This window comes from Scomber scombrus, chromosome 8 (assembly GCF_963691925.1).
Source record: "Scomber scombrus chromosome 8, fScoSco1.1, whole genome shotgun sequence".
In the NCBI taxonomy this organism is placed as follows: Eukaryota; Metazoa; Chordata; class Actinopteri; order Scombriformes; family Scombridae; genus Scomber; species Scomber scombrus.
The window spans coordinates 21,956,255-22,071,264 of record NC_084977.1 but is presented as its reverse complement, the minus strand read 5'-3'; the positions used below and the strand labels follow the sequence as shown (position 1 = coordinate 22,071,264).

Here is a 115,010-nt window from a genome sequence, read left to right as displayed (position 1 = left end):
CCTGTGCTTTTAACACACAGGGCATTAATCACCTCTTGCTCCCCGGTGTGCAGATGGGTCTGCTTAGTGAAGATCTCTCTCTCTCGACAGCTGATTCAGATTCAAAGCATCTCCTTCATGCTCACTGTAGCAGGAGGACATGAAGACAGAGACATGCATGATGTGACAAACAAGGTATCATCTGCATTGGAAATGAAGTTCAAACAGCGAGTTCAGTCCCTAAAGGATCATCATTTTGGATGCAACCATTTTACAATGAAATTTGAAGGGAAAGATGAATAGGGCAAAACTATGACACTTGGGAAATTACAATTCTCTTTTATGCATGTAAGTCAAAATTAGGGACAAATTTCAAATGTATTCAATTTTACATAATCTGTGAGCTGAACAACAATTTATGAGAACCAAAATCAAAAGCTAAGTCAATCAATCAATACATCAGTTAAAATTCAGAGATGGACAACAATCAATGTATCAATCTAAATCAGATTCTCAGCAATAATCATTAAACTCAAACAATGTCAGAAATCAAACTCAACCAGTGTCTGTAAGAATAATGTGATGTCAAAGCTCAAATCATGCAGTTAAATATCAAAATAGCATTCAAAACCTTGATCAATCGCATACGAATCAATAGAATCCGTATCAATCAAAGTTCTGAATCAATTAATTGAGGCACGAACATTGAAAAATATCTAAGAAAAACAAATTAAAATGTAACATGTAAAAAACTTAATGCTTAATTGTGGGGGGAAAATCAATTGAGAAACATGTGAAGACAATGTTTCAAACAACACTGGATCGTGATTGGCTTCCAAACTTATTGTGGTGTCACAAATCAAGCTCAGAGAGTAGATACACGGCTTGAACTGAAATTTAAGAGAAACTTTCCATCTTCAGTAGATACATATGAAAACAGATGTCTACTGTTAAACTCATACATCGTTTTGCACAGTGAAGCTCAAACACCTGAATAAAGAAGAGGAAAAACACTGCTTGATCACACTGGCGAAGGTGTGAGATCATTAAATTAAGAACAAACTACAGAATTAAATTTGAAAGGAAAATAAAGGAAAGTGAATTTTCATTACAAGATTACAGTGAATCTTAATGATGTCATTAGTCTTCAATCATATGTGTTTAACCACTACTGGTCAGTTTAAACCACCAGACAATAAATCAGAGTTGCAAGCAAGCAAATATTGAGTTTATCTTAATTATAAAACACAAGTGTTGAAAGTTATGACAGACAGAGAAGATGGTAGGAAAACCTGAAAATTGTCACACAGCTTTAAGACTTCGTTAAAATCAGGAGGCGCCTTAAGGCCCAATTATTTCAGCTCAGCTGGAGGAACAAGAGTTAGTCTGATCAGCAGGAAAACACAGAGCACCAGTAAAAACTGATAAAGGTTATAGTTCAGGATTAAATCCATTCAGACCAGCTGGGGATGTGGATAAGGCTGAAAACCCAGCAGAAGACACATTAGTCACCTTCTGACAAAACCGCTGAATAAAGACCACTGACATTTTCAGACTGATGTCATATTTTATGAGGTGAATTAAAGGACACATTAGAAAAGGAATTCTCAGGCTGAAATGATGTGTGATGAGAGAAATTTAAAAAAAATGTAACTCAATAATTGATTTTTTTTAAATACATGATGGTGGTCATCAATCTTGTGGGGAAGAAAGATAAAATTTGATTGATTGACATGGTGAAAGTCTCCGAAACTCTCTTACTTCATCATAAGAACAGGCAAACTTCATCAAATAACAGGAAGTTCAAGTTCAAGTTGATTTATTTGTCATTCCAACCATATCTATTAAATACATACAGCAGAACGAAATTACGTTTCTTGGGACCAAAGTGCAAGAGAACATAGAATAAATAACTAATCATACCTAAGAAACACATAAGAACAATTAAAAGACAATAAGGCAACAGCAGTTAAAAAAGACCAGTGCTAAATATAATAAAGTACAATCAAGTGCCTGATAAAATCATAATAAATAATAATAAAGAGATAGCTGATGTATAGATGTGCAATATTATGCATTCAAGAGTCTTATGGCTTGTAGGAAGAAGCTGTTGCACATTCTGGTTAGTTTATTTTACAGTAAAAGGACCCAAATGTCAACCATATATTACATCTTTAAGTATGCATGAAGAAATTATTTAACTACTTTCTGAACAAATGTATTATAAATGCAAGTTCTCCATGCACAGGTCAGAGGCCGGGCTTGTACCAACTCCGAGGTTTTGTAGAAGTACTCCAGCATCATCTGTCTCATCCTCGGATGCACAAGTAGACTTTATATTTAGCTAAACTAATCTCGACCTGCGGGAGGCAGCAAAGTGCCGCACAGTATCTAGTCTGCCGGAAATGTAAAAGAAAAAGAAGAAGTTACGTATTTAGACAGCGACCACGAGGATGTGTCCCTGTACATTTAAATATAGTACTTGTATCGAGTATTTTGTCTTATAAAGGACACAGAAGTTGTCGTCTAGCCCCGGAGAACAGCATAATTCAGAGATGGGTGACTTCTCGTCGCTCGGGCTTTCAGACTGGCTGATTAAACAGTGTAAACAGCTGGGAATAAACAAACCCACTCCTGTCCAGGAAAAATGCATGCCAGCTATACTGGAAGGTAAGACAGCCTGATAACCCTAACACCTTTCTAACACTAACACATGCAGGCTTTAAACACACCACAAAAAAGCCTGTATAGGTTAATGCAGAACTCCACTGAAAACCCTCTAAATTTAAAGCTAATTTCTGACTAGTGAAGATAAAATAAACAAATGCAATTGAAGGCTAAATTACTTACAATTACTAAATAAACAAACTCAAATATAAATAGAACAAAGAAGAGACTGGAAAGTGAATCTGGCTATAGTCATAGAGTGCATGCTTGTCCATGGATGTCAGAAATGAATGTACTAAATATTGAATATTAAAGTAAGTATACATATATCAGCAGCAGATGTTACCCAGAGATGATCAAAATATGAATCTGAATACAACATTTGTGATGGATAATGTAATAATTAGAAAAATAAGTCTTCTGTTTCCATGTTTTATTTTTATTTCTCAAATTGCATGTTTTTATGTTTTTTATTTCCAATTCTTACTGTTAAATGTTTGTTTTATGTAAAGCACATTGAGCTGCCTTGTGTATGAAATGCGCTATATAAATAAAGCTGCCTTGCCTTCTCTGTCAGAGGAAATTGGAGATTATCAATTCGCATGAATAGTGAATCTTTACCACAAACCTCAAGATTAAATGTCTATAAAGGGAAAATAAACAACTAAAATGAAGATGAAAATCTACAGGAAGCAGACACTGGTCTTTTCAGCAGATTAATTAAATTTGTAAACCAGCCATTGGTGTGAGTAAAATCATTTTTTAGAGCTGGTTTTTCAGGTATCAGCAGATATTGGATGGATAGATACATTTTAATCCCAAGGGACATTAAAATGTTACAGTGGCTAACAAAGGGGTAAAACAACAGTAAGAGGTAAAATAAACAAATGCAGTTAAAGGCTAAATTATTTACAATAATTAAATAAACTAACTGGAATATAAAAGAAGTGACTGGTCAGTTAATATTACTGCAGTAATAAGGTGCATGATTGTCCATGGATGCCAGAAATGAGGGTACTAAATATTGATACCTGAATAATCTATACATAATATATAGACAGCCGCATATACAGACAGTATACACAAAAATTATTAAAATATGAAACATAAAACTCACGATGGAGATAATGTAATAAACAATACAAAAGTCCAGGTGAGCAGTCTGTCTTCACTGTCACAGGAAATGTGAGATTATCAATCAAATGATGTATTTTGTCGCATCAAAGTGTTTCCAAAAATAACCTCAAGATTAAACATGTATAAAGTGGTGATCTTCAAAGTTTGTCCAACCTGTTAACAAGCAAGTAAACTCATTAATCTGATCTGATCTTTGTGGAGTTTGGTGTGAGACAGAAATGGGTTCGTTTGACGGGGGAGATTATCAATAATAACTTTCAAACCCTTTCTTAGCCAGTATTGATGAATGAAGGTATTGTGGTTTGTTTTTTTTTGTTTTTTTTTGTTCAGGTCGGGACTGTATGGGCTGTGCCAAGACTGGAAGTGGGAAGACAGCTGCGTTTGTGCTGCCAGTGCTGCAGAAACTCTCAGAGGACCCTTATGGCATCTTCTGTCTGGTGCTCACTCCCACCAGGTCAGTTTAGTTTATCTAGTTAAAGTACTTCAGCATGTACAAAATCTGTTTTGAGATAAATGACATTGTAAGAAACAGGCTGAGAGTGTTTTATTTAATACTTCTGTGATGATGTGTTTGATGTCACGAAGGGAGCTGGCCTATCAGATCGCGGAGCAGTTTCGGGTCCTGGGGAAGCCTCTGGGTCTGCGAGACTGCATCATCGTTGGTGGAATGGGTAACTACATCAGTGCACGCGGCAACATGACCAACCAACACAGCTAGAAACTCAGAAACACATGAAGCTGAAGATGTTTCTGGAGACATTAGTCAGTTTTTTCAGTTAGATCTAAAAGTGAGATTACAACAGATAAGCAAGTGGGCCGTACAGTAACTCATAATGTCCACATCTGTAACAGTTTTTTTTTGACAAAAAAACTGCTTTGTGTGTATCAAAAAGTTTCATTTAATTGTGTTTGAACTCTGACGTTTTCTCTGCTGTGTGACTGACAGACATGGTGAGTCAGGCGCTGGAGCTGTCCAACCAACCACATGTTGTTGTGGCGACGCCGGGTCGACTGGCTGATCACATCCGAAGCTCCGACACCTTCAGCATGAGCAAGATCAAGTTCTTGGTGAGTTCAGAAGCTCGTCTGTGCTACTCTTTATGGATTTATGTTTATTCTAAGTATGTAAATGTCAAAAAGATGGAAGACTGAGGTCCATTTGTGTATCGTAATGCTGTTTTTTATTGTCATACACTTCAATGGAACTTTTTAATGTCTGTAACCATTAAACTGTCTTTTAAGCAGCTAATGAACATGACATTGCTGAGTTTGCAGGTTTTCTGCAAGTCCTGGAAATCTGATAGAATTATTAAAGATAAAAGCAAAATTTAGTACTGGAATCAGAACTATGAATGCTTGAAAATCACTTTTTAAAGTAAAACATTGTTAAAAAGAGAGAGATATTTATAGAAGAGGTCTGTTGTAATTCTTACTTTTCACTGATGAAATATAGGTCATGTTTGAAAAATTGTATTCAGAAACTGAACAGTACTGTTGTTGATAACGTCTCTGTGTGTGTGTGCCAGATTATGGATGAGGCGGACCGGCTGTTGGAACAGGGCTGTACCGACTTCACCAAAGACCTGGAAGTGATTCTGGGGATTTTGCCAGCCAAGCGGCAGACGCTGCTGTTCAGCGCCACGCTCACCGACACGCTGCAGGAGCTGAAGACTGTTGCTATGAACAGACCTTTCTTCTGGGAGAGCACGTCAGAGTGAGTGGTGGAAATGGTGGGAAATAAACAGTCTGAGTATTTTTCTGTCTTAGTGTTCGTATCAAAAGTTCCTATATGGCTGAGATCTCTTTGTTGAGTTTGTGTTGTAAAGTTTGATTTGCCCTCCATGGTGATTTGTGTTTCCTCTTAATGTGGGCAGAAAAATGACAGATGCATCTCATATAATCTAAGTTAAATGTGACTGCTTCACAGAGACTGTTGGGCAGGTTTCCACCTCTCATTATAAAACTTTTGAATATGAAGGCAGTCTGATCTGATCATTACTGTAGAATCTACAGTAAGGATTTGAGTGCTTCATCATCTGCAGTGTAGCTCAAATCCTTCCTGCACGTTCCAAAACGTATAACTGAATCTGGACCTGGATCCATCCCACCGTCATTGTTGCTGTTCTGTACAATGACCTCTGACCTCACTGGCAACAGAAAATCAAACATCCACATGAAACAGTGAAATGTCACGTTGTTGTCATCAGGACGCGTACGGTTGACGAGCTGGACCAGAGATACATCCTCACTCCAGAGAAGGTGAAAGACGCCTACATGGTCCACCTGATCCAGACGTTCACAGACGAACACGATGACTGGTCCATCATGATCTTCACCAACACGTGCAAGTAAGAATTAAGCCTGTGTGGAATTAAAATGCACACATAGTGTCAAGCACTTGTTATTTGCTGCGAAAAAACTATTTATCACATTAAGACATTTGTTTCTTGTTGTGTCCTCCACAGAAACTGTCAGATCCTCACTATGATGCTCAGGGAATTTAACTTTCCAACAATCTCCCTGCACTCAATGATGAAACAGGTGAGATCGCTCTGAACAGCGGAAAAACATACTAACTTAATTTCACAGCCGTAAATAGGACGCTTGACCTGAGTGATGTTGTTGAGCAGGACACTATGTTGGAGGAATGAAAGCTGAAGGATGGTCTATGTCATAATTTGTTTTAATGTAGAGTTTGAAGGTAGAGAGAATGAGACTTTGCTTTCTGTGTGAGAAAAGAGATTTCTTCCAACATGGCGCTGTGTCCATTATCACCAGTTCTCAGAGCTCTACATTGGAGATAATAACCATATTTATCTAATTAAAGGAACAAAGACATAAACGTGTAGTGAATTCAAATCCCTTGTGATAATATAGAAACGTCACTGTTAGGGATTAAAGTGGATTAAACCAGATGAATGGGTTTAGAGAAAGAATGAACGGCTGCTCTTTATCTTCTCCAGAAACAACGATTTGCAAACCTCGCCAAGTTCAAGGCCAGCGTCTATAAAATCCTGATTGCGACAGACGTGGCTGCCAGGTAAGAAGCTTTGCAGAGCTGCCACATTTTTCAAGAAAAGAAAAAAAATCACCTGTCAATTCTGGTCAAAGTAGTCTTTCAGACGTAAAGCACACATATTGTTATAGATAGTAGAGTGCAGGCAGGCTGTGATCACATTGTTTTGACTTTCTGATTCACAGAGGTTTGGATATTCCAACCGTCCAGGTCGTCATCAACCACAACACCCCTGGCCTGCCAAAGATCTACATCCACAGAGTCGGCCGAACTGCTAGAGCAGGTACTTCTAAATCTTTAAATAAGTTAGGTAGGTGATAAAATCAGAAACACCGACATCATCCTCGTTTCATCGATGACTTTCTCCTGCAGGAAGGAACGGAGTGTCCATCACATTGGTGACACAGTACGACATCCACCTGGTCCACGCCATCGAGGAAAATACTCGTAAGTCGCTTGGTTATAAAGACTAAATAACAGCATTGTGTCTTTGGTTTGATGGAGTGCTCCAACATGAAAATCTTCAGAGCTCAACTAAAGTATTGTCTGTATAGTAGTAACGCAGCTCTGATTGATGGTTTATTTAATATCATGCTTGATACAAACAGAAATCAGTGACAGGAAAGATAAAACCTAAGAGATTATTTGTCAGTGTTAGTGTAATGGCTTGAATTTAAGTGACAATGTCTGTTATAGGGATGTTTTTAAATAAGTTAACTCTCATATTGACAAGCAAAAAATGTAAGCAAGCTTATATCTCTGATCATAACCAACAACGTTAAAATATTGACTTCCAAAAGGTTTATATAGCTGGTACTGGAATGTTTCAATTTGCTCTATTTGAAAGAGGTCAAGTGTACATTTTTTATCTATTTTTGACCTTTATTACAAAAATGAAAAGGGACAGGAAACCTTTGGAGCCAAGATGTCATGAGACAACATCTTGGCTCTCATAAGAATAAAATACTTTTCAATTACATCGCTATTTGGGAGTTAAAAATATGATAAGAATATATCAGCAGATAGTATTTTTTTCAACATAAATGTCAAAGAAATGTTGAGAGCTGGTTAATCCAAAGTAAAGAACTTGTTAGACCAGAATGTTTTACACAGGAACATTTATTGAAGCTCAATACAGGAGAACAAGTGAAACACTGTGCAGTGCTACTCAAATGGGCTGTGTACTTCTGGACAAGAGTATTTCAAACCTTTTACTAAATAATGTTATTATTCACACATATATGTCTCTATTGGTTATTCAACCACAAATGAAACACTATATTGACAAACTGAAGCTATCCATTCTACGAGGAGACAAGTCTGACCGTCTGCACAAAACACAGCACATCTCTGCCTGACCTTGGTTGCCATAGGAGACAGCCAGTCTTATCAAGACAGCTGCATATCCCAGCCAACCTCAGTAGACACAGAGATGAATCACTCTGGAAGACACGTTATGATCTTCTGCTTTCATGATAGAAAATGACTAGTTAACAAAATCTGGGAAAATACAAATATCTCCCCTACAATAAGTATATAACATAAGCAACAATCTTGATATGGATCCCTTATTTTAGTTGTTTTAAAGACTTTTGACATAATAAGCAGGATATTTTACAGATGAAAATCAGCTTGTCGGCTATGTAAAGTGACAGTTTCAAAATTACCTCAAAACTAGTTCAACTTTCTTTTAAGCAATTTCTTCTTACTCATCAGTCATCATATATGCTGACACATATATGCAATAAGCTCTTATCAGATGATACATAGGTGTGGCTCTAATAACAGGAACCAGAAAAAGCTGTAAAAAGTCCTCAGCACATCAACCTGTGTGTGTGTGTGTCTCACAACAAACTGGTCCGTTGTGTTTCTACAGAGACCAAACTGAAGGAATATCCTGTGGAGGAGAAAGAAGTCCTGAAGATCCTCACCCAGGTCAACGTGACCAGACGGAAGTGTGAAATAGTAAGGATTCCTCTTTTCAGTCATTATCTCACCTCTTGGTAGTTGAGTCCCCAAGAGTTTATATCTTTGAATGTGTGTGGTTTAAGTACTCATGATGGTGATTCAAACTAGTAGTTCAAAAACGTATATCCTTGTTTTGCACGTCTGGCTGTGCAAAATTCTAAATCTGTAAATACTTTTCAGACAGCAAATCATGAGGTTTGGATAATCTTGTTAAAATGATGGTAACCTCTTTTCTGTTGTAGAAACTTGAGTCAACAGACTTTGATGAGAAAAAGGAGACCAACAAGAGGAAACAAATGATCCTGGAAGGGAAGGCAAGTACATGTCTTTAACAGACCATTTGATAAAATCAAGTTTAATGTGAGAACGCTTCCAAAATCAAAGTATGGTAATCGCTTCATTTTTCAGGTCCAATAGATTCCTGTAATTTCTTACAAAGCAACTCATATGTAAATTCTTATTAAGGTTTTTGAAAAGGACAACATAAATTTGTATTCATTATAGGAGAAAAATATTTTTTCCAATTAATGAATCCTAATTAATTGTTAGTGTAACTCCTAGATAAATTGCTTTTACTAGATTGTTAGGATATTTTAGTCCATATATCTAGTAGATGTTGAGATATTTCACAATAAGAGAACTTTGACTTGCTGGTGGGTCTAGGGGAAGAGTCAGGGGATCATTAGTTTGTAAGTTTTAAGGATTCAGCCTCTGAAAACTGAATATCTGATTTCATGGCAATCATGCTGCAGTTATTGAAATATTCCAGTCTGGACTAAAGTGATGTACACATTTATGGACAGGGCCGTCCTTATAGTTATGCTGCTTGCATGGCTAATAAAAAACATTTGTCTACAGGGAAACATGAAATTCAATGCTTGTGCATATAACTCTGCAGTTGTTCCTATAATTAATACCAAATTTCAGGTTTTTAAAATACAGCGTTGACTTAGGTTCTTCTTATTCTTTGTATGTCAGTGTGGTACCAAAGCGCCTGTTCTCAAAATCTACCGCCTACAAATGAGAAATAGCGAAAGGCTTCTGATTTGGTAATTGTCTGTGAGTTTGAGACTTTGGTTAATGAATTGCCTGTTGTTTCAGGACCCGGACCTGGAAGCCAAGAGGAAGGCAGAGCTGGAGAAGATCAAGAGCCAAAAGAAGAAGTTCAAAGAGAAAATCCACGAGAGCATTCAGAGACAGAAAAGTGGACAGCTGAAAAAGAAAATGATGAAGAGAAAACTAAAGAAAAAGAAAAAGGCAGAACAGGCAACATTGTGAAACTGTTGTGGTTTGACTCATGTACATACAACTTTTATTACTGTGCAATATCTGATATTTTCATTTTTGTGAGCATCTGCAAATAAACATGGAATGGATTTCATGCCAGAAAAACAACAGCTCAACTTGGACAGCTTTATTGATTCAGTTTTACAAGGGAATCACCGAATTGTGATCGCCCTTCACTGCAAATAAGACTCTTTGTTTCAAATAGGTATATACATCACATTGAGATCTCTAGTCCATTAATTTAATCTGCCTTTTGACGTAGAGAATCAAAGAGTTTGGATGCAAACTGACTTGGTTCTTCAATGATCACTGCACATGAAGCAATCCATTGTGGCTCAGAAGATGGAAAAGAAAAAACAACAACACCAAAGCAATATTACGGCAGCAGGTTTGTTTTTTTAAAGCTATAACATGTTAGGATTTCAGTGGAACTGGTTGATATGAGAAACCAATAAATCACAAAAATGAGAGGTTTGCACATTGTCAACAAAACAAAACAACTTCTAAATCAGTTAAACATGGCGTCGTCTACTCACAACATGATTGTCACATGTCTGCTGAAATGAAGAGCAGGTGATAACAGTGGAGTACATTCTTACTGTATTCAGAAAGCATCTTTTCTGGAAGAGACTCTTGGTTACAAAACTACAATCCCTCGGACAGTTTGAGGATAAGATACAAATCTCTAATGAAGAAAGGAACAGCGTCCGCCTCATTCCCGTTGTCAGCAAGTTGCTACAAAACATTTCTTTGAGTAAAACTACACAAAAATGGCTAAACACCCAACTGAACAAAACAACATGATGCACAAAGCAGCAAATCTGACAAAAAGCAAAAAAACAAGTTTGGATCAACTCAAGGGTCACTTTCGATCACGACTCGCACAAGTTCTGCAGGAAGAGGATTTTAGGATCCACATAAACCCAGAGAGGAACTCCACGAGAAATACATAACGCAGGCAAAACAGCTTTGCACAAATCAAAAGTCCACAGAAGGAAAAGAAACTTTACCAGCCTCCACTTGTTTTACTCCAGAGAAGGAAGGTGGCTTTAAAACAATTTTTAAACATTAAGCCCATCCTGACTTCATTACCTGGCCTGATTTATATAAAAAATAAAATATAACAAATCCTTTCCTGTGGGTTTGTTGAGCCCTCTGGTATTCAGAGGGTTTTTTTTTATTATATGCTGGTAGTTTGTTTTTGTTTTTTTAACTACATTCATGCTTGTGCTGCAGCTGTTAAACTGAAGGTGATTGGTTATAGGCACTGATTCAGGTTATTCATTCACTTTTCATTTACCTCCCTGTCATTATCCGATCAGCACTGATGGCATTTCCACTGTGATGACATGTCGGCATATTTAATCCACACCGAAGCTCTTTCAGATTAAGCAGGTTTTTTAAAATTATGGGGTGTTTTTGATAGTTTTGACACATTTCCTTTGTGGATGTCTTAAATTTTTCAACCCCCTGATTATCTTTGGATTTGTAGATTTTGGTCACTGCTCATGTGTTTCATACTTAGTGTGGCTGGGTAATATGACCACCACTCTGGCTATTGCAAGTGAAGTCACACAATTATGTTACATGTGTGAAATGACACTGGGTTCCTGACTACATTATAAGTGTGGGGACTGAAAAGTCCTCAAGCCACACTGTTCACCTCTCAATTTTAAACCCTGGTACTGACCTAGACTCTGTTTTCCAGGTGCGGAAACTCTCATATCCCTTTCTTCCTTAGCCACCTTCCTTTTCTACTCCTTACCTGTGGTGGATTGATTGCCACGACCGCTTGTAAGCCTCAACTATTATCCTCATTTTACTCTCGTTTGGTTTCTTTCACTTCAAGCGGGGATTTGTGTGATGAATGTGGACAGTTCACAATCCTTCTCAGAAATCACTCGACGCAAAGCATTCAAACGCCTTCCAATCTAAGCTTACAGAGTGCTTTTTTTTTTTTTTTTTTAAAGAAAAGACATCTGGTCACGAAGCACAGCGGACACTGTTCGTCATCAAACCTCTGCTTTCTATAAGATTAAAAATAGGAAAAGCCTTCACTGAAACACAAATGACATTGAGTTGAATATTCAATGCTGGTCATGTTTGATAGTTTCGATGACTTTTTGCAATTTTGTGCTCTGTGGTAAGAAAGGTACTTCAGAGAAGAATAACTGTCCCATGATGATTGCGATATCAGTGGGATTCGCGTGTCATGCCTTGAACAAACAGTCTGAAATCCTCGTGCCACTCCACCACTGACGTGTGGTCAGAAACCACCCCATTAAAGACCTCGTGAATGAGCCAGTGGTTCCCAAGGCAAATGAAAGGTATTTCAATTCAAGGCTCTTTAATAGTTTAAAAGTCAGTCTTAAGCACAGAAACCGTGTTTTTATTTCCTCTCCGAGAGGGTTCGTCGACTGCTGCTTCCTTCAGAGGCTGCTGAGGTTCTTGGGCCCAGTAGATGATTGTTGGTGCCACTTTCCTCCCATGATAAACCTAATTCAGAACAGTTCAGGACATCCTACAGGTTGAGCAACCAACAGACTTTTGGGATAAGGATTTCGCATTGCCTTTTTCAATGGCTTTCCGTCAGCACGCCACCTGCAGGTACGAACAGGTGGCGAGGAACGAGTTCTTCAAATTCAGCCAGAAAGCTTCGATCCTCATCTGAAGACAACTAGCCTTTCCTGGAAGCTGTGGGGTGAAGGGTGTGGGTTGGATTATTTAGTTGGGAGTTGAGCCTCATTTGGATTCCCATGAAGAGACCGTTGAGATCTCCCCTCTGTTTCCCTCGGCAGTTCGACCACACGCCGCCATCTTCTCGACTTCCCTCCTCACTTTGCACGGGCATCGGTCCCTGCGACTCACTTGTTCACTCGGCCTCTCTTGCCATCTCCCTGCCCGTCTGTTCGTGCTCTCTTCTTCTTCTACCCTCTTATTTCTCTCGCTGGTCATTGGTTTGGTTTCGCTATCCCGTCGCTTTCACTCGGTGGTGCTTCGGATGTAGCAGAGGAAAACAGGTATCCATTTTATGTTTTTATTATTTCCCAGATTAAAAAGCTGATGAACTAAGCTCAGCTCAAGCCTAGCTCCCTTCTTCAAGCGACCTGCAAGACACAAAACAGGGTAGTAACATTTGTCCACAACATATGAAAACGATTTAAAAACTGCTGGTAGAAATCATCGTAGCTTTGTTACTTTGCTTCCCGACAAATGTGATTGGTTTTAATAACCTGTTAAGTGAAACATGAAACACTTGTTACTGCAGCCAAAACGTCATGGTTCAAGTACTTACACTCTAGTACTGTGACAGGCCAGTCACTCCACCATGTTGGTATGCACGTTCACCCTGGTAAGTCGAGTCCTGGGACAAAGCCACGTCGATTTGGGACTTGAACTCATCGCCCAGGTAGCTGTCCTGGAGAGTCAGAGGACAGAAACATCTTTACAAACACATCTTCAAACACTCGAGCTCAAGGCCCCTTAACCTTTTTAAATTAAACCTTTTTAAATTCAAATATGAACCTGAACAATAAATCTTCCAAGACCTATCAATTCAGTAGTCTATTAAATTCAGGACACATGGCTTAAGACATTTCTACTGGAGATATTCAAAATAATAATCAGATCATATCAATTATGAATATGAAATTATACAACTTCTTGCTCTGGGTGACGGTGTTGTGTTACCTGGGATAGCTCGGGCTGGGAAAGGCCAGGCTGGCTCATCTGAGAAGGCTGGCTCATGGAGATATAGCCCTGAGTCAGCGGCCCCTGTGAGAAGGACTGGGAGGCCCCATCCTGGCTGACTTGGCTGCTCTGTCCGTTACCCTGACTGGGACCCTGGTTTGCAGAGCCGCGGGCCCTCTGTCGCCCACCGCGCCCAGGCTTACCCTTCATTGCTCCACGGCCTAAATGACCCAAAAAAAAAAAAAAGATCAGAACCAAAGTCAAAACTGGACAACTGCTGGTAACAGTCAGCGGTTCAGTGGGATATCTCAGTATTGTACCTGCAGCTGGGCCGTTGGTCTGGCCAAGGTAGCTGGGCGGAGGCATTGGGGGCATCACCAAGTTGAAGGGTATGGGGATATTCATAGCTGCCATGTGACCGGGGCCCGCCCCAATCATCCCAATCTGGTCATGAGTTTGAAAGTACATGTTGGACGGACGTCCTGCTGGAAGAAAACAAATAGATCAAGAATCCTGTTAGATTTGTATTGACAATAGAAAACTAAGCACACCAGTACTACTGGACTGTGGTGCGCCAGTTGGTGAAAGAGTTTGTCTTCAGTTAAAATCTAAAAGTAATTGCTAGTAATAAGAAGCTTCATCAGTTCAATCAATAATGAAAATGGAAGGTGACTATAACTTGTAATAGATGTGGTGTGAAATCTTTACTTTGCAGACAAAAACCTCTGCTTAAAATAACTTGGGTTTAAAAATGTTTTAAATTTATACCAGCATTGCTGCGGTCGTAGGCGGAACCAGGGATGAGGGCCTCACGGGCATCGTACATCGCAGTGCTCATAAAACGGCCCCCCTAAAAAAGACAAAACACCAGACAGTTGTCATTTAGTGGTTATCAGATACTACTACACAGATTCATATCTTACTTCATGTGGCTAGATGGTAACAGATCTATCCACTAATAACATCTTTGCAATAATCTGGAACAGAGGTTTTACTCACAGGGTTGATGGTGTTGACCAGCTTGCGCGGTTTGCTGAACTGCATGAGGCTCTCTCTCAGGTTATTGAGGGGTCCCTCCACGAGGACCTTCTGCTCCTTGTAGTTGTTGAGCAGGTTGTTCCACAGCGGCTGCTTGGACAGGGCCTTGGGGTTCCCCACAATGATCACACCATACCTTCAAACACCACACACAAAACGGTGATAATAGGATCTTTCACATTATTCTGATGGATGACGTTTTGTATAATAAAAAAAATCCTTTCTGCAGGGCAAAAATAGCTTTCTATATGTAAAAAGTAACATATAGAAAACTGTCTATGTTACTTTTAGCCTGTTTATTCCAGTGTTTATACCTACATTCAAACAATATCAGGTATGTTGACCTTAATTGTTTACAAATTGTCAACATTTTAACAGATTGGATCGTCTGTATGTGACTGGGTTTAGTGTGATTAGTTTTTATGATAAAAAAATGGAAAATCAAAGCAGCTTTTTTTGTGAATTTTATCAACTGTGATGACTTTTCTGAGGTTTTTACTTGGCTCTGGTCAGCGCCACGTTGAGACGACGAGGGTCATTCAAGAAGCCGATGCCCTGGTGTTCATTGGCACGAACACAAGACAGGATGATGAAGTCCTTCTCTCTGCCCTGGAAGGCGTCCACGCTGGCAATTTCCACCTGCTACATTGGGACAAAAGGGGAAATTGCACAGTAAATAAAACGAAGGAGCAGATTTTGTCAAGTCTTACTTAAAACATTTTTTTTTTTTTTTAAACAAACAAAAAAACAATTAAGGTGTGTGAGGTACCTGATAGAGTTTGGTGTGCAGGGAGCCGCTGAACTGCATGTACTGGACCAGGTAGGAGCGCTGACCCTCGTACGGGGTGATGATGCCAATCTGGTCAGGCTTGGCTCCCGCTTTCAGCAGCCTGGTGGTGATTTTCTCTACGTTTGCAGCCTCCGTCCTAAAAAACATCAGCATCACTTTAAAATGTTACACCTCAGGGAACTCTGGATTAACCTTTCAAAGCTAAAGTATTGCAGCAAGATGTATCAATGCCTCGCTTCACCATAACGTTTCATTTTCAGTCTGAAGTTTAATTCAGCCATACGAGTTGCAATACCAATAGTTGCCCAACAGATGTTGCCAATTGACTGTATCAAATGCAGTGAGCCATTTTCAATGCAAGCTTTGTTTCTGCCGTCACTATGTGATATTCTTCTGTTAAATATGGAAATCCTGTCTATGGTGCCTTGACCTTACAAAAACGGCAAAATAAAAATATGAATGAATTTACTTGCTAAAGTTGTAAATACATGCACAGAGAGAGATTTGTTTAGGTGATGTTTACTCAACTTTTACTGCAAAGCTTAAGTTAAATAAAAACTTCCCTTAAAGCCACCAGACGCTTGATGTATAACTATTCCAATCCATTACTATACAGCAAATGTACTATGCCAGTTGAAGTAAAATTAAACTCAAACTTTATGAAAGCCTTTATGAAAATAAATGTAATATTTGGTCAAATTTAACTGTGATCTGATTTGCAGAAAATCGCCCTCTCAGTGTCCTGTTGAAGTGATAATTGGTATAACTGGATGTCATAGTGGATTACAGCAGGGATTTATCCACTATTAAATCATAACTTGCCACTGATTTAGCCCACCATGTTGGTTTTGAAGTACAGCATAGTCTGGTGTCCTGCTTCATGAAAACAGCACACCATAAGCAGGTACCTGTTAAGGTAGGAGGTTCCAGAGCTGGCAATCTCCTCCTGGCCTTGAGTCACATAGAAGAACATGGGTTTGTCTGGCTGTGGCCACTGGAAGTCAAAGCCCTTCTTGATGCGGTCAGCTGGGGACGACAGGAAGATTTCATAATGTGTTTAGTCTTTGGAATTCGTAGATGATTTTATCTGTTAATGTTCCAGCCACAGTGAAAATGCATTTTCCCCCTCCATCAAAACCATACAATCCTAAATGTTGACAAACCTGCAGTGACACCATTCTGCAGGGAGCCTTCATAGAAGATGTTGGAGGGGAAGGCACTGAGAGCTGGGTGCATACGGTACTGGACCTGCAGACGGATTGGCCGGATGCCCAGAACCACCAGGCGTTCAAACAGGGACTGAGACAGACCTGCCTTGGCCGCCTTCTTACACATCACCACAGGACCCAACTGGCAGTGGTCACCCACCAGGATGAGCTGGGAGGAGGAAGATGAGGCACATGAGTATGACAAGTGTGTTGATAAAACAGCAGAGTACAACAAGTTTTTTGTTTCTGGATGTTCACCACAAAATGTTTTGCCAACAGTTATATATACTGTTAGCTGCACATTTTATTACATTTTAAGTAAAAGTTCTGAAAAGCCAGTAGAAGTTACATATGTCACTCTGGCTCTTTCTTATTTCTATGCTATTATTTCCATTCCTTGTTCGTTGCTGCAGTGCCCTGGTGTCTACATCAAAGGTTTAAAAAAATGATTTCACTGTTGTGGTTAAAATAAATTCATATATTAAACTGAGCAACATTTACTACCTATTGCATCTATCCAGCTATGGGGATGGTGATGAGCTGTCATGTTTTTGTACCTGCTTAGCTCCCAGCACCACGGGCACCATACACTCAGGCTCGGTGGCCTGGGTGCTCTCATCAATCAGGATGGAGCGGAACTGCATCTTGGCCAGACGAGGGTCTCCAGCGCCAACGCAGGTACAGCAGATCACATCAGCATTCTGGACGAGAGAGAGAGACAATATATTATACTATACTTTATTAAACAGAAGAGGGAACCAGTGTGCGGTAGTTAAACACACGTCACACACGTAATGTCATGAGTTTTCCAGGCCTAAAAAATTACATTTTGAAAGTCCATGACTATTCCAGGTTTTCAATGACTCTGGGAACTAGGGGGTGTGCGATATATATTGTTTACTATATCTTAATTGTTGTTTTAATGATGTGTAAACTGACATTATCAAGTATGTTCCTCGCTATGCAAAAAACATTCAAAAACAGCCGTGAGCGTCCATGCATTCACTGCTGCTTGCCTAAAACAACAGATCTACAAGCCATTAACATTACCAACTATTTATTCATTTTATTAAGATGTGCTACATCGGGATAGGTGCTGTTATCAGGATATGAATTACCTATATTGCAATATGAAATTCTGGTCATATCGCCTAGCTCTAGTGGGAACCCTGTTCTATACTAAGCTTACTAACTCAGATCTGTACTGTAAAAACAGATGAGAACAAAAGTACAAAACAACAAGAAAAATCAAGATTCCCAATCAATAACACTTGTAGTTATCCTGACACACTCTATATAGATGATCATAGCACTTGGTTATATCGAAAATTCTGAACATAACTCATTTTGATAGCTTGGCTGAAATTATTTCTTTAAGGGCACAAGTAATGCCTGAGAGGATAGCAACCACCTTTGCAAGTTCACCACTCAAGACTGTGACAAGTAAGAGAAAAGTGTTAAGTTTGAGCCATTTTGTTTCAGACGCTTTGAGGCTCCTCCTCACCATGAGCAGCTCCCTCTCAGCGGTGCGTTTCAGGGTCCTGTAGCGCTTCTCATCGGCAGACGACAGCTCGCCAGTCTCATCCTTCAGCTGCTGTAGTTTCTGAAGCTCTGGCATGCTAAAGGAGACACCACACACACACACACACACACACACACACATCAGGGTGACTACAGTAGTTACACACTGCTATGCTAATCTGTGATGCAGTGTCTGAAATACATGCTTCATGTGGTCTATGGTTTAGAAAAAATAACATTTCAGGTTCAGATCCCGGACTGGAGAAAGTGAATGAGAGACAGCATCCTCTAATGGTCTATAACTAGACCCAATATTTAATTCTGGCCTGTCATCCAGGTGTGCAGAGGGAAAAAAAGCACAAATCTTAAAGCACATGCCTGTTTGTAAATGGGTGGCTGTAATAGTATAAGTAAAAGTTTTAAACGCTGCTGGAGACAAAATGTGTTTGTGTATGACGTTTCCCAGCATGCCACTGACCTGTCCATGTTACTGATCTGGTTGTGCAGCGCCAGGAACGACACAGGTGACTCAATGGCCTCCCTGCTCTTAGCACACAGCCTGACCACCTTCAGACCAGTCTTGTCAATCTTCTCAGTCAACTGGTCCACAGCGATGTTACTGGGAGCACACACCAGAACTGGCCTGCAGGACAACACACAGACAGAATGATTATTGGGAAATTGGTTGTAATGTTATAATAAGTTTGATTCCAATTACTTTAGATGTAGTAGAAGTACTTGAAAAACTAATCTTTGTCTCACCCATTGCCCTGACGGGACAGGTGGTAGACGATAGTGGCAGAAGTAACAGTTTTCCCAGTGCCAGGAGGACCCTGGATCAGACTGAGAGGCCTCTGCAGCACTGTCTTCACAGCGTACACCTGAACACACAAGCAAGAAAAAACAGGATTCAGCTGATCTGAACTGAAAACTGCAAACAGCTCATACATTAAATGAGAGAGAATGCATTCAAAGCACATGAGCTCTACTCAGTCTACATGCAATAAGGATGATGGGAGGATCAAATCCCACAAGGGCACTCATACTTTTTCATGCAATCATTTTTTTCAGATGTTATTTACTGTGGTGGCAGTAGACAATGAACAACAAAATAACAAGAATTACAGTGTTTAGTGAGGTCTGACCTGTGAGTGATTGAGGTCAGGCAGGCCCTGGGCGGTGAAGCGCTTGGGCAGCTGGCACTTTATGGTGACATCTTCCACTTCATGACCAAGCAGTTTGTGGTAAATGTAGCCAGACACAGATGTTTCATCCACTGCAAAGGTCTTCAGGGCGCTCTGCATCCTGCAACACACACATAAACAGGGTTTCCCATACATTCATTTATTTATGGCGGCCCGCCACAAATTGATTTTCTATCTTTTAGAGCTGCGCACCCCACTCTTGCATGCAGTCTTTCTGATTTACTCCCAAAGAGACACATTTAAAATCGGAAAAGGTTTCTATTCTTTTCTTGCAGCATTTTCAGTAATCTGATTCCATACATGTCTGCAACAGCTACCACCATAAATAGAATCTGACTCTGTGGAAAACACTGATAAATGTAAGTCATCGTGACTGCCTGCCAATGACACAGCTGGGAACAAACTATTAAGTACTTAAAATGAAAAATTACTTTGGGGTTTACAGCAGGTACTGGAATGTCTTTCATTAAAATGTAATTGTATCTAATGAGGAATAAATGGCTGTTTAATGAGTGGAGCAACAGAGTTGTCCCCTCAAGGGCAGCATGTTCTGGGCCAGCGGATAATGCCTAACATACCACAGAAGACTTTGAAAAGACTCTGACTTAAAAGATTTGAAAGATTAAAGTCTGACACCCGCTCACATCTAAAGACAATGTGTCATAACTTTGCAGACTGGGGATCTTGCAAGGTCACTATTTTCAAGGCTACAACTGGATTCCTTTTAAGATGATTTCCCATCCAGCTGCTGGTGGAAATTTACCAGAAGAAAAACTGTCGAACAAAATGAGCGGAAACAGAAGCAGCTTTTGGCCACAGCCGCCCTTCTTGTGTGTGCACTGGTTCGTTCTGAAAAACCAGCCAAAAAGAAGAAGAAGAAAAAAAGAAGACACTGCAGAATATGGACACGACCCTGGTTGAGAGAACGGGGACAGCAAGTAAGTGCCTCCCCAAGTTACTGCCATGTTTCCTGTCTACCCGGTTTGTTGCTTACTGTTTGTTGCTGGAGAGAGCGCAGCTAGTGGTTGTAGACAATGTTCACATCACTGAACTTCCTTATTTGCATGAGTCAAGACTAAAAACTTCAGATAATATTAAACATGTTTGATTTTATCAGAACATCAAGATGTAAATGAGACTTCAGACTGCTTAGGCTGAGTTTTATGACCACCTCACAACATACGATTGGGAGTGTGCCACAACTCTAGCAAAGCTTTCATGACTTTATTCCAACATTGGAAATTTGTCCGCAACTGTGAAATCACTTGAAAAGTCATTTGGAGTGAGGCCAGCATTAGCTGATGTTTACAGTGACCTTGTTATAAAACGTTCAGTAAAACATAACCACAGACCAACTTAGAGAGGGCCAGGACTACACAGTGACCTAACATTTTATAAACAAATTAAAATGTTAAAATGAAATTAGCTTAAAAAAATCCCAGAAGCTGTGAATACAACTGTATAAGGGAAGAAAGTTACGGATTGCTGCTTCTTGTTTTGGCAAAATGTAATTCAAGGCCTACATTTGTAAAGCAAGGAAGCCATCAGTTATTAACATCACTTTGAATAGCAGTGAAATGACTATTTTCAGTGGTATTCAAGATCTGAAGTACAAGGTGTAAAGGATCGTTAATCATCACTGTTGTAGGTATGTTTTATAATGGCCAATAAAGCGTAAATTGGAGGGATTATTCTCGCTGTAGTAGTATGTGTGGTTCTTTGGCCCGATTATATATTCATCAGGGCAAAAATTGACAAGTTTTATTCAAATCAACATCTTTGAAGAAGCTCATTATGAAAAATCTTACATTTTCACAATGATTTTCACAATTCTTTCCATTTACATACAAACATTTGTATTCTCATGTGACCAAAACTGAAATTATTACTTTACAAATTAGAGACATGGCAGATAATCACAAAATAACACTAAATGTCTTCTTTATAGTGTTCACAGGAGGTAATGCGAGAGGAAAAAAACCTGTTTGCATCTTGAAATGGTGACTAATATCAAGACTTAGGAGAAGTAAAATTCAATGTTCCCATCCATTCCGAATTAAAGAGATGTACAGCCTACCTGTCAAAGGAAGTGGACTTCCACACAAAGTCCACCTGGAAGTTGTGGGGGATTTCCACAGGTGCTCCAACACTGCTACGCAACTCAATGGCAATTTCATCTCCATAGTCTTTAAACGCAGGCTGTTAAGGAAATCCAGGATTATGGTTTCTAATGTTATATTAGTATTTTATAGATAAACTTTACGCTGCCAACTCGATGTAAAAACCCAGGCTGGAAGACGCCATAATGCAGATGATAAATATGTAACTCTAACCGTGAAAAGGATACTGTCAGGGACTTTGATGACATGGCCGATGCCTTTCCACAGTGGGGCCAGGTCTCCCTTGTACCGCAGGCAGATCTCATCACCCTGCATCAGCCGCATATCTGAGATTGGTGAAAGCACAAAAGTTAGAATCCATTTTATGCTGGAAGTGACCCACAAATAAACTAAGGATGATGGAATTTAGTAATGACCAAAAATGATACAGCATGGTGCATTGATGGAACAGCACAAAACCTCACTACAAAACTGAGGCAAAAACAAAACCAAGCACACATGCCACCAAAAGATGCAAGGTGGGAGGAGGTCGCGTGCAATTCTGAAGTCTGATGGGGCATGGGGAGGGGCTCTATCTGCACCACAGAACCACTGGGAGGAAGTGAAGCTTAGAGAATTACCACCTGAATCCGTCTTGGGCAGTGTGAAATAGGCAATCCTCTTTTTATTCAGCCCCAGGTCCCACCTAACTGTTATATTGTCTTGGGTCTGCAAAAGGAAAATAAAAAAATAAATATAACCAACTAATAATGAAGGTGGTTAAAAAGTATAATATAAAATCACTGTAACAATATTTTTGTAATCATGAAGGTGCAATTAAAAATTTTTCAAAACAAGATTAATTCAAATGCTCAGCTGAACGTCTTCACCACTTTTTACACTGCAGAATAACAAAACCCTTAAAGTACACGTGACACCACATAACAGATTAATGGATTTCTGAACAGGTCTTTATGACATCTAAATTTAACTCCACACATATGACCACGAAATCCACTGAATATAACCACCAGCCTCTGAGCTACACATTTGTACAGCAGCAAAGGCTGAAAACAAGAATTATTACTCAATCGTGGTGCTCAGCTACCTGGGACTCCTTAAGCTTCTTGTCATAGTCAGCCTCTAGTTTGACCAATGGGCCAAAGATGTTTTGGTACTGGTAGGCGTCCTCATAGCGCAGCAGCACATGCTGGGGTTCCTCGTCCACGCCGGGTTTCTCCAGGTCTTCTAAGGTGGCGGTGGGGTTGTCCTGGGAGGAAACACAGTGACAGTAACTGTTAACACGAGGTTCACCACATTACATACGGCAGATTTATTTTAAACCGGTGGGGCAACAGGCGAATATGAGTCCTCTGTAAGAAGCTGTGACTCACAGCCCTGAAAACTGGGCTGGCAGCTTAATGTTTGTAAACATCTAGTCACAACATTGTTATAGGAATAGCCTCCTAGCATGTCAGGTACACACCTTCCAGAGTTCCTCCAACTTGTTGATCTGCTGGGCGGTGATCTGACGCGCCCGGAGCTGCTCCTGCTCTGATGGGATTTTCACCAGCCAGGACAGAAAACAGCGGTCCTGGATCAGTGGTTGCCACTGGGAGCTGTCCCAGTTGATGTCCTTCAGGCTACTCTGGCTGGCACAGGGCTGCCTGCACGGAGATACAAAGTTCAGAGAGACAGAAACATAGCTCATGTTCAGGTTAAGTCAGGAGTTTCAGAGTAATCAGACTAGTAGAAGTTTAAAAGGGACATAAAACTGATTTCTCACAATCCATGTGGACATGAAAAGTGTTCAATAAATGTGACAGAGCAGGAAGTCACACCTTCTCCTGCACCAGCTGAAGTTTTATGGACTTTAGCAGGGAGTTCCCTAGCAACACCTGCCAGCCAAATACCTGACGACACTTCACTACCAGTGAAGTGACATTTTGGAAGGGGGTAATATAACAGGATGACTAAATGTGATGAATGGGATATGCAAGATTCTCTGCTTCTACCAAGCTTATGACAGATGTGTTTCATCAGGATATGTGCAGGTCAAACCAAACAAGAAATTGCAGAACAGAAATGACAAAGGTATGTTTGAGGTAGTTAATCAGCAGTGTCACAATGTTTGTTGACCAAACTGGGTCTACTGTCCAACTGTAAAATGTCCCACTTATTACATATTTTAATCCCAATTCTTCAATCACCAGATTTTCATAGATATTTATCAAAAATAAACTGTCAAACACTGGTGTTATTATTGCCCTTAAAAATACAGTTTCTGAGTACCTGCCAAGCTCTAGTTTTTAGTTGACTCCACAGCTTTCCAGTTTTGGAGCAGGGGTAGTAGTAGAGCAGTAAAAAAAACATTTCGACATCTGTATGAAATTATTTAAATAAAGCTGTTAAAGTTTTGATTATTTAGCTACTACTGAGAAGGGAGCCTTTGTTTTATTGCTATAAATCTCTCTCAGTTTGTTACTTTTCACAGCTTGCTGACTATTTAACATCTGGACACATGACAACTCATCTGGTGTGAGGGCTGAAACCTGAGCAACTTATAGGAAATAAACTTCAGCATGAACTTCCTGTTTCTAAACAGGTATTTGCATATTTAGATTTCAGTTCATGCTCCAGAGTATCTTAAGATGACTGAGTACATAGAAGTTCAATACCACAAAACAGGGTACAAAATTCGCACCAGCCACACAGATTTGCTTCACTCACCAGCTAAAAAAACCCCCAATGGTAATCAATTTACTGGCTGGTAAAATTTTAACATTCAGTAGCCATTTTGCTGGCAGACAAAAAAGTAAGTTTCTCTGTCTCTCAAGGACACTCTTGACACGACATACTGAATTTGTGAACACTGGTTAAAGGCCACACAAGTCCACCACTGACTCTTACCTGCAGAGAAGTACCACCACAGAATCAGCCTTGGCTGGGATGAAGCCCAGGAGGAAGACATTGCGGCAGCCACAGTTGTAACACTCCAGCACTGTCTCGCACAGCGGTCCATCTTTATGCAGCGTCACCTCTTTGCATTTGGCCCTCACCAAGTGGTTAACAATGTGGCTGTAAGTCAGAAGGCGGGAATCAAACATCTGATAAAATAATCCAAAACACTTTAATCTCTATGACATTTATCCTGGTAGCACTGCTGCAGAGGTGTAGTTACCGTTTGTGTAATTATTTCAATATTCAATTATTTCAAACCAACACTGTAATTCAGCATTATCTCTCTGGCAAAAACTTGCGTATTGCGACAATGTTTAATGACAGTCATATTGTATTTTTATTTTTTTTTTTATTTTTTGTTTGGCATAGACACCTTTATTAAGCAGTAGACAGACAGGAAACATGGGAGAAAGAGGGGGGTGTGACATGCAGAAAAGGACCTCCGACCGGGATTCGAACCAGGGTCGGCTGCATATATGGCATGCGCTCTAACCACTCGACCACATCGTATAACTTTAAAACTGTACTGAAAGTGGGCTTTTCCATTTTGTTCAGCCTTGATAGTTTTTTTTTAATTTATTTATTTTTCTAAAGATTTTTTTCCAGCGTAGACACCTTTATTGACAGTAATGAGACAGGAAATCATGGGAGAGAGAGGGGGGTGTGACATGCAGCAAAGGTCAGCCGGCCGGGACTCGAACCGGGGTCCGCTGCGTACGTGGCATGCGCTCTTAACCACTCGACCACCTGCGCGCTCAGCCTTGACAGTTTTAATGTTCTTACACTTTTACATGAGGTAATCTGATAAAGATAAGTTGACTACACACCTGCCAGATGTATTGCCACGTCCATTGCAGAACCACTTCTTGCTGGTATTGCAGTATACCACACACGCTGGATCGTGGATACCACAGTAGCTGAAAAACAAGGACATATTACATAAATATAAACTGCATCTGAATTTCTGCAGTATGTAGTCAAACATACTGCATTAACTCATCACTCTGTGTTGACAAAAGTAAAACCAAACTGACTGAATTACTGAAGAAGTACATTCACAGTTTTAAGTGTCACTCTTCCTAGTAAAATTTCTAAAAGTCAATTGTTTGTCCAAAAAAAATGATGATTTTAAACTTTATTTATAGCTTTTGATGTTCAACATCTTACAAAGAAACAAACTGCTCCATCACTATTTGGATAAATCTTATTATTTACTGAAAACTTTAATAATCTGAGTAACAAGGGTCTAGCACCACAGAAAGAGGGTAATTATATGAACAGTGGGACAGCACATTTATTCAAAATGTTCAAAACTTGACATGAAACTTCACAACTAATTTATACCTACAAATTTCAACTTTTATCCTTCTTTTCACAAACACTCCCAGACAAGTTTAGGAAGTCTGTGCAAGACTAAACAACACATCCCAAGGCTGGGAAACAAAATTCACATTATAAGTACAGTAATAACATGTCACACACCTTTTCCCTAAAAAATTAAACCTTTACCTTGCAAAACTTCTCCACAAGCAACAGGTGACCATTTTCCACATGTGTACATTATTATTAAGCGCTCACAGGAATGTAAATTATGCATGTTGTGGCCTATTTTCTGTTGGGTAGAATGATGTGTTCAAAATTTCGAGTCTATCTTAAAACAACAGTCGGTGCCCACATGAACACAGAGGTTTTCCCCCACTGTAACCATTCTTCCTGGTTATACTGGCAATGCAAAGTGTACTGGCATACTGTGCAGTGTGTTCAGTTTTGTGCAAAAGTGCATTTAATAGTTTATCTGAAAGTTATAAGAGGCTTCAGCAGTGTGAATTAGTCAAATGAAGTGGATATGTCAACAATTACAGTTTATCTAAGCAGTAAATTCCCTCTTTGTGTTTCCCTGTTGAGCTTTGGTCTAAGTATAATGACTGAAAAAGAGACACTGGCACTAAAAAAGACTAACACTGCTAGATATCCACTTCGCATTAGCTTCAGATTAATTTTTAAATACATTTTTCTCGTTTTTTGTTTAGAATTAGGGATCCTAACACTTGTATGATGAATCAAATAAGTACTATTAATTCAGTAGTCTGTAATCAGTAAATACACTTGCTGTGTGCGCGCCTCACACATGTTGCTCCCTGTCACTGTACCTGCAAGCGTGCACAGGCAGATCTTTGGTGTAGTACGTGTCTTCTTCATCCTCCTCAAAATTGAGCTCGGCCAACAGCTGACTGGCTTTGGCCACAGAGTCGTCCACCCCACCGTTGTGAAGTCCCTCATCAGGACCATTTACCTGCAGCAACAACACGAGCTTTAGCATAAACACAGCATGAACAGTGTGTGTGCTACCGACTTAGCAGCTAGCAAGTAGGAAACACAGGGCGGAATAGCCTAACAGTGGTAGGTTTAGCTTGTCAGAGCGACTAACTCGTATCTCTGATGGATGAAGTTACACCTGTTAGTCTGTGCATCTTCGTATAGTTCAATACAAACGTTGCTAAGACCACTAACATTACTTTAGGAGTTAGGTTAGCATGTAGGCGTGCTAGCTGCGAGCTAACATGAAGCTAACATCAGATGCTAGCTAATGAACCGCGCTTTGCTGCGAGGCTCCGGGGAGACTGAGATCTACTGCAGACCTGTCCGTCCAGTTGGCTCTGAGTCTGGCCTTGAGTCTGCGTCTGGCTCGGGAGGGTGAAGTCAGTGAAGTCGTACTCGGAGCCCTGAGTGTCGGCTCCGAGTAGCTCGGCTTCCTCGGTGTCCAGGAAGGTGAGGGTCTGGGAGCTCGGCCCGTACGCCTCCACACTCATCTCGACTCAACTTTCGCTTTACTGAGCTGGTTTCCGGTGTTCGTCCAACAAGATGGCTACAAATCCACACAGTACGTGCTTATCGATGTTTGCTTTTTGAAGGCGGTGCCGAGAGTCTGAATTTGAACCCAAACAACAACAACAGAAAGAATTCGGTACCGAACAAGAAGCTCGAGGAAGCTCCAGCAGGTCCAACAGACACTGTGACGGACTTCCAGCGCCACTCGACGTGTGACGTGTGACGTAAGGCGCTGTGGAGCAGAGAGAATCAGAGGAGGAGGTCTCACTCTGACAATTTCATCAAAACCTCAATTACTCCAAGAAAGATAAATCCTGTTAAATATAAATGGATAGATCATGCTCTTGATGGTAGAACATGGAACACTATATTTACTCTCCCATACAAATATATATTACTTACCTAAATCAAAGAATTTGTATTCAAAACCATACACCGATATTACCCTGTAAATTCTATTATTTCCAAATGTATTCCCAATGTAAATGAGAAATGCTCTTTTTTAATATTAATGTAAAAATCCGTAGAACATGTTTTTGTTCAATGTATATATGCGACTATTTTTTGGACTGACTTTCAAGTGGATCTTAAAACATATCTCAAGAAGGACATTTTTTACATTATTTTATTATTGTTGTTTTAGCTCCATTGTTTTGCTTGTATTGTTTGTTTTATTTGTTTTTGTTCGTTTATTATTCTTTTTTATGTAATGTTGTTATTCTGTGTGACAATGTTATTGATCAACAATCTAAATAAAAGTTAAAAAAAAAAAAAAAAGGTCTCAATTTACAGAAAACAGAATCTCCAAAACCTTTGAAATGAAAATACACATCTGTAATAATGTTTGCAGTGTTGCGGAGTAACTAGTTACATGTAACGGCGTTATGTAATTCAATTAAAAAATAAAAATAATCTCCCAGTACCCCCCACTCCCACTAAAAAAAAGAGTGGTGCTGTCCTTACTATGTTAATCCCAGGAACATTGCACACATGAATATAACCTCAGGAACTGCTGTATTGCACATTTATATATTGCAGATTTACTTACACAGATTGTTTATTGTATTAAGTATTTTATTTTTATTTTTATTTATCATTTATTTTATCACTTTTACCCTTATGCTGCTATGTTATGATTATAAAGGGGGTTATAGATTGCTGTTTTTAATTCTTTGAAATCAATATTTTTTTATATTTTGTAAATAAATCATGACAAGGGAAAATGAAAAATGGACAAAGAAACTCTGAAACTATAAAGGACAGGAAAAGTAAAAGACCCTTCTTCATACTGGAGACACCCGATTGGTGATGAATCTGATGGAAATGGATTTAAACTTGGGTGGTATCTACTTTTGGTCTATACTTTATGTGGGCGTTATTCTTTACTTATTTTGTTTTTCAAATGTATTATTATTTGTATTCATTTATTTTTACTTATTTATTTATTTGTCTCTCTTGTTGTCTGACTGTGTGTTACCATCCATTAGTCAACTGTTGGTGCTGTGATGTTAAACTGTAAAAATTGGCATGAAGCAAAACACTAATGGCTGTATTGTAAAACCTCTGGCTACCAATAAAAATCTAAATTATATATAAAAAAGAAAATACCCATCTGTTTTTTTCCCCATCACTTTATTTATAGAAAGCATCATTTAGAGTTAACTCACTGTGGACCTGTGCAGTAATCCTGCCATCTGCCATCAGACTGTTTAATGTGCTGAAGTAATGTCTGTGGTTTTATTTTTAGACTGATTCAGATTTTACTCACAAAAAATAATAATAAAATAAGATGACATTACTATTCATGAAACCATCCAGCATTACATAAAATAGAATTAAAAGCTGTTGAAATATATAAAAGTAAGCAGTGCAGGGAGATTAACAAGAGATGTAAAATGTCCAGTTTGATGACAGATCAGTTTAGCTCTTAGAGAAACAGCTTTTGTGCCTGCTGTTGGACATTTGAATGGATCTTAGTCTTTGTCTTAAGGGAAGAAGTTCAAAGAGTCCATGTCCAGGGTGGGAGGGTCAGAGATGTTTGCATAAACTCAGAGTGGTGGTGGAAAGTAACTAAGTACATCTACTCAAGTACAGATTAAACTACCAGCAATATATAAAGTGAAAATAATGACAATGCATCGACATAATAATAATAATAATAATAATAATAATAATAATAAGAGTCAGATAACATATATGAAGCAATGTAATAATAATAGTCTGCATAGTTTGATTCTCTTAGTTTTGATACTTGGTGTACATTTTGATTTATTTAATTTACTTTCAAGTACAGTTGGGGCATTGTGTGAAAATTGTGAAGGATTTTCCAAACCGGGCAAAAAATGAAAAAAACGACAGGGCTGGTAGTGTCGAAAAAGTCAAAAATGGGGAAGGGTGGGCGATTGTCCCAAACCTTGCTAAAAGGGGCCAGGGGGGCGGGCTGAGTGAGAAAGGGGCAAAATCAAGCACAGTTGGGGCGTTATGTGAAAATTGTGAAGGATTTTCCAAACCGGGCAAAAAATGAAAAATACGACAGGGCCGGTAATGTCGAAAAAGTCAAAAATGGGGAAGGGGGGGCGAAAAACCTTGATTGTGGGACTTTTACTTGCAGTGTGGTATTTTATATTGTGGTATTGCTACTATCACTTAAGTAAAAGATCTGAATGTTTCCACTAGTGCTGTTTCTGAGTGTACTGTGCTTGTCTCACTTTTCAACCAGAAAAGAGTGTAAAAAGTTAGCCATACCACCTTTTCTGGATATACCATGACCTGCATGACTGAGAATCTTCACAGATGTATTAATACAGTTTGATTAATAATTTAACAACGATTTTGAGTTGAGAAGTCAAGCTGATGTATCTACAATCTTTGACCAACATTTTACCAACATCATAGCGTGGAGTTCATGAAGTCACAAATATGCTTAAACAACAATCTGTCATATTTCTGTTTTGAAAAAAAAGGATGAGACAAAGATATTAGTTTTAATCTTTTAATTCTCTTTACTTGAAAGCTTTTCCTTTTACAAAGCCAAGATTACTTGTTGTAACAGTGCTTTGTTAATGTCAGAAGCAGAAGAAGACATCTTCTCACAATAAATCACAGAGCCATAATGACATCATACAACAGAGCACACTCCGAGATAAAAAAGTATTTCTGAGGTAGCCACACATCTGACTGGACAGCATCAGTATTTATCTTTTGAACTGACCCGCTGGGCATTTTTAAGGCCTTTTCATAACACACATAAACAACAGCAAGGCACAGGAGACAGCCAGGATCAGAGGTCACCTCGTATGTAAACTTGACACATATGGAGGTTTTCTACATTTGTGAACAGACATTTTAGGGACAGCTCCTTCACAACCAAAGCAGCCACAATGCCACGTACAGAAAAATATCAGCACCTGCAGACTCAGAACTAAAACCTGCCTGTCAAAACAATATTTCTATGAAAAAGCTTTAGATCACAGAACCAAAGATGTAGCATAAATGACGAAGATAAAAGTTTAGATCTGAGAAGAAGTTTAATACTGTTCTGCTCATTTCTTCAGGACACTATAGTACTTTGTGGGCAAAACCATGGTACTGAATAGCAATTAAAATGACGCACACAGCTAAAAATAATGATCATTTACCCAAACTCACTGGCAGCAACATGAAAAAAAACAACATACAACGTAACTAAGAGCTCTGGGAAAGGCCACTGCTGCAACACGACACAGTGTTCATTTAGTTTCCTACGACTAGCTAAAACATCTAGATCCAAGTTTCCCCGCAAACAGACAAGATTCTTGGGGGTCCAAAGTTTTCTGAATCAGTATGTAGATCATTCAGAGAAGTCATGTTAGGTGGCGTGGTCTGTCCTGTTGACTCAGCAGTATGGGACACGCTGGTGTACAGTGTGAAATGGAAGAAAATCCAATAAAAAAGCCATAAAACAGAGCATTTACACCTGGGAGAGGCATCATCACAGACTGAATGAATTGGCTGCAGTTAGTTTAACAATTCAACAAATAAAAGATAATAAAGCATTATTCATCTATAAAGCATACCTCACATAGAGAATTACAATTAGTGGGGAAAAACTTCAGTTCTTTGAAAACAATATTAATAGACATAGATAGATAAGATATTGTTGTATGTATATGAGCTTTGTTTTTAAGGGTTGAAACAGAAGATCTTCTGTTTCATGCTATCTGAGACTTTCTGTATATTTTCTCAAATAATTGTGTAGCCTCAATAAAATATAACATGAATTACCCATATCAACGAACCTGAGATCTGTAAAATAATATTGCACAGCCTGGGGCCAGATCTCAGAGGGGTGGATTTGTGGTTTCATGTCAGGATTGGGCCAACAAAATGGGGGAATATGAGCTGGAACCAACCCGTTCCCTGATTTAAATCACCTTTGTAAAAGAAGGCAAAATTCACAACTTCTTATAAAGAAAAAAGACTCACAAAACAATTAATCATCAAACATAAAACAGCACAGTTAGGTTTTAAAGCAGCTGGGAAAATAATATCTGAAGGAAACTGAAATGAACAAACAGTTACTGCTACATAATTACTACATAAACCATAATGTATCATGTACATTAATCATTTAAAGACATTCAGGTGCAAACACCCTGATAATCTGATGACTGCAACATATTGTGAATTAAAGTTACATCAACAGAAATAAAAACATTGGGAGGTTTGATAATAAATCCAGTGGTGAAGCTCAGTGAAACTCAAAGAAATTAAAGACATTCAACAGTTTCCCCAAATGTGACTTCTATAACCATTTCAGTAACCCTAACCCTATAAGGTGCAACAATAGAAGTCACATTTGGGGTTTTAGTATGAAATATCCACCACATCCAGACCCTCTGCAGTAGCTGTACGTGAAAATCTTTTTGCTATTTTTAACTCCAAAAAACAAGTTTAATGTTCCTTGAAGCGGGACAAGTTTATTCTACAATGTGAACTTGGACTTGAGACTCCCATTTTATCTTCTCACCGTTGGGAGACATCAAAGTCGTTTTCACACCTTCGCTTCTGTCCCAATCATCTTTGGTTCGGTTTGGTTTCACACAGCAACATTTCAAGTGAGCCAAAATGTATGAACAAAAGCCGCGTGGGATCTGTCACTCCATTTATTGGTCAGAAATCTCACGAGGTTGGAGGACGGAGAAAGGAGAGTTTGTTTTTCCGGGAACAGCAGATTGGCTACAACATTTAAAAAAGACAGAAAATAAAACAAATGTATGGACGGATACGAAGGTGTACTTGTGCCACACAGAAGCCTTGGTTAGTACAATGATCTTTGAAGATATTCTCTATCAGCAATTAAGTGCACTACTGTTATTACTGAAATAAACAGCATCTCTCTCTCCTCTCCTCGCCTCCATGCTGCAGAAAGATGCAGAGCAGCGGCTACTTTTCAAGTGTTTTCTTATTCATATTCTTATTAATAAGAACAATGATAAATAAAAAATTAATCATGTGTTTCGTAAATAGTGTATCTGCAGTTTCTGACAAAAAAACCCCAAAAAAACTAAATAGGTTTTTCATTTTTTTCACATTGGTGCACCCCCAGCATGGCAAATTGGCTGGTGCCAATTATCCATACATCATCCAATGTGATATATGGATAATTCAGCTTAGTCGTCTGGGCCAAATATATAAGCAGAATGGCACACGTGAAACACTTCAATGTGTAACTTCTAGAGTACAATGTGTTGCTTCATGTTATGCAAAGAAGAGAAAAAGGGAGCATAATGCGCAGTGCAGCTGGTGAGAGAAACTAGTTTGATCCACAAAATGCGCAATGCTTCCTGCAGTTGGGTCGGATCTAGGACGGATCACATTCATACCACAAATGAACCGTACCAGAGCTCTTTTGTAACCGAACTTAATGTACCTCTTTGACAAGGTCTCAGTCCAGTTGTTTTGGTCCACACCCACGTGTTAACACCTGCCCAAAAGAACCGCACCAAGGAGGTAATCGAACCAGTTTTCGATTCAACCGAACTAAAAAGGCAGGTGTGAAATCACCCTAAAAAATAACCGAATCAGACCTAACAAAACAAGAAGCAAACATCAAGACAGAGAGAGACAAACACTGAAAATATTCTGTACACTGAAGTTTCCATTATGTCCAAGTCAAGACAACAATTAAAAAAAGAAGAGGTTTGGCTACTTGTGGTTAAGTGCAATATCTCTTTGCGTGGTGAGGGCTGGAGAGGCTGGTAGGTATCTAGAGGTCACTTAGTGGAAGTGCTGCTGGCAGTGGATCTTCTTCTCAGCCTGGTTCAGGAGCTCCAGCATCTCCTGGATAATCGCCTGCAGCGCACGGCCCAGGTCTTCCCCGCTGTAAGGCTTTCCGAGAGGAGGCACGTGGACGAAGGCAGAGCGGCCGTGACTCAGGTACAGAGACGTGTAATAGGTGAAATCACAGAGATACCTGCAAAGGAATCAAATGAATGAAGAGTTTTGGATCCAAGAAACAGAACACATAATAACAACTGTTTACTAGACATATTTATACTTTATTCTATCATCTTATCATCAGATCTCAGCACATCATTGTGAGTGAAAGTAAAGACCCGTTTACTGTGTGATTTTCGGCTGTCTGAGACAAAAATTGACATCTTAACATTTTTGGTTTAGGGTTAGAGAAGGCAAGTTTAGAGAAAAACACACTTGTTCTCCTACATACATCCATGACAAATACAAACCATGGATGGAGGAGAAATGGAAAACAAGTTTGTGTGACTTTTTGTTTCTGTGGCTACATTTTCAAAATATGAGGAGCAGCACAGATGGCTGACGTGCCTCTGCTTTCATAAACTTTACATCATAGTGCTACAATTCAGCACCGTTCAGAGCACAATCTGACAGTCTCAAATTGATATTGTGCAGTCACAGTCTAAAGGCGCCTTAAGTCTTTGCACGTCTGCACTAGAAATAAATAGTACAGCTTAACAGCCAGAGCTCAGAGTTTGACATGAGTTAGTGTTCTTAATTTGAACATTTTTACCAAAACTCCACTGATATTGTTACTATATCTTCAGTTTATGAGACAGATAACGTCGACATTTACAGTCTTGGCAACAAGTTCACTGTTTGTAGCAGCTATCCTGTAATAGATCACCATATCAACCAGAGCAGTATGTGCATCAGCTGTATAGACAGTAATAAAGCTATGATAGTGTCCCAAGCTTTAATAATATACTGTTCCACCATGATAAAATCCACCATGACAAAAAGACATTATTGCTCAATCAATAAGAGGTAACATATTAAGGCATTTAATCATTTAAAATAAATGTTAAATTAGTATATACTCTCCAGTGGATATTAAAGGCAGAGGTAATAACTCCACACAAAAATTAGGGGTGGGAAATGAAATCAATAATATGTATTTGAGATGCATTGCATAACCTATACACTCTTTGGATTTTACAAAGACATTTGCAATTATTACTTTTCTGTTCAATTTAAAGCAACTCATTTAGATGTAGAATTTGGTGCCCTCCAGTGGTATTCAATAAAGACACGTGGCAGACAGTAGTGCACACTTCTTCTCCCAAGCTTCAGTTTGCACATATTGAGACAATTCTTACTCTACTCCTGGTTTTAAGGCAATTTCACCTCATCATGTTGAGTAAATACTGATTCAGTACGGCTTTTAGGCATTTTCATATCGTCTTTACCCCTCAACAGCTAAAACATGCCATCCTCAGATATGAAGAGTCTAAAAAAACAACAATTACCTTCCAGCGTCTAAGGAGACAGACACACATACTCCCAGCCCGGAGGCGGTTACTCTCTTGCAGACTGATTCCATGTCAATAACGGAGTCGATACAGTCTGGGCCTCCCACAATGCAGCACGCCGAATCAGGACAGAAGCTGCTGTTGTCCAGACCCGTGTAACCGTGATTTCTGCCACACTTCTCCAACGTGACAGTGGTGGCCATACCTGAGACTCCAACATGAACTACCAACTGGAAAACAAAATGAAAAAATGAAACACGAGTCAGAATAAATAATGTCTTGCATTTAAATAGCTGTGGCTATGACCTCTCGGCTTGTTTGAACCCCACGCTCTCTTACCTGTGGGTGATACTGCTTCCATAATGACGGGACCAAACTCTGGACTGTCTGGTACTCTACAGGAACCTCGTATACATGCAAGTCCACTTCACTACCCAGTCCAAGCTTCTTCAGCTCCTGTCAGGACAAACAACAACTGGTTAGGGTTAGGTTGGGTTTTTTTGCATTAAAAAAACAGCCATTTGTCTTTTTTCTCTTGTGCATTTTACAGTGATGACAGCTAACACTGTTTTAGCATGTGGTCCCGTTCATTCTATAAGATGTTAATGGTAATTAAGAGTACTGTAACCAGCTGTATTCTCTAAATTCTTCAAATGATACAATACTCACTACACACATGTTAAATGAGATAAGGAATGTTTTTATGTACAAATATTTGAAACTGACGACAATGTATTAAAGTGAAATGTGAACGAGGGCACACATCAGTAGCAAAGTGATGGTGATTCAAAGATATGAAAAATGGTCAGGTGACCTGTCCTCAGTGGATGGAGGTGATGTCATGAATTACACCTGTAATACACATGCAGTAAATCACTTTGATTAACAAAGTATCTGTATCAGTTTTTAAGCATAACAGTAACAAGCCTTTTTATTTTATTTGCTTTAACTGCCTATTGAGCTCTTTGCCCATTTCTTTGTCAATTATACTTCATGTCCGTATCATCTACAACTCCAATGATTAGTTGATAAGTCAATTAACAGAAAATTAATCGCCACCCACTCTGATTTTATTCTATTTGAGTGATTTTTCTGACAAAAAATATCAAAATTGTCTGATTACAGCTCCTCAAACTAGTATAATTCTGGTTTCTTTTGTTTCTATGATAATGAACTAAATATCTTTGAGTTGTGGACTGAAAGACATTTGAGAACATCATCTTGGGCTTAGTTGAGGACCTACTGTCATCTGCTTCAGTGTGCCATGTCACAAGATTTATTATGCTAAAATTATAACAATATTTTCAATCCATAACAATCCAAATCCAATCAAATCTAAACAGCGCTGTCATTCTCAAACAACACAATTTAATGCTAAATTTGCATTATCAACTCAACCTTCTTTAGAAAAAGAAACACTGCCATAAAGACATGAAATAAAAGATGCAATCACACACACTACAAGTAAGACAAATCTGTGTCAAATTCACAGCCAATAGACCAACACCTACCCCCAATCTCCCTGCAGGCCCTGGACACTGACCCCTACTTATATTGAAAAGAGGCTTGTTTGACCACGTCTGTGACCCCGACACAAAGCGGCCTTTTGTTTGCCTTTAATATCCTTATCAAGTTCGTCTAGACACCCTGACAACCACCATCATCCCCCACATGCGGTTTCTCCAGCAGGGACACGGACCCCCTCCGGCACACTGCTGCACAGTGTGAAGCAGGAGGGCGGCTAGGTTAGCATCATGTAGCCGTCATACAAACAGGTACAAAAAGTCACACCTGCTCCTATTTTATTACTATTACTAACAACTCAACATGAAGACTATTAATGGCTCTGTGTAAATGATGATACAGACCATCACCCGTTAAAAACATGCCACATTTCATGATGAGCGTATATTTTTTTCAGAATGGAAATTTAGTATTTTGGACAAGATTGGAAGGATTTCTGTGGCTTTTCTGAGTGTAAAAATACCTAAATGTGTAAATGTCTGATGCGAATCACCAACAAACCCAAAACCAGACTCAACAAACCCAAACCCAGAGCTTTAAACTGTTTCATTTAAAAACTTGCTTGTACTAATTTCTGTCCAGGTCACATTTAATAAAACAGGAAAAACTAGAATTCATGAACGTGCATATAACAGCAATAAAGAGGTAAAACACACCTGTACTGCTACCCAGCTGGAGTTGACAGTGTGCTCTCCAAATGGCCCAAAACCTGCGAAAAAACATGTCAGTTATTTCAGCTGCTGTAATAATACTGAACTGATCTCATTCTGTCCAGTTGTTTTCACATTATAAAGTATTTCACAATATCGGCTTAGTCTGGTTTGTTCATAGGAGGAGAAACTTACTGGTGTGACTAATAATTGAACTGAAAATGGAAATAAAAGGGATGGGTGATTATAAAGAAATGTAACTTGTGCAAGGCCAGGTCTACTTTGGCAGTTTATTGTTGCAATGTGAAATCATTCAATTCTGTCTACTTCACTGTTTTTATGACGTGAATAAGAGTCTTTAATGTAGTTTTTGACTGAATTAATTGGTAGATATATTTTAATGTTTTAGTGTAACTGCATGATACTGTCAAAAATAAGCTGTGTGTTTCGTTTATAATATAAAATGTTAACCAGTATGTCTTTATATATTTTGGATTTTTCAACAAGACGTTGCAGTTTAGGATTATCTTTCTATGTTCTGCAGTGCTCCACTGTGCTGCTCTCCTTGAATGACCAAAATAAAATCAATCACTATCAGCAGACGATGGATATTCACGCAGGCTTCTTTATATAGCCGGTCCCCCCTCCACCACCCTTCTTGGGGTCAGCAGGGTCCCTGGGGGTTGGGTGGAGGGAGGATCTGTCTGTCTGACAGACTGCTGAAAAGGAGCAGAGTGAGGGGTCGGCAGCTGCCAGCCGGCCTGCTATTGTGAGGTTGCTGTTCCCAGGCAGTCCACACACCCTCCATCAGCTGGGATAGCAAGCTTCTGCAAGCCTTTGTGTCTGAAAACACCAAGTCACTGGCTCTGGTACCTCTGTCCAGATTAAATGTTAAAAACTGAAGCTTGTGCACTCACAACAACACACAAACAATCATGGGTTATATTAACATCACTGTAATCAACATTTAGGATTTTTTCTAAATGTAATGGATACTGATGCGACATGTTTTCTGAAATATAAAATTGCAAAGCAGCTTCCAAGACAGATATTGCTGCTATGATTAGTCGATTAATCAATTAGGTGCCAACTATTAAATTAATTTCCAAGTATTCTGTTAATCTGTCAATCGCTTTGAGTCATTTTCTTGAGTCTTCTGTGCCAGTAAACTGAATTTCTTTGAGTTTTGAACTGTTGGTGGGGAATAAAGAGACATTTGAGAACATCACTTTAGGTTGTGGGAAACAGTGATCCACATTTTTCCCATTTTAAAGCCCAAACAACTAATTGAATAATCGATAATTAAAACAACCGTTAGTTGCAGCCCTAAAGACAGATCTGTCCCAACACACAGCTGAAAACACACTTTCATATCATAATGCGATGACATGTAATCAGCAAGAAAATGTAATGAATTACTATTAATACAGTATGACATATTCATACGGAAACACAATCAGGTGGTTATTGTATTTACTTATAATAAGTTTGTCCAAATCAATAATGACATGTCTGGAAAGCTGTCTGATGTTGGTGACAGGGCAAACTTTACTTAAAATAAGATGAAATAGAGCAATGAAGAAGGAAAAACTCCAGGAAGTCTTCCTTTGTCAAAAAAAGTGTGTTTACTGCAGGGGGGGGTAATATTTAAAATATTTTCACAGGCCTTTCTCCCTCATATATTGTTAGACATATATTAACTCTTTTATGGACATAACAGATAGACATGGACATCATTTGGTTTTCTGACAACCATATTCATTGTCTAAGATCACTTTGATTTTGATGAATGAATGTAGTTGATGAAATTAGTTAACTTACCCCCTGAAACATAAACCTATTTTTGTAACAAATCGCATAATTAATCCTTAGTATGAAGAGATTCTGTAAACATCAAAGATATTTTTTAATTTCGCACAGATGTCACAGTATATCGTTTTAAGAGAGATGGCCTTTCAAGAGAGACATCAGAAATACGAGATAACAATTGTACCTAGCCTGTCAGGTTATTAAATTGTAGGCTAAACATTTCTTTGAACAGTTCACAGCTGCAGCGGAGTGAAGCAGTAACACACTGACGCCATTAACGATAGCAGCTGTCATCAACTCAACTTTTCCACCACTTCAACCACACTGCTACCAAATAAAAACAAACCCACAAGACAAACCTGTAACCACCACAGTCCGTTTACTATTGTCCATCTCCCGTCCTGTTGAAGAAGAGATCCGTTGCTTCCTTTTTTCTTTTTCAAAAGGGGTCTTTATTATGTACCAGGAGGACCATGGACTGAGTCCGACACCCTCCGCAGCTGATGGTGACTTTCAGCCAAACAAACCAAACACCGCTCCTTCTCTCTGCGGGCTGCGTGCAACGTGACCATAGGACGTGACGCGATGACGTCAGGGACCAGGCGCTGATGATGCGGTATGGGAATGTAGATAGATAGATAGATAGATAGATAGATAGATAGATAGATAGATAGATAGATAGATAGATAGATAGATAGATAGATAGATAGATAGATAGATAGATAGATAGATAGATAGATAGATAGATAGATAGATAGATAGATAGATAGATAGATAGATAGATAGATAGATAGATAAATAAATGCATCCAACAACTCCAATCATCAGTTGATTCACTTCTTAGAGCTGCGTTAGAGAGCAGAGTCTGTCATTTAATACACTCCAGTACACCACCATCACCCACTACGACCCCAATAATAAACATAAAGCAGAAATATCACCTCTCTGACAATGTCAACAAAAATGTTTAATGTATTAGCTTCATAGTGGAATAATGTATGGCAGAGCTGTTGTTTTGGATTGTATCACACAGGGGTTTTCTAACAGAGTGCTCGGCGAGTAAACGTTATTGATGAAAACAAACTTGTGATAGAATAAGAAAACATTTAAGCCAAAATTGTTTTATTTTAAGGAGCATATGACTTTATTATTGTTGGATGCAAGATATTTATCATATCATCTTTTTCAACCAAATGACCCACAGTGGCTCACATATGGGATTAAATATGTGTCTGAATAATTGAACAAAATCAGAGAATGAAAAAAAACCCAATTTAAGTGAAAGTAAATAAAAGAAATTGAAACAAACGAACAAACAAACAAACAAACAAACAAACAAACAAACAAAAAGGCCAAACACACAATAAAACTATACAAGAGCGAAACATTTGATGACAATATTTTGTTTTCTTTTACTGATCAGGATTTCTCTTTTGCAATACCTTTATTTTTCAATTAGTTGGCAGGATTAAAAAAGTCATACAACTTGTTGCCCTTTGGACCACAGATGTGACCTCCTAAATTATTTGGCCGATAACGCAGCTCTTTAACAAAGATAAATTCAGATCAGCCAAAGAAAAGTGAAAATATTGTAATATTGAGGTGATTTATTTGGTTGCAATTAATTTTTATTCACATACAATTTATTTTTTATTATTGTTTGATCCTTGATTTAATTATTAAGACACACATTTAACCCCTCACTCCTCTATGCTCCATGTAGTGAGTGTTATAAACGGTAGGGGGCAGCAGCTTATTACATACATGACTCCCCAGCACCGGAAACTCGTCAGAAGTAGAAGAAGAAGAAGAAGAACAGAAGGTGGTAAAATCGTATTATCGGAGGGCCAGGGAAGAAAATAAGACGCTAAATCATACACAGACACACAATCACAATGGTAAGTATTTCACTGTGGTATTTAGATTAAACGTAGATAGTTATTTTTTGGACAAAAGTCGGTTTCCAATAGCGCGCCAGCTACTCTGCTAACCGAGTTAGCAGCACGCTAGCTAAGTTAAGTTAGCTATTGTAGCTAAATTAAACATATTTTACACACAGTGGTTGCTTTTAAAAGCACACAGACATCACATAGAGCTACAGAAAACGTATACATCCATCTGCACGTTTAACTTGCAGCAGGATGGTTAGTTTCTGTCCTGCACAGGCGCAATACGTACACATCACGTTATGCATACGATAAACCTTGAAACCTTGTATGGACTTAAAAATCAGAAATACTAGAACAAATTGCAAATAATTAGGTTGAGTTGGATTTATCGGAATAAAACATTGCTGAGTGAATTGTGGGTGCTTCATTTATGTGCATCAGTAAACCTGGAAACTTAAAAAAGTCATTATTTCCAGGTGTGCAAACCAGACATTTACTAATGATGACACAAAACTGGCTCTAACCGTTCCCATGCTGTAGCTCTAGTCAGTTCAGTTTGTTCAGGTAGATGATGAAGTTTGTAGATGCTAGATGAAACTCTGTGTATGACCATGTTTTCTTTCATTTTGCAGCTTCCCCTCTCACTGCTGAAGACTGCCCAGAACCATCCCATGGTGAGGAGACACTTGAGCTCAGTCTGCGGGCAAAGAGCGGATCTTAGTATAACAACAGAGCAGATGTCTTCAATGCCTTATTGTTCATGGATCTGTTCATTGACTGATGCATAGTTTAGTCTCAAAAAGTAAAAATAATAATTGCGACAGAATTACAAGACGCAAATCCCCAAGTGATGTCTAAGAACTGTTTACATACTCACCAGCAGCCAAAGCTTATGGTGTCAGACAGGCCACCAGTCAAATGCTGGTAAAATATGCAAGTGGCTGCTAGATTTGCTTCACTCACTAGCCAAAAAAAAGAAAAAGCCATGGTAAAAAATTTGAACATTGACTTGCCATTTGGTAGGTGTAAAAAAAAAAAAGAGTTAATTTAGCAATCTGGTAAGAGCTAATGCTGCTGTATCATGTTCAACATGCTGCTGGAGCTGCTTCAGATCTGACAGTTTAATTTTCAGATTAAATTAGGTCAACATATCTGAAAAACTACCTCTAATCTTGATCTTTATGACCTTCTAAAAATCCAAATCTAATCGCCTGAAGCCTGTGTCTGTTTTTTACTGATATTGTAACACACACTCTGTGCAGCCTGTAATTGCCATGCCGTGTTTTGTTGTTTACTCCAAGAGAAAACTAATGTAACTGTATCTTTGTGATGTCTTTTCTCTCCTCAGCTGGTGGAGCTGAAGAATGGAGAGACGTACAACGGTCACCTGGTCAGCTGTGACAACTGGATGAACATCAACCTGAGAGAAGTCATCTGCACCTCGAGGGTAAAGCTGAGCTCTCTTGTCACTTCATTGCCATAGTACTTAATAAATAAACATAATTACTTTTCTGTTAACTGAATACTTGACCACTTCGACAATCATGCTGCAATTGTTTGTTCATGTGTGACTAAACGCACAACTGGACTTCTAATTTTCTTCCTTAATCTTAATAACAAAATGTTAAATGACAGTAAAAGTTTTTTCCCCATCTCACAGGATGGAGATAAGTTCTGGAGGATGCCTGAGTGCTACATCCGAGGAAGCACCATAAAGTACCTGCGAATCCCTGACGAGATCATCGACATGGTGAAGGAGGAGGTGGTGTCGAAGGGTCGTGGGCGTGGAGGCACCCAGCAGAACAAACAGCAGGGCAAAGGAAGAGGAGGAGGAGGAGCCGGCCGAGGTGAGCAGGAACACCTGCTGCTGCTCAGACTGCTACATTTGCATCTTTTGGGTTGATAGGGGGTCTGTTAGTTACTGCTGTCACATCATGAATAGTAGCATTGAAGTTTATGGTTGTTTTCAAGTATTCTGTTCTAATATAAAAGCCTTACACTCTTATTGCTCAGGAGCACAAAAGCTTTTCTTCAAAACACTCTTAAACAACACATCAAAATGTTTTTATCCTATGATTGTCAGGTATAAACCATTAAATGTGTTTTCAATTTGGTTGACGAAAATTTCTGCTCCTTGATTAATCATTAGACTGGTTTTAAAGCGTTTGCACACCTGTCATATCAGTAAAAACACATGCCAATAAGCTTCAGTGAAGATATTTTTAAAATGTTTAATTTCTGAAAGGTTTACATTTCAGAGATGTTTTACCAAAGAGCAGTGATAAACATCTCATTGGTCTGCATCTCCACTCTCTATTGGCGTATGTATTCCTTCTTATTCACACATTTCCTCAGCTTAAATTAAAGATGTTATAAAACTTGTTACTACATGACAAAATCATGTGAAAAACAAATTTTGCCAATTTCATCCTCATGAAAGATGTTTAGAAAATGTTCTCTTGTCAGCTCTGAAGCTTGAAGACTGATCATCTGGGTCAGGAAATAGGTCCAGATTTCTCAACCAGCTTCCTTCTCAGTGTACACACCTTTGTAGGATTCGCCACAAATATCAGCCGCTTCTGTGCCAGTCAAAATTTGAAATGCATCAGACAGAAATTGATATCATACTTTTACTGTCAAGAGTCAAAAATCCTGCTGATAGGAGTCAGTTTTTCTTTAATTAGTAGATGAGATAAGAGGGATAAGTGATTTTACTCTTCACACTTAAAGACCAATAATCTTTAACTTTCTTGTGTTCTCTCTGCAGGTCTCTTTGGCGGTCGTGGCAGAGGAATGACCGGAACTGGTCGGGGCCAGCAGCAACAGCCGCAGCAGCAGCAGCAGCAGCAGCAGCAGCAGGATAAGAAACAAGGCAAACCACAGGGGATGAAGAACCAGCACTGACACTGACGTTGCACCAAAACAACCTGTTATTTAGAGCGATTCCTCCCTTCAGTACATGAAGATAAAACTCTGGTGTTTCCTTCTGCTGTGTTGTGACCACTGCAGAAATCACACTGGGAGAAGTTGAATGAAACTGTGCATTTGCACTGGATTTTGTTTTTTTTTTAGCATTGACCGTCTGTAAGTTGGTATTAACTTTGTTTTTTTTATTATAACCTTTATACCAGTGTATCAGTCAGAGCTGGCAGACCTCCTTCAGTCTCAGTTTGTGAAATGTATCATTAGAACTTTTTGTATGATCACACACATGATATTATTACCCAAACATAGTGCAGTTCATCAGTTGGTACACTGGATTTAGGTTTTTATTTTTGTTTTTTATTTTCGTCGTGGTTGTTTGCTTGTCAACTTGTCCCCTGAAGTGTAGTTTTCACAGTGAAAGAACTACCCAGCCCCAACTTCTGTTGCATGAGTATTTTTTTTTAAACTGAGCTCTTTATTTTTGTGTTGTTTTGTGACGTTTTGTGGTTTGCAGCGCTTTCGTTTGGCTGCTGTGCTGCACGGTCCGATTGCGGCAAGTGGAACCGTAGACCAGCAGCATGGGGACGAAGATTCAGTCCTTGAAATTAAACTTTTGTTAAAGCATTTGTAAGATGATACATAATAATGATGATTAGGATTTCCAGAAAAAAAAGATTCTCATATTCTTACGGCCGACATGGAGGATAAGTCCAACATGTGTCATGTTAGTTGGGTTTCATTTTATTTTTGTAACAAAAGACGATGTTGTAATTTATTTACATGAGAACATGAGAATAAAACAACTTTTGTTAAAGTGGTTTTTCATTTATTTATTTATTTCCTGTCTGAAGATTTAACCACTATTAGTGCTCTTGGTCTTGTGAAATTACAATATTTTGCTGCCACACTGATCAATTGTCTTTGGGTAAATGTATGTTTTAAATTGTGATTTTAAGTCTTAACGTCTGTCCATGATCAGTTGGCTGAAGGTTTTAAGTCCTTAAAATACACCTTTCACACACCCCAGTTCTGCCTTTTTTTAAGCTTTCTGCTGTATAACAAGGACAAAAGATACAAACATGGAAGAATAATTCCAAACCCAACTTCATGTGTTTCACCAAGATGCAGTCAGCCAGTTCTTTGTTGTCAATAACTTAATATCAGGAATAAGATCAAAAGCATCTTTTGTATATCTTTGTATTTATGATTCTCTTTCCAGCATATTCCAGAGATTTTTTTGTTTTTTTACATCAAAATGTTTAATGGCAGTCTGGGATGAATGGTCCAGTACAGACATCATTTTATTCAAGCTTTAAAATGTTCACAGAACTTTACATTTTAAGTTGTTTTCTGTGTTATATCTTTGGTACTTTTGGGGCAATTTAAGCTAAAAATGAAGACTTTTACATACATTTTTGCTTCACTTCTCACAGTGTGTCACGTGACCAGGCACAGGATAAAGTAGAGGTGTCCTTCTCTGTTTTAATTCTCCAAGCGCATTTCATACCTCAAAATGTTGTCACAAGTGCCTCTCTTAAAAATTAAATATAACCAATAAGACTTTTATAGTTTTTAAGATCTAAACCTTAATTTTTAAGATTTAATATCCAAACCTTTATCGATATGTTTCTTAGACAAACACTCATATACTGTATATTATACCCCTTCATTGTCAGCAAGTCCTGCTGCCACTAATATTGTTCAAATCACTGAGCTAGAAGCCTCGTAGACAACTCATTTGTCAACAAAATGTGAATTTGTGCTCCATGTTTCAGAGATCTTTGCTGGTGCTGGTCAAGCCTTCTGAAACTGTATTTTTCTAGTTTGACCTGCAAACAAAAAGCCAAAAACACACTACTGAAGTGAACAAGAAAACCCACATCTTTATTAAAATACAAATTCAAGACATTTTACAGCTAATATCACTTTCTAATGTGTGTCTTGGTGCCATTAAAAAATCACTGATTAAATATTAAGAGTTAACGAAGAAGACATTCAACATTCATCCATCCCCGCAGACACCCATGGGTGCTACCTTTGACCCCAAACATGGCTGACAGACTGAACGAGCAGTTTCTATTGAGGTTTTTACTTGATTGATTGACATCTCATAGTGCAATGGCTTTGATTCAACTTTGAACTTCACAATAATATAAACATTTCAACACAAACCCATCAACTACCTGATTAATACTTTTATTCATTGAGTTTTCCCATCAACTACCTGATTAATACTTTTATTCATTGAGTTTTCCTTTAAGAGTACATTACCTCAATGTGTAAGAAAAAAACAAACATGCAAAATAGTATCAGTATCATAGTATAAGTATCATATTTTTTCTTCACAGATTTCTGTGGTAAATAGGAAAATGTACTTTATCCTGAAAAATGTAAAAACAATCCTGAAACATAAAATCAAACACACTTATGCTGTTCAAAATCATACATCATTTTCATAGTCATTCATCATTTTCTCAAAAATCCTGAGGTTTTTCTATTTATGAGACTCTTCCAGTAATTATTTAAAAACAAATTCCATTATTCTGATGCCAGGCAGTAAATAATCAGCTGGTAAACAAACTGTAATATTAAAGGCAGTGTGCATCATCATAGGCTCGATTGTGCTTTTTAGGAAACTTCACACTATCATCACAGAAAAATGAATAAAAACAAAAATCAAGAAAAAATAAGTAAAACTAAAGTTTGGTTTCAAAAATGAATGATTCAGAAATAATTCTGCTGAACTCAGATTCATCCATTAGTCATCCAGTCCTGTTTGGCAATGACGGCGAATTTCCAGGTTTCCACAATCTGTGAGAGCAACAGATTTTCAGGGAACTTGTCTTCCACGTAAGCAGGGACCTCTACTTCTTTACAGTCCATGTAACCACCCACAGTTCCTTTCACACTGAGAAGAAAGAAATAACACATTTACACACATTTCTTTCTCAGTTCTTTTCAGTGGGGAGGTTCAGGTTGCACCCTACATAGAGTTAACAGTTCACTTTAAAGATGTGTACTGTGACTGTGACTGTGACTGTTTGTTCATCTTTTAAGTGGCTGCATCACCATTCATTAGGCTGCAGTTTCTGACTGTCTTCAGCTCAATAGACACTGTTTAAAAGGTTAATGGCTCAACAATCAGCTTCAGCAGCTTCAGTCTTGTTAATATGATCTTATTCTACACTGTCCAACTGTATGACATACTGTATATATATTTATATCCTGTATCAAGTTATAAAATGTTTACTCTGAGTTAAATATTCAAACCCAAAGCTTCATGTTTTTTATTGCCTACATCATTCTATCAAATTAAAATATTTTCGACATCTTGTGCATAATTTTAGAAGCATTTCCCCGAATGTTCAGCCTGACATATTTTTCGGAAACTTTAGTATCTGCCCTTAACTTTAACAAATGATCTGTGGGCATATCATGAGTTTTTAACGACTGTAAGATTCAGGGATAAATCCCTGAGAGATGAGGTCCAGGTGAGGAACATTTGAATTAAAGAAAGATCCTGAAGCTGTTAAACAGGGTTACCTCCAGGATGGTTTGTAGATGTCAATGGACCGCGGGCGGCCAAGATTTAACAAGATGAACTCATGCATCTCTAGCAGCCATTGGTCCACGTTTCCTCTGGACACAAAGCCTTTCAGCTGGTTCTTGTCCTCCTCTGTCAGCGGCACCTGGTACTCCGCTGGATACCCAGAAAATGGCTCCTTTTTTAAAGAAACATGGAGTGAGGTATTTAATGTGTATGTTGAATTACAATGTATTAAGCTCTTATATGACATTTAACCAGCCCACAATCATCACAAATAGCAATGCTTACCCTCTTGAGACGCAACAGGTTTTCAGACTTCAGGGAGGAGAGGAGTTGCCACAGAGAAATACAGTGTCTGAGAGTGCATCTGCCCAGAGCCTGAAGAAACACAGCAGTGTGGATTAGTGTGGATTCACTTCTCACACCTAAAACAACTGCACTGCAGTTCTCTTGTTTTAGGACTCAGAGTTACATTTACAAATGTATTACTGTCAGTTTACACTGACAGAAAATATCTGTCCTTCAGCTTCATCTCTTAACCGTCCAGCAGGGTTTCACAAACATGAACATTCACACCAGACAAAAAGAGGCTTTATATTCAGTCACCTGCAAGATGTGCTGATCGATGTTGTCGGCCATCCTCAGCATGTCCCGGAGGTATGCGACCAGAGGACCTCTGGGATCACCACCAGTCATGGTGAGGAATCCCAGGAGCAGCTCCACGATCTTGAGCGCCTCACACACCTCGCTGTAGGAGTCCAGCTCTCTGGTCAGTCCAGTTCGGATCAGAGAGGACAGAGCCTCCTGAAGGAGAAACAAAGTGTCAGTGAAGCCTGAAGCCATAATCTACAGAAAGTCAATACAAGATGTGTCAACTGTACGTACATCACTTCACTAAATCACTTCTCAAAACTTTTAACTGTTTTTTATAATAATCATTGTTGTTAAAATCTACTGGATGAGTTAGATATATTACCTTCAAAATTGTCAGGTTTAATAATATAATATATCTAGTCTAGGATCTTAATTTTGTTGTTTATTATGAAAAAATAAACAAATATTTTCAAAGATCTGGGAAGGATTCAGGGTTTAATAATTTACCTGAGGAACTTTTCCTTTAACAGCTTCGAACATTGTTTCATAGTCTCTCTCTTGTATGTTGACCAGAGTTGGAATTCCCTTGAAAAAAGCAGTGAAATTAATCAAGTAAGAATGACAGAAATAAAACTGAGTAGATGGAAAACTGGCAAAATAGTATATTAAGATGTAACAAAATGCTTTGTGAAAGTGTATTACTTTGATGTTAACCAACACAATAAATACCAACTTGGCTTTGCTTTGCACTATGTTTAAAAAAAAAAAAAAATTCAATATAACAGCCCAGTTAATTCAAACCATCCTGGAGGACTCACTGTGCGGTTAATGAGGGGTTTTCCCTGCAGGAAGCGGGTGAGGATCTGCTGCTGGATCCTGGGCAGGTCGTACTGTGATATCGTCTCATGGCCACGCTCTAAGCTGTACTGGCAGTTTGATAAAACCAGAGGAAGCAGGTCCTTCTCCACCTCGTAGCTGATCACATGCTGCTCAGTTAGCTCCGCCAAACTCACCTTGTAGCTGCAGCAGCAGCGTAGGTTGGAGACATCAAAATGAAAACATGAATATTTTTTGTGAGAATAAATTTTACTTCAGTTTTTTGTCAAAAGTTGTTCCAATGTTCAAGTATGTGTATGAGTGCATCTATATGTTTGTGAGTGTGCGTGTACATATATATACATTATTTTATTTCCTTTTTTTTTTTTCTTTCGACCTTGTGAGGGGCGGGTGGGCGGAGTTGTATTGTTGTTAATTGTTAATTGTTCTGTAACCTGAAAAAAGACTATAAATACAGTGCTGAATATTAACTGTAAAATACAATTTACTGATAATTTAATAACTTTAGATTATTTTTAAATTTGTGCCTGGTTTACAGTACGTGACTTTGTGTATACTCGCTCAGTAAGTTCTATTAGATCCTCCAGAATATCCTCTTTAAAATATTGTACCGTTTCATCAGGGCAGTCAATACCCTGTGAAAGCCACAACTCAGTGGAAAGCGCTACCTGATGGCATGATGAGCTGCAGCTTCATCAATTAAATTATTTATTTATTTATTATTTATTTATTTCAAATTAAATTAAAAAGTCTGTTAAAAGCTTCTCAGCTCTGTAACCACTGACTCTACACTGTATGTGATGTGTTATTGTTTGTAGCTTTGTATTTTGTATGTGTGTTTTTTGTACTGTTTGTTATTGTGCTCTTATATGTTTTAATACTGACCTCTGGTACAGTACATCAAATGGTAACATTTTTGTTTAACACTGTACATGGTCCCAATAAACAAATGACTACTACTACATCATGATGCTGCTACTCATACATACATATTTCACTCAACATGTTTAACATGTTCACTACATTTGTTTGAATCTTTGCATGTGCATTTTGGTATTGAAGTGATGCTTTCACCCAATTCATTTTTTAATGCTTCTGTGTTTGTAGTTGTTTGTTTATTGAACACATATTTTTCAGTCAAGTATGAATGTGTAACTGTGTGAATGTGATCAGGGCTTACCTGAAATAGAGAGCATTGCTCTCAGCGAAATAACCCTGAATGAATAAAGCTTTAAAAAATGCACTCCTCCCCTGATCACAAGATCACTGCTGTGTTACAAGACTGTTACCATCACATTTCAGGTTCAACGACAAAGCAGTTTTTGTAATGTGTGTCATTAAACTGAAGAACTCTCTTGTAGTCCCCTTGTTTATGTAGGGTCATATATGTATGTTTTGTACCTGATGTTTTCTCCAGTGTGGCTGTCCACAGCGTTGACCAGCTCATTGTGGAGCGCCACCAAGTAGCTGACCAACCCTGTGGCACACAGGCCTGGACCCTGCCGCCGGGGCAAGAGGTACTGCAGGTCGCTGTTCAGGTCCAAATCCTCACTGCAAAATTCATCTGGGATCTTCATCTCATCTGCAGATTATTAATGTCCATGTGAATACACTCACTGGGAATCTCTCCATTGATAAACTTCTAACAAATAAGAGTTTAAGTGCTTCACTCACAGCTGGTTACAGAGACTCTGAGCAGATTCCATGTTTTCAGGAAGATGGCGATTTGTTTCTCAAACAATGACCCCATTTCTTAAACAAAATAAGTTAAAAAAAATTAACAGTGAGATTTGTTCAGTTGTGTATACATTTATTTTTCTAATATGTATGACAAGAACTGAACTAGAAAGAGTGACAACTCTGTGTGCTGAAAGGTGCATTGCAATGCATTTGAAAGAACCACAAAGACGTTTTAAAATTTAAAATTCATATGAACTGACACATAACTCATTCATTGGTCATTAGAGCCACATGGTCCCACATATGAGATATCGAATTCAAGTTATTGACACCAATGCCCTGTTCTCAGTTTGAGAAAGAGGAGGCTTGTGGGAACATTCTGGTGTATAAAATGTGTGATGAGTGAGAAACAATTTTTTTCTTGCCCTAAAAACCACAACTTCTCACCCTGAAGATGACATCTCAGTAACAAAAAGAAATATCAGACCTTCAAACAGAAGACGAGGACAGCACATTAAGTGAACGTTTTGACATTTGGACATGCCCACCAAAGTGTATATTCATGTAGCTGGGTTTCATTGATCATGGATGTCACAGTTGTACCTTTTTGCTTCTCAATGAATTCTCCGATGGAGCCCACTATCTGGTCAGATGCATTTTGGAACTTTCTCACCAAACGTTTCTGCAGGATTAGGATATCTGGAAGGAACTTGATCTGGCGAAATTCTCTTTCCTGAAAAATAAATGAAATGGTTGTTAAACTAAATTAAAAGATACCTTTTATAAGACAATCTCTTAAAGCATCCAAAAAGCAATGAGTTCATCCTCTAAATGTGCAGTTACTTAAATCCCCTCAGTTTCTGATGTGTATAAGTGGAAACTTTGAACTGATGGTGGCCTGAGCTAAAAGGTCAGGCTGAAATTGAGCCAGTAGTTTTAAAAATCTTATTCTTGACCAAAGTATTGCACAGAGGGGAAAAACTCAGAGATATTCTGTCACATAATCTCACAAAAACTTACCTTCTGCAGGAACTTCCAGAGCAAAGGCATCTCCTCCTTTTGGTCACTATGCTCCACAATGTGTGTGAGGCTGAGCAATGAGAGCCTCTCTCTGCAGCTCCACACTGCTGAGCTGTGGACCTGAGAGCCCTGCGGCAGCGACGTCAGGAAGGTACAATCATCACTGAAAGTCGTCCTCATGATGAAGTTGGAAGAAACACGGGAGTCAGCCCTGATGCTGCCCTGTGCTTCTTGCAGGAACTGGTCAAGATCCTGGACACAAAATATTGATAGCAGTGGAGTTTACAGTAGAAATCAGATATTTATATTTCTATATTTTTAGATATATATAGTTTTAAAAAAAACATACAAATATCTGCATATAATAAATATGCAATACAAATGATAATATTAACAGAATATACCGTGAAGCAATTATGACAAATTTAACATCATAAATGGATAATAATATGATTACACATTACTCTTACTGACACTGATGGCTGTGTAGATGGCTATACAATATACGTATGAGTCATAACGTATGCATTGTCTATACATGAAGATTTCATACGCATAAAAGGGATAAATGACATTATGTAAAAAGGTACTGAAAAGTTGAAAGTTGTTACCTTCAACTGGGGCGTCATAATTTCTGCAGCCACAGTCGTCTCCCAGGTGTTTCTGGATGCTTTTGTTGTCAGGTGAGGATCAGCTATAAAAGTCAAATGGAAAGTATTTAGTAAAATACACAACATAGTTATATTCTATAGCCTTTAAAAACAATAAGAACAAAATTTGGTAAACAATATCCATATTTCTCAATGAGTTTTTGTTTCCCCAATGACCCACGTAAGAAAATATATATGTATTGACAGAACAGGTTGGTTAAAGGAGATAGAAAAACTAAAAGCTGCTTAATAATCGATGACAAAACATCAAACGCACTGTTTATTTTAAACTGTGGGGGAGATCATCTGTTCTTGCTTTTCTTTTTGAAGTAAGTTTCCACTCATTTTTCCCACCACTGACCATATGTGGCACTTTTATCTAATTTAATTTGGACAAATATTGTCACTCCTCTGTATGTACACAAATTAGATGAGGTAATTTGCAACTTCAATGGGCTTACAGTGATTGGTCTGTACTGGCTTCAGCAGTGATCTGAGCACCAAGTTGACGGTTGTAACAGTGTCGTCGGCTCCTCTACCCAGCGCCTGGGACAGCTGATCCAGATCCTTTATTATGTGTAGGGTGAGAAAAGAACAAACGTCCTCTACAGGTGGCTGGATGATCTGTTGCACAACCTAAAAGGACAGAGAAAGCCAGTAAATGTCACAATCAAATCCAAGAAAAAAAAGGTACTAGTGGATCAGTTTTCAAACACACACAAACTACCTCAGCCCATGTGACCAAACGTTGACTGAATGGCTTCCTATAAGATGATCCAGGACTGTAAGTAATATTGTTGCACTTCTTGTTGCTCAAAACTAAAATTTAGCCTATAGGATCAACAAAGTCATGGCTAGCCCTGACCCCTCCCCTAATAATGCTAATTAAAGTAAATGTTGATTGGATACTTCATTTTCACAAGGTGAATGTCTCATTTTGGAGGCAACTCTTCATCTTCTCACCTGTGATTTCTCTGAGGCCCCCAGCAGCATGGCCAGATGTGTAACCAGCCTGACCAGAGTGAAGGGAGTCAAAGACATGTTTTTGGTGTCCAGGGTGTCTGGGTTGTCTCTTCGCTCAGGGTCTCCCAGGATGTGTCCAGGCCTTGTGCGATCACTAAAACAAATTATTTTATAGTTTTTTGGAGTTGTTATCTACATGTAATTGTACATGATGAACAACTGCATTCAACATTGATTGATAAAAGAAAGTCACAAATGATCATCCTAATGTTTGCTGGTAGAAACTCAAATGATTACAAAGAATTTAATTCTGTTCTAACATGACACTGAAAATGTTTCAATAGTTACCATAAACTAGATATTTATCTACTTAAACATCATAAATATACAAATACTGAAACAATTTTGCACTTTGCTATTGGGTGGACATTAATCTTCCCTTAAATACATCACCAAAACAGAATTTAAAAAAAATCTACAATAAATGTAAAGATTTTGCCAATATCTTAACAAATATACAACATATGTAAAACTGTTATTTTTTCCCATCGACAAAATAATTATAATTAAAAAATGTTTACAATCCAGTATCATATCCCAGCTAAAATCTAATTGTAACATTATGTACAATATGGACAATTATGTACAAAACTTACTTTAAAAATGTTTTGCTGTCACAATAATGAGAAAGTTCAGTGCACGACTATAGTTAGCCTATTAATAATACTCACTGGTGCAGCTGAATTGGTCTGAAGTTAGGCACGGGTGCATGATGCTCCCCTCCGACCTCATGGCCACACTCCAGACATCTGCCTTTCTGCATGGGCAGGCCACACTGCAGTGGGACATGGCAGATCACATCAGTTAACCCAAAATACAAATTATTATCTACTGTAGGTTTTTGCAGTACCACTGAATTTCTGTAATCACTGTGCAAATAAATGAACTGGACATGCAAATATAACTTACCTCATCAACAAAGCATGGGTGATTATTTGGACACACTGTGAAAAACAATCAACTAATTAAAATAGGCTTAAATAAACCAAATTACTATGAACACAAAGTAAACAAGTAAATAAACTAAGAATTAGTAGGTGTCAAAATATTTAGTATTGAGTAGATTTATGTGAGCATTTTATATGAAAATACAGACCAAAAGCAATACAAATTATCCAAAGACAAATCTGACATTTCAAATAAAATCCACAGAAGAGATAGAATGGAAAAACGAAAACTTACTACCACTTATAACTCAAGTAAACCAAGATGCAAATAAGTAAAGCCGCACAAAAAACTTGAAGCTGTGGTTTCTACATGAATGAGTAATACTTACCATACCAAGTGAGCTGCCCATAGTCTTGTTGTATGACTGCTTGAGCAATAGCTAACATGTCATCAGGCATTGTGGGTAAAAAAGCCCTCTGTTGGGTTAAATAAAATGAGAATGAAAATTATTGAAACTATAAGTAATTTGATAAGCTTTTTTTACTCTTTACGAGTATGCAGTAATTGATATAAAGCAATGGATGAACAGACTTTTCAAGATGTTTTCTGCCTTATAGCAAAAAGTATCTACAATATGTATGTGAGCGATTACTGTTAAATATGAACAAAGTTACATTTTTTCGTTCACTTTTTGGTACTGAGGTCTGTTTTGGAGTAATAAATACCCATTCTCTGAAGTTTGAAAAGACTCCTAAAATTAGATCATGTGATTCAACCTAAAACTGTTGTAAAAATACAGAGATCAGCTGACACTAGAAAAGTTTAAATAGTCTTGAGAGGCAGATGTGAGACTTTTTACCTGCATATTTTCAGGTGACAGACCAAGTTGCTGGAGTGGCGTCAGCAGGGGGTAAGTCTCAGTGAGCAGCACAGCTGCCAGGTGGACAGTCAGCTCTATGACAGCATTTTGTACAATAGTACAATCAGGGTGGATGGCCAGGCCTCCCAACCTGTTGTGAACCAAGGCTGAGGCAAAGTCTCTCACTTTTCTGTGATGCAGATACGTTGAGCCCTGGATGAGGTCTCTAAATGATTGGCATCGCTATGTGAAAGATATAAGAAGAGACAGATACAGAGACAATAAGCAAAACTTTTTTGCACCATTGTCATAGCATATGATAACAATATATCAGCTTTAGTCTGCTATTCAACAGCACTACCCAGTCTACTGCTAGCTTTATATTTCCCAGGAAGAAAAATCCAAATAATATATAATAATAATCACATTTTTGAATTCTGAATGAAGTCCAAAATGTATGCCCTGTTTTCCTTAATGAGATCAGCATCTGTTCAACTCATGGCTGTGATCTATATTCTCCTGAAGAGACGTGATGTACAGTAATATATCATTCAGTTTCCACAGAGCTGTATTTAATCATTGTTCATACCTCAGGGGTGGGATGAAGACCTGTATTTTCGGATCTGTACAGAGTTGTAACCTCGCGGAAAAGTGCCAGGAGGATGAACATTGTCCGATTCCTTGGTGGTGCAGTGCATTTCTAAATCAACCAAAAGCAGACAAACATTAAGAGGTGAGGAGCTACTCCCCCATTTCTCTCCGTCACTTTTACTTTCCCACATTGTCAAAATCCCTTCATTCTCAATTCTGACGTCACCATATCTAACCAATAACCTTTCTGCCCGTGTTCCTCAAACGTGTCAGTCTGCAGACCATGATGATGATGAAATATCACTACAATTCAGTCATTTTGTCTTTTAGACCCACTATTGCACAATCCACTGTCCTCCCTCCTATTTTCATATGGATTTATACACTTATGAAGATTCTTAACAAAGTGTTCTCTCTTTTTTGATATAAGGTAATGAAAGGGATTCCAGGTATTTAAGAGACCATAATAATATATTTGCAAGTCCATATAAATTATAGATTATATTATATGTATATTATATTATATCCCTTCTGTCAAAACCCTGTAAGATTTACAAGAATTGGTCAAAGATATATTAGTGCATCAAACATTATTTGTAGCAGTAAAGATTGGGGTAAATGAACTTTAAATACCTCACAGACTTCTTCTATTTGTTCAACATTTCCATCCACTACTGCTTTGGCAACAGCATCCCTCACCGCCTTGTATTCATCTCCATACACAAGATACTGGTCCATCTGGCCTCCATCTTCATTCTGTGAACACAATTTTCCCACTTTAGAAAGCAGAAACGCTTTGTAATGTATTCAAACATACAGTATGTTGGACATATTTATATGGATACCAAATATGCATCCAATATATATTTTTTAATTAAATATTCTGGTGGCTCCCTGGTCCCAGAATAGTGTAATAACTGGGATCAATTTCCTGCCATGTTTGTTTCCATGTTTTAGTAAATGAGGATCTGCAAACTATCAAGTGATAGTGTGTTGCTGGTGGTTTGCATCATTGGCTGCATCTTGTGATAACTGTGACATGTTAATTGTTTTTTTCATTTATACATTTTTGGTAGCAGATATGTCAATGAAAGGTGGGGTACCTGTTGATGGACCTCTGCAGGGAAAAGCCAGCCGAACTTTTCCTGTTTCACCAGCGTCTGGACGAGCTCGACACCCTGACATTCACTTAGCTTGCGGATCAGGTAAACGCGGGTACCAGTCATTCCCACTCTCTTCACAGAGCTTCATCACCATGTTCATGAAATCTTCTGCTCCGTCTGGGACGTCGTTTTCTGCAACAGTAGCAACATGTAATCCAACTGACATTAGCTCTGAAGCTCTGTGATGGACAGACTTTTGTTTTCATTGTTAGAAGTGGAGTTATTTCTCACCAGACAGACTATCATTGATGAGCTGGGCAGCCATGGTGAGGGAAAGACGTAATCGTGCAATGTGCTGCAGATGTTCAATCGAAACTGTTGCTGGAACAGAAGCGACTTCAGCCAAAAAGAAGTGTAGGAACTGTGTTTCATCATTGTAAAGTGGCCTCAACACTTCCTGGGGCAGTTTCTCCCACATGGAGTCCTACAAGAAAAGGGGTTAAGGGGGATCAGTCAACTGTCACTTCAGCTGTATCTATCCATCTATCTATAGATATATAGATACACATATATATAAGCTGCACTCGCAAGACTGTTGTCTCCCTCTCCTGGCAATGAGAGTAATTACAATTATTGAATCCACCATACTCCATCGCTACTGTTGAAGCTGAGAAAAGGTAAATGAATTGTTTGCAACGAAATGACCTGTCATGTTTCACAGAATTTGATCCATTTGGTCCAATAACATTTGGAAAATTTAGAGAAGCAGCACAATCATTCATCTTGCCAGTGTCAATGTCAAACCTGATACCAGATTAAAATCTCCATTATACTGTGAAATACAGAGAGATTTGTCTAGTGGTGATAGGCTTAATTAGCATTGTGTGAACTAATTTGGCAAGGGCTTGAATTTAACAGATGTTCATTTGTTTGCAAAAATTCTGCATTGCAATACAGGCTCACGTTACTTTATTTGTAACCGTTGGCATCCATCTTGACACACATTTCACTAACAACAGCCATGATAAGAGTGTTCAAGGCTCCAAAAATGAGGACTTAAAAAAATAGAAAACAAAGTAAAATGCAGTTAAAAATAAGTAAATGAAAAAATAAGCTTGTATAGCATCTGTGCAATGTTGCTACATCTTGCTCATCTGGGTGATGGTTGCTGGGACAAAGCTATTGTTATACCACTTTGCTCTACACTGTGGGCCTATAAACCTCCCGAAAACCAGTACTGTCATATGCTTGTTTACCTCTAAGCAGTTGATGTACAAGGCGTAAAGCTCTGCTTTGTCCTCCTCATCCACGAATTTGCTGTCTTCAACAGATGACAAATGCTGCTGCAAATATTCCTTGACTTCATTAAAGCTGAAAAACAGTTACATTTATCATATGTTTAGTACAACACAGATGAGCTTGTAACAAAAAAGGACAATTAGATAGCACAAGTTTGCAAGTCGTCCTGTTCGGTTTACAAGTAAAGATCAACTCAGAACAGACACGGATTATATTACTCTAGAAACATTCAAATACTGAATTTTAACATGCCAGTGACACATTTAGTTTACCAACCTGAACTTCAGCAACAGCTTGAGGATCACAGATCGCACGACTGGGTTTTTATCTGGAGACTCGTCAAAAGGTGACAGATCTTTGGTGTGAATCTGTTCATGTTCTGGTATAAAAGATGATTCAGATCAAATATTAGTAACAACAAAAATAGAGACTAAAAATAATTTAAACTCATTAAAACTTTCTTAACAAACGGATTATTAAAGAGTATTTTGCATTATATAAACAGAAGGATAACAATTAAAATTGTATAAAAAGCAACTTATATGCATTCAAAAAATGTATAAAAAGCCAAATTATAAAATCCGTCATGCAGTTTCAGACAACTCAAGGTTCATTATAAAGGAAGCAAAAGAAAAGACAGAAGAAGTAATGAAATTTGAACAGATGTCTTCCTGATAAATGTTACCTGTCTCAACCATCAGGTAGGACAACAGGTTGGTGATGACACCGCTAGTTGGTGGACTGTTGTCTTTGAAGCACACACTGGAGAGAAGATCAATGAAGAAACCATCGCAATGTTGCCTGAATTCTGCGTTTCTCTTGATAAGGGCCCTGTAGAGTCGCAAAAAACAAATGCAGCATTATGAATTAATAAACAGTGTTTCAGTGTTTCCTTAGTTTTTCAGGGTTTTTTTTATAGATATTTTATTATCAGTGTCCCTTTTTCTTTTCTTATCTGCACAGTTATAACATATTTACATTTTTCCACATAATTGTCAGTCTTTTTAATCCATTGGACAAACACAATAACCTTAACACCTTCATGCATAGATATGGGCTTTTTTGCTCTGTCAAATTTCCTTTGATAGTGCAATTTAGTACAATAAACATACAGAATGGTATAATAAACATAAACAACTCACCTGATATCTTCAGACTCGTGTGGCTGAAAGTCGTTTGGTAATTCTTGCCTGCAAAAGGGACATGAGGTTTGTCCTGCATCAAGGCTTTCCCTGATGCATGTTAAGCAGTAGATGTGATGGCATGGCAGCTCCACAGGATCCTGAGGCTCTCTCAAGCACACCCCACAGTAAGGTCCAAACCTTAATGAAAATGTGACCATTGTTAGTCAAATTTACTTAAGTACAGCTAAGGAACATTCATCTCTAAAGAACAAGAATCTGAACTCTCAAAATTATTTATTAAAAGGCCTTACCTGAAAATCTGATCACTTGCCTCCTGCTTGCTGGACTTCAATACATCAATCACAGCTTTAAAAGCCTTAATTGATTTTACATCTGAATTTCCCATCAGAACCTTAAAAATAGGTAAAAAACATAAGACATATAAATATAACAATAACCATAATGGACACTTTTCTTTCTTTTTTTTTTAGCTGGCTGACGTAAAATATATCATGCTATGGTGGAAAAATGTGACGTGTTTTCCAACATTTGCATTTTTCTTATTAATAAATAACAGCAAATAGACCATCAAGAGTTACCAAAAGTTCCACATTGCTTATGTTAGTTTTTTGAAGAACATATATGGTCATTAAAATGCTCACCTTGCTCAAGGTTTTGAAGTGATTCAGGACCAGTGCTCTGAGTTGCCTCTCTTCATTATGGAAACCCAGCAGCATGTGTTCCACAAACAATGAGAGGATGTAAATTCGCCTCCAGCCATTACTACAAAATATTACAGAATATCATAACACTTAGTTTGCCATGGAAAAGTACATATTCACCCCAAAACAGTCATTTATCTGTGCATGGTTTTCCCCAGAAAATTTGAATTGCATAGGTGGTGAACACTACATGACAGTTAAACAATTATTTCGCTCATTAAATACTGGGCCTTAGCAGTGTGAAAAAGGACCACTGCTCATTTTCCCTGAAGCTTAATAAGTCTAACATTATGTTTTATAAAAATGTAATAGTTTCTTTTGACTTAAGCAGAAGCTCACTATATTTCAGGTGTGATGGGCTGCCTACACCATAAAATGCTGCTTGAAAAAGTTCCTTTATAGCTTAAGTCAACAAGCATACAAAAGATTGGTAGGGGTAGTTCACAGTAGCTACCGTCCAGTAGCTAATATACTGTGTCTTTTGACTAGGAGTTAGGGATGGAATATTTCACTGCCATTCCTGTGCATCAGCATCTTACCGAACATTTTGGAGTTCTTTGTATCGTAACTGCAATTGTTGGGCGCAAATCCACCCCAAAGAGGCTTGCAGTCTCTTCACCTTCTTCAGCCACTGCTGGCAGAGAGCATCCGTATCTAAAGCAGGACATTCTAGGCTTTCAACACATGCCATTGCTGCGTAGACATCCAAAACCTGCAGGACAGTAGAACAGTTTGGGAAGGATTCAGCATTATTGCAAAATTTGAAAATGGGAATAATCCAATCCAAAGCTATTAAAATATGACAGAATTGCTGGGTATTGGTTTCTTTTACAAAAATCATTTACATAAATTCCTCTCTGGTCTGTGATGATTGCTGAAATTCAGAAATGTGTTTACCATCTCTGGACAGTGTTTTATTTTTCTTCGCAAAGGAGAAACTATTTCAGGCTGAAGAGAAATCATCCGCGAGAGGTTCTGGAGACGACTTTGGTAGAGATGGTAGGCGATGTGGATGTGAGGAAGAGAGAGCTCATCTTCATCTCTTTTTCGTCTCCGTACCTCATCAACACAGCTGGCCAGGGCCTGTCTCAAAAGCTGAGGAGTAAATGCACAAATTGATTATGCAGTATTTGCTTCATGCTAGAGCAACAATACCAAGCAACACATTTTTAAATAATAGTTTTACTGAAGTTCTTAAAACATTTTTAGTAGACCGCTTTATAGAGCAGTGTTAGCATGAGTTTAGTTCAATTTCCTCTTATTGCTAGCCATGTGTAACATCACACCACAACTGTGATGACAACACTAATGCCTTAAGCTGTTTGGAACTGAATTATAAGTGTACTCACTGAGTGAGCAGTGTATAATACAAGATCCTTCTGTTTCTGATGATTTCTGTTAAATATTATGTGGACTATAATACTTGGCACAATGGTCACTATATCTACTGTACAGGTAGAAAGATTTAGAAAATTATCACTGCACAAAACTGCAAGAAAAAAATCAGCTTTTGCTGACACTGTGTCAAAAAATTATTGAGTCAAATCTGCTCAATATTGCGGCAGCGGGATGTTGAATTAAATTGCTGTATTTGAGTGTACTGGAGTAGGCTAAAGTATGAAGCATTTTATTTATGTTTATCACCTGTAATTCTTCATCGGATGCCACTTTCATTGTCATGCAGACAAAATCCTGCAGGTACCTTTCGAAAAATTCTTTCTTCATTTTTTCATTCACTTTTTCTGCCATGTAACTGCCGAGTGGAGTGTTAAAGAACAGCTCATGGAAGTGACCATGCAAATGACCTGCAAGGAAGAGTTGAAATGCCACTATTGTATTGAAACGTAGATTGCTCAGTTACAATGCTAATACTTAAAATATACAGCACAATTCCAGGCCAGAGGGCATTCATATATGTTATGCAGTATGATAGTTACTTTCATGTCTGGATGTTTGCATCATGAGTCCATCCAAGAAGTCTTTGATCCACCAGCTGAATGGCATGACGCAGCGCATGGTGCTTCCACCTGTGATATGACTTTGTACCATCAAGACTGTGGAGCTGTAAGAGAGGCAGGAGGCAAATATTATTAATATTATGAATTTGATTTTGCAAGAAAGAGGAATCACATAATTATTTATTTCAAAAGTATATAGTATATAGTCAAAAAACAAAACATTCTGAATCAGTGGCTGAAAATACAGGTTTGTGACATAGTAAAATAACAACATCAGAGGCTGTCTGGAATTTTCAGACAAAAGATGTAAATGGGTTAACCATTTGAGCTAAATAGATAACATACAACCAAGAGGTACTCACTTTTCCACTCTCACATAAGGTACATTGAGCATCTCTTTGCTAGCAAATATCTCAAGCCATAGGTTTCTGAGGTCTTCCCCACTATCCAGCAGAAGGTCCAAATTGCAATCTCGGTCAATGACTGAGACCAAGTTGGCTAGAAGTGGAGTGACAACTGCTTGGATTTTCCTCCACAATGTGTGCCTGTGAGAAATATTCATATGAACTCATTAAAAGCAAAAAAATAAAATAAAAAATTACACCTAATTGTATAGCATGTCAGCTGAAACCAAATCTGTGGACTCTCAGTAATATACAGTGAAAATGTGTGCAATAGTATATTAACACCACAGAAAAACATATTTTAATGACTAATAAATAACAAACAAAATTATGTGCATATGGCAAAATAAAGGGTCATATAGACTGGTAAGATCATGGATAAGTAAGATAAGTAAAGAAGAGACCTACATGAATGTTCCCCCTTCTTGAAGAGCATTGACATTAGATGCCTCCCTTAAAACCCAGTTCTTTGGATTGGGGATTTTGGCCTCATACTCCTCAAGCAGTGAGTGGAGACGCTTCCTCACAATGTTCACAAACACACCTTAAAAAGAAAATGAAAATTATTACAATAACTTCATGTTCTAAGTTGCATTTTCACTGCACTCAGAGTAGATGTATATAACAATGGCCTGATATCAAAAGATGATCTAACCTTGTGTCTCACTTTCATCCAGAAGTGTGAGCAGGTTTTCAACTCTCTTAGTACTGAGTTCTCCACTGTCTGTTGCATCCCTGAGCATGCCCACTGCACTCTGAACACAACTCCTGAGCAGGTCTCCCAAAACCTGAAAAAAAAAAAATCATAATTCAATTATGGAAAAATGTCCCACAAGTGAATCTCCTATGTGGTCTGAACCATGCGGCCCCAAGAATAAACAAGATCTTGCTGTTCTTCCAGGTTTATGAATATGGGTTGTAAATTACACTTACAGTGGAGTGGTCATTTTGTGTCACACCGTAGTGGTCTTCTGTCTCCATGGCTTGAAGAACAGGAGATTAGATGTGAAATTTACAAATTAACTTGAAATATATAATAATCCTTAGAAAAAGTAAGATGTTGAAGAATTACCCTCAGGTGGATCTTCAAAAAGATCACTTATGCGTAGATTTTTCAAGTAATGGACATCAGACACAAATTCTTTTGATCTTCTGAGATCGTCAATGTGAACAGAACTCCAAGGACCTAAAAAAAGGGTCAGATAAATTTGGAAGTTTTAACTATTTTTTTCAATTGTCTGCTCCTTTTGTTTTTTTATCTAAACTCGTTGTTACTCTTGATTTGGAAATGCATTGCATTTTATGTAAATGCACTGCATTTTGTAAATGATGGATCCTCAAACTTATTATTGTCAGTGCGCTAATTGAATTCATTGTGACAGAATCGCTGACACAAAATTGACTATTTTGTTACACCAAGTGTTAAAGCAAGACTAACCGCCTTGAAAGCCAACGTAGGAGGTCCCGCCCTCAATTCGAGGAAGTTTGGTGACAAAGTACACAAATGTCTTTGTGTTGTCAGTAGTATCCCACTTGTTTATTTCATTGATGCATGAGTACCTGAAAAATTCAAACATTAGGCATAAGTAAATGAAAAAAGTAAACAAATGTGTGCAGTTGCAATTTGCAATGTGTGAGAAAGATATACAACAAACTACTTAAGTAATAATCGTCAGACTCACTTGGCTGAGGAAAGAAGATTCCTTGTGTGGGAGTCTCCATCATAATCTGTTTGGATAATGAGCACTTTGTCTGCAGTTGCTGAGCCAAGAAATTCCCTGATGACATACAAATGACATGATTTAGAATTTAATAGACAGTGGTCTCATGACAGTCATGTGCAGGGCCTTATAAGGCATATTATTATCATTTTTGTAATTGTTTTAAGTAACAAAAGCAAATGGGTATGGGAAAGGCCATCATTCATTAAGATGAGTACTTCAGCAGAAGCCACTCACTCTTTATACTGTAGTTACACACCTGATTTTCTTGAGGAAAGAGTACTCTGTGTCAAACTGGTGCAATGACAGCAGCTTGATATCATCAAGCTTTATCATCCTCTGCAGTTGCTGAGTGTCTGCTGCAGTCAGTAGCCTGGAAAATGTTGTGACCTTCAAAAAATCACCAAGAATTACAAATTAAGTTGTTACTTCTCATGAGCTATTAATAAAAATAAAAATCCTCTCATGCATAATGTTAGATTATATGTAATCAGTCTGATTTTCAATTCATATCAGTAGTTAGGGGTCAGCTGAGATTTGCATTTGTAATTTCTTTTATAACAACTTTGCATTATTTTCTCATGTACTAATACACATTCAAATTCCAACAGCCTTTTATTTTCTAAGAGGAAATAGGAATAATTTAGAAAATGTTTCCATCGTGCATTTTGCATATTAATATTTGATAGTAAAAGAAGACTAAATTACCTCTGTGAAGAAGTGGGATTGTTCTGCCTGCTGTGTGTGATGGGCTATGTAGTCTCCCAATGAACTGTGCATCTCCTCTCTAACATATTCTTTCATTAACTGCTCTCGTTCTTCATCTGGCAGTCTGGATTTGTCCAGACGAACGACAGAGTCTGGAGTTGCACAGTTGAGCAGAATTCCTTTGGCTTTGTTCAGAATGGTTTGAGTTTCAGTTTCAACGCTTTGATTGTCTGTTGCTTGCAGGACCACAGAAGAGCATGTGTCTGAGTGGTAGCCGATGAAGACATCACTTGAACCATATTGCTTTTTTGTGGAGTCCTGACTGCTTGAGGTGACAAAATCATCTACCCATTTCTGTAGCTGTTTGGCAATGCCCTTCTGCTCATCTCTGAGAACAGTGTTGATGTCAAGGTAGTGTTTCTCCAACCTGTTAATCAGTGGGATTGGAAACTGCTCATAGACCACCTCTTTCTCCTCAATGACAATGAGCCTGAAGTTTTTGTGAACTCTGCATTTCACACGATGCGTTCCTAATCCGAGGTCAACATACTTTTGATCTCCCAAGGTCACATAGTATTGGTTGAGAGCATCATACAGACTTTCGTACAGATTTTGAAGGTTCAGAAGCACAACTGTCTGTCCCGTCTCCATGCAAACTTTGACACGATTGATGTTCCTACAAATCTGTGTGTACTCCTGATCCTTTGGAAAACTGGACCCAAAGATAATCTCTGGATGGATTTGTTGAGAGAAGAAGATCTGTTGGAGAATCTGAAGAGCGGCATAGTTTTTTGTGAGAATTAGTAAGTAACGACTTTCTTGTGCTTGGCAAAATGGGGAGACGCTTTGTTTTGCTAAATCAATGGCACCTTCCTGAACCTGGACAGGAGAGATGCTTTGCTCAACCAAATCAATGGTGGAAATGCTAGCATGTGCAAAGTCATCTCTGAGTTCTCTGTGGAATATGGTCATCACATCAACATCATCCTTTCCGCTAAAGTTTCTCAGGACTGCTCCAGTGATTTGATCTGCAGTGGGACTATTGTTACAGATTTTGGTAATTGAGAATACCATCTTTATCAGACTGTAGAAATCCCGCAGACCAAAAAAACCTTTGCCTTCTTTACATACTGCCATATATGCTTTGGCAAAGGGCTCAAAGAGGTGTGTGATCTTTTCAAGAACCTTTTCTTCAGATGAACATATTCCCTTGGCACTTTTGATGAGCTCTTTTTGGTTTGGGTCTCCACGGGACACAAATATTCCACGATTCATCTTGGCAGGGTCCAGTGCCCAATTGGAAATTCCAATAAACCCAACCCTTTTATGAGGTTGCGGCTCATCATCGACACAGCCCTCTTCCAGTAATGGGTGTAGTGTTTTCAGTGGCATTTTAGGGGAATCTTCCGCTAATCCAATCTCATCAAGAACAACTACGGAAATGTATTCATCCAAGTTTTTACTTTCCTGAAAGCGGGAACACTGTTTGAATGTGTTGATGATTCCTTCAGGAGTTGAATGAGGGCTGCACTGAAAAGACACCAGATGTATCTGCTTTAGCCTCTTGTAGAGTTCAGAATGTGATGCAGGGCCCTGCATTGCATCTGCAACTAGGGTTTTTGAGAGTGATTTGGAGCTCCCTGGTTTCCCAACAATAAACAGGGGAATTCTTAGTTCGACACAGATAACCATCATGAAGAAATTTTCTTTCAAAGCATCATTTCTGGCTATTGTCTTACCCATGGGCACACCTTTGAGTAGGAGGTCCTGCATGAGTTGGATTTCCTTTTGTACTCTCTGTGTATCGTATCCACGAGGAAGCGATAAGCTGATAGTTCTCTGATATGGCCTTTTGTCCTCCAAGCAGGACTGGTAGCACACTCCAATGGCCATCAAGAGAGACCATATTACTCTGTCCCTAGCAGGTAAAAATGATGGCTGTTTTTTTTCACTCTGAAGGAATGTTGTCAGTTCCTCAGCAAACATGGAGTGATTTTTGTGGAACCACACAAAGACGTGCATACAGCGTTCAACATCCCTAAGACTGACAAAGCTGCATTCATCTTTTCTTTCCCTCATGAACTTTTGTGATGATGATAACACTTTAGTTATAGTTGGAATATAACTATTCTCAATCAAGTTGATCTTGGCCTGTCTTTGCACTATTTGTTCAATGTACATTTGCTCTGTTGAGTCATTGAGCTGTCCAAAGTCCCAAACAAGAGGAATCATGCTAGGGGGTAATACATGAACACGATACACAAGCTGTCTGAGAGGGATGGATCCAAGTCTGTCTTCAGTTTCTTCAGCCCTGACCCGGTAGCCCAATCCAGATGCCTCTAGCCTCTCAATCATCTTGTCTATATGCTTCCTGTAGGGGTTGCATGCAGCAATAATCTGCAGTCCTGTTTGACAGCCAAGTTCTTGTCCCTGCACAGAGTTATCACAAAGGATCTCCTTGATGCTGCTTATTGCTTCAGTCGTGTTTGCTTCATCAAAGAAAAGAACCGAGTCAAACTCATGATTCTCTTTATTGGCCCTTGCGAGAATTTCTGCTTCCATCACTTTCTCATATATCATTTCTGATGTAGTTCCTCCATGAACCTTGACGAGTTTCATGTTTTCTGCTGGTGCTCCACATCTTCTCAACTCACACATGAACTTGATGAGCCGTGTCTTACCACATCCTGTTTCACCCATTATAATGACTGGGATACCACACCTAAACCTCATATGGATTGCCATCATTTTGAGGATATTATCAGTTGTCAGTTCATATGTTTCATCAGGATCGGTTGGCCATTTGATGCCAAGCACACTGCATAGATGCTCAATCTTATCAGCTCGAGGAAGCTGATCAAAGTCCCTATTAAAAGGGACTCTCTGAAGTTTTAAGCCATCGTACAGCTCTTGAGTCATGATGTTTCTCTTTATCACTTTTCCTGTCAAGGGATTTATGGCATCAACCCCATTCTGGTCATTGGGCTGAAGGTGAAACCCAATGAAAGTCATGGACATATGGTCATCATTGAAAAAGATGTATGGATGTGGCTCAGATTCCCACCTTTTTCGGATGCGGAATGGAGCTAAATCTCTTTCATTAAGCCCACTGATGTCTATTTGTTGCCTCCCTGGGCTCTGGTCAGTGATGCACAGTGATGGGGTTGCAAAGTCTTTGGACATCAAGATCATGAACTCAACTACAAAGTTCTTGAACCCACGTAGTGTGTCTCCCACCAATTCAAATTTGCAGAAGTCTGAATTTTCACTGTCTTGCAACTGAAGATTAAGGAACCAGGCAAAGTTACGTAGCTCTGCCCATGAAGGATCTGGTATGCCACAGTAGATCAGCAGTATCTGGATACACTCTGCATAAGACCCTTCAATGCCTTGGTAAATGAATTTGTCAAGATTTTCATTGTTGTGAAAACGTGTGAGGTACTGATATGGTCTTTGATAAGCTTCACTCTGGAAACATTTATCATCCATGAGAGGGTCATCACTCTCCATTTCAGTGATTTCTTCTCTCCTCTTTTCCAAAGCCATAACCTCCTTTGGTGGACGGCAATTCACCTTAGGAAAAACATCCAAGAATGGAAAGTTTTCCTTTCGCCCCTAAAAACATGCAGATATGTATAAGTATATTAAAGTTTAGAATCAAAGATTTTGGGAAAATTCATTACACTAAAAATCTACACCTTCTCCTACCAGCTACTAATTGCAGCTACTGCAATTACTGGTGTACCATATTTAGCCAATCACCCAGGTCCTTCTTGCAACTGAAGCATAATCCTAACCCCTTCTGGCAGTATGTGGTAGTATGTTGTGCTTTCTACATTTCATAGCACACAGATCAACTTAACTTATTTTATCAGAGCAATTCAAGGGAAAAGGATGTAACAATTAAGGCAATAATAAAAAGGAAACCAATAGAACTGTATGGTATGATTTGAATAATGAAAAGGATGAATAAGGTTCAAACAGTGAATCTCAACTTACAGATGTGGGGGTACATCTGGGCTGATCATTTGTGGATTCCAGTAATTCAATGATATACAAGTGTTTGTGGCTACAGCGCCACATCCATCCATCTGAATCCATCAGGTAACGCAAAAACAAAAGCTTGAATAGGAATTCATTCAAGCCCTTTTGTACCTAGGTATAATAATTTGCATCATTAGAAAGAAATCTTAATGTAACTGGATAAAGGATATTTTGGCCAATTTTGACCATATTAATGAATTTTAAAAAAAAGAAAAAAAGAACTTCCATTATAAAAGGTTACATAAACATTGCTTACCGAGGATGTGACATCAAAGTTAAACATCTTGAGATCTTTCTGTTTTGGTGAGTCATACAAAGACTGGAGAACCTTGTGGTCATTGATCTCATGTTCAGCTAGGCGGATACACTTCTTGAAAGCAGTTCCTTGTTCAACATTTTCCTTCAGTTTTTCATACAATCTTTGGACAAACAGTGACTTGCCTGTAATGGTAGAATAATCAGATATCATTTGGCTGACCAAAATCACGGCATCAAGAATAACTGAGTGGAATACGTAGCATGTATTTCTAGGAATCAGGAATTCTGCTACTAGAAATCAAAAAACAAGATCAGCTTTCATTTTGTACGTTGTTTTCTATTAACTACTGAATCACTGATTTCAGCTGACATAGTTTCATACATTTTGTTGCACATCTCAACAATACTGAAGCCAAATTGAAACTGGAAATTATAGTATGTATTTAAAGGGTAACCATCATCCAATACAAGAATAGCTTCAAGGTATACTCTCATGTGACTTTTAAATTATTATACCAGTGTTTTAGGGAGATAGCTCCAAGGGCCATTTAACCATTTGTGACATGACTATTGCAAAACATCTGTGGCTCAAGGCAATCCAGGAACTGTATATGCAAAGATTTGTTATTTAAAGTTAAGTCTTTCTTCAGTTCAGATACCTAATATGTACTGTATAATGCATAACAATAGAAATTGTATTTTTTTCTTTTGTTTGTTCTGTTGATAATCTATCTATTTATGTACATAATTTCCCTAAATAACACTGTGGTATACTTCTTAAATATGAAAAAGTTACTGTACATATAGGACTCACCAACTCCTGCACGTCTAGAAGCAACAATGCCAACAGTATGACCACCTTTGAACACAGCATTCTTGTGATCTGAGGGGAAAGTGTAATGTTGGGACAAGTACCTCTGGATCCTTTCCAATGGTTCGTTTGGCACAAAGTCTCTCTTGAACTGACTGAATGCAGTAGGAATGTAAGTGTGTTCCCTATCAGAGCTGCAGTAGATCACTAGCTTGTATTCATGGATAAACTGAGACCGCAGTTCCTGAAAACACTTCTCCATTGCACAGCTAACATCATAGCTTAGTTGGTCTGCTCGGAGCATTGTGTAAATCTTCTGGCCAAAGTCACCTGGTGTGAGACATCTCCTAAGGAAAAGCTCTACCTGCTCATATGATGTTGCAGGAGTACACAAGAGAACCTCATCATAACTCGGCAGTGGCTCATAATCATTGGTCATGTATAAGCAGATACTTGAAGTCAGAATCTCATCGTGTGGGCAGATTATTAGATTAGGTTGGTCTGAGACAAGGCCTTTTGGGAGTGTTCTTCTGAGTGAAATGTCTTTTGTGTCTGAGAGCACTGGTTCCTCCCATGTATCTTCATTTTGGTTTTCTGTATCAGTCATCACTTTTAACAGACCCCCTAAACTTCTTAAGTCCAAAAGATCATGGAAAAATATTCCCTCATTCTTCATGTAGGCATTCCACAACTCTTCCAGTTCTTTCAAACCAACAGCATGGTCTGCATTTTCTGTTGGATCTTCAGCTGTAACATGACTCACACCTGCTGAAGATGTATCCATATCATCCTGGTGAAGAAAGTGACTTTGAAACAGACTAGCTTCATTGGTCCTTTTGCCAGGCTCAAAGTGGTTCTGAAACCTTTCCCATGCACCCCAGACATCTAATGATGTGCAGTTCGGTTTGATGAAAGACAGCATCATCAAAGCTTTGTCCCCTATCACTGCATTCACATTTGTTGGAGTCACAACACTGCACAGGTAGAATATTTGTTCTGCTGTGAAGTAGTTAAGGTAGTAGAGATCACATCTCTGTTGGTTCACAAAGTTCTGCCAGTCATCAAGAAACAACTCCATCTTCTTGGACAGAGCTGCAAGTTGTTCAACCAGACTTCCACATACTTCGATGTGATGAAGTGTCTGACAAAAGTTGATTTCCATAATGATACATGGGCCGGTCTGAGTTGTGCAATAAATCTTAGCATCCCAAAATCTGAAGAGTGGGTTTCCTGCAGCATAAAGGTCCACAAATACTTTTGCAAGCCTTTGGACATTGTCAAACACCTGAATATAAAGAAGAAAAACTGAGATTACAGGTAAAACATACAAATTCTATAAATATCTCATCAATTTCCTAGAAAGCAGACATGAATCTCTGTTCAAAAATCCCAAATATATAAAGATTATGCAATACCTCAGTAAAGTATTCCACCTCACTCTCATTATGTTCTCCTCTTCCAGACATTAGCATGAGCTTGTTCTGCAACTCTTTCAGGTCATCGTAGGTGCATGTCATGTTGTTTTCATGTCCGTTCTGAATTTGCAGCATCAGTGAAGTCTCTAAAGTTAGCTATAGAGGGAAGTATCAATATGATACATGCATAGGACATGAAAAGACATCATTTGTATATACTGTACATTGCAATAAAAATACATAGACAATACAAGATCAGAAATATTATAGATTGTTAAAACTGTTACAAATATGCCATATTTTGTGCTGACAATGCAACACTATGGTCAGGTTCTGGTCCACTACTAGCAATGTGAATGTTTCCAAAATGAAAAAAAAGGTTGTTGGCCTCTTGTATTTTAAATGCTCAGGTAATTTTACTATGTGGGAACAGAACCAAGTTTTCATTGTTATACTTTCATGCAGCATAATTCTTTCTAATAATATTATGCAGATGATTCACAACATATGACTAAGTTTGCTTGTTCATAGGATAGTACTCTTAACTGTTGTGTTTTCCCTATACAGGTTGAGACATGTTTATGCACTAGTTTCATGCTTACCCTTTTCTGGTTCTGGGCCTTGATGATGTATATCCCTCTCTCATTGATGGATTTAGCCAGGGACAGGGATGAAAATTCAACAGATCCATGGCTTTCCTTAACAGTTTTTAACCAGTCCAGATGCCGTGCTGTATCCCGCTATAATCAAATCACCAAACAAAAATTCTGACTGTATTTTTTAGTTTAAAGGTTTTTGTTGAGTTTTTGCTGTTTACTACAAATGGCTGATGAAATAAATGAACAGGATTTGCCATGCATACTAAACTAGGTAGATCTTCCCAGCTTATTTTGGACAGTGAATGTGCAATTCATTAATTAAGGTTAAAAATTAATAAACAAATATATATATATATATTTAAAACAAGAATCTTGAATCTGGCAGAATTTTTCATGTTTGACCATGGTTAAGATATTTTTTTTTACCTCTAACCTACCAAATTATAAGTAGTTGTGCATGTATATGGTATAGCTGTGATTGTTGTCGCAATATTAGTTACAGTGTGGTGGTGACATAAAGGGTGGAATCTCACCAACTTCTTTGGTATTTTTCTGTCATTTTCGAGTGCTTTCCACAATTTGGACAATGACTTCTTGAAGGCCTCAAAATCAGAGTCCTCCTTCAGTCCATACAACATGGATGAGTAACCAAGGACAGCATCATGAAAACAGGCCACTCGATCCACATCCAGATCATTTTCTCCAGCAGAGATGGATGCCAGGTCAACAAAAACTTTCAGCTCATTGATATCTGCAATTAAACATTTCCTTTAGATTAAGAAAATAACTGTGTTCAACCCTTACTAACAAAAATGAAATATACTTTACCTGTAAGTGCTTTTTTAACCCAATGGACAAACTCTGATGTCCGACTGAGCGCCTGAAGACATTCCCTGTGATTATCTGTAATGTCCTTCAGAATCTCTTTGGCCTTTATGAAGTTATCATCAATGCAATTAAGGCTGTTTTTCTTGAAGTCAGCTTGATTCTGAAAAGTATACATTACAGTAAGAAATTGTTTAGTACATGATTCATGATGCCAGTTTAGATGTGCATAAAAGCCTATTTGAATTAACAGTTAACATGTTCATTTTCCTCAAAACTCCCAACTTAATTGTCTGTGACTGAATGTTTTATCATACTTGCTTATTTCAATTTCCATTTTCCATTTCAATCTATACATTACAACAAATTACTGTATGTCAGTATTTAATGAGAGTACGAGTCAAACTAGTCTTCAACAATAAACACACACAACAAACTATTTCCACCAAATGTGTCACTCAGAGTCTCTCTTATGAATGAAGCCATGCCAAAACATGTGCTGTTACTACTGTCACGGTAACAACTGGTGACCTATTATAAAGTCAGCTCTTTTTAACTTACAATTGTTGCAAAACATACCACATGCAGCAAATTCTCCAGCACTTTGAAGTCTCCTTCTGGACATATTGTGGTCCTGATATCCATGATGATTTTGGCAGAGTCCATTGCAAGATGAAGATCCTGGTACTGTTGAATCTGTTTAATTCTTTTATTGATCCATTTTTTCTTATCAGATGGATTTGTTCTGCACATGATGTCTAAATCTTTTCGCAGGTCTTCATACTTTCCTTCATAGTCCTCAAAGATGCTGTCTATTTCCTCCAGTAACAATTCCCCACTCACCAGACCTTCATAGAGCTCTTTGTACCTGCTGTAGCAGCTCTGAAATATTTGGCTGTACACTAGGTCGAGAGTGTAGATTTCTTCATCAATATCATCTGTATCAGGTTGTTCTCTTGACAGCTCTTCCACTTGGTTCATCCAGCACATTTTGAAGATTGAGCTATCTTTAATGGCCTGTAGTTCTGAAGCCATTTGTCGGCTGATATCACAAAGGTTGAAATAAGTAACCTGCCCAATTGTAGTAGGGATCTGTCCATCAAGAGTGAGAACCTTCATGAATTCATTCAGATTCATTGTCTCAATGTTCTGGCGAAGTTTTGTGTCCAACCCCTTGAAGTCAACTGTGGATTAAAATATAATATTAAGGTATACAGATTGTCTTCTCAATTCAAAAACCACTACAGTATATCAAGATACAAGAATTGCAAATAATCACTCTCAATGTAAGGGAACAGCAACTGAATACTGAGGCCTTGTCAGATCAACTTAATGCCTCTTGTGGTTGCATGATGTTAAGGCAAGCAGCTCCACAGAGGAACCACAGATTTAGAACTGGGCATATATATGACTCTTTCGCACAGGATAAATAGTACCATTTTATCAGTGTTTCCACAACCCTACTGAGAAGCATCTCAGCAATTTTCTGCTAAGCTCAAACACCTAGCACTGACAGAAAATCCCTGATTCAACACTTCACATTGCCTCAAACTGTCATAGATGTTTACATCACAAAGACTATATATGAGAACAGTATTCCTAATTGAACAAACAGAAAGTCAGACAAAACAAACTAGCTAATGATTTTCACCTCCAATATTGCCAACATTAATAGATAGAAAACACACCTTGTGTTTCAACAATAAGTTCACAGACAACTTTTCACATGGAGAAAAAAACACTCCAATCGAGGGATCTGGTTCCAATACCTTGTTTTAAGGTCCTCCTCTGCCCAATTACTGTCTTTTGAGGCCTTTAAACTTAGATTTTTCTCATTTGAATCAGGTGCCAATGTATGCAAACATATACTGTATGTCTCCAAGAAATAAAAAAAATGTTTGTGATGTTTTTAAACTATGCCATAGCATAGCATCTTTATCCTGAGATGAAGTTTCTAACAAACTCAAATCTTTAAACACAATTTTCCTCTTTGTGTGTCAGAGCTGCCTACCTTTGACATGTTGCGGAAGCTCCTGGCAGATTTGTAGAAGACTTTTGACCAGCTCCTTCTCATTGTGGACAGCTTCAGCTTCGTCTTTTCTTTGTCTGAGTAATCGTCTCATGCTTCTGTCATCTTTACAACGACCATCGTCACAGAGGCCATCTAGAGGAACATAAACACTTAGATGAACACATACAGTATACTGAAGTAGAATTATAACTGTGGATTTCAATAAAGAACACCTACTGGAATTTTTAAGTGTACCCATACATGTGCAACACACACACAGACACTATACATAATGAATATAAGATGTGTGCATACAACAGACATGTTCCAAAGCAGTGGTTCCCAACCTGGGCTCCAAGGAGGGGGGGTTGTGTGAAAAAAACAATGTTCTGCTGCACACATTCACATTACTTTTTTTCCTAATCCTTACCTTGTATCAAATATTTGTGGTACATCTTGCAGCCTTTTCTTTAATTCATGGATAAAACAGCCTTCCTTTGATCTCAAATTGAGGGGTTGAGTGAATACCACAGAAACATGTAAATGCCTAAACCCAGGATCTCAAACTGACCTCTTTACCGAGAGGGTGTCTGTTAACATGATACTGACGAAAAGTTAAACATTGTAACAAAATGGAGAATGAGCAGACCTCCCGAGAGACCATTTCTGACCAATAACTAAATTATTGCCTGGCTGAACTAAAAGTATAAATGTTCTTTAGGGGCATTTGAACCAGGAGAAATTACAAATATGATAACAACATGGACAGAAAACCCCTTTGCTTACCTAAACAGACCAAGAGTCATAAACTCTAACATATTGCTGGACGACATTCATGGAGTCTCCTTGCAAATCTGAACCAAATCTGATTTTTTTTGTCCAATCATGTTAATCGTGTAATGTAATGTAATGTAATGTGTTTGTCTTATAAATACACAACAAATTGTATAACTTTCATATCTGTGTGATAATCCATTGAGGAGATATTAGTAATAAAGTAATTAGGAATACAAGTGTTCCCCTGAAACAAAAAAGCTGAATATTCATCAACACTTCATCACAAAAACATTTAAAAAGCATCCTAAACCCTGCCCATTTGACAAGAATTATAAAGATGAAAGCTTGACCTAGCTCACTGAGCTGGTCTCAAACTCATGAGCCAAGACAATTCCTATTAAGATGTTTCTTTTGTTTGTTTTTCGGCTTATATGAGTATGTTTACACTGCTCAAGATTTTAAGTGTAGTCAGATTAAACTTTATTCAACAAAATTACAAGAAACCAGCCAAGACCTGAATCCTCAACTTAGTCTGCAACGGTGCTCTGAATAAGAAAGTGATGCTTGAAACTGGATAACGGCCTGCTTGCTGACAGCAGTCAGCCAATTAGAAGCTAAACCGAAAAGACTCTGTCCAGAGCAGCCTGAAACAGCTCGAATCCTCTCCACCGGTGATGGTCCACAATGCTACACTACAAGAACTCAACCTGGTACAAGCAGGATCACATCGCACTAAGCTGCGACTTGCAGCCAACTCAATTTAGAAAGACCTGCCAAGAGAACACCTCTGCCTCTACCTTGTCAACAGTAACACATAACATGGCTTTGTGTTAAAAAATAAATGTAATAGTATAAGAGAGGAAAGAGAGAAAACACAGAAAAAACAGGTCGAGGAGATATAAATATAAAGATATTCTGATTCACCTATCTTCAGCAAGTCAACAAATTCTCGTTCTCTCTGGAAGATTTGGTTTAACGTCTTCATTTGGATTTCTCCAGTGAGGAATTTTTCTGACACAGATTTGAATGCCGAACTTGCCAAAGACATCCTGATTTGAGCTTCATCTGACAATTTGTCAATCAGACTTCCTCTTGCACCTAGAAAACAAGCAAAGCACTAAAATAAACTACAAAACATTTTACTATTATCTATGTGTGCATAAAAATGTAAACAGTCAATCACAATAAATGTTATGTGAGACAGGCTAAAAAATTCCACTGCCTGCCCACCTTCACTTTCCTTCATTTAATAACAAATTTCTTTCACATGCACAGTTTATTATCAAGAATGACAAAAACCTACACATTATTAAAGAGTTCATTTCCAGTCAATGTTGTAACACTATATTTTAAATTATATTATTTACCTGTCATTTGGAAGACAGTTTTGGCCATGGGCCAATTTAAGAGGTGCTCAAATATCAAGTCCTCTCCTTCAATGCAACCTCCTGTGGCATCTGTGGGCCATGACTTCACCAAAACAACAGACATCAGCTTCCCAAACTTTGTGATATCATGTGTCTGCAATAGAGCTGAAACTGCTCTGCCAGATTTATCCTGAAATCACAGAATGCACAAAAATGTGTCTTATGTCTTATGTTTTAAGATTGAGGGAAAAAACATGGACATGCAATATTTGTCATGAACAGTGGTGGATTAAGATATGGGTGGTATGGTCATACGGGCAGCATCTTGCAACATAGGGCACACATACCAAAAAAAACAAAAACCTGATCGCTTTTCTGTTGCTTTTACATGTCAATGTCAATGACCACAATTCCTACTGTAAATATATAATTCCACAGACACATTGTTTCATTTTTCTGGGTTGTGTGTTAAATTGTTAATAATATAAAATCAGTCTGCACACCACCAAAGGGAACTGGTTTAATCTTGACTCTTGGTTGACACTGCTGAGGGATGGGTAATATTGATATATAAGTGTGTTGTTCTATTTGTGATAAATACAATCAATTTGTATTTATATACTATAAATATTTATATTCTTTGTACTTTAATTATTTTTAGTATTTGTGATTGTTATGATTGTATATAAGTTTGGTATTTATAGTTGTTAATTATATCTATCTCTATTGATCGATATATATATATATATATATATAGATATATAGATATATTCATACAAGCTACAACTGCCACTGGTCATGGTGCTACAAGGTTAAGCCAATCTATGTCAAACAAATGCCTTTGGGAGTATCCATAATTAAAGCACTGTAACATGAATGATAATTTGTTATACAATGGATATATAACCTTCACCATTCTTTATTTGAATACAAAAAGATATCCTTGGGCACCTACAACTCAAGGTTTAAGGTTAATTTGAATTGTTATTTATAACAATTACAATTGCATATTATATAATGCAGGATTGCACAATGAAATAATTTTATTTATTTATTTATTTGTATTCATTTAATTTGTACTTACACATTTACTTTATTAGGAACACCTGTGCAATCTAATACATAATGAAAAAGTACACTGTATATTGAAAAGTGTTCCTAATATTTTACCCCCCTCACGTATGTTAATAAGGTGGACAAAGTATTATAACACTTTTCAATACACTCCAGTACAACACCACTACCCACTACAACCTCACTAATAAACATAAAGTAGAATGTGTCAAGAAAAACTGAAAATGTACAAGCTTCAAAAAGTAGAATTTAGGGCAGAGCTGTTGTATTGGATTGCATTATATTCCTAAAAAAAGTACTTGGTGAGTGTACACACAAGTTTTTACAATATGTGCAAAACAGATATACCGTAAAAAACGGTGTCTTATACACCGGTCCGTCCTATACACCAGTAAAATGCAGAGAGAGGTTGGATATGATTATAGGTACGTAAATGGCCGTCCACACTAAAAATGATAACTATAATAATAACTATAAAAATAATGATGTGAGCATCCACAATTATGAACTATAACGACATAAACAGTGGTTTCAAGCATGCGCTGCACGCTACAGCTGTGTTGCTAATGAAAATAGATAGGCTATTGATGACCCATTACTGCTGTATGTAGTACGGAAAAATAAATCAGGTGGGTTCACTGGCAGGTGCTGATTCAGTGTGTTGATCAGAAGAATTTCAGACACTAGTTTGGGACAGCAGCTGATGTTGAAGCGCGACTTCATAGCTTTTAGCTTTTATTGAGCTGTGGCAGAGACACACAGTATGAGCAAAGATCTGAAGCCTAAAATATTCACTAACTTTGTTGTTTTTAGATGGAACAGAGCATTATGCTTGGTTTGACTCTGGGACTGACAGAGTCTGAGGATCGTGAGCTTGGTGAGCCTTACAGCAATTTGAGCGCAACACAGCGACAGCTCTGATGAAGAGTTTTTGGGACTCAGTGAGCGTACATCTTCACACTGTATCAAATATGTAAAGTTAATGTGTTCTTTTAAAAGCTTTAATTGAAACTCATAGCCTAACCCGAACCAAGTCAGAGTTAATATTACCCGTTCAGTTAAGCAAATCATTACCGGACCATTAACCATTAACTATGAACCCAACACACTGTTTCAGGTATAATATGTGTGTTTTGTTGCGTTTCAAATAAAAGTAAATTGAAACATTTTGGAGTAGAAACGTATGTGTTTATAAATGAATAGTTACTGGTGCATTCAAATAAATCAGTCTTTAATAGAAAAGCTTTTTTCCCAGCATGACACCCCCCAAAATAGACTTTGTCTTACACCGGTGCAACTTATATACCGGTTTTTACATCATATTGTATTAACTGCTTATTATCAAAATCATACCTGACAAACAGTTTCAATCGCCTCCAAAGCACATTTCTCCATTGGGCTGCATAACAGCGGACTTGTCTGGCTTAGCTCTTCCATCTTGTTGGAGTAGATTCCAACTTGATTCTCTGGTTTTTCCTACCACATAAGCACATACTCTTAGTTGTTTTTTTAGTTTATTTCTCAAGTTTACATTCAAAGCATGTAAACACAAACAAATCCAGTCTTACCTGTTTTAACTTTCCTTCAAAATCCTCAATGAAGGTGGTTCTCCAGAAAGAAGTATGTTGCTCATGACTGAAGGATAGTGAGAGTAACTTGTTCCATACCTAGAAAGAGACATCCTATAGATTATTTAGTACCTCTGCTAAGTCACAATATATGTAGGCTACTGCATACCACAAGAGACACTAGAAAAAAGAACAATTTTAACAATCACATACAGTATATTACAACAATTCAATTCTGCTTACCTTCATTTCACGTGGTACAGAAAATTGTGTAAGACTCCAATCATTCAGCAGTTTGTTTTGGAAGGTAGTTCTTCGCCATTTTCTCATTGTTTCTAATGTCTCCCCAATTGACTCTTCATGAATTCTCTCTCTTGACTGGAATAGCAATTATAACACATTAATCATGGATATCTATTCACTGCTTGCATTTTAGACTTTTAATGATTAATTTGAAAATACTTTATTTTTTTATACTTTATTTACATGCATGGAACAAGTGTGTAGACTTTTCACAAAAGTAGTCAAATACTTAAAAGACAAAAACAATCAAATAATTGACAACATCATGTTAATTAGTTGAATAATTTATTGTCCTCAATAGAAGATAGATACAATAGATATTTCAAGCCTCAATAAAAGTGTGGCTTGTCGAACAGACTGACAGGTGACGCTCACCTTGGAATCAGTGCAGTCGTATGCCTTTGCAATCAGACAGACAAGATCAAGGAACTTAAGAGGGATATCACAGCGGTCTGGATCTGTTGTGTGATCGCAGATTGAACCAAGAAGCCGCACTGCAGTTTTCAGGCAGCATTCTCCATATTTGTCATCAAAACTATGGGAAGAAAATATTTGAATTATTGTTGTGTATGAATTCATTTTGCTATCAATATATTGTATATAATAAATTCATAGACATTACTGCACAGATTCTGTATTACAGTTACAGCTTTTTTCTTTTCTTTTTTTCTCTACCTTTTTTCGCGATGGCTTTCTTTTTTGATGAGATGAGATGCCAATTCTTTCAAAGCCTGTAATCCAAATAACATAGCTAAGACTTGAACTTTGTAGACATAACAGAATGAGGTAAAATTCAAACAAGTGGTAGCTTCAACTTAAGAATACATACGCTGTAGTTTGAGTAATTTATGCCAGATCTGACAGTGAATTGCATGTAATGAAGATTGTCAAGGAGCTCAACTGACACACAGGATATGAAGCTCAATAGATCATCCACACTCAGCAGGGACATCCAAGAGTGCACAAGAAGACGATCAATGTCCATCAGGTATGCACGGTCTTTCATGATTCCGATCAGACTCCTAATATCAAGTCAGAGTGGATAATGGTGACCAGGTGTTGAGGGGGGAAAAAAGAAAAATCAGGATATCCCCAAGAAGCCTAAACCCTTCATTAGTTCTACAGCTTAAAGACAGTGTAAAGTGAATTCAGACATTTTCTTCTAAACACATTAAATAGGTCATAAATGTATTTATAAAAAATGTGTAAAAAGCATTTCAACCCTTTTAGATTTGAATTGTGGAGCTAGGCTTCACAAACTGTGTTTCAAGATTTCTGTGTTCAGGATTTAGTGGGCGGGTCTGAAAATTGGCATAAACCCGCCCCTGCCGCTGTAGTGGTATAAATACATTCAGCGCACACTACTGCTACTACTACAGTCTATAGTTAGCCAGTTAGCTGAGTTAGCTGCCGAGTTAGCCGCCGAGCTAGCCACCGAGTTAGCCGCTGAGCTAGCAGCTGAGTTAGCAGCAGAAAGCTCTCAAACGTAGCGCCCATGTTTCGGGTAGAGGTGGTGACTTTGATTGACAGGTGACACTTGGTAGGGGGCGGGGTTTCAGCGAACTCGGCGGGCACGCCCACAGCGTTTGGGAGCAAAGACAGAGGCTGATTTTTACACAACTTTGAAGCCTAATTTCATATATTTGGTGATTGTTTTAATCATTCAAATTTGGCAGGGGGGTTAACAACACACTTTTAGTGGTATGTCAAACTCAGAACACATATTTATTCTTACTTTACATGGACTTTAATGAAAGACCTAATTGTTTTTTCATATTCTGCCATATGAAGAGGATGCCCTCCTCTACTATCAACTTTATTGCGATTGGATAATTTTTATAATATAAATTTGGGATTGTTTTCTGTTTTATTCTGGTGCCAGTACCTATGCAGCTGCATCTGCAACTGTTTGGAAACACTGCATCTGTGCAAAAAATATTATATATAATATAGGTTTTTCATTCTAGCCAATATACAAAAAGCACCATAACTCTCAAGCTATATGCTATGCTTCTGTACATTTATATGAGCACACATGGTCTTTCTCAAGAATGCAAAACCAGTCCAAAATGTATTTAAAAGGAAAAGCCAGTGAAACTCATTGACAGTAGCTGCCTCTGTTAGTGGCCATTACAGCTGGGAGACCAGACATAATGCTTGAAAGCAGCCATTTTTTCATCTAACACCCCATAAATAGAACATATTAATTGTAAATTGATCTGGCAAACAAAAAATAAATTTGTAGAAAACTGATTTCAAGTCAATGGAATGTAATGTCAATCTGTTTCTTCAATTCCAAGCAGAATTAAGAACTATTTCTCTTTTTAAAAGACTATTCGCCAAAGAGAAATCAGACATCTTGACATCAGACATTAGTGTAAATGCCAAAAAATGACATATGTTCTTGCTCTTTCAGTGAGTTGAAAAAAACATACTTTTGTTTTTTCTTTGCTATACTACAGTATCTCTATCCTTGCAAAGTGGACAGGAACCACAAAATCCCAGTTCAGGCTATGATTCTAATTTGTGCTGAGTCAGTGGCACGAATCTAAGCTTTAGTTTTAGACTGTTTTTTAATTGAGGTTGCATTAATGTCTTTTTACGGTTTTCTATTTGTTTTTGTTAAGTTATTGTAACAACACACCACCCTTTGTTTTTATGTTGTTTTTTTCATCTATTGTTTACTTTTAGTATATCCATTATTATTATTTTTAAATATTAGTGCAAAAGTGGGTGCTCTGTCTAGAGAAATTCCTCAACCAAGTTAAGATCCCTCAAATATGCATATTCTTGTTCCAGTTACTAGGTACTTGGACCAACTACTCCAGACTATACTTGGTTGTGAAATACATACATTACAAAGAACCACTGGCTTGTCTGGGATTTGTGGGTATTAAAGTCAAAAATTGTAACAGCTACCTCATATTGCTCTTTAGGGCTACTGATATTTTCCCAGATATTTCAAAAGGTTCTGTACATGTGCTTTACAGAGGAAAAAACTAAGAAAAAACACTTTACATACCTTGCATCTCCGTTGTAATTTGTTCCCTTGCTCTGCCCCAAACCAGTCCAGGAGTCAAACTCTGGATTCAAGACAGGTGGAACTGACTCAAATGGCTTGCTTTCTACTCTCAGTAGGTGAATCAGAGGAATGACCAAGACCCACTTCTCAATCTGGCATTGACGAGCATTGTTGCAAAGCATTCCAACAGCATCTGCAACTCTATGCAAGTGGAGAAATAAGTGTTTAACTTTATTATCTTTAGAGTAGAAGAGCTTTTTATTGGGAAAAAACAAAAAATATTATTCAGAGCACATGAGAAAGCACAACATGAAAGTGATTACCCACATTGCCTTTAATTTTAAGTTGACTCTTGTCTACCTAATTTGGCAAGCAAAACTTTGAATGATGTATGAGATCAACAGGCAGGGTCTTTTGACTGATACTACTTAAAGGCCAAATATTAAAGCTGACTGAACATTTAACTTAAGAATGATCTCCTTACAAAAAGCTCAGGCTAATAGTCACCATCGTCTTCTATTAAAACTAAAATCTGACCACCTTTTTTTAATCAATCTATTTTAATTCATAAAATGTAATCTTTATCATTTTCATAATGTACTGCTGTTTTTTCATGATTTAACTTAAATTATACATTAGTTACCGTTTCTTATCTGGTAAAGAGCTCGTAAAATCTTTCCAGAATGAGAGGAACTGGTTAGGCGACATCTTAGGCAGGCAGAGAAGATCACATAGATCGGATATTTGTTGATATGTAATGTGGGCTTTCAGATACTTGTTGTAAACAAGCAAACTAATAATTCCTGCATGAAGAGGTTGTAAAAGGATTTCTGTTTTTTCTTTCCCCTTTTTGGGCTTGGCAATGATGTTTTCCTCCAGAAAACGTTTAAGGAGGACTTCAACCTGAAAAAAGTAAAGGAATAACGTAATATCTGATGGCAAACATCTTATATTCTGATCAGAGTGTTTGGTGGAAAACAGTAAATATTTATTAAATTTGTCTTAGATTTTAGGGGACCAATTTGTGAACATGTACGTTTATAGAATCTTTGACATTTACCTGTTCTGGACCATACGGTAATCCCCATGATCTTTCTATGCCATCATGAAGAACAGGATGGCTGTATGCACACATGAACTGTCTTAGCAGGACAAAGAAGTTGTCGACATTTTGTTCATTCCAGGTTGTAAGAAGGTCAAAGATTATCTTTAGCATTTCCCAGCCAGCCTGGTCTCTCCCTTTTATTATAGGTCCTGCAGGAGATTTCCAGAAAGACCAGAAACTGCTCTTCAGATCAGGATGGATGACATCATCATACTGGTGCCATTCTCCTTAAAAGTTCAACAGAAAAATAATTACAGGGGTCAGTAATGTCTTCTGGTCCACTGCATATGTTTAATTGTTTCAACAGCAAGGCAAGTCTGGTACAAGTAGTTAATAAAGATGCATTCATACTAAGCAAGGCCCTTAATTTCACGTTGGTAAGGGCACAGTCTAAAGAAAAACATTTAATTGAGGAAGCTGAAATCTCAGACTGAATTTTCAACTAAATCATATGATGAATGACTCCAGTGGTAAATGTCTTTGTTCTGTGATTCTTTTATTGCTTATTTCTTCTTCGTATTTTTGTCTGTTTTAGTGCTATAGTTTGCATGATTGTGTGTCATTCATTTTGTCTGCACCTTTTTATGTAGCTTAGCCATAGCTCTCTTGTATCAGAGTTTTCAAAGCTCAATAGGACCTATCTGGTTAAATAAATTATCAAATCTAAGTATGTGTTTATGTTGCGGTACTAGTTGTTTAAACACAGTAATGTATACATACATACATACATACATACATACATACATACATACATACATACATACATACATACATTTATTTATGTATAGACAGAAAATTAACAAAAATAACACCCTATTGTTGTGAGAAAAGAAACTATATGCTAAAGAAAATAGTAACATGAATACAATTTGTGTCTGAGCATGAATGAGTCTACTATACCTTTGGGTGTTAACTGTTCCTGTTTGATTGACAGGCACCTGTTGATGTATTGATTTCCGTCTTTCTGATAGATTGTCTCATACATACACTTATAATAATTTCCACTGGGTTTGTAAACAGCATATTTGTAAGGAATGCTCTCATGTATGCTGTTTTTGTGGATCAAAAGTCGCTGCTCAATAAGATAGCTCTTGTCCCCTAGAGACCTGTGAAACAGAAGCAGTTATTATTAGAGTTGGGGCATGCAGGTAAGGAACAAACATCGGAACACATTGGTTTCCAATGGAAAATTTGCAAAATATGTTATCATTGTGAAAAAAAGCTAAATAAGGCATACTTAGAGAAGTTCATTGTTCTGCCCTCATCCCAGTTTCCAAACAATTTTTCAGATTTCAGAATAACCAAATCCTTCTCTGGATCCAGATGTAAGTCTTTCGAAGTGACAGCATGGAAGTACACAGGTATTTGTTCACCGACTGATGAGCTAAAGAAAAGGGAGTACAAAAATGAGTATGCAAACTTCATATATTCTAAATAAAATTTAAAAATCAAAATAGTTTGTAATAGGTTAAAATACATAGTATCATACACAAATAAATACTTTAGATTAGGAAAACATTTTGATTCTTGATTAAATTTCCTATAGCCTATAGTGTAACTTACATGTGTGTTTTCTGAGGTTCAATGGCTTTTTTCAGGATATCTGCTGAAACTAGCAGATCACCTTCAGCATCACTCTGGCTGGTAGGATCTGCAGGCATCTGTGACCTGGAGACATCTACGTTGCTGTTATCTGATTGCTGTCTCTTTGCCTGGTGTGCGTTCGTTTTCCCATCTGATTTGTTGCCAGCAGACTGTGAAAGTTGGAAATGGTTAAAAACTAAACCAATGATGATCAGATGATCAGGATGTTACCTTATCTGCTGTAGAATATACAGTATACAGTAATAACATCAGGTTCCAACAAAATGTGTCCATGGGAATCTGATGTCCAGCCTTATCAGTTGTCTAATTTAGAATGACCATACCTGATAAGTCTCATGGTTTGGTAATGATATACATTTTAATGTCTTTACTTCTAAATTGAGCCATTGGATATAGGGCAAATTAATTAACATTAAACAGTTATGGTAAATGGACTGTACTTATATAGCGCCTTTCTAGTCTTTTCGACCACTCAAAGCGCTTTACACTACAACTCATTCACCCCATTCACACACATTCATACACTGATGGCAGCTACCACGCAGGGTGCCAACCTGCACATCAGGAGGAAGCTAACCATTCACTCACATTCATACACCGTTGGCACAGCAACAGGAGCAATTAGGGGTTAAGTGTCTTGCCCAAGGACACATCGACATGTAGACTGGAGGAGCCGGGAATCGAACCGCCAATCTTCCAATTGGAGGACGACCGCTTTACCTCCTGAGCCACAGCCCGCCCACAGCCGCCCAGTTAATAGTCTGTACCCATCACAATAGTTTTAATGTCAAATTGATGAATATTGTTACTGTAGATATTATGACTACGATAATTATCATCTTATTTGAGTCTTCCAGAAAATCAGAAAGTGAGTAAAACATCTTTTTAAAAAGTGTTTTTGGTCAGTTTGAGAGTTAAACACCATCAAGAATTTCTGAAATGGCTAATGGGAAAAGTTGTTTCCACAGTGTGGCAAATTACCTTATCTCCAGTACTCTGGTGTTCTTTCCTGTAGGTTTGTTGGGTGACTGGTTGCAATTCCGTGTTGGTGCAATTTTCATTGCTAGACTCCTCTGGCATCTCAGACAAATTTTGTGTCTGAGAGGTTGTCTTATTTTCATCTAGTATTTCAGGAGACGTTTGCTCATCAGGTGTTTGCTCAGGCCCTTCAGGTGCTTTTGATTTTTGTGAAGATGCAGAATTAGACAATGGCCTGGAATGAAAGCCAGTTTGGTTATCAGCAAGAACTGTCACAGCATCAGGGCTGCTTCCTGTGTTAACATCTGATGGTGTCTTTGTTTGTTGCTCTGGTTGGCTGTTGCTGTCTAGTTTGCCATCTGAGAGTGTCTGGCGGAGGGATGAAGATGAAATTCTGGTTTCCATAGTGGCTGTAGAGTCCTGTGGTGAAACATGATCCGTAGTTGGCCCCAAGTCATCACTGACTAATTGCCCCTGAAAAGATACCAAATGGTTATCTTAGCAAATAGGAATTAGCAAGTAGGCAGATATAATGCCATTGGGTAGGTTGGTAGGTGGGTTTATGGCTGTTTGAAAATAAGGAAAAGTAATCATAATAATAACACAACAATTTTAATTAATTAATTAATATTATTATAAGCAGCTGATTAAATTGTATGATTGGCTTTAATAATTAAAGCTCTTTATATAAAGATACTCTGATATGAATTAATGGGAAACTGAAAGTGAAATACTAGTACCTCCATGTTTTTGGCTGTCTTTCGTGTAACTGGACATGGATCAAGTGAAGGCTCGTTTTTTTTGGTATTTGGCTCATCTACGTGATGTCTCTGACCTTGACCTTCTTTCCTCTTATTTTGTTCAGTGAATGTACGCCGTTCAGGGTTTTCATTATCTTCTGGACTCTCTGAGAGATTCTGTGTCTCATGAGAGATTGTATTTTCTTTATCCTGTTCTGAGGCAGACTGCTTTGCCACTGGATCATATTCTTGAGGTGTTTGCTTTGTTGATGCAGATGCAGTAGAGCCGGTTTCTTGAGTTGATGCTAGTGATGATGCAGAATTAGACAGTGGCCTAGGATGATTGTCACTTGGTTCATTGTCAGGAATTTGCACTGCATCAGGGCTGTTTTCTGTACTTATATCTGATGGTGTCGCTGTTTGTTGTTCTGTGAGTTTATCAGTGGCATGTGTAGGAGAGGGTGGTGACATGGAAACAGACAGGTTTGATCCAGCGGCTGTCTCTCTGCATGTCTGAGCATTACTGTTGGGAGCACATGCTGTACCTGATAGCCTCTCTTCTTCTTTGCAACTCTCTGTGACCTGTAGCTTCCTGGCAGTGACTGAGAGTGTCTGGTCAGTGGATGAGGGTGTGGTTTTGAGTTCCGGTATGGTTAGGTTGTCATTGTTAGCGGACAAGTCCAGTCTTGTTTGACCATCTCCGGCAGGCCCTGATTCATCTTCGCCCCGCTGTCCCTGAAAAAGAGTCTAAATAGTCAGCTCAGCAGATAGTTTAGCAGAAGTTTCACTTTGTCAAACTTTCCCCAGAGGTTAAGTTACTCTGGAGGCAGAAATAATCTAATTAGTTGCATTAAAAGCCAAAAAAACCCCCACAATTACACAAGTTAATAAAATGGAAATGTCTATTGTGAGTAAAACCAGATGTCATCTGTTGGGATAATCAAATATACTTGATACAGTGCCTTTTTTGTAGCCTCTTATTATTTTGCTAGGCATCAACCTTATAGTACAGGTGTCTGTAAAACTCATAGAGGCTCTCAAAAGTCTATAATACTGAAACTTAATTATAACCACATTCCTGCCACTGCAGAAACCTGTTCTACTGTCCTTGGCTTTAGTTCTTATTTGCTCTACCACTCTAAATCATATCTGTGTAAACTAGACAGAGGAAACATGTTTCAATTTCAGCAATATGAAACAAAGATTCAGATTCTGATTGTGAAAGAATGCTGAAACAGAATGGGCTCTCTTTCTGTTTTCTTTTTGAAAAGAAAACAATTGCTCAACTTCAAACTTTACTTTAAAATTTGAATTAGCATAAAAATTCTGAAAAGATAATGAAACATGTCAGTCATTTCACCTTAATCTGGGCACTCTTTTCTTGCTCTTCTTTAACGTCTTTAGGAACCTGGTCTTGATTTTCCTTTTGGTTCCTCTCCTCAGCAGTGACTGAATGTTGTGCTGGTGTGGCAACATCTGAGTAACGATTATTACATATTAATTAGACATATCTAACCACAGTAAATGTTTCAGTTTTAGTGTTTTACCATACTCCCACCTTCATATGGGATGACAGAATAATAAATTACAAACTTTTAAGAAAAACTTACCAACAACTAGAAACCAAACTGAACCATCAGCTACCATATAGTACATAAATGATACGTCATTAAAATCTATATACAGCACTGGCATCAGTATATTTGTGTTGTAACAGCCGAGGCTTGTGTTTTCTAATCTTAACTCTATGGTCAAAAGTACACCTGGAACATTGTTTTATGGTTACACATAAAAAAGCTTTTATTGGCTTGGTCAAGCTTTTATTGGCTTGTTTAAAAAGGAAGAAAAAAAAACAATAATAATAATTTTCAGGAAAGCTTACCTTGGGTCCTATTTTGAGTCAAGGCAGATAACTTGAAGCCACATTCAGGACAGAATTTATATGAACTTTCCACTTGAATCCCACAATCAGGGCAGAACATGATGTACCTGTTAAAAAAACACATTATGAATGGGGGCAGACATTGTGATGTACTTGTTGAATATTTAAGTAGAAATTATGAAACTTTCAGAAACTTAGTTTTCCCATTTATTTTAGTTATTTCCGAAAATTAAAGTAGATAAGAATTGTACTTCAGGAACTTATCTGTGTGAAGACTAGTTTAACAGGCTGCTGTACTTAATAGTAATTTGGCATGTTAAAAAACTACATAAGGTTTTGGGTCTTTCTGTTTCATATTTGTAATAATCCTGCAATATTAAAAAATAATTTAGGCTAATGTGTCTTACTTCCTTCTTGCTCTCTGATTTCCTCTTTCTGTGCCAAATTCTTTCACCTAAACACAGTGCAGGATTATCTTAGCAAATCTCCTAAGAATCAGTCGGAAGCACTGACACACAACACATATATTAAGGCCTTTCCCTTAATTCCCATTTGAGATTAATAAAGTACTCCATCTACGTACCCATCTATCTGGAATATTGTAGCCAGCATAACTTAATGCATTATTCTCAAATTCAGTTTATCAGTTGAGCAGAAACACTGATTGACTTGTTCAAATCACTTACCTTGTTTGCTCTGCTTCCTTACATGGTCGATACTAAAATTCTGAGCTGATAGCTGACATTAAATAGCTTACTGAGGGTCATGCATTTACTTTTAGTTTCATTTACAGTAAAAAGTGCGGCTGTGGATTTGTGTTACATTTTCCCTTAGAACTAGTTTTGAGGGCATTTTAATAAAGTACTCTACCTGGAATATTATAGCCAACATAATTTATTGCATTATTCTCAAGATCAGTTTATCAGCTGACCAGTAACATTAATTGACTTGTTCAAATCACGTACCTTGTTTGCTCTGCTTCCATGCATGGTTAGCAATGAAACTGTGAACAGACGATGTTCCTTATATAAGTCAAGCATTTACTTTCGTTTTCATTTACAGTGAAGGGTGTGGCTGTTGTTTTGTGTTAAGTCATCCTTAAAGAGAACACATTTTGAAGGCATTTTTCAAGCAGAATGTCATTATCACTTACATAATATAAAACATGAAAATACTAATATATAGACTGCTTTTACAAAAAGAAGGAAGCATAAAGTGCATTTCAGATGAGAATAAAGAAAATATTTCTTTAACATCTGAAACAGCTGTGTATTTAAAACTATATAATACATAACATACACTATATTATCATTTTATAGAGGACAGTGCCCCAATACTGATGTTTTGGATCTGGACAGTATTACCATGCCCACAATGTTCAGTGACATGTTCTACACTGCACTACACAGACATACTCATTAGCAGCCATTAGGTGGCAATATTGATTTATCTAAAACAATTTCTCTCTCAAAACCTCATTCCCTATCAAGACGCTACAGTCATGACTTTATGATCAGACCATAAATAGGACATAAATCTAACTAAAACAACACTGCGCAGTGGAATTTACCTGATAGACAATACTAAGTACTAGTGCTATAATAGTAGTTCTAATTAGGGATGTCCCGGTCCGATATTTGGATCGGATCGGCCGCCGATATTAGCAAAAAAATGCATATCAATATCGGATCGGCCTGCACGGGAAAATCCCGATCCGGACTCCCGATCCAGTTTGTTTTCCAAACTCCGGTCCGTGTTTTCCAGCGCACCGATGTAGGTAAGCCTTGGTTTACACTCTTGTTGTTCAAGAGCAGAGCACTGATGCCAATTCACTTTGTGTGGTTAATTGACTATTTATTATTTTGTCTATTTTGTGTTTATTTAACCCTGTTAAGAATAAACAGGTCAGCTTCTCATTACCAACCATTGTGGATTATTCAAACTAACCTAATTAGGTTGGCTAGTTGTTCTTAAGAGTAAAACCCTTTTCAACATGAGTATAACAACAAAATAAGTAAATATCTTTAATCTTTAATACATGCTTGGATCGGCCGGTATCGGTATCGGCCGATGCTAAAAGCTACAATATCGGTATTGGATCGGAAGTGCAAAAAGCTGGATCAGGACATCCCTAGTTCTAATGTCTCCTTGTTTCATGTAAACTTTTAACAATCTGAATGATTGTAGGAAGCAGGAGGAGGAGGATTGGATCAAAATACATATACAACTTAAATTCAATAAAATCCTAGTGAAGAGTAGATTATCGCACACTACATAAAAGGATTTATTTACTGACAAAACTAACAAAACTGGATTTACAAAACTAAAAAATGACAGACATACAAAATAAATAAAAGAAGTCCAGGTGCAAGGAAAAAGTATGCCCAAGAGATGCCAAGCCTGCTGATAAAACAGGAATGAATTTCCAGAGCCAAAGTCCAACACTCTAACCTTTAAACTGTTCCTTACCTCATAATCTGTGTTACAAAGTGATACACTTTTAGAATCAAACACCATGGGGTACTTTGCAGTGGATGGTTGTTACTTTAAGTATATCATATGCAATCCCCAGTACATTGTATTGTAGCACCATCCAAATAAGCACAGACTATCCTTAGCGGAGAAAAAGTGTTAGTGCTATGAGTGTGATTAGACACTGGTGTGTTAAGTGATGGTATGTGCATGTTTCAGATGGGCAAATAGATCTTTTCTAGAGTAACATACCTAGACAACTGTTAGACAACTGACATTTTGCTGCTGACCCACTAATGTGTGATAAAGAATCTGAAGTGAAATTAAACCCAAAATCCTCCTGGGACACACATATGATATTATGTGATGATTAGTGCCAATCTACCCTCTTCCCAGTCTTCCTTTGTTTTCAGCTCCAACCATCAATGTCATTTCCAGCCCTTTTCGTGCTCTTTTCAGACCCTGCCATTCCCCACCTGTCCAGCAGCTGTCACTGGAGAGCTTTCCTGCCTCAGCCGTCACCTAAACTGTGCAGCTTTTCCCTTGGCCTAGCTTTATATAAGCCCTCTGTCAATACTTTTCCCTTGACAGTTTGTGTACTATATGCTACTTATCTGCCTTAGTGTGTCAAACTCTGTCTTGCCTGCCTCTTAAACTCCAATCTGCCTTAGTCATCATGATAATGTTGCTAGTTTGAACTGATCTGTGGTTGCTGACCTTCTGGTTGCCTCTTGGCCAAGTCAGGATGTTTTAGTGCTTATGTGGTCAAAGTTAACAGATACGTTTACTGGAGGACAATAACATGAAACCTCTGCAAACTGTTTAAGCTGAAATCCATGACATTGTAACATGTACGATGGTGTGTTATGAAATAAAGCAGCAACTTGATCATGGCTGAAGGAACTTTCTATGGAGGATGACCTGTCAACACCAGACTCCTTTCTGATGTATTTTTTGTGATCTGCGTGAGACAACAGTTTCAAGGACACCATAAAATGGCCTGTATATCTAAAGTTATACTACAGAGTTTTTCACCATTATTACCTCTATGGTAAAATGTTTTGATGAGCAGGCCCCTGTTTCGTTTGTATCTCATCAAGCTCTACTATCAGAGCAGACAAGCCCACACATAGGTGCTGTGATACACATTCCTGCTGACTTTTTGAAGGCACACAATTTTTTGAAGTGCAGCTCCCTGTAAGCTTTTTGACAACTTATTTTTTCTCTGAATATTAATACTTTATTTTTATTCCCAACAATACACCCAATACTTTGTCTTTTCTCTGATATATACATGTAACTACATCAATTATGCATTGGACAATGAACCCAGTGTGGATATTAATGGAGTACTACAGCCCCAGCAGTGGATGCTCATGCCATCCAACTTATTACTCAGTAAATACTGGACTCATATTCATAATTATACATTTACTAGATTGCAGGTTGACATATCCATTGTATATCATTAATGACAAGATGAAACATCACTTTATCTGTAGTTGTAAAAAAAAAAAAAAAAGACTAAATAAAATAAAATAAAATGGAAGAGTTGTAAAAGAGGACTGGGAGACACTACTGGAAGATAGCAGCAAAGAAAAAGACTAGAGGGCAGAATAACCTTTGAAATGTAATTAAATTCAGCAACAAGGTTTTGCCAAAGCAGCTGAGTTGCCAAAAGGTCTTTTTTAATGGCACTAAAATGAAACAGCAGGATAGGTTGAGTTCATGTGGGGGGAATGTGCTGTGAACATTTTCCTCCCAGAATGCATGCATGCATAATATCCAAGATGGCATTTGCGAGAGAGGAAAATAATTTATTTTCCGCTGCCTCTGAGGTCAGTGCTCAAGAAGCATGCTAAATCATATCATCTCATTGCTAGGCTGAATTGTTGACCGTGCTAACAGGCTTGGACTGTGTGCATGTGTGTGTGTGTGTGTGTGTGTGTGTGTGTATGTGTGTGTGTGTGTGTGTGTGTGTGTGTGTGTGTGTGTGTGTGTGTGTGTGTGTGTGTGTGTTGAGGATGTGGGGGCTAATCTCAGTGCTGGGCTTCTGAGTCCCTCCTCCTCTTCTTTACCACCCACACATCTCTGCCACACACACACACACACACACACACACACACACACACACACACACACACACACACACACACACACACACACACACACAACTGCAGTCGCCAGCCAATCCCTACCTCTCTTTCTGTCTATTGCTTTTACCTGCGTCACTCTGCATGTGTTGCCATGGTGATCATTGATGCTTCCCCCACACTTTGTCTCTCTGCCTCTTCCAGTATGAGGATGAAAGCGACTTGTGGCCGCTGATGCAGGCAGGCTGCAGACGTCATCACTTCCCTCGGGAAGAAGGCCTATTTTTACCACTGGGCACAAAGTATACCAAGCTGCCCAACATATTTATGGAACTGCATCTAATCCCACCCTGCCAGGAAAACATTTCTACCCACGCTCTGCATCTCTCTCTCTCTCTCTCTCTCTCTTCATTCAGTTCACAGAAATGCTACTCTTTCCCAGGCATATTTTTATCCCTTGAATTGAGATGATAGAAGTTGCGAAGGTTTTGAATAATCTTGTTTTAGTATCTTTGATGTTTTATCTGTGATACTGTATTCATCCCCAAAGGCCCCACACACTCACCAGTCCACATGGAGGTCACAGGCCCTGGAGGTGGTTGAGATTTTAAGTTTTGTTTTTATGCTTGAGGGTTCCTCAGCTTGGTAGATGCCTGCTGTGCAAGGGACAGAAAGAAGGAAGTCAGTCAAACAGTGGTTTCTCACTGGTCATTTTGAAACCATGAGAAAGTGTTAACTGCTAATGCTATGTGGTCATTTTGGGAAGGCGGGAAGTAACGGGGAAAAAAGAGCAGTGCCAACATACGTTTTATCAGTTACCACAGGCTACTACAAATAAACAAGGTACTATTGATTTCAGAGTAGTGTTTAAAGACTGATTAGCTATCTCACAAACTTGTCAGAGGGGGTGACTACTGCTGAAGGTGCTTCCAATGTCAGTGTAAATCAAGCATAGGCTACACTCATTTTAGGCTCTAGCTAATAACCGTAATATTAGTATGACCCACTCGTGTAGCAACCAACATTAAGAAGTGCTGAGTAAAATGAGATACCCAGAAGTGAGCATTGGTTCTAGTTTGGACCAGTGCACCACCTCTCTTGACACACCTGGTAAATTAATATCTGAGGCTGATATCATCTGCGCACCGTTGCTACAGCATGTTATGGATTTTTCCTTATCAAGCTTAAATAAATGTAGGTAAATTACATGGAATGTGAAAAAAAGAGGATGTAACGCTAGCCACCTTGACAACCGTGGACTTTGCTATTTGTGTTCAGTTATTTATTGGTATAACCCGTATAACTGCAAACCGCTCATGAACCACGCAGGCTTCAGGTACTTGAGTAACTCCTTTATTGATCCCCTGCAACTCCATACAGCATGACCTTAGTTCCTACCTGACTGGCTAGGACCCATCACTACAATTTGAACCTCCGTCAACTTGGATTTTAGGAGCCAGAAATGATGATCATATTGGAACATGAAGGTGGAGCTGATGTTGACACCAGCTACTAGCGCGGTGAGCATGGTTCATTTACAGCCTACATCTGATAATACTAATGCTAATTTATGCTAGCGGAAAACGGGTTTAAAACCATCAAAAACAAAATGGTTGCTTCCTTGGGTGGTCTTTTCGTGCAGCCAAACATTGAACAAGACTAGATAAGATAGGCCGCCAAGATATTACTTTTATTAACTGGAAACACAGAGTTAGTGACGGCTAAGGTTAGCTAAACAAGGTAATGCAATGAATTAAATTAGACCGTCATTTTAAAAATGGTCTACATCTTGCTGTATTGAAGAAGACTTTGAAGTAGCTATTGAGACAATAAACTCATTAGGAATGTGTTTACTGAGGTAATAAATCAGCTAGAAGCAGAGTTCTTTTCTGACCTCTTTCTGGAGTTAATTTAGTAGAGTCGCCCCCTGCTGACCATTAGAGAGAATGCAGGTTTAAGGTACTTTGGCATTGGCTTCACTTTCTGACCAAGGAAAGTATATAAAAGTCTTTTATAGTTTACTTGTTTCAGACCCGCCATTACTCGCTTGGTAAATTCATGATGTATCAGTCATGGATTAGAGCTCTTATAATACATCCATGGTATCAATACATTGCTGAAATCACTGTAGAGAAATGTGTTAAAAACCTTTATTTATTGTAGAAATTAGATTTAAAAATATAAAACATGTCAAGCTTATTGTAAAGTCAGTAAACACTATCAGTTGCCTGTAAGTCCCTTTTTGAACATTATAGGAGTATTATACGGGGCTTGAAATGATCAATTGGGCAAACTAGTTGTTTTTTTAAAATTAATTTTTAATATGTTCCATTACTTGTTGATAATGTTTCCCATTGTACACTTTGAATGCAGTCGTGTTCAATAATGTAAACTATCTAGAACTAAAACAATTAATACATTAGTTGATTGGTCCGTCATAAGAATAAATAATCAGTCAACATTTGCTTGTTCCAGTTTTTCAAATGGGAGGATTTGCTGCTTTTCTCTGTTATATAACTATGGGGTTTTGTAGCCTACTTTTGTTTGGAAAAAACAAGCAGTTCAAAAACGTCACCTTGGACCTGTTTGTGACAAACTTTAGTTTAGTGTTTCATGATATAGACTGCAATATCCGAATGAAATGGACAGATAAATATCCACAAGTTCAATAAAATGACTATAAAATTAGATCAAATCAATATCAGTCCCTCACATTGTCACAAGCTGCCAGGTAGATGTGAGAAGAGCATGAAGATACATGCCTGTGGTACATCAGTGTAGTCAGGGTCAAAAGCAGAGACAAGCCTCTTTTAGGAAATATTTCAGCTTCATTTTGCATGTTTTTTTCCACAAAATTAGGTTTAGGTGAGAGTTATCATTAACAATTGCAAGACATTTATAGACACATACATATAATAACATATGCTTACCATAAACCACAATATATTTGCACATTGCTTGAGGGTTTAGTAGCTTCTTTAAGAATTTGTAATTTTTCAAGTTTAGTTGTAGACAGCATTCAGACCAAGCTACTTGTCATAAATAATTGTTAGACAATGACAATGCCATATTTAAGCCAGGAGACTGCCTGAATATGGATTACATGACACTATCTAAGGAACATTTGTAACAGGTATATGGGCCATTTTAAATATCTGACTTGCATGTCTTTGAACTGTGCGAGGACATCTGGGCGCTTAGAGAAAGCCCACACAGATATGGGAAGAACAGAAAAGTCCTATATAGAAAGGATCAGAACCCAGGACCTGCTTGCTGTGAGGAGGCAGTATCAACCACTGAGAGCCACTGTGCCGCCAAGCAGCTGCAGAGTTTCTGTACGGATGTGGCAGATCAAGCTGTTGCCCTCCCACATTCAAATGCAGAGGTTTCAATAATCTTTTAACACATTCAAGATATATAAATGGCTGAACCTGTGGCTATCAAATCATATCCTTTCCTAAAATTAAGTTTGTCTTTGTGATAACATTAAATAGAAAACACTCAGCCTCAAGGGTGAAAATAATATTGCATTTAAAGAGTAAGAAAACATTTCCACAAAACATAATTTACATTTTTCTGTTTCGTATCCGAGCTGGAAAATGGAGAGTTTTGCTTTTTAACGTGACATGTTCGTTAACATTTCATCTTACTTTCCATATATATTACAGAGTCACAGAGCCAAAGTGTGATGCTGCTACAGGATGTGCTACCCCTGCCAAAAAAAGAAATATTTTTAAGACTGTGGGACTGTATTGTTGTTGTGGCAACAAAATATTAAGAGGGAAACAGGCTTGAAGTTTACAAAGCACCATACTACATTGTTAGTAACAGAGAAGTCAGGAAAGAAGCCACAATCTTAAATAAGTAAGGAAAAAATAAAACAAATACATAGCTAAAGTATAAAACACAGTAGTAAACAAACAAAAAACATTTGTTCAATTTAAATACGTTGGTGGGAAATTTTTGTTCACGTCATTACCTAAATATGTAATATTTGGGTGTGTTTCCCCACAACAGAAATATATGCACAAATGTAACAAACCTAACCTGCTCTGGAAAACAATATTACTTGAATATGAAATACTTTTGTCAGTTTTCATTCGGCAGCTAATGTATAACTATAGAATAGGTGTAGGCCTGGTGAGGTTTTGTGGTTGCGTGTGTGAAATTGTCAGTGTGCGTTTTGCGTGGGCACATGAGCAAATTTTCTTTTTCTTTCTTTTTTTTGCAAACCAAAAGTAGATTCACACACTGTCTCTCACTTTTTGTGCTCTCGTGAGTACTGTATGGAACCTCACCTACACTTTGAAACTACGTCACCAGGGCCAATGGAGCAGGCCAGTGGGACTCACGCAAACCTACCAACATTTTTGCAGATTTCTATTCTCTTCATTTACATCTGAGTAATACTACTCCCAAAACCCTGATCTTAAACTCAAACTAAGCCTTTCATTTAAATTCTAGAACATTATTTTAACCCAATTACTAATGAAATGAAGAGTGGCATGTTCTCACTTTGGAGATGTTGCTTTGGAGATCCTTCTTTTTTACATATTTATGGTGACTGCCAGTTTCCTAAGGTAACAACCATCCTTTGAAAAAAATGCACACTAATATATCTCTCCCTCCATTGTATCCAATGGACCACTTAATTGTTTTACCTTTAGTAATAGGGGTTTTATTTTCTTATATTGGTTTTAATAAAAACCTCACATATTTATGGTGAATTAAAGTCTGTAAAAGTAACAAAATCCATTAAGCAACATCTCTAAATCTCACTAATTGACACGTTATATCTCATTTGCACAAACCGAGGTGTTAAAACAGGCTGTGGTTTTATGGGGTTTATGTACTGAACTTTTTCTTGGCAAAGAGAAGTGACTTCCTGGTTTTCATCACAATGATGTTACCAGGTAACTAGCAGAGACTCCAGGAAGTCACTGCTTCTCTTAAAGAAATACACTGTTCTCAAATCACACACTTCCCTTTGTACCCTTCCATGTAGTAAACATATTTCGACAGGGTAGTGTTGACTCAAATTAAACACAGCGGTTGCACACTTACTGGAAATGACGATTAACTAGTTAGCAAGCTAACATTCGCATTCGCAGAACCAAATCATCACAGACTGCTTAATTGACACAATAAACCTACTAATGGCTTATATCTTAGTTTAGTTTATTTATTTATACAAACATGTTAAAATAACAAAACAAAATAAACAGGCGGTGAATTATAACAAAATAGAAATGACAGCAAAATTTTTAGACAGACAACAAAACAATAACCATTCAATGTTCGAAAGGGTGTAGGATGAAGTAAAGAACTTTTCTAGTCCTACCCCCTTCCTTTTTTTCTCCTTTTTTTGACATCAAAGCGAAAAAAGGAAAAAAACAAAACAAACACAAGTGATTAATCTGACAACAGTATACTGGTGCTTACTGCAAAAAAACACATGTATAATGCATTGTATAATGTGGCCTCAGCCGTGGTTTACTGTTTGAAAAGTGGTCCCACACCTTCTGCTATGTAGCCAAGACGGCGACCATTGAAGGCGAGAAGTGTCCACAGTTCCACACTCAACTTTTTGACTGTTTTGAGCGCAACGTCTGGGTACTCATAGTGCACTGCATTTTGCCATACTGAACGCACTTATCCACAAAAAATATTATGTGTAGGTACAGAAGTACAACATTTGAGACACAGCAATAGTCTCATGTGTAACCCCCTGTACCTTTTGACAGTGCCAGGCTAGCTGATTCCCCCTGTTTCCAGTCTTTATGCTAAACAAGGCTAATTGGTTAGACATAAGAGTTGTATTTTTTATAGATCTATTCATCTATCTTTCCATTCCCAAAATGTCAAACTATTCCTTTAGGTCTTGATGTTCTAAAATATACAGTGATATATAAGGACTATAATAGTAGCACAATCCTCAACAATATTACAGTGTCCTAGATACAGATGGAAGATATTTCTGTGAACCCAGAGTGAGAATAGATGCCTTCTGCATAATGGAATAATAGCTACGATAAGGTTTTCTTTGACATCTGTTCTATTTTTAAGCGTACATGCCCCCACACACAGTCACATACGTGGCATTCAGGCACTCTATCAATGTTGGCCAGGATCAGACCTGACATTCAACCCCGTTCAACACTTGGAAAGAACGCTTTGTAAAGTTAAACAGTGTTTAATAACATTTATGTTCGCTTGCCAAACCAGTTGCCAGTGAAACAGCATATAAAAACTGAGCTTGTGTGTTGGGCTTCATTAGCTCTCGAGGCTCAAATAGAAAAAGAATGTGAAAGTAAGTTAGCTTTAAAAGTTATTGTCTGATGCTTATTTCTAAGAATTCATGTAAAGGACCTTTACAGGCTTTAGTCATCTCCATGAATCATGAAGAAAGCTTCAAGTACAAACCACACACCAATCACATGTTGCTCAATACAAACACATTGAGGTCTGGCACAGCGGAAGTTGAAGCGTTCCAGTAACACTAAGCATTCCTGACAGCTCATCACTCTTTGCCGTGACTTGTAGCATTAACCACAGTCACAGACGAAAATAATTGCTATTGAAATATTAAGTTGTTGACTCGTGTTTGAAGAGAAACATTTAGCTGTCACATGCCTCTCTGCTGAAATACTTTACAAAGTGATACAGAAGTGTTTATAGCTTCCTCCCTGACAAACTGTAACTGATTTCACTACCATTACCTACATAAATGAACTAGGCATGACTAGACTAGTCTTCAGTAATCCATCATCTTCAGCATTTTGCCACCATTGTTTTAGCTTTGCTCAAGTGAAACAGCATAGTGAAACAGCGTGGCTTCAGGTTTGCCAATGTCAAACGGTCCAACACTGTGGTTACCACCGTAAAACCGTGAAATATTTCAACTGTATTTCCATGAAATTTTACAGAGATATTCAAGATCCCCAGCCTAATTACATTGTTGATCTCTGACTTTTTATCCGGTGCCTTTTTTTACTCATTTGTTTTGGGCTTTGTTTAACTTGTGGGTAACTTCATCCTCTCAATTTAAAAGTTTGCAGTTGTATTTCCACATTTAGGTTACATGTTGTCTACCAATTTGAAAACCTACAGTATCAGTCAAAAGTTTGGACACATTGTCTTATTGAAATGAAAGTGAAGGTTTGTCTAAACCTATGACAATTCTACATTCAGTTTCATTTTTATTCATAATGAATACAAAGTTTGAAATATTTAATTTTCCAATTTGATTAAATTCTGAACTCATTGTAATATTGTCAGTCATGGACTTCCACATTTGAGCAGAGAAAGGTGAAGGTTTCGAACCATCTTGCCAATGGACTGCAGTTTAATATCAGCCAGCTAGCAAGCACTTGCACATTTACAGAAATGTTGATTAATGTGTGTTATCCTTATAAATAAAATAAATTTAAATGGAAACAAATTAAAAAATTCTCCCTTAATGCACCCAAAGGCCACCTAGGCCCCATTCTTCATACCTGTATGATTGAGTTACTCAGATTACAACGCTGACTATTTAACATGAGTCTGGATTTCTTGGTTCTTCAAATTTGTCTTAAAATTAATCTTAAATCTTTGATCCCAAATCTGCTATAGTGCACTTGACAGTTTGCTGGATCATGACCAAGACATTTTAGGATGAATACCAGGCAAGAGCTAATTTTCAGATTTTTAAACTAAGCATGTCGATATAGTTGTGATATTATATATAATTTTGAAAAATTGTGTAATTATCACTATTTTACTTTATAATGAACCGTTACCTATACTCATACATGATAAAATATACAACTAAATAGAAGTTTATGCACTTAAAAGGAATTTACATTTAATTTGAGATGCTCAAAAAAGACATAAACTCGCCTGAAAGATGCTGACTGGTAAAGGACTGGTGGAGCCACAACTTATTTGACATTTGAACTATAAAACATATTAAATCATTATTAGCAGAACTCACTTTGCTGTTATTTCTACAGTTAAACATTCTTTAATTTTTTATTGAATTGTGTATGAGGACAGTGTGGAGAGAATAGAAATATTGTGCAGCAATCATATGACCAACACACAGCCAATCATATAAATGCTGATCATGGTTTTAACTATCTACTCTTTGGTTATTCAAGAAAATTTCATCCAGGTTTAACAAATCATTTCTAAAACTGCCTTCAAAAGAGCCAAATTAGCAGGATGAGAATTGACAGGGTTATTTTAGCCTGATAACAACATGTTAGCCTGAATTAGTCAAGCCACAAGAACATGGCCCAGGTCGACAGGTGCATGGGAAAATCAAAATCAGATAATGCAGAAGAAAAAGTAATTTGGTCTGAATTTGATTGAAATTGATTGAAATTGTCACAAAAATGTTGTTAAAGTCGGAACTGGCAGTATGCGGGAATCTTCTCTTAGTGCACTCACATTACCAACAATTGTGTAACTATGATTATAAACCATTAAAATGATACTCAAACCCAAATAATAAAAAATAAAAAAATGATATATGTCTGAAAAGTAGCTTTAAATGTATGTAGTTGTATCCTTCATGAATAAGACAACTGGTAAAAAAAATGTTTTTTAATTCAATATAGATGAACAAAAGAAAATCAATCTCAAAAATGATGCTGATCCTTACCAAACCAATCCAGCAGTGTGTTTCAACAGTGATCATTTCACCATAGTATGTTTAAATACTCTGCTTCTCTCTTGACTTTGAACATTAATTACAACACAGTGAGTAACATTTTAATTATTATTTCCACGACTGACGATTATTGACATTTAAAGAGCAAATACAGCTGAAATTCATCAATATGTATTGACAAATATTATAAGAGTGAGCCACACTTCAGTGTCCAAAAACTAAGAATTTGACATCTTTTAACTCTTTATAGATGTATTTTGCTCAGATTTGAGTAGGTTTGTTAGAAATTCAAGGGAAAAGGAAATGAAAGAGTGTGTGTGCACGTGTTACTGCACATCCTTTGCCCGTTACTGCCTTTTTTTCCTTTACTGCATTCTCAGCACCCCCACTGTCTCTCTCTCTACACTGAGCTTTTAGACAAAAATATCTTTCCTCTGTTGGTTTACCCCCCTCTAACTCCCTCACCCCCCGCCCAACCCACCTCAATTTCCGCCACAGCTATAAGAGATCTGACATCACAAAGTCCATCATGTGATCCACCCGCACAATGCTTTGCTGTGATGGATGAGGCCTACCTGTGACGCATTTGTCTCCTCTGTGTAACCCTTTACAAGCCAGAGGACTCTCAATTAAGGAAAGAGGAGCCATGGTCTAAGTCACTTTTGACTGTTGACTGATTATTAATAATTTGGTTGTTAAATTGAATTAAAAAAAAGAACAAATCATTCACTATTCGGTGTAGCTAAATAAGCTTAAAACAAATAATTGCTTGGGGAAAGTAGAAAAAATGTGAATATGGCTGGAGGCATTGTCTGGAAAATCCTGACAAGATTTGCCAACCATAACCCAGAAGTTATTTCCAAACATGCACAGTAAATTTCCAACTCCCTCGACAATCCCACTCAACAATCCCTAAAAGAAACAGACGAGAAAATGATAATCAGTATCAGATGAAACAGTGGTGAGAATTTAATTTACTCTTCTACTGGCCAATAAATGTTGAAAAAAAGGGAAAATATGATTTTAAAAGTTTAAAATTGATGCCAGTTTGACTGCAATTTGACAATGGAAAGTGAAATTGGAAAACCTAAAACTATTATAGTAAAAATGCAGATATTGTAACCATCATTTTCTCCTTTTTTCATTGAATGGGTTTGTTTAGTGTTAGTCCAAAAAACATCTTGAAACTCTTAACTGACCAGAGGAAGTGTTGAAATCAATCAGTTTCAGGTTCAACTTCTCCAAATTTTCGGATTTGCAGGAAAAACAGCGAGTGTCTTAGTTGAGGACATAAAACAGAAGTGAGCAGTGTTCTCTGAGAAGATGTCAGCTTTTTTCTGGACCACTGTCACCACAAAGATGTATAATGAAAAACTGTTAATGTACAGAAATACGCAAGCTGACATTATATCACACTGTCTGGTAATGAATATTCATTAACTCTAAAAAAGAATAATACACAGACTTCAGCTCTTTAAGTGCAGTTACTGGAGTTTTTAAAAATGGTATTTTTAAGGGAGATGAAAACAAACTTAGTGCTGAAATTTACTAATTTAATTTATTATTATGAGAACGGAAGCAAGACATGTACCAATCATTATCATCATGACATCAATAACAATGTACCATTGTTTGTAGTTTATACTGCTTCTCCATAGCAACAGAGCTGATACCAAAGATCATCTATTGAGACAATGAATTACTCAATAGTGAGTTCATATCCACACCACAGTGTCATCTTTCAGTGACTTTAAACACATTGAAAGGCATTATAAGCTTCATATTAGTGGTTTTATAAGGCAAATATTTGGAAAGTTAAACGTGTTGTGTTAATGTATGTTACTTAAATAGTGAAAATAATGATTGTTTTTTATTAATTATATGTCATGTACAATTTTGGGAAAACTTAACATCTCTCAGTCAGTGGTATCAAAACAATCATGCTCTTAGTTTTATGGAAACCTTAAATAAAGAAAAGGACTTTTAAAAGATGTGACATTGATTCATAGACTTCCTGAAAAATAAGCGCCTCAGTTCCTAAACAAAAGAAGCCAACAAAAGCCCCAACACAACTAGGTGTATCCCCATTTGCCTTACTGGATGCGTGCAAACTGCGATTGAATGACATCTTCCTTACTTCCCAGTACTTTTGTCGGACCTTTCAAAACAGGACAGTACACACAGGTGACCAGCATAGATCCGATCTCTAATTAGCTCAGTTAAGCAAAAACACCTGTCCAGGTGTGCAGGGCCTTTAAAACCAAATTCAGGCTATATGTATGATGTGTGATACATTTAGGTTTTTTTTCTTTTGTTGAATGTTTATGTATATTTATTGTTCCTTAGGCTACTCACAGAGAAGAGAAGATCCACATTTAAAAAAAAAAAAAAACATTAAAAATGTTTTCTTCTATTTCTGTTTTATTTTACAGACTATAATGCAAGCAGCTGGAAGTGTTACCGTTCAGTTAGTTGAGTTTTGACCGACACTCGTTAACATGAACCTAACATACTAAATGTTACATGTTCAATATTTGCACGTGTTGCTAATTTGGTGGCCAAAGGCATCAGGTTCTAGAGATTGAGATTCAACCGTTGGAGACTATGAATGACTTTTCAGTACAGTGTTTGGTAAACCCTTCACGAGTTATACAGACTTTAACCATCACCATCATCACTACCATCAACACTGTACATCTCAGTTGGTAAAGCTAGATGTCCCTTACATAAGTGCTCTCAAAATTAACTCAAATCCCTGGCATGACTGCAATTGTGTGAATAAAACAACAATGTACTGATCATGTATCAACTTTAACCCCCTATTTAAAGGAATGTTGCCCAATGAAACTCTCACTGTCTACAACACTCACGTATTTTTAGGAGAAACCACTTTATTAAAATACAATACAATGCACACAGCACTTCTTTATTAGGGATGAATCACGGAAAGTTGCGCAGAGTGAGACCTCCTCTTCTCTTCCTCTCTGGGTTATTTTTATTCAAATAAAAATTTAATTTCTGCCCTGTGCGCGCACTCTGGTGTGACGTAGAAAAGCTCGAGGCAGTGAGGACGGGCGTGTTTTACACTTGGATCCTGTGCGAGAGCAGAGGACCAGCAGCTTCAGTGAGGAGAGAAAATATAATATTACAATTAAATCTAAAGATATTTTAACACGAAGGTTCGTCTCTGTGAGGTAATGGGCAGGACTCTGTAGATCAGTTTCAACCACGAGAAGAATGATGAAGAAGGATATTAACTTCGACTCAGACCTCAAGCCTCATCTCCGCGACGCCGAGAGCATCCTCAGCTCCCCGGACCTGGGGCTCCTCAAGCTGGCCTCACCGGAGCTGGAGAGGCTCATCATCCAGTCCAACGGCATGGTCACCACAACCCCAACCAGCGCCCAGTTTCTGTTCCCCAAGACGGTCACGGACGAGCAGGAGTTCGCGGAGGGCTTCGTGAAGGCGCTGGAGGATTTACACAAGCAGAACCAGCTGACCGGAGCCGAGCAGACCGGCAGCAGCCTGGAGCTCAGCGCCAACATCGCCCCGGTGTCCGTGCAGCCGGATCCCCTGGTGTATACAAACCTGAACAGCTACGGCAGCGGGCCATTGGGAACCACTGTCAACTACGCCACGGACACGGTCCCTTTCCCGCCTCCTCCGACGCTTCATTTCGGGGGAACCCCTCCGGAGCTCTCGCGGGTCCAACCAGCGAAGGAGGAGCCTCAGACGGTCCCGGACGTGCAGAGCTTCGGGGACAGCCCGCCACTGTCTCCCATAGACATGGAGTCACAGGAGCACATGAAAGCCGAGAGGAAGAGGCTCAGGAACCGGATAGCGGCGTCCAAGTGTCGGATGCGCAAACTGGAGCGGATCTCCAGACTGGAGGACAAGGTCAAAACGCTGAAAAACCAAAACACCGATCTGGCCTCGACGGCGAGTCTGCTGAGGGAGCAAGTGGCCCAGCTGAAACAGAAAGTCCTCACTCATGTCAGCAGCGGCTGTCAGCTGCTGCCACATGAAGTTCAGGTGCACTAGTCGGACAGACAGACGGCTGCTGATCAGCACATAAGCTCGTCGGACTCTAATGTTGTTTCTTCTGTATGAATGAAGCCCAGATGTGTGCCGTCATTGTGAATGAGGCCAAACTGTACATTAATAATCGACTGTGGCTGTTAACATAACGTGTACAACATGATTTAAGACCTATTTTTTTGGTGATAACACTCATTCTAAACTGTGTATTCTCTGTTAGTTGGATTTTATTTGGTGTTAAAATGCACAGAATAGATCCAATTTGCTCGCCACCCGGTGGAGACATTACCGACACTCAAATCAGTAATAATCCATGAATATTTAAATAAACAAAAGTCTATTTGTTTATTTATAGTAATGCTGAAATGAAGAGTGTTTGCCTTTAATTAGATGTATGTGTCAAATCATGTTTTACCACGTATGTGTGTTTACCAGTTAACCAGGCAGTGTTAAACTGGTGGATTTCGCAATGGATTTTGGTAATGGGCTTTCCTCAGTAGACAATGAGGCACTTACTGGGACTATATGCTCAACAGGCAGCACATATCTAATGTTTTTTGTTGTTTTTTTCCCGGTAAAAATGTTTACAGACTGTGTCTAAAACCTGGACCAAACAGATTTTTAATATTTCTACAGTAATATGCACATATGACACAGATAATATATGAGTGATTTGCTCTAAGGGAAATGCATATATATACCCACATTTGATATGTAACAGATAATCTACATAATCTATTTAACATATATTTCATTTCTGTTGTTAACAATTTGCATGTTGTTGACAAACTCGAATGTTGCCCACAGCTGGGTGTCAGGGTGCAGTTTATCAGTGTTCATTATGTTTACCCTTTACAAACACATGAATTCATTGATTTTATTTTATTATTTTTTACTCTACTGTGTCCCTCTTCAGTGTGTTCTTGTTTTTAATGTGAAGAGTCATTTTGGTTGCACTGACTGTTGCTGTCACCTCGAGCCTACAGTTATTTGGCTAAAACATAATGCCGCTGTGTTCTGAATTAAATGCTGCTCGGCAATAAACACTGTTTCCTCTATTTTGGTGTTCCCTCATATTTATTTAACAAGTCAGTATGTACAACTTGACACACGTGTTCTTCAAGATAGTGCATTAAATGCAAGACTATGTTGAGTTTTGTGAAGAATTTTTGTCTTTCATCACACATTAATTTCAAGAATCACATTGAAGATCATGTAAGGAACGTTTTTATCAAGTTATATAAGATAATATAAACAAAATTGAATCAGAAGTCATTTTAACTTACAATAAAAAACTTTATTATTGCAGAAGAACCTAGTCCTGTTAGTTTGACATGTCTATAATCGACTACCACAAAGGATTAACGTGTTATAGTATCATTATTGGAATAATGAGTAGTATTTTCTTTGATCAGTTCATTTAAATATTTTATTAAGATAGCAGCTTCTCTGTGGAGCCTGCATCAGTGAAATGGGTGTCGTGTAATAACAGGATTGTGTGTGCTGGACTTGGCATCACTCTGGTTCCTTTCTCCCTCTGCTGGTTGGATGGGAAATTGAAATAAATGTTGCATTAATGGTTGAAAGGACATTTTGTTTAAGATGTTTGGACAGTTTCTTACAGTGTTGGGACTAATTAGCTACATGTAATGGCATTATGTAATTTAATTACAAAATAAATGTAACTGTAATCCATTACAGTTACTGAGAAAAAATGTCTCATTAAATTACAGTTACTTATGAAATTGTTGATGATTACAAAGGGCATCTGAAGTCAGACCTTTAAGATATTGCTCATGAGGAGGGTTTTTTCCTCATTTAATATTTAACATGTTACTGAATACACATGTTACTGTTTTTAATTCTTTGAAATCAATATTTTTTTATATTTTGAAAATAAATCACGAAGTGGGCTTATTTGGAATACACATGGGATAAAATGGTGTCCAATTAATCCCATGCCAGACTTTTTACTTTTTGACAACCTTCCCAACCCGGGGTTTCTAATGACCAAAATGGGGTGCAGAGACCCCATCAGGGGGCATCCACAGCAAAATGAGGAATTGTTTGATCTCACTTGTCGTTATCTAGAACTTATAGTTAGAGGATAGATGCTTTAATTTGTGTGACTTTTATTATTTTATGGCCTGAGCAGGAAAAAATCTGATTAGATGGGGCTCAATACAAATAACGTTGATACGTTCTGTGTATGTCTATAAAGGGATCGTTAAGATCATGGTTTGTATTGGTTATATTCTAAATAATGTTATTGGTTATTGGCCTTTTAATGAATACTGTATAGTCTACTAATATTAGCCACTCAGTGCCGTCAACCTATGATGAGCAGGAGGATTTTGTCTTAACACAGCTCAGGAAAAATAGGACTGAAAAATGCAATTTTGAAAAAAAAAAGTGTAGTTTTTTTGAGACAGATGATAATTGAATACAGTTTATCCCAGAAATTTCCAAACCACTGTGATATTTCACCCTGCCTTGAAGAATATTTATTTTTGCATGATGTATTTAGCACATATGTTGGTTTTATTGTCCCAGCCACGGATACATAATGCTGCCGCTGTACAGTACCAAATAGTTCAACGATAATACACAATAAATCTCATAAATAATTAGATAAAACATAGTTGTACAGTAAATTACTCAGGATTCAAACTAAAAATCAATATATACTCAACTTTTTGTGTCCAATAATGGTCTAAAAGTCGTCTAATCCTTTCTTCCTAATAAGATTAAAATCACTGTAAGCCGAGTGGTTTTAAAGAATCTCAATGGGGGTGTAGGAGCATGTCATATTATTTAGTGTAGATATATCTTGCAGTATTATTTCGCACACTTGGTGGCGGTCATTAGATGCACAGGGTTGCATATGTAGGGGCGTAGGTGACAGGAAATGGGAGGGATGTGTGTGTGTGTGTGTGTGGGGGGGGGGGGGGGGGGGACAGAAATGCTGCGTTGTGTATGTTGACCTCAGAGAGAGAATCCAACAGGGAGCAGATCGTGGTGGTTGCACCATAGAACCAGAATAATAAATACTGAAGGTAGCGTTTATTTTAGCTGTTTTAATTCTTTCTCTTGTTCTTTTAAAAAAAATAATATTGTATGTTTAAATTTGCTTTTTTATGTTCTCATTTTGCACTATATGTAAAGCATTTGTTGATCAAAATTAAACATAAATGAGCTTTTACATGCTTTCACCTGGTTAAGTCTATTTAATGTTCTTAGTAGTGTGTTTTAGTATTGTGTACACTTGTGTGCTGTACATCCCTGTGTGTATTAGTGTAGTATCACTAATTTTATTTTTGCTGTTTTATTTTATTTAACAACACATACACGATACAACATGATTCTTGTAGTGTTCACATTTTGAAAACTAGTCACCATGTTCCCTTGTTTCAAGTTAAAAGTGTGTGTAAACTTGGAATATAAAGAGAAAACAAACCAAAATCATCATTTCATTTTATGTTCACATTTCTACCCTCTGAATAAATGAATAAAATAAGTAAACTGATGACATTGTTGGGAGGCAAAGGTTTTCTTTATACACTATACCCTAACCCTTTTATACACACAAGTGAGGCGATGGGATGAAAAACCATCACGTTTTAGGTTTGTTTTCAGTCACACCTCAATTGTTAAGACTGTTTCTGAGAACAAAAACTGAACAGTGACACCTTGTGGCAGCATCCAAACCTGATCCAAACATTTGCCACCAACATAACAATTTTACTACTAAAGTTAGGCGACTCCAAGCTTCCATACTATCAGAACATTTAATTATTTTGAGTGAATCTGGATCTCAACTTCACAATGAACCTTAACTTCATTATAAGTGGCAGGTAACAGTGCCCAACTCACTTCAAAATGACAAAAATCTTATCTTGAAATAAAAACAGTCGTCTGATTGTTAGCAACGTTTTTATTGTTTTACCACAAAGTACAGATAAAAACATCCACGGCATATTCTCTCACCTTAATGGCCCAAACTGAGGAGGGTTTGAAGAGGCAGTGATACAAGACCAAAAAATAAAGTACATGTCGATACGTGCTAGTAGAAGATCTAAAGTCGGCAACCTCTACCAAGCTTGATGGCATTTCTTTTAGTGTAGATACTGTAGTGTGTATTGCTTTGTAACTGAGTGACACATTCATTCACAAGCAGGCCTAGAGATGAATGCAGATACAGTACAACATGGCTCTTTTGGGGTTTTCAGATTACCGGCTTTTTTTTTTTCCTCCTCTTTTTCTTGTTTTTTTGTTTTAGTTTTTTTTAATCTTGTTTAGTTTTTCTTTTTGTTGCAAGCCTGAGTCGATACAACACAATCCACACATATGACTCAAAGGTACGGTATTTACAGGTCTGGTTTATATAGAGAGGAAGACATATTAGAAAGGAGAATAGTCTACAAGGTTGGAGAAGAAACAGTCACAACCAGTAAGAAGTAAAATATACGCAGGATCAAAATTTTCTCCCAGGTTTGTCATGATCATTACTGTCCACATCTTCTTCTTTCTGATAAGAACATCACTATATGGTGGGACAATTGAAATCTAGAGAGCTTGTTTTCTTTACTTTATTAGTGAATGGTTTTGGATATTTGTGACCTCAGGTTTATTTGCACCTAACAGTTAACTACTGCAACAGTCACTCATTGCTAACTTAGACTGGTTCTTTGAATAACCAGGGTTGACTCCAGCACGTGTTTTATTACAATTTCAAACATTTACAACTGTTCACACACGGCTCATTCTGGTATCCTTTAGCAAAGAACAGTTAGCGGCTTTTACAACAATCTTTGGTGAAGTGAAAAGAAGGAATACCTGGCAAACCAAATGAACTACATTAAAAGAAAAAAGTGTGTGTAGAGGGTTAATGCATGCCCTGAATGAGTGATGACCCAGTGAGAACAGATTATTTAATTCCTGCATTGACTCAAAATGTTCTGTTAAAACTCAGCAGCTACCTGGTCTGTGAACAATCAGCCTGCAGCCATTTAATGCTTGTTTGACTATAAACAGTGCTGTCCATAATCTACCTGAAGACTGAGCATCAGCGATAACATTACACAGAAACAAACATATAAACCGACGTCCACACAAGAGCTCACCAGCATCTAATAAAGCTGCTCTGTAATACTGATTCTGGAGAGGTTTTACTCTGAGCAGTGTTTGTCATTAAGCAAGGAAACATGTAATTTGACACATTTTCTCCTACTGTGTGTTCAGAGATAAGGAGAAGCACATAAATGACATGGACACTGCAATCCAGCCTCTCAAAATAATGCAATTATTGTAGCTGCGCACATGAAAACTGCAAACATATAATAGAGTACCACAATTCTTAATCCAATCAGTGTAAACTAGGTTTAAATCTTAACAGCTGTTGTCTGTGTGATCAAAAGCGATGGTTGCCTGACTCACTTCAGATTACTTTGTTACATTAGACTGAAATGTCCAGTGCACGCTACAGTATGTCAAATGTTTTACAGTCTTTACTCCTGCTGTCCTGTACTTCATGTCAGGATGAGCTTTAAGCCTTCAAGTCTCAACAGCAACAAGACAATTTCATGCACAATGACTGACGTTGTCAATCACTGATCCTGCTTTCTTTTTTTTTTCAGCATCAAATCTCCATTGTTGCAGTAGTTACGCAACTAAACCAGCGGATCCCAGTAGCCCAATGGTATAAGATTTGTACCATGTAACAGTAATGTAGTCTGTTCTGACCCGGCTAGGAATCTTTGTCACAGGTCGTCCCATCACTCTCAAGTGTCAAAATATCCGATAAAGGCAACATACCTTTAAAATTCTCTAAGAAAATAGTTTTTTGTATCCTCCAAACCCACTCCGTCATGTTCTGGAGAATTCTCACATGGTTGTTATGATAGTGATTTTTATGACAAGACACTAAACTAACAGCCATCAGGAGGATGAAAATGTAAAGGATGCTGCATTCAAGTCTCCAGTCAGAAATTGCCAGTTGTTATAATTACATAATTTTAGCCTCAATTCTTCGTAGTGGTCAAGCTCAGAAAAAAATCAGATTCCTGCATGATCTTCTTTTCCCAATGTAAAATACTGTCAATATCTTGCATTGTTAGCAAGCTCAACTGCAAATTCTTGCTCAACACAAAATGCTTTTCAGATATTCTTTGACTTTTTGATTTTTTATATATTGTTAGTAAAGATATCTTGAGGCTATTGCATCCAAACATTTGCCACCAAAATTAACAACACACTGTCTGGCAGCAGTTATGATTCAGCAAAAAGTTTTTCCAACAAGTGCCTTCTACTAATGATTTATTATTATGGTAAATTGGATTAGCTGCGTGGATTTGGAGGATGGTAAACTAAAGAACTATTCCACTACATTTTTCTAAGCAGGACGATTGAATTTCTGACTTTGCAACCTCTCTGTAAAGCAGCGTGAGACCAAACCAACAGGGACATGAGGTGAGGAATTGCCACAGGCGCAAACAATTCCACGCGTCATCCAAACAAACCCTACAACACAGACCTCATATATTTGATACTATCCTCATAGAATTTCATACCTTTTAAAGTTCATTTCCAGAAATGCATACCTGTAGATATTATATATTGCACAACATTTATATATACATCTGAAATAAATATAATTAAATAATATAATTTTTTGCTCTTTTTTTTACCTAGCTATATATTGTTCATATTGTCCCCACCCAGTGTTTCATGTATGAAAATAATAAAAGGGGGTATAAGAATATTTAAAAAAAGTTGAAGAAATGTAAAAAAAAAAGAAAGAAAAAAGAAAAGGCCAAATAAAAAGGCTCAGATGAAAATTTAGCAACAAAACACGTGCTAATACCTGCAATATATTTAGATACCAGATGAGACAACAAATGAAGCACAGATTCATGGATATCTGGAATCTGTATGTTTGCAGGACCACATAAGAAACATAACACATCGATGTGGAACAGATTTCAGCTGGATCATCCCTCCCCGGCCAAACTGTTTGCAGGACAACACATAATGTAACTCCACTGTCGACTTCTTGGTCACCAAATCCAAGGCTGACATCTTTTCAAGACTGACATGAAACAAAGTACTGTAAACATCGGAAGGATTTAAATGGCACTCTGAGGACGGACGCCGTCAAATCCTTCTTGTAAAACCACACTGAGGAATGCGGGGAGACAACGGAAAACATGAGTCGGGAACTTTCAAGAACCTGTGCTGCAAAAGAGTCTGAAACACTCTGGTTTGACTGAACTTGCTTTGGCATCAGACCAACACCAGCACTCATCAAAAAGCCGACACCTTAGAGAGATCCTTATGTAGCTACTTTATGGGGAGTAATCAGAAACAATCACACCTCAAGCATTGGTCCACTAACATCTCAGAGCATTTCAGAGACTTTTCAGCCTGGTTCTTGAGACCATCAGCTAATGATACTTACTAGGTTACAGAAATAAGCAGGAAAGTGAGTGAAAAGGGTGATAGAGTACGGACCCGAGGCCCTGGGGTCCCACTGGAGGAGGAGGAGGTAGGAGGGAGGGAAAGGGAGGAGAGGGATTTTGGGGGGAGTAGTCAGCTTTAACATGCACAGTCCTGGTGAGGCGGAGCGGGCTGCTCTGTCAGCTGGGGCCCCTGTTTGGCCCCTGTGACGGCGGGATCTCCAGCATCCAGGCTCTCCGACATCTTTTCGCAGATGATGTCGACCAGGCGCTCGAAGGTCTGCTTCACATTGATGTTGTCTTTGGCGCTGGCCTCGAAGAACTCAAAACCTGGAGGGGAATGGGGTGTGGGACAGGGTCAGAAAGGTTAAATGATTAGGTCATCCCCTGTTCAACTTCATAGTTTAGTTTTGGAGATGTAATAGAGTAAATCTAGTGAAACACAATTTCACAGTATTTGCACAGTAGCAGCTTGGCTCTGTACTGTTGGTTGGTCGGTCCAACACTTAAAGAGTAAAATATCTAAACAACTATTGGATACATTGCCAAACATTTTTGTTCAATCATGGTTCCCAAAAGATAAATCCTAATGACTTTGTGATCCCCTCTGACCCACACAATACCTCTAAAACCTATGACCTAATTCCTGTTAGCCTCATCTGAACTTGGAAATTATTGAGACTTCAGACTGACAGTTCAGTCTCTAAACACTTCAGTAGGCAGAGAAAAACAGTACTGGAGTGACTGCAAGGCTAACAGTGAGGGTAGCAGCTGATGTGTGAATGTTCCCAAGTCAGAATATTAGGAGGTTTTCATATTCTTCCCGTCTCGCCAAAATGATGTGAGTGCAGCATAAAGCCGACTCAGCATTTTAAAGATGACATGAAGCTTTTATGTGACGAGTCATCAGTTTAGTACTTCAAACTCCTTTCTGGAACAGGGACAGCCTTTTTTAGTCAAATCCAATATTTTTGTGTTTATGATTCACATTCAAGTTGTAAGTGATATATCCTGCTCCTGTGTAAACACAGAAGAGGTCCTAAGATGAGCTGCATACATGCAAGAATAATAACATTAACTTCATTAGTGTGACATTCAAATCATAAACATGGATGACATGGCTGTCCTAGTATTCACTTACAATAAGTTCCTGCCAGTTTGGCTTGAATAGAAGTGTCTCCATAAATGTCCAACACATTTAATTTTCTTGTCTCTTCATTGACC

General features: G+C 38.0%; 7 protein-coding genes across 8 annotated transcripts in view; 3 read left to right on the top strand and 4 right to left on the bottom strand.

Moving 5' to 3' along the window:
* Positions 1-2,427: 2,427 nt before the first annotated feature.
* Positions 2,428-11,112, top strand: ddx49 (DEAD (Asp-Glu-Ala-Asp) box polypeptide 49). Its single transcript, XM_062424909.1, has 13 exons — positions 2,428-2,649; positions 4,114-4,237; positions 4,369-4,454; positions 4,730-4,851; positions 5,310-5,497; positions 5,991-6,131; positions 6,249-6,324; positions 6,747-6,823; positions 6,985-7,082; positions 7,172-7,246; positions 8,676-8,764; positions 9,010-9,081; positions 9,869-11,112. Exons 1-13 carry the CDS (start codon positions 2,535-2,537, stop codon positions 10,043-10,045), a joined length of 1,440 nt encoding a protein of 479 aa, XP_062280893.1. The 5' UTR covers positions 2,428-2,534; the 3' UTR covers positions 10,046-11,112.
* LOC133985313 (regulator of nonsense transcripts 1-like) lies at positions 10,146-27,587 on the bottom strand. 2 transcript variants are annotated; one of them, XM_062424906.1, is made up of 24 exons: positions 27,206-27,586; positions 26,717-26,859; positions 25,394-25,483; positions 24,516-24,683; positions 23,092-23,272; positions 22,714-22,875; positions 22,247-22,334; positions 21,854-21,952; positions 21,584-21,692; positions 19,447-19,606; positions 19,064-19,182; positions 18,780-18,944; positions 18,285-18,399; positions 17,338-17,481; positions 16,736-16,949; positions 16,481-16,598; positions 15,552-15,708; positions 15,282-15,424; positions 14,744-14,918; positions 14,513-14,594; positions 14,065-14,229; positions 13,745-13,965; positions 13,350-13,472; positions 10,146-13,161 (listed from the first exon to the last, which is right to left on the bottom strand). In XM_062424906.1, exons 1-23 carry the CDS (start codon positions 27,374-27,376, stop codon positions 13,353-13,355), a joined length of 3,309 nt encoding a protein of 1,102 aa, XP_062280890.1. In that variant the 5' UTR covers positions 27,377-27,586; the 3' UTR covers positions 10,146-13,161; positions 13,350-13,352. The 2 variants fall into 2 exon arrangements, with proteins under 2 accessions (XP_062280890.1, XP_062280891.1); XM_062424907.1 differs by having other exon boundaries at positions 12,173-13,161; positions 14,065-14,226; positions 27,206-27,587.
* Positions 27,588-30,373: 2,786 nt separating this feature from the next.
* LOC133985315 (pyroglutamyl-peptidase 1-like) lies at positions 30,374-39,643 on the bottom strand. The gene is made up of 5 exons (XM_062424910.1): positions 39,507-39,643; positions 37,345-37,397; positions 35,504-35,620; positions 35,162-35,394; positions 30,374-33,849 (listed from the first exon to the last, which is right to left on the bottom strand). The coding sequence occupies exons 1-5, from the start codon at positions 39,538-39,540 to the stop codon at positions 33,654-33,656; spliced, it is 633 nt and encodes a 210-aa protein (XP_062280894.1). The 5' UTR covers positions 39,541-39,643; the 3' UTR covers positions 30,374-33,653.
* Positions 39,644-40,926: 1,283 nt separating this feature from the next.
* lsm4 (LSM4 homolog, U6 small nuclear RNA and mRNA degradation associated) lies at positions 40,927-44,778 on the top strand. The gene is made up of 5 exons (XM_062424104.1): positions 40,927-41,045; positions 41,669-41,710; positions 42,385-42,483; positions 42,697-42,883; positions 43,804-44,778. Exons 1-5 carry the CDS (start codon positions 41,043-41,045, stop codon positions 43,938-43,940), a joined length of 468 nt encoding a protein of 155 aa, XP_062280088.1. The 5' UTR covers positions 40,927-41,042; the 3' UTR covers positions 43,941-44,778.
* A 1,057-nt stretch (positions 44,779-45,835) lies between these two features.
* On the bottom strand, positions 45,836-89,176 carry LOC133985228 (E3 ubiquitin-protein ligase rnf213-alpha-like). Its single transcript, XM_062424824.1, is given in 67 exon segments — positions 45,836-46,869; positions 47,505-47,683; positions 47,797-47,886; positions 48,115-48,312; positions 48,610-48,687; positions 48,921-49,122; positions 50,341-50,521; positions 50,614-50,691; positions 51,223-51,352; positions 51,640-51,891; positions 52,251-52,344; positions 52,750-52,925; positions 53,253-53,406; positions 53,984-54,087; positions 54,222-54,256; positions 54,589-54,676; positions 55,060-55,302; positions 55,649-55,759; positions 56,284-56,406; positions 56,754-56,864; positions 56,866-56,945; positions 57,045-57,237; positions 58,010-58,124; positions 58,329-58,431; positions 58,738-58,883; positions 59,195-59,374; positions 59,488-59,588; positions 59,839-59,959; positions 60,438-60,610; positions 60,796-60,993; positions 61,543-61,677; positions 61,822-61,960; positions 62,219-62,401; positions 62,669-62,804; positions 62,928-63,119; positions 63,318-63,446; positions 63,699-63,820; positions 63,943-64,038; positions 64,241-64,371; positions 64,690-68,304; positions 68,689-68,844; positions 68,990-69,174; positions 69,806-71,087; positions 71,218-71,373; positions 71,820-71,957; positions 72,350-72,567; positions 72,645-72,804; positions 73,221-73,825; positions 74,653-74,805; positions 76,354-76,527; positions 76,797-76,986; positions 79,224-79,346; positions 79,439-79,537; positions 79,682-79,816; positions 80,117-80,276; positions 80,417-80,472; positions 80,571-80,763; positions 82,764-82,964; positions 83,407-83,666; positions 83,824-84,095; positions 84,769-84,974; positions 85,106-85,252; positions 85,432-85,622; positions 86,455-86,925; positions 87,192-87,926; positions 88,552-88,667; positions 89,074-89,176. Coding segments are annotated over 67 exon segments (15,954 nt in total). The 5' UTR covers positions 89,174-89,176; the 3' UTR covers positions 45,836-46,712.
* A 16,203-nt stretch (positions 89,177-105,379) lies between these two features.
* LOC133984652 (transcription factor JunD-like) lies at positions 105,380-107,390 on the top strand. The gene has a single exon (XM_062424090.1). The coding sequence runs from the start codon at positions 105,532-105,534 to the stop codon at positions 106,333-106,335; it is 804 nt and encodes a 267-aa protein (XP_062280074.1). The 5' UTR covers positions 105,380-105,531; the 3' UTR covers positions 106,336-107,390.
* A 6,535-nt stretch (positions 107,391-113,925) lies between these two features.
* Positions 113,926-115,010, bottom strand: part of rab3ab (RAB3A, member RAS oncogene family, b) — a 9,282-nt gene continuing 8,197 nt past the window's right edge. The window contains exon 4 of the mRNA XM_062423643.1: positions 113,926-114,116. Within this exon, the coding sequence (XP_062279627.1) occupies positions 113,926-114,116 (191 nt within the window). The remainder of the gene's footprint in view (positions 114,117-115,010) is intronic.

What these genes read in the sequence shown, in the direction of transcription:
- LOC133985313 (XM_062424906.1), bottom strand. Translation starts at nt 27,376, where the DNA reads ATGAGTGTGGAGGCGTACGGGCCGAGCTCCCAGACCCTCACCTTCCTG. An exon ending in GTGGTGGTACTTCTCTGCAG is followed by an intron (nt 23,273 to 24,515) that starts GTAAGAGTCAGT and finishes ATCTCCGTGCAG; the next exon opens with GCAGCCCTGTGCCAGCCAGA. An exon ending in CTGACCTCAATCACTCACAG is followed by an intron (nt 19,183 to 19,446) that starts GTCAGACCTCAC and finishes TTGTGTGTTCAG; the next exon opens with GTGTACGCTGTGAAGACAGT.
- LOC133984652 (XM_062424090.1), top strand. Translation starts at nt 105,532, where the DNA reads ATGATGAAGAAGGATATTAACTTCGACTCAGACCTCAAGCCTCATCTC.
- LOC133985315 (XM_062424910.1), bottom strand. Translation starts at nt 39,540, where the DNA reads ATGGACAATAGTAAACGGACTGTGGTGGTTACAG. An exon ending in ACGGACTGTGGTGGTTACAG is followed by an intron (nt 37,398 to 39,506) that starts GTTTGTCTTGTG and finishes GTTTTTTCGCAG; the next exon opens with GTTTTGGGCCATTTGGAGAG. An exon ending in CCAGCTGGGTAGCAGTACAG is followed by an intron (nt 35,621 to 37,344) that starts GTGTGTTTTACC and finishes TTGTCCTGACAG; the next exon opens with GAGCTGAAGAAGCTTGGACT.
- ddx49 (XM_062424909.1), top strand. Translation starts at nt 2,535, where the DNA reads ATGGGTGACTTCTCGTCGCTCGGGCTTTCAGACTGGCTGATTAAACAG. An exon ending in CATCATCGTTGGTGGAATGG is followed by an intron (nt 4,455 to 4,729) that starts GTAACTACATCA and finishes TGTGACTGACAG; the next exon opens with ACATGGTGAGTCAGGCGCTG. An exon ending in TGAGCAAGATCAAGTTCTTG is followed by an intron (nt 4,852 to 5,309) that starts GTGAGTTCAGAA and finishes TGTGTGTGCCAG; the next exon opens with ATTATGGATGAGGCGGACCG.
- lsm4 (XM_062424104.1), top strand. An exon ending in AAGTCATCTGCACCTCGAGG is followed by an intron (nt 42,484 to 42,696) that starts GTAAAGCTGAGC and finishes CCCATCTCACAG; the next exon opens with GATGGAGATAAGTTCTGGAG. An exon ending in AGGAGGAGGAGCCGGCCGAG is followed by an intron (nt 42,884 to 43,803) that starts GTGAGCAGGAAC and finishes TTCTCTCTGCAG; the next exon opens with GTCTCTTTGGCGGTCGTGGC.